The sequence below is a fragment of the Phocoena sinus genome, chromosome 7 (genome assembly GCF_008692025.1).
Source record: "Phocoena sinus isolate mPhoSin1 chromosome 7, mPhoSin1.pri, whole genome shotgun sequence".
NCBI lineage: Eukaryota > Metazoa > Chordata > Mammalia > Artiodactyla > Phocoenidae > Phocoena > Phocoena sinus.
Genome location: NC_045769.1, coordinates 58,138,165 through 58,282,343, shown reverse-complemented (window position 1 = coordinate 58,282,343; position 144,179 = coordinate 58,138,165).

Genomic DNA, 144,179 nt, shown 5'->3' with positions numbered 1-144,179 from the left:
CAGGAAGAGAAATCAGAATGGACACTGGGTAGAATGCTGGGCCAGGGACATGGGGCCCCTGATATACCAGGTATTTATTTATTCTTTTGTTGCTGGATTATGGTGGACTTGAAGAAGTCATGAGGGAGGGCCCAGAGAGGCAGATGAGGGAAGTAGATAGGGTTCCACTTTTGGGGACTCAGAGCAGGGGCTATTTATCAGAATAGAAGTATGTCAATATATTAACATCTGGCATGCTGATAGTGGTACAATAAGCTGAACATCAACACTGGATTTTAAGCAGTGTGTGGACAGGAACCATGCTCCCTTGCTGCTGTGCTATCCTCAGGATATCCTTCCTTAGTAACTGTCTCATGATAAGGACACAATATGTGTGGAATCAATGAATAAATGGGTTACAAATAAATATACACATAAAAATATGTTTCACCCAAATAAGAGTGCATAGTGACAACAGGAGACAGTTTTCTATCAATAAAACAGGATTATGATACTTGCCCTTTGTTTTATTTCATAGAGAGAACTCTGAAGAGTTGCTTAGGAAAAACAATTCATTTTACTATCCATAGGAGAAAAAGCCTGGTGAATAAATCCTGGGTGGTGTTGTTGACACCATGCCTGGCACCCGTGGAAGCCAGTGTAGTCAAGACAGCAATGATGATATAATGGTAACGTTGCAGTTGCTAATTTACTTTTCAGCCAGAGTTAATAAGCAGAGCAATAGTCTGAAAATTACCATGCATTTTCTTCTGGAAAATATTTTCAATGTCTCTTCAATGAACTAGAGAGTGAACCGAAGGCAGGCAAACATTCCTTTTAGGTGGTGCCTAGTTTATATCCAGTCCTCTATTACTGCTTACTCTCCACCCGCACTGCTCCCATGCAAACAAAACAATTAATATGCAACTTTGGGAAGCTCCCCAAGGCCCAAGCGAACACACCACCAAAGGAAATTCTTTGAACGGTTGCTCGCTGGCCTTGGAGAATCAGCTTGCGTGTGCCCCTTCTCAGCGTTCCCCATTCGCTACAGTCTTCCCAGCCCATATGGGCAATCATAGCACTTCATTGTCCAGTACCATCATTACAATATTGTTATCATCTGAGCTGGAGTCTGACACTTTCTCTAAGACCTTTCAAATAACCCCTTTACTAGGCTTCAGTACCAAACCATTCAGGGCAAATCTCTGCTTTGTGCTTGTCAGCCTTAATAGACTGGATGTCACTTGAGCCTGTAAAAAGTGCCTGCTCCTCAGCTGTCAGTCAGTCCTGGTGGTGTCAGCTGAGAGCGTCGCTGGAGCTGGCTGGATTAGAGGGTAGTTACCACAGCTGTCAGATTACTGACAGCCTGACACCCACACTCCCAACTTCCTTTTACTGTATTTGGTTTCTATTGAGCTCTCTGGACCTTTCTTAAGGTGGATCCCTCTGTTGGAAACAGATCATAATTTGGCTAGCATCTTCAGAAGTTGGGCTCTTTTCTCCCCTGTTGTGATTTGTAGAAAGCACCTTACTTTGAGCAGCTTTCATATCTCAGTAAATATTTTAAACTCCATTTTAGCAAAAAGAGTCACCTCTCTACACTTTCCAAGTTTACGGAAACTCTGTGTGTGTGTGTGTGTGTGTGTGTGTTTCAATTTCAGCATACTAATTATTCAAGGATATGTAACTCTCACCTGAAATGTTTCCTCTTACCTCCAGTATTTTTATCATCCTCTTTGATGATATCTTTACTCTTGCCCTTTGTGTTAGATAGGAAGCTCATTTTGAGTGTGTGTGTGTGGTGGGGGGGTGGTGTATACAAAACTGTTGACTTATGTACGAATGCTTGTGGATATATATTCATACCTAATGAAAGGCAGCCAGCTAACAGCCAAGGCAGGAAGAACAAATTGGCAACTCTCCAAACCATGCCTTCATTAATATTCACCTTCAACACAGCCAATTAGTGAATGCAGTTTGTCTCTCTCTCCTTCCCCTTCTCCCTCTATTTCTCATTCACTCATTTAATTTCTCCCTCCCCCTTTTTTTTCCTTCTTTACTCCATTCCTCATTTGTTAAGGGTTTACTGTCTTGCAGTCCCCAAGATGGACACCAGGCAAACAGAAACAAATGTGCCTACACCCTTGTCACAAGCTCACAGCTGCCTGCTCACATTCCTCAGGTATGTTTGCGTTTCACAGGCTTTTATTTCCAACCAGGGAGCTGAGCTTAATTAAAACTTTCATTTACTTAGGCAATAATCAAGGCTGATTTGCTTTTATTAAACCAGGCTTTGGGACCAGAAATGCAAGTTTTGCACAATCTTAAATTTGCTTACTATTCTAACCTGCTACAGAATTGAACTTGAGTCTGCATTCTGAGCACAGCTTTTAGCACAGACAGGTACATGCACATTTGCTGCTGTGTGGTTATGGGGGAGATAAGGCACCAGGCTTCAGAAAACCTACTTAGACCACAAGAAAGTCACTTCATTGTGTTCAAACTGTTATCCTTTCTCTAAATTAGGGATAATGATACTTATCTGCCAACCTCATAGGTTCAACCTATTGTCCTAATGTGACCATACACATACACACACACACACACACACAAAAGTACTTTCCAAACTGCAAGGTACCACAAGTACAAATTATAATAAGGATTATTCTATATGGTTATATATAGGATTGAAATCTGTACTAGCTTATGTATGCTATTTTGCTTATTTCCTTGGCCACACATATTTTTTTCTTTTTTTTTTTTTTGCATATAAGCACAGGGCTGGAAAAAAATGCTCCCCAGTAAAAATAACAGATTACGTATTGATTAAACTTACAAACTCACACTCAAATCAGGAGACTTTAGTGTCCTCCCTGGTCCTAACTATACTTTTAAAAGTGTTGTGGCTTTTTAAGAGCATTGTTGTTTTTCAGTGAGCCTCGCAAAACGGTTCGAATTAAAATGAGTCAGTATCTACCTCAATTGCTAGGAAATTTTGTATTCCTTGTAATTCAGAAACTTGACAAACTAAAGTTCAAACCAGAAACTGAAAAATGTAGTAAACATATTAGAAAAGGCAGAGGGTGGGAGAGAAGGTACAAGAACTTTATGTTTTCAGTGCCAAAGCCAAAGACGTATTTTTTCCAGTACTTCCTCACCATTCCAAAAAAAAATTTTTTAATAAAAAGACCCTTATATTTCACCCAATTAAATGTTGGAAAACAGGCTTTCAATTATTTACAAGCAACCAGAAGTTTTAAATTCAACCAACTCTCCCACATTCTCACTTTGCTCTAACACACATTCTTTATTCCATGTGCCGTTGAGGTTGTCTACTCAGTGCCACGATAACCATGGGTTCAATTATTCAACTAATTTAGTGAAAAAAATCACATCTAACAAATAATAAGTGGGTTGTGAAAATGTTTCATTTGCAAACCAAGTGTTCTGGCCACATTTTTGCTGAACTTCCTGGGCATGGATTCTAGTCTACATCAGCAATTTGAATGCTTTTTAAAACCCAATATTTTCCTGAGCCCCACTCATGAATGAAGGCTTGCAATTTGTAAGGTGACTGTCATAGGTGAGGGATTCATCTGTGGTCCCAGGGCTGAGAAATAGAACCCCCAGCATAGCTTGGTACCATAATTAGCTGAGGTAACAGATTGGCCACCTTTTGGTAAAAACCTCCATCTTATATTTAACCATAAAGTAGTAAGGGTATTCTTCATACCTCCTTTTCATGCTCTACTACAGCCTAAATTCCGAAGTGTAAACCTCTCAAGACCATACCTGTGACAGTGTAGGCACTGTAAGCCTAGCATTTTTACTACAGACTTTGATGTAGGCAGGTTATTCCTGAGTTCATGTCCTGACTCTATTGTTCACTACCTATGTCACCTTGAACCTCAGTCTCCTCATCTGTAAGAGAGAGGAAACTGTATTTATACGACTTAAAATGGATTAAATAGGATACTTTATGTAAATTTGGCCTAGAACCTAGCACAAAGTGAAGGCCTAATGAATGGTGGTGGTTATCATCATCATCCTCATTATCATTACTGATATTTGCCGTCTCATCCTGACATAGGCTCTGAGTTCCCTAACACTTTGTGTAAAGTTGAAGAAACCTTTAAGACATTAGTGTTCTTTCTAGCTATCCCTATGCAATACACTCCTGTTCATTCATTCATTCTTTCATTCATCCTTGCATTTATTGATTGATTGATTCATTTAATAAATATTTAAGGTTTGCTCTGTGCCAGGTACTAGGCCAGATGAAGAGTTACAAAGATGAACATTACTTGCCCTCCAGGGATTCCTGGTCAAGTGGAGTAGACAGATATGTTAACATTCATAGGGATATAATTAGAGCTATTATAGAAATCTGAAAATGTGACGCTGGGAGCACTTAGGAAGTAGCATTTTCTTCTGCTTAGAAATGTCAGAAAAGGCTTCCTAGAAAAGGAGAACTCTGCAGTGAGTCTGAGAATTACTCGGGTGGGCAGACTAGGGAAGGGCATTTTACATACACATGAAGACTTATAACCAGACCTGAGACCAGAGCAGGGGGCAGGGGGGCAGTGGGGAAACCGCGGCCCGTGGTTCTGTGGGGGAGACCAACAGGCAGGTCCAGAAAGGGGGGCTTGGGTCCACCCAAGAGAGCCTGACCAAGCTTCCCTCAACATTTGGGGAGCCACTGAAGGTTCTGAGCAAGGGTATGACAGGATCAGATTTGCCTTCTAGAAAGATTGCCCTGAATGCAGGTGAAGGGTGCATTTGTACCAAAAATTATCCCAGGAGGGAGATAACAAAGACCAGGGAAAATGGAGTGGAGGAGATGACTCTAGAGATTTGAAGGAGGACACAGCCAGGCTTCCTGAGAGCCAGGCTTGGGAAGCTAAGGGAAGCAGGGCTCCACAGTGGTTTCAAGGCTCTGACTCAGGTTACCCAAGTGAAGAGTGGAGTCTCCACTGAGATGGCAAATGCAAAGGAGGACCTGGTTTAGAGGGAGAACCTGGGGTGGGAAGGGGTTGGGTACAGAATAGATGAGTTTAGAGTTTGGAGCAAGTTAAATATAAGATGCCCACAGGACATCCAGTGAATGTGTTTGATAAACATGTGAAGCCTAGGTCTGAGCTCTGAAAGGAAATGTGGGCATCTTTAGAGTGGACTTGGTGGTTGAAGCCATAGGTGTAGATGAGGTGTGAACCCTAGGACATGGCAGCTGCAGAGGGCACAAGCTAAAGACTAGGGGTGGAACCCCTTGAGACTCAAGTGTTAGGGACAATACAAGGAAGAAGGGTCTGGACAGAGCCCAAGAAGAAGCTGGGGAAGCAGAGAGAGTGCTGGAGAAGCCAGGTGGAGGTGGGGGATGGGTATTTAAAGATGATGGCTGGGGGGTGGCAACGTTCATTTCTGAGAGAAGTTTGGGAAGCTGAGCGTCTGTCAGAGTGAAGGTTACCAGCAACCCCGGTGAGAGGAAATTCCATTGCTTCTGAGGGACACCCAGATGCTAGGTAGAGGGGTCAGAGAACAGAGGAGGGTGTTATAAGCTTACGGGGGGTGGAGTGAGAAGGACCAGCTGAGAGTGAGAGGTGGAGGATTATGAGGTTACAGATTCCTGCTTTAGGGTTAAAGTCACACCTCTTGTATAGTGCTTTAGTTTTCTTACCACATCCTTGATTGTGGCTTGTAAATCTTTAAATCTGTTCCTTTAACTCTCTTAGATACTCAGTTCAAAAATATGGAATGAATCAAAAGAATCAGCATTTGTCATCTTTGAGAATCCCAGGTGGCTCAAAAAAGTCCTGAGTAGCTTTCAGTTACACATTTTTGTTCTGAAACCTCTCCTTTCAAACTGATTGCATCACTGCCTCCTGGAAAACCCGACAGGTATGATACTCCCCTTGCCTAACCCTGCTTTCTTCCTCGCAGCAGGCAGGAGTGATGAGCTGTATGGAAACGGCAGCTGAGGCACCCAGAGACCAAGTGTCTTTGAACAGCATCCAGCGCCTCCTTCCCCAAACTGCACCAGCACCTGCCTGGGCTGAGTAGCAAGACAAAAACATCCGTGATATCTGATGACAATCATCTCCGATTAGACTGTCACTACATAACACAGGCAAGCCGGGGCCACAGCTAATTAGCTATGTGAGGCCAGCACTCTGTTTACTGGAATTGTACTAACAAGTTGCAGCTTTTCCAAAACAGAAGAGCCATTGCACAAATGCCAGCCAGGAACCCTTCACTCCAACAGTTTAGGGACAGAGCTGCTACTTCCTTTCTATATTAAAACCATGAAACATTAATGTCTCTGAGCTGAGAGCCACTTTTAGTCCATGTTCCCACCTTCTGTAAGCTGTCACTTCAAGAGGTAGTAGTAGAATACGTTGCTTTATAGAATCCAATATTATTCTAAATGGGGTTGTGCTTTTAAATGAACGTCTCTTACTTTCTTTTTTTTTTTTCTTTTTAGCAGTTCTTGGGCTATGTCGGAGAATAGGCTAAGTCTGAGAAATGTAGCTAAGATTGGCCTTCTCATTTGAGCTAAAAGGACAAAAGGAACAGACAAAAACTAGAAGCTTGTGGAATTAAGGACACAGCTCTATCTCATCCCATTGGTGTCTGATAGATTTGATCTATTCATAAACATAACATATTTAAGGTAGCTTTCTAATTTTTGCCATAGAACCGGTATAGCTGGAATTATTTTCAAAATATTTTTCTAAGCTTTTTTCCAACATAAGGGAAAATTTCCATATAAGTTCTCATTCACACATAAGAAGAGTTTCTCATAACATTAAGAAATTATATGCTATTTTTGTAGCTTTCATTTCCTTTAGAAACAAATGTATCTAACTTATGACAAGTGAATTGGGAACATTTGAGGGGGAGGAATGCTGATACATCTCTGATCAGTTGTTATTATTTAAACATGACTTCAAAATACTTTACCTTGTATAAAATTGGAAAACTCGAGAAAATTGGACTATTTACAAAGTAAACGAAAATTAGCAATATCATTCTTTGGATCACTTCTGCCAGAAGCTCAAACCCCTACAAGTGGACCAATTTTTTCATATGACAAATCTACCACTTACTCTTCACAGTCCCCAATTTTAGAGCAAAGTAAGACCAATGTTTTGCTGAATTCTTACTCTCCTTCTCTTAGTCAAAACAGTTTGTTCAGGGACTTTCATAAAACAGAATTGCAGAATAGTTCTAAAAACCTGCACGGTGTTATATAAGTGAATGTCTTTTCACAGGCTCTAACACTTGAAATTGGTAAATATTTTTATTCATTTTCCAATGAAAACTATGGATTATATCCTGAAAATACGTATGAAGTTCCTAGCACCACAGTAATAAAATGCAATCTATTGGGAATAAAACATTTTTAATAAGGTCTATTTACTAATGGATGTGGTATTTAATTTTGGTGCTGTTTAAAATCAATTCATTTACATTTATCAAAAGCACAATTCAAAATGTGTTTACGTAAATCTCCATATTTAGAAATTCAAAAATTGTCTTAGACATGTTCATTCATTTTGTTTATGTCCATAATTTAAAACAAGCAACTTTTTCTCTTAATGAAAGTATCTCAGATTTTTTTTTTTTAATTTAAACAAAATTCCCTCTCCAGGTGGAAAGTTGATTACCAATCTCTGGTCTGGAGGTAAATTTTACAGCTGTTTTAAACCCATGAAAGTGGGTCTTATATTAGAAGTGCTGACACAACCTTATCCACAATGTATCGACATGGACTATACCGCTGTAATAAGCAGTTATTATACATGTGTAAAAATAATGAGAGGCTGTGTCTGAAGAGAGTTAATGTAAAATGCTAAGCAATTATAGTTGGTTACACAGTATAGGTTAATATTCCTTCATATAGCTGCACTTTTTTCTTCTTTTGTCCTCCAGAACTCCTAATGAAAATTTTGAGACCTGACTGTAATGATAAGCAGCCATTCACACGTCCTTTGTGTCAAGGCTGTTGCATTAATGCTTCCCTTCATATAACATTTTGCATAGCCTAAAGCATCTATTAAAATCCTTTGTAAAATTCATGAAACAAAAGTGGTGGGTTGAGTCTACGGGGAGAGAAAGTAAGCTGCTTATTAGCAAAAAGTCAAAAACACAGGGCCAATTACAGATCCGAACAAGCAGGGCTAAGGACCAGCGCAGGGAGTAATTCTTTCTTCAGCCCAATGGGCTCAAGCGAGGGGCAGGTTGGGTGAAAATATAGCAACAGTCAGAGCAGTAATTAAACGGAGATGTTTGCAGTTAGAAACAGCTCTATAACGATGGAAGGAAATGCTCAACCGACACCACTGTCTGCCCTCACAAAGATGCTAAATTGGAAGGATTTAGGGTTGCTCCCTAAAGAAGAAACAGGGGGTAGTGAAGAGGAGCAGGGGCTCAGGAGATATGTAAAGAATCTGTTTGGTATTTCAAATGTTATAAATTAGATTTTTTTAAAAAGAGAGAGAGAAAGAGCCTTCCTACCAACCCAGCAACATAAAACTGAATAAAACACAATAAGACTGCCCTTTTTCTGTTATAAACTTGATATTAAGCCTGTCATGTTCAATGACAGCCTACTAGGCCTCATGCTTTACCCTTTGGAATTTGAAAGATTGGCAGGTGTCATGATTTCCTTAATATAAAAGACCTTGCAGGTAATGTTCACCATGCACATTTATACTTCCCTAACACCACTTTCCACATTTCGGAATCATCAGATGCGCTTTCCACGCAGCTGGTGGCGTGGGGGCTGCCCAGAAGCGTACCTGGCCCAAGGACAACGTGTGCTGCCAAAGGAGCTGGTGGTCGAGGCTGTACTTTTATGATTTGCCTTAGTAGTCTAAACATGCCCCATCTACAATTATGAGCTGCTTTGTAGAACGCGGCTCTCAGAGCATTGTTACGTTTCTTTGCAATGTTGAATGCAACCAGAATGGCTCCCATCTGAGTTGAGACTAGAAACAGGGTCACATTTAAACAATAACCCCCTCTCTGTAACTGCCCACCCCAGCCAGAACCTTCCAATAACGCCAAGCGGGAAAAAGAAATCAACATTTAGGGAAGAACAAACCCCTATTGAAGGCTAAGAGTTCCATTTCAACTGGCATCACTAATGGCACCTGTTTGTTACCACCCAATGTCACTTTAAATTAAACAAATGAGTCTTTTCAGAGGAATCAGTGGCTAGAATGAGAATCTGACATTTTTTTCCAACCCAAAGAGGGAGAACGAGTAGTTCTAGGTACTATTTAACAGAATAGTTTCATATAAGAAATTCAGTAAATCTGTCACCATGTATTTTAAACTTTCTATTGTAGAAAAAAAAATTGAATATACAAAAGGAGACAGAGTAATAACCCCCATGTTCTTATCACCCTGCTTCGACAAATATCATCTCATGCTCATGGCCAGTCTGGTTTCATCTATACTTCCTCTCACTTCCCATCTCACACTGTTTGGAAGAAAACCCTAGGTTTCATTTATCACATCTGTATACATTTCAGGAGGTATCTCTAAAAGATAATTATTCTTTGGCATCTTTTTACAGGTCAAGGAAATATATTGAACCACAGACCCTTTAGGATTTTTGTGGGCATTTTCCCCCCATGAGCTGCATTTCTCAAAATAATACCATTCTACTATATGTTGAAAGTACAAAGGAAAATTCAAGAGCATCGCTAGTCTCTGGTTTGTTTCAGAAGAGGGTTTTTCTCACTTATTTCAAGGATTTAGGTAGCTGAACTTTTCTTCTGTGAGCCATTGTCATCTTATTTGTAAATGTTCACTTTTGGCATTCAAATATAATCACATATTTCAGGGTATCTATCTTTGTAGAAATTGGTACCACAAAAAGTTTGACTCAAAAGTATGTGTTGATCGCTTACTAGATGCCAAGATCTGCATTAGGTACAAGAAGAAAAAAATGGCCAGGCAAGGAACACAAGATACACAATATTGACTCATCCCTCTCTCACTGACCTCCAAACATTGTTGGACATCTTACAGGGATTATACTCTTCAATTGCCTTTTATATTGGTAAGTGTTGCTAAATAAGGAAGCTTTTTGGTAAGAATGACAAAAATTTGTCCTTTCCAATCCTTATATCACTGTTGTTTCCTTAATTGCCCCAAAAGATAAATCTGCTACTCAGATGTAAACTCCTCTCTACTCATTGTAGAGAGGAGTATAGAAGCCTGGAAAAGAGAAATACTCACTTATGAATAGACTGTAAATAAACAAAAGTGAATTATCGTATTTCTTAAAACTTCTACATAGATTCCTTTTTTCAATTAAAGAAAAACATTTTTTCACCTTTAGCCTTTACATTTATATTCTCAATAATTAGCCAAAACAAAACACAATTTTAAAATAACATTTTCTCTCTGATTTCCTTAGAAAACCAGAGGGGGTAGACTTGGTTATTTGACTTGGCAAGGTGATGTAATTTTTAAAGGGCTGGAAGATATTCATCTTTTAAAAACGTTTTGTTGTAATGTACAAAAGAACATGTGTAACATAAATTTGAATTATAAATCATAATATTAAAATAACCACCCAATTCAAAAGCTTACAACCACCAATGCTTTTGACACTCCTATGTGCCCCTATCCCACACCTCCTGAGGTAACTTCTATCCTGAACCTGGTATTTATACCATGTCATAGGTTTTTAAAAGTATAATTTTGCTCTGTAATTATATATCGTACAATTATTTAGTTTTGTTTATTTGGGGGCTTTATAAAATGTTATCATATCATATGCAGTCTTTTGAAACTTTCTTTTCTCACTCAACATTTTATCTCAAAGATTCATTCATAATGTATGTGCCTGAATATCATTCCTATTCCCCTACTGAATAATACTCCATTGTGTGACTATAACACAATTTGCTATTATTTACTATTATTACAGATAATGCTGCTATGAACACTCTTGTGTTTGTCTCCTGGTGTACATATGCAAGAATTTCTCCAGTGCTGATTTTTTTTTTTCCTTCTAAACATCCCAAGAATGGTAGTAGGGGAATGTACTGTTTCTGCTAATAAAGCCCTATTAAGTTCCACTAATTAAATTAATTTCAAGTTTAAAAATATATATATATATATATTCAGTTCTTAAATTATAGTTTTATGTAGATAGGACAATGGGATGATGATTCAACAGCAGGAAGAATTTGCATGGACTGAATCATGAAGCCCTTGAACCAAGAAAGATACGTCAGGAGTTTCTGAACTGCAGGACCCAAAAACCTGCTCAAGGCAGCCATGCTAGTAGTGGCTTAGTTCCATTTGCTAAAAGTGGTTGAGTTAAAAGGAAGACAGCACGAAAGGAAACAGTCATTTCAAGCCAGATGAACGTGGAACTTCATTTAGGTTACTTTTTTTTTTTTTCCAAAAGACCATCATAAACAAAACAAAAGGAAAAAAACCCACATAGCTTCTATCTCTGGAATATTAAATGAAAAAGCATGTTTGGCAAAATACCTCAGAACTTTCTAAACTATTATCTCCCTATAGTTTCACTAACATGTTAACCTACTTAGAGCAATTAGTGCTTCATTAGTAAGGCTAACTAACTGTTGCCGGGCCCTGTAATGATTTGCCAGGCTTTCCAGATACAAGTGCATAATCAATGTTTTCCAATTACTTCTATAGTGCAACCACTATTTCAAATAAACTAGATAATAATACAAACCCATTACTGGAGCTGCAGTAGCAGAGGCATTTAATTGCAAGGCAGTTCTTCTCAGCTTTTAAAATTTTTCACACTAATGAAGTGTCATACAAAAAAGTTGTATTGATTTTTCCACCACATGGCTTCAACCACAAATATGTAATTATCCCTTTTATATCTAGCTGGGGGATTAAAATAATCTATAGTATATAGCCTTTACTTATCCCTGATGGGTTTGGTAGTACTTTTACCCTTTTCAAAATATTCAGCCCTTTGATGAATGAACTTTAGGCAAAATGTTGCTTTATATGTTTCAAATCTTTGCTTTTTAAAGTCAGTTTGTGTGCAGGCATTAAAGTCTGAACTCTCAAGCTTCCCAAACCACCTAAAGAACACCTTTTGATATAACTGAATTTGCTGAGAGCATCACAGATATTTTTCGCTACTGAAGAAATCAACAAGAGTGTACAGTACTATACACTAGCAGTACCCATATTTGTATTTCACTATATTACATTTTTATTCATAGCTAACATTTTATTAACCATGTTATATTTTTACACAAATAAAGTGGCCCTGGCATTAACTGGAGCCAGTTCTTTCCCAGGTGTTTAGAAAAAAAAAAAAAAAAGGAGTAACAATCCAGTGATGTTAAATTTATTTTCTCATTACAGTTTGGCCAATAAATCAGGAAAAAAGTATTTCCTTTACAAAAAGAGAAAGTCATTATAAGTATAAAATGGATTTTGCAGAGATTGAGAATTAATACCGGGAGCATAGGGCTTTTTCAAAATTAGCCTGCCTTTCTTGATCTTTTTACACATAAATCGGTCCCTTTCAACATTTTTGCTGAGAATTCTTTTGATTACACTTTAACATTATTTCAATTATGGTCAGTGTAAAAATAGATTCAAAAGGGTAAAAAACACAGCTTAAATGTCTACAAGACCTTGTTCTTAATATTCATGTGTCAAAAACCGTATCTCCCTATAGTTTCAGTAACATGTTAACCTACTTACCACCCTGAGTTTTCCCAGATGCAAGGACTTTCGAGATTTCCTGCCTTTCTGGGTTTTGTAGTTTAAGGAAACATTCATGGTCAAATTAATACACCATATTTCAGAGTCTGAAAATTCTGTCAAGGTGACCGTGGATATTTTTAAAATGTTATAAGTCAACACTGGAAAATCTTAAAGCAAAAATTTAGTGGCATAGAGATATAACCTTAATTTTTTGTGTGACATTTTAAACCTAGGTATTTCATGTTAACTTTAAAACTTTTTCCAAGCAGTGCATTTATGGACAAAGAATTGTCTAAAAAGGATTGCTTCATAACAAGAAGAGTGGGCTAAAAATAAAAATACCCAAACTTACTAAGTGTATGTAGATTTCCATATCTATTATAGCATCCTTAACTTAAAAAAACACTTTTATCAAAAATACCTTTTTATCTGTCAATTTTATATATTATGCTATACTACCAAATTGTGAGAGAAGCAAATGTCAACAAATACATCTTTAAAATAAATGAAACTAATGAATTTAAAGGCTAGCTACGTACAATATTTGGATCTAACATCCATTTAAAATATCCTTCGTGGCAGAGATATTTGCAGGTAAAGGGTAAGAGGTAAATGAAAAAAACTGATAAAGTGGGGCAGCTTAGCTATTAAGGAGAGCTGCAGTTTATTTTTAAATTAATTCACACACAAAATGTTTTAATATTGATTTCTAAAAAAAAAAAAATAATGCCCTTGAGATTTATTTCACACGATTCTTCCTATACGTAGAATTAGTTTTCCTGGCCTTCTGTGGTTTGCTTTTCTTATATTTTAAAATACTGATCTATTTGTCTTTAGGGGTTCAGAGAAGCAGTGGTCGTGCCCATGCTAAAACTGGCTGGGAGGTGAAATACGCCTTCTAATGTAATGGACAATATTCCATCCAACTCTTATTTCCACATGCTATATACAGTATATGAGCAGCCTTATGTGGTGGTAAAGTGTAAGAAATATGACTGTATTAAAAACAGATTATCATCAAGAATTGTGAGAAAGATAAAAAGTGAAATTTCTGTCAAGGGGGAAGAGAGAGGTGGGCTCCTCACTGTGGATTTCAACTCTCAAGTCCACATGTAGCTGGTAGTAGTGTGTGTTTTCAAGATACTAAACGCCATTCCCTTGACCGTTGACATGAAGCGATCAGAGTCATATTTATTGATGAAACTCTCAGCCCCCATCCAGTCGCACTGAGTGCGCATCATACAGCTGTCAGCAGAACCGGGGCACCACAACGCTGAGCACTGGTGACATTTCCCTCTCATAATTTATGAAAACAAAAGAATTCAAAGTTTGTAGGACACCAGAGTAATTTTAAAATAGTCTCCATGAAGGCTATATTGTGGTCCATTAAATAAGCACTTTTCTGGCTTATGGTTTTTAGGAGAATCAATTGCAAACCAAATTAGAACCATAAACACGGCAGTTATTTCAAGAATTTTAATCCTGAGGTAAGGGTTATAAGTTTGACCAGCTATTTGGGGATGTAGTTAATTAGCATAATACTAGAGCATAATTCTCTTCATGATGTGTGATGGTCTCACCTATATAAGATTTCACAGGTGTTTTATAAGTTTAAGACCCTAAACAGCCACTTAATTATTCTACATCTTCAAGATAATGTTTTGCTTCTTTGACATTGTTTGGTAGCTAGAAGATGCAGTATTATTTAAAACTAAAAACATTAAGCAAAGAGCAAAAGAATTTGAGTCTCTAGCACCAACTGTTAGATTTGATGGAACTAGTGATTCAGTAATGACCTTGAACTGTAATTTAAGAGGGAGATTCCTCAATAAGAAGGAAGAATTACTCCTGCATGAAGAGTAGCAAATTGCACAACATTGTGGGATTTTGTGTGTGTGTGTGTGTGTGTGTGTGTGTGTGTGTGTGTGTGTGTGTGTGTAGGAAAAGCAGGATGTGTGACATAATGCGAATACATGCATCTTGGATGTGACCTTTGTACTCAAGTTGTTAAAGTATGAACTTAACCTAGAAAAGACCTAACAGGAATGCTAATCGATTGCTTGGGGTTTTTGGGGGGGAGGGGGAGTTGTTTGTTTCTGTTTTGTTTTGTGGTGGGGAGATGGAGGAGGAGGGGAATGAAGATTGGAGAGAAAGCATCATTGAAAGTGAGACAGGTATAATTTTCATATCTCCATTCAATTCTGCTTATGATACCCATGGACTTACCTATAAAATAGATTGTGGATTATAACTATACAATGACAAAATCACATCAAATGGGAATATACTATCTATAAATACATAAAACCATTTCATTACTAAAATTAATTTCATCTTAGTATCTTCTTACACCATCTATTCCAAACAGGGAGTGATTTACATTTCCATTTTACTACCAGGAAGCTAAGGTAGAAATGCAGCGAACATTTCTAAAATGAACTATTCAAACACAGCAGAATTCCTAAAAATGACTTTGAAGTAATTAAGGATATGTGTACAGTTGACCTTTGAACAACCTACGTTTGAACTGAGAGGGTCATTTGTATGCAGATTTTTTTCAATAAATACGGACCACAGTATTACGGGATCCACAGATGCCGAGCCTCAGAGAGGAGAGGAGACTGTAAAGTTGTTCATGATTTTTCCCGGGGTGAAGGGTGGTGGTGCAGGCACCGCTAACTCCCACGTTGTTCAAGAATCAACTGTACTGATATACTGAAGGCTAGGATACCTTACCCAGGAAAGGCCTGAAGCCCTGTGCAAGCAGAAAGGCAGGGAGAAAAGGTTGTCTTACATTACATACATGTAAACTGGCACTAGGATCTCAACTTGATAGACACAGGTCTTCCTACTCTGACAGGTAGCCCTGGAAACACTGGGATGACTCCTCCTAGGGTGCAAGTTCAGAAAGAATGACCAGAACCACCTCTTCTCCTTCTCCTGTTGGCATCCCTGATAGGAAGGCAGGCAGTCCTTATGCCCCACACTCCGAGCCCTAGGCCACATTTTTTATATCCCCCCAACTCCCCACCTGGATGAAGGTACAGTGATGGAGAAGTGCCTTTGGACCTGAGAGTGAGCAACGCTAGTCCTCGCACCTGAGACACAACCCCTACAGGGCCACCAGTCCCTATATGACTCCTCGCAAACTGCAACTGTTGAAAGTCGGTGTCTGGGGGGGATAACCTCTTGTATATAAAACTGAGAGTAGGATTAATTTAAAGCAGGGACATTTGTGACCAGAAGGCTGTGGACCTCTGGAACTGGTCTCTTTTTCATCTCAACCAGGGTTTATATCAGCTTCCTTATCCATAAAATGAGCCTCATAGAGATGATCTGAGGATTGAGACAACGCTTTGTAAAGCACAGACCACGGTGGCTGGTACACAGCCCTTAATAAATAAATAAAAATAAACAGCCCTATTTTATCAAGCTACTACTATTATTATATTATATATTATTACTATTATTATTTTTATTGTTCAATGCACAAGATATTAATGCTCCTGTGAGTGTACATGTGTGTTTGTCTGTGTCTGTATGTATGAGCATATATGCATGGACATATGTGTATGTGTGCATATATATGCATATATGTGTATGCACCTATCACATTTTCTCCAAAATCTGTGTGCCTATTATCCAAAGAAGGGTAAGAAGGAGAGAAATGGGTTTAAAAACTGAAGAGGGAGAGAGAAGGAAGGAGGAAGAGAGAGCAGAGAGAAAGGAAGGTAAGAAAGAAAAAAAGAGAAAAAATGTAAAAAGTCTTGGCACCTGACCCTCCTCCACGAAGCAGGCATCCTTTCAACCTTTCCCCTTCACCCCCTCCAACTGTGGCACCAGCACAATAGGTTGGTGATGTCCCATCCAATTTATGCTGTCAGTTCATTTTTCAGATCTACTCCCCCTTACATGTATCTCCCAGAGAAGAAGCCAGAGGAGCAATGTTGCAGGGGGGTTGAGATGAAGCCTGTCAGATAGCATCAGAGCTGAAAATTACAGCTGATTAAAGGAATAAAAAACCTCCAGGATCATTTGGTATTCTCAAAATTGACAAGTTAAGGTGCTACCCCTTTAAATATCTGCTGGTCTCTCAGCTCTGAGATGGAGCTTTTTCTGGAACCGTGTTTATAACCCTGAGAAACAGAAAGGAGTGAACTCACAACCTTTTATGAAGCTTTAAAAGCTTTGTTTTCCCTCTCCAGTGTTTTTTAATCTTAGAAACAAAAACACCAGGAAACTTGCGTTTGAGCATAAACAGCACATTTCCCTAACAGAAGTAAAGCTCCAAAAGCCTCAGAAGCTGGTGGACCCTGAATACTGCATCTGCAGTTTATTTTCCAGGGGGTTAAAAAAGCTGCAAAGCCCCCGTTTCTCTTTCTAAAGGAGCAAAGGAAACGATCTCCTTCGCAGTGGAAATTAAAATGTGAGTTCAGTACTTACCGACGGTTACACTAATATAATGCCCTCTAAAAAGATGGTGATAACCATATTCACAGCCATTAAACTTCAGGGATACAGTGGAAGCTCACAGCATCGTCGGCCTTACAGAGACCAGTGTTGCACCGCCTCAAATCTTCCTACTACTTACTGTGTTTTCTGTTTGCTGCTCTTTATGGGAGCGCACGTTTTACCTTTTTATGGATGTTAAAACATTTATAACTGTACAAGGTCAATGTAGAGGGGCTTGCATCAAAACTGAAACTGCACAAGTAGCCACAAGGGATGGATTAAGCCTAGAAGTTCGAGCGAACATCGCAAACGTCTAGATGCCATTTCAGGATGCATGCGTCAAAATGGCAGCCTGGAAGCGATGAGCCAACAAACAGGAACGGTGTCCTAAGAGCAACTTGTGTGCAAGGCCAGGGTGGTGGGAGGCGTTCCCATGGCCTGCCTGGTGCCCTAGGGGGGCCTCCACTCCTCTTTCTAGTCGGTTCTACTCCCGAAACCCCCACCCCACCCCACCCCATTTCCTCACAACTTACTCAATGCTCACCCTTCTCTTTCTCTCCACACATGGTATTTGTCTCCTCTTCTGGGTCCAGCCAGGACCCAGACTAGCTATTTATCTCAAAGACACGTGGACCTTTACTTCAAGACGTCTACTCTGAGTCTCCAATAGCCTGGTACATGTTTGGTAGTTAAAAGATTTATCATTAAAAGATGAGGTCCTTCTTTGCATTTTTTTCTTCAAATATCGGAGAGAATCAACTTACGAACCAACTGAGAAAGGTTATCTCTGGTTAGCCTTCAACCAACATTCCAGGATGTAGGGTCTCAGTTTTTGCAAGTTGAGTCAGAGAAAATCAACCAACCCAGTGAGTTAACTAACAGGGTTGTCTGGAACTATGAGAATGTAGTAAGCTGATTAGGAGAAAGGAAAGCAGCCCTACTTAATACTCCAGATTTCAGTAGACAAGGCATGTGAAGAAGGCTTTTGGAAAAAGCAGGAGTTTCGCTTCCTGAATTCTACCACTTACAAGTCAAGACAATTCACTTTACCTCTCAGATCATTAGTTTTCTTCTCTATAAGATGAGAATAAGCCTACTTGCCCTGTCTTCCCGACTGTACAACAGTATGCAAAGGTTAGATTTTGTTCTACTTATCCAAAGGTAAGAAAAATAAGCTTCTAGAAAGTCTACTGGTCCAACAAGCAAAGAGCAGCATTCTAATATCCGCTTTCTCACTGATTGAGTTAACCTTTCTGTCTCCATTTCTTTACCTGTAAAATGGCATAATATGCCAGCCCTATTGCTTTACAGAAGACAGAATAAAGTATTATTGATGAAAATGCTTTGAAAAATGCCAAATGCCATATAAATGTACAGTATTATTATTTCTATTATGCAGTAAAAGCGCTTCATAAAAATTTTCTCCTGGTGTCTGAATTTGATATCTTTAGGCACTGTTTTCTTTAAAACCTGGTATTTCAACCAAATAAATACACGAACGTTTAACAATCTTCTGGTGATGCATTTGGAGTCTCAAAATATCAAGTTATCCATTCACAGATTTCTCTTTTCAAAGTGGCATATCTTCTGGCTGTCTTCCTTCTATGATTAGTCACAGACTTCAAGGCAATGTCTAGACCATGCCAACTGTTCATTGAAAAGCAAGAAGTACAGGTTTTTGCCTACGTCACTGGAGACAATGAGCTTGACTGATTATGGTTACTAGTCTATTCAGTGCATGAACTGGTCCAAAGATCAGATGTTTTATTGAAAATAGAAATGTGTGGCCCGAGAGGTACCTGAGATTGCAGAGACGCTCACACCCTCAAGAGGAGGCAGTCTAGCTGGACAGAGGGACACACATACACAAAGGAGAAATTAAACACCTCTGTCCGTGTACAAGACTAGACTTCTGCTGGAATTTTTTTTTTTTTTTTTTTAACTCCCAACCACTTTCAGAAGGATAAATTTGTTTCAGCACCCATGATAATTATTGGCAGTATTCCTAAATCCTCAAACCTTTACCTGTTGCACTGGAAGATACATATGGGATTGAGGATAATAATTTATGCCCAGCCTTTTTCCTCTTTTGACTTTAGTTTTGATATCACATCATGATTCAAAGCTTGGTGCACCATAAATTTTCTCCAAATGTGTAGTAATTCCTAGGTGCAGTCCAAAGTTATGATTCATTTATACTGGAGTGACAGCATAATACCTAGGTGTCAGAATCCATTAAAACTGTTCAATGTCTTCTGTTTATTTTTAGAACCAATTGAGACTTAACTGATGGTGAAAAATATACAGTCAAGTGTGTTTACTTCACCTTTACCAAGAATCCGTTATAGTCCCAATTAATTTGTTATTCCTGTCACAACAGGTACTGGATACTTCAAAACTGTCATTACTGTTTCTGCCTCTTTTTTCCTGAGGGCCTGTGTTTATTTTTAACCCATTCAGAGGTATCTGCCTATTATGAGCTAAGTAAGGATTTCTGTGTGTGTGTGTCTGTGTGTGTGTGTGTGTGTGTGTATATGAGAGAGACAGAGACAGAGAGAGAGAGAGAAGTATATTCTCAGAACAACATAACCTGATACAGATTCTGCACCAGAAATCCTTTTCTTACTGCCCAAACAAGATGTTCTCCTCTATACTAACTTTAAAGATTTCTCATAGAGGACACAGAGAACCAGTCCTGGTATATTAGACCAGATAGACAACAATGAAATTTGAAATGTTCTAAATATGACAGTCATTGAGGTATTTTTTCTGCATAACTATTGTCATTTATGATTTATTCCTGAACATTTTATATATGTAGTTTCTAATGGGAAAGTCTACAGTGTACGGAGAGGAGTGGCTGTGAGCTCTTTCAGGCAAAAGCCAAGTCCTGTTCATTACTCTTTGAAGGAACGAATTAATGTAAGGAATATTTGTAAGGAATTATCTTTTTGTAATCTGAAAATATAAAGCATACAAAAGGGGGTTTCACAAAAAGCATGAGAATTATCAGAAATAGTATGCACAAGACAATTTTCGTCGCAAAGATTCCCATTTGTACTCAAGCTAAAAATGACAAAACAATTATAAGTAATTTAGACATAGGCGTGTGAGACAACCACCCATCCCTTCCCTGTTACTGCTCCAGGAAATTGATGGAGTACTGACATTACCAAAATTCGATGATCAGAATTTTCTATGATCACTCCTTGGCATGGAGCACACCCGAGGATGTTGTGAGGCTTTTGAGTGGGCATTCAAGAATCAGATTGCCTTGGGTTAAGCCTCAGTTCGACTCTTGGCTTTGATCTGAACTCACTTAGCAATGTGTCCTTGAATAGGCTACTTAATCTAAGTCTCAGATTTCTTTTCAAAAATGGAAATGATAATACTTCTGAACTCCTAGGAGTTCAGTGAGGGTATATCATATTGGAAGCACTAAGCACAATTCCAGGCACATGATAAGATTATCATGTTTTGGTTGTTAATGTAAGAGGACTTACTGGGGGAAGTACAAGGTCTAGGTAACCTAATCATGGGTGTCAGAGCTCATTAGCTGTTTAGAGCCCTCAGGGAGTTTGGCATAACCAAGAGGATTTGTTCTACAAGGATGAGGGAAAGTGCTAGCAGTGCTTCCGTATCTTCATTTCTTGGTACACTTGATATTTATAATTATAATTATCATTGTGTTGTTTGCATGTATCAATGTACAACACATTACACTGTATTGTAATTATTTATAAATATGTCTGGCTTCCTCACTTAAACTCTTTGAGAAAACAGGTCTGAGTGCTTGATAATAAGTGTAGGTTTTAAAAAATATTGGTTAAATATCTGAATGAAGTAGAACTGACCTAATGGTATTACAAACAAATGTGAGATTGTACTTTTGAATTGAGCTTTTGGTTCACTGTAAAGAAAGAGGGTATAAGTAACAAATATTTCCAATACAGCTCTTCTAATCATGGGTGTCAGAGCTCATTAGCTGTTTAGGGTCCTCAAGGAATTTGACATAACCAAGAGGACATATTCTACAAGGATCAGGGGAAGTATTAGCAGTGTTTATGCCTCTTCATTTCTTCATATACATGATATTTCAAAGAGATTACTGACAGCTATGTGACCTTGGGCAGGTTGCTTAACTTCTCTGAGCATCCCTTTCCTTTCCTGTAAAATTGGGATAATTAGAGTATCTTTCTCATAGGATTGTGAGGATTATTTAACATGTATAAAGTTCTTTTAAAAATGCTGGCACAGAGTGCACAGCGACGGGTGCGGAGGGCAAAGCGGGGAGATTCCTGCACAGAAGATCGGTGCCGACCAGCACTCACCAACCCGAGAGGCTTGCTGCTCACCCACCGGGGCGGGCGGGGCTGCGAGCTGAGGCTAAGGTTTTGGTTTTGGACGGAGCTCAGGGAGAGGACTGGGGTTGGCGGCTTGAACATAGCCTGAAGGGGTTAGTGCACCACGACTAGCCGGGAGGGAGTTCGGGGAAAAGCCTGCACCGGCCGAAGAGGCAAGAGACTTTTTCTTCCCTCTTTGTCTCCTGGTGCGCGAGGAGAGGGGTCTAAGAGCGCTGCTTAAAGGAACTCCAGAGACGGGCGCGAGCCGCAGCTAAAAGCGCGAACCCCAGAGACGGGCGCGAGCCGCGGCTGAGGGCGCGAGCCCCCGAGACGGGCGCGAGCCGCGGCTGAAAGCGCAAACCCCAGAGACGGGCGCGAGCCGCGGCTGAGGGCGCGAGCCCCCGAGACGGGCGCAAGCCGCGGCTGAAAGCGCAAACCCCAGAGACGGGCGCGAGCCGCGGCTAAAACCGCGGACCCCAGAGACGGGCGGGAGACGCTAAGGCTGCTGCTGCCGCCACCAAGGGGCCTGTGTGCGAGCACAGGTCACTCTCCACACCCCTCTTCCGCGGAGCCTGTGCAGCCCGCCACTGCCAAGTTCCCGGGATCCAGGGACAACTTCCCCGGGAGTACGCACGGCGGGTCTCAGGCTGGTGCAACGTCACGCCGGCCTCTGCCGCAACGTCACGCTGCCTCTGCAGCTGCAGGCCCGCCCCGCACGTAGTGCCCCTCCTACCCCCATCCCCCAACCCCCGGCCTGAGTGAGCCGGAGGCCCCGAATCAGCGGCTCCTTTAACCCCGTCCTGGCTGAGCGAAAAAACAGACGCCCTCCAGCGACCTACACGCAGAGGCAGGGCCAAATCCAAAGCTGAGCTCCTGTGAGCTGTGAAAACAAAGAAGAGAAAGGGAAATCTCTCCCAGCAGCCACAGAAGCAGCGGATTAAAGCTCCACAATCAACTTGATATACCCTGCATCTGTGGAATACCTGAATAGACAAGGAATGATCCCAAATTGAAGAGGTGGAATTTAGGAGCGAAATCTATGATTTTTTTCCCTTTTCCTCTTTTTGTGAAGGTGTACGTGTATGCTCCTGTGTGACATCTAGTCTGTATACTCTAGCTTCCACCATTTGTCCTAGGGCTCTATCCGTCCATGACTTTTTTTTAAAAATTCTTTTTCTTAATAATTAAGTTTAATTGTAATAACTTTATTATACTTTACCTTCGTTCTTTCTTTCTTTCCTTCCTTCCCTCCCTCCTTTAGACAACGAATCACCCCAAATTGAGGAGGTGGTCTCAGGGAGCAGGATTTATGATTTTTCCCCCTTTACCTCTTTTTGTGAAGGTGTATGTGTATGCTTCTGTGTAAGATTTTCTCTGTATAGCTTTGCTTCCAACATTTGTCCTAAGGTTCTATCCGTCCCTTTTTTTTTTTCTAAATATTTTTTAATTCAATAACTATATTATACTTTATTTTATTTTTACTGTATCATCTTTCTTTCTGTCTTTTTTTCCTTCTTTCCCTCCTTCCTTCCTTCCTCCCTCCCTCCCTCCCTCCCTTTCTTTCCTTCTTTGCTTCTTTCTTCCTTCCTTCCTTTCCTCCTTTCCTTCTTTCTTTCCTCATACTTCTACTAATTCTCTCTACTTTTTCTCCCTTTTATTCTGAGCCGTGTGGATGAAAGGCTCTTGGTGCTCCAGCCAGGAGTCAGGGCTCTGCCTCTGAGGTAGGAGAGCCAACTTCAGGTCACTGGTCAACAAGAGACCTCCCAGCTCCACATAATATTAAACAGCGGAAATCTCCCAGAGACCTCCATCTTAACACCAGCACCCAGCTTCACTCAACGACCAGCAAGCCACAGTGCTGGACAACCTATGCCAAACAACTAGCAAAACAGGAACACAACCCCACCCATTAGCAGAGAGGCTGCCTAAAATCATAATAAGGCCACAGACACCCCAAAACACACCACCAGACGTGAACCTGCCCACTAGAGAGACAAGATCCAGCCTCATCCAGCACAACACAGGCACTAGTCCCCTCCACCAGGAAGCCTACACAACCCACTGAAACAACCTTAGCCACTGGAGACAGACATCAAAAACAACGGGAACTACGAACCTGCAGCCTGCAAAAAGGAGACCCCAAACACAGTAAGATAAGCAAAATGAGAAGACAGAAAAACACACAGCAGATGAAGGAGCAAGATAAAAACCCACCAGACCTAACAAATGAAGAGGAAATAGGCAATCTACCTGAAAAAGAATTCAGAATAATGATAGTAAGGATGATCCGAAATCTTGGAAGTAGAATGGACAAAATGCAAGAAACAGTTAACAAGGACCTACAAGAACTAAAGATGAAACAAGCAACGATGAACAATGCAATAAATGAAATTAAAATCACTCTAGATAGGATCAATAGCAGAATAACTGAGGCAGAAGAACGGATAAGTGACCTGGAAGATAAAGTAGTGGAAATAACTACTGCAGAGCAGAATAAAGAAAAAAGAATGAAAAGAACTGAGGACAGTCTCAGAGACCTCTGGGACAACATGAAACGCACCAACATTCGAATTATAGGGGTTCCAGAAGAAGAAGAAAGAAAGAAAGGGACTGAGAAAATATTTGAAGAGATTATAGTTGAAAACTTCCCTAATATGGGAAAGGAAATAGTTAATCAAGTCCAGGAAGCACAGAGGGTCCCATACAGGATAAATACAAGGAGAAACACGCCAAGACACATATTAATCAAACTGTCAAAAATTAAATACAAAGAAAGCATATTAAAAGCAGCAAGGGAAAAACAACAAATAACACACAAGGGAATCCCCATAAGGTTAACAGCGGACCTCTCAGCAGAAACCCTACAAGCCAGAAGGGAGTGGCAGGACATACTGAAAGTGATGAAGGAGAATAGCCTGAAACCAAGACTACTCTACCCAGCAAGGATCTCATTCACATTTGATGGAGAAATTAAAACCTTTACAGACAAGCAAAAGCTGAGAGAGTTCAGCACCACCAAACCAGCTTTACAACAAATGCTAAAGGAACTTCTCTAGACACGAAACACAAGAGAAGGAAATGACCTATAGTAGCGAACCCAAAACAATATATAAAATGGAAATAGGAACATACATATCAATAATTACCTTAAATGTAAATGGACTAAATGCTCCCACCAAAAGACACAGATTGGCTGAATGGATACAAAAACAAGACCCTTCTATATGCTGTCTACAAGAGACCCACTTCAGACCTAGAGACACATACAGACTGAAAGTAAGGGGATGGAAAAAGATATTCCATGCAAATGGAAACCAAAAGAAAGCTGGAGTAGCAATTCTCATATCAGACAAAATAGACTTTAAAATAAGGACTATTAAAAGGGACGAAGAAGGACACTACATAATGATCAAGGGATCGATCCAAGAAGAAGATATAACAATTGTAAATATTTATGCACCCAACATAGGAGCACCTCAATACATAAGGCAAATACTAACAACCATAAAAGGGGAGATCAACAGTAACACATTCATAGTAGGGGACTTTAACACCCCACTTTCACCCATGGACAGATCATCCAAAATGAAAATAAATAAGGAAACACAAGCTTTAAATGATACATTAAACAAGATGGACTTAATTGATATTTATAGGACACTCCATCCAAAAACAACAGAATACACATTTTTCTCAAGTGCTCATGGAACATTCTCCAGGATAGATCATATCTTGGGTCACAAATCAAGCCTTGGTAAATTTAAGAAAACTGAAATTGTATCAAGTATCTTTTCCGACCACAACGCCATGAGACTAGATATCAATTACAGGAAAAGATCTGTAAAAAATACAAACACATGGAGGCTAAACAATACACTACTTAATAATGAAGTGATCACTGAAGAAATCAAAGAGGAAATAAAAAAATACCTAGAAACAAATGACAATGGAGACACAACGACCCAAAACCTATGGGATGCAGCAAAAGCAGTTCTAAGGGGGAAGTTTATAGCAATACAAGCCCACCTTAAGAAGCAGGAAACATCTCGAATAAACAACCTAACCTTGCACCTCAAGCAATTAGAGAAAGAAGAACAAAAAAACCCCAAAGCTAGCAGAAGGAAAGAAATCATAAAAATCAGATCAGAAATAAATGAAAAAGAAATGAAGGAAACAATAGCAAAGATCAATAAAACTAAAAGCTGGTTCTTTGAGAAGATAAACAAAATAGATAAACCACTAGCCAGACTCATCAAGAAAAAAAGGGAGAAGACTCAAATCAATAGAATTAGAAATGAAAAAGGAGAAGTAACAACTGACACTGCAGAAATAAAAAAAATCATGAGAGATTACTACAAGCAACTCTATGCCAATAAAATGGACAATCTGGAAGAAATGGACAAATTTTTAGAAATGCACAACCTGCCAAGACTGAATCAGGAAGAAATAGAAAATATTAACAGACCAATCACAAGCACTGAAATTGAAACTGTGATTAAAAACCTTCCAACAAACAAAAGCCCAGGACCAGATGGCTTCACAGGTGAATTCTATCAAACGTTTAGAGAAGAGCTAACACCTATCCTTCTCAAACTCTTCCAAAATATAGCAGAGGGAGGAACACTCCCAAATTCCTTCTACGAAGCCACCATCACCTTGATACCAAAACCAGACAAGGATGTCACAAAGAAAGAAAACTACAGGCCAATATCACTGATGAACATAGATGCAAAAATCCTCAACAAAATACTAGCAAACAGAATCCAACAGCACATTAAAAGGGTCATACACCATGATCAAGTGGGGTTTATTCCAGGAATGCAAGGATTCTTCAATATACGCAAATCTATCAATGTGATAAACTATATTAACAAATTGAAGGAGAAAAACCATATGATCATCTCAATAGATGCAGAGAAAGCTTTCGACAAAATTCAACACCCATTTATGATAAAAACCCTCCAGAAAGTAGGCATAGAGGGAACTTTCCTAAACATAATAAAAGCCATATATGACAAGCCCACAGCAAACATCATCCTCAATGGTGAAAAACTGAAAGCATTTCCACTAAAATCAGGAACAAGACAAGGTTGCCCACTCTCACCACTCTTATTCAACATAGTTTTGGAAGTTTTAGCCACAGCAATCAGAGAAGAAAAGGAAATAAAAGGAATCCAAATTGGAAAAGAAGAAGTAAAGCTGTCACTGTTTGCAGATGACATGATACTATACATAGAGAATCCTAAAGATGCTACCAGAAAACTACTAGAGCTAATCAATGAATTTGGTAAAGTAGCAGGATACAAAATTAATGCACAGAAATCTCTGGCATTCCTATATACTAATGATGAAAAATCTGAAAGTGAAATCAAGAAAACACTCCCATTTACCATTGCAACAAAAAGAATAAAATATCTAGGAATAAACCTACCTAAGGATACGAAAGACCTGTATGCAGAAAATTATAAGACACTGATGAAAGAAATTAAAGATGATACAAATAGATGGAGAGATATACCATGTTCTTGGATGGGAAGAATCAACATTGTGAAAATGACTCTACTACCCAAAGCAATCTACAGATTCAATGCAATCCCTATCAAACTACCACTGGCATTTTTCACAGAACTAGAACAAAAAATTTTGCAATTTGTATGGAAACACAAAAGACCCCGAATAGCCAAAGCAATCTTTAGAACGAAAAAAGGAGCTGGAGGAATAAGGCTCCCTGACTTCAGACTATATTACAAAGCAACAGTAATCAAGACAGTATGGTACTGGCACAAAAACAGAAAGATAGATCAGTGGAACAGGATAGAAAGCCCAGAGATAAACCCACGCACATATGGACACCTTATCTTTGATAAAGGAGGCAGGAATGTACAGTGGAGAAAGGACAGCCTCTTCAATAAATGGTGCTGGGAAAACTGGACAGGTACATGTAAAAGTATGAGATTAGATCACTCCCTAACACCATACACAAAAATAAGCTCAAAATGGATTAAAGACCTAAATGTAAGGCCAGAAACTATCAAACTCTTAGAAGAAAACATAGGAAGAACACTCTATGACATAAATCACAGCAAGATCCTTTCTGACCCACCTCCTAGAGTAATGGAAATAAAAACAAAAATAAACAAATGGGACCTAATGAAACTTCAAAGCTTTTGCACAGCAAAGGAAACCATAACCAAGACCAAAAGACAACCCTCAGAATGGGAGAAAACATTTGCAAATGAAGCAACTGACAAAGGATTAATCTCCAAAATTTACAAGCAGCTCATGCAGCTCAATAACAAAAATACAAACAACCCCATCCAAAAATGGGCAGAAGACCTAAATAGACATTTCTCCAAAGAAGATATACAGAATGCCAACAAACACATGAAAGAATGCTCAACATCATTAATCATTAGAGAAATGCAAATCAAAACTACAATGAGATATCATCTCACACCAGTCAGAATGGCCATCATCAAAAAATCAAGAAACAATAAATGCTGGAGAGGGTGTGGAGAAAAGGGGACACTCTTGCACTGCTGGTGGGAATGTGAATTGGTTCAGCCACTGTGGAGAACAGTATGGAGGTTCCTTAAAAAACTACAAATAGAATTACCATATGACCCAGCAATCCCACTACTTGGCATATACCCTGAGAAAACCAAAATTCAAAGAGAGTCATGTACCAAAATGTTCATTGCAGCTCTATTTACAATAGCCAGGACATGGAAACAACCTAAGCGCCCATCATCGGATGAATGGATAAAGAAGATGTGGCACATATACACAATGGAATATTACTCAGCCTTAAAAAGAAATGAAATTGAGCTATTTGTAATGAGATGGATAGACCTAGAATCTGTCATACAGAGTGAAGTAAGTCAGAAAGAAAAAGACAAATACCGTATGCTAACACATATATATGGAATTTAAGGGAAAAAAATGTCATGAAGAACCTAGGGGTAAGATAGGAATAAAGACGCAGACCTACTGGAGAACGGACTTAAGGATATGGGGAGGGGGAAGGGTGAGTTTTGACAGGGCGAGAGAGAGTCATGGACATATACACACTAACAAACGTAGTAAGGTAGATAGCTGGGGGGAAGCAGCCGCAAGGCACAGGGATATTAGCTCGGTGCTTTGTGACAGCCTGGAAGGGTGGGAAGGGGAGAGTGGGAGGGAGGGAGACGCAAGAGGGAAGACATATGGGAACATATGTATATGTATAGCTGATTCACTTTGTTGTGAATCAGAAACTAACACACCATTGTAAAGCAATTATACCCCAATAAAGATGTTTAAAAAAAAAAAAAAAAAAAAAAAAAAAAAAAAAAAAAAAAAATGCTGGCACATAGTAAGTGCTATAGACTGAATTGAGCCACCCCCAAAAACTCATGTTGAAGCCCTAATCCCCAGTGTGACTATATTTGGAGACAGGGTCTATAAGGAAGTAATTAAAGTTAAAGAAGGTCATAAGGGTGGGGCCCTGATCTGATGGGATTAGCTTCCTTACAAGAAGAGACATCAGTGAATTGATTCTCTCTCTTTCTGCCTTATGAGGACACAGCAAGAAGGCAGCATCTATAAGCCAGGAAGAAAGCTCTCACCAGAAACCAAATGGGCAGGCACCTTGATCTAAGACTTCCCATCCTCCAGAACTATGAACAACACATTTTTGTTGATTAAGCTACCCAATCTGTGGCATTTTGTTATAACAGCTTGAGCAGACTAAGACAGTAAGCACTCAGCAAATGTTATTGTTATTATTATTTTTGTTAATTGATATCACATTTCCCACCAAAAGGTTCTCAAGCTCTTCTAATGGTCTCTGGGGTGTTTTTCCTTTACTTGGCAAACTACCAAAGCAAAAAAGAAGTCCATCTGACCTTTTTATTGTTATGGTTTCAAACCAAAATTCAACCTTGGACTTTTAACAGTAGAAATGACCAGTGCTACACCTATTTCTTCAGGTTTCCAGCTTGAGACCTTCTGGCGGGTGATAAAGGTTTTGCGTTTCCTGTGCAGAGCAGAATGCCCTAGCTGACAGCAGAATATCCTTTCAATTTTGAATAAAATGAGTGGAAGATATCTGAGAAATTCTGCTCTCTTTCTGCTTGAGTGAATACCTGTCATGCTTCTTACATCTACTGAAGCAATTAACACACACAAAGCTATATTTGCTCAGCCAGTGCTCCCCAACGGGGGTGTTAGCTTATACCAGTGAATAGCAAAGACCTCTGAATTTTTCAGCAAGCTAGTTTCTCCCTGAGCTCCTATCCAGACAGCCATGGAGCAACTCCTGCATACATGCTCACTACTCTCCACCTGCCTCTCTTTTCCTCCTTTACCTTTACTTTCCCCACAGTCAGGACAGCCTGGTGTTCATCTGTAGACCTAACCAGATCTTAGCTCTTTCCTATCAGCTCAGATCCTATCCTTTCCACAAAGGCTTTGAGTAGCCCAGGGCTCCCAACCCTGGCTGCACACCTGAGGGAGCTTTTTTAAAAATGCCAAAGCCTAGGACCAACCCTGTAACAATGATATCAGAATCTGAAGATGGAACATGGGCAGTGATGATTCGAATAAGCTGATCAGGTTTGAGACCCTGAAGCAACCCTAGTTCCAAAGCTCAGTTTCACTCTGAATGTGCATTTCAGTTCTTCACTGTAACTTCACCCTGTCTCCCAGTTTGAGTAACTGGTTCTTGGTCTTGTACTTCTGTGCCTGATTCATCAGCTTGATAACCAGGTTTTCTCCCAAGTTCTCCTGGAATGAAGCCCTGCTTTATTCTTACCATCCAGCCCTCTGTCCCTCTCCAGGACTAGAGGCAAGTCCCTGAACCCTATTCTTAATGAGAAGATCACATCCAGCTGCAGAACCTCTCTGACACTGGCTCAAGGCCTGCCTGCTGGCATAGCCCCAGCTGCCTGCTCTGAGATTTCCTGCCACCTTCTCCGCCTGACTTAAGAGAGTCCCACTGTCTGGTTGGACCCTCCTGGGTCACCTCCCCACATGTCATCTGGACACCATGCTATGTCTGGGGCAGATGGAGTTCTTTCCATCAGTTGTGGGTTTTCACATCACTAATCTGATTACATTCAGAAGATTGTCTTTTGCTCTGAGATCATGCCTTTCTCACTTTTTGGTGTTATAATGCCCTTTCTTTTGAGAAATGACGGTGATAGTAGATGGCAACTGCATCTTGGCAACATTTTTTAAAAAGTGGAGAACCTTATCTCAAGTTATCTCCACCTCCAAATGGCAGTTTCTAGATCTCAGGACCCTTCTCCCCATGTGGCCCATCCCACCAACAGCTCTGCCCCTCTTCTGGCACACAAGCTGCACTCCCTTCTCAAGTCATCCCTCCCTGATGACTGCAACCCCTCCTTTACATTGTCTTGGATCAAGTTCTCATTCCAGCAGGCAACCCAAGAGCAAAAATATTATTAGTGGTACTATGTAGGGCCAGAGGTTTTACACATAAGAGGCACTTGAGATCATCTAGCTCAGTGGTTCCCAAGTCTGGGGATTTTATGGTCTAATAAGTTAAAAAAAACAAGAAAAACAGACCAACAATTTTGGGGCTGTTATAAAGTTGCCATTTTTTGTATTTTGCCAAGATGCAGTTGCTATCTACCATCCCCATCATTTCTTAAAAGCAAGGACATTATAACATCAAAAAGTCAGGACAGATGTAATTGCAGATTAAAGGTAATCCTTTGAATGTGATCAGCTTAGTGTGATGAAAAACTGCCTTGAGTGTTCTTATTTTTCTTAGTTTAATATACACCAATAAAAACTTGGTCATGGACTAGCATAAGTTCTTAGGTGGGTGTTTAAGAACACTAATTTAGTTCAAATCCTACGTTTAACTGGTGAGGAAACTGAGTCACAGGGGGTTACCTTATTTCCCCCAGGTCACCTAGCAGATCAGCAGAATCTGGGCTAAAACTCAGGTGTCCTGACTCCTAGGCTAGGCCAGGTGACTGCCTGTGCATTCTGATGCCTCTTAACTAATTGACCCTCATCTCCCTTTTTAACCCCCTTTATTTCCTTATAGAAAGGCCCCCACTCTCTGCATCAGTAAAAGTCTGACACTCCTCGTTTCTGGCAGCTTCAGTTAAAATGACGAACAGAAGTAAGATGGGGAATAATAACAACAGTTTTCTCTCATCAGCTGACCACTAAGTGCCAGGCATGGTGCTAGGCATTTTACAAATGCTACTTTTTAATCCTTTAATAAGCCTAAAAGGTTAAGTAACAGTTTCTCGATTTTTCAGGTGAGAAAAATGAAGCACAGAGGTCACTTGCCCCAAATTGTGTGGTAGTAAATTCAGAACCCTGATTTAAAACCAGGTCTTCCTTATTCCAAAGCTCCTTCTTCTGTGCAATCCTTCCTCTCTTGGAAGCAAAAGCGGGGGCCTGAATCAATGACTCAGTTCTAGATTCTCAGCTTCTTTTAAAAGATACAGAATCACTGGCATACTACTAGATCTTTAGCTTTTTGGCTTTCTTTTCTTTTTGTTAATATAGAGCACCTAATACCTACACCCATAATTCCTGCCCCATGGGCCCAAGTGCACCCTGGAGATCCAAAAGGGTGCAGTTTATCATGTAAACTCAGCCCTCACAGAGCACTTGATAAATTAAAGATGTGGCTGAGACCAAATCTGTGTTTGAACTTAATGATCTTGGTGATCTCTGAAGGTTCCCATGGATAGTCCCAGAATTGCTCTAATCTGCATTTGTATACATTGATTAGTACTTGTTATCCAGCCTAGTCCAGTCAACACAGCCTAATCACCGCAAAATGAATGTTGGTACATGCTTTAATTCCCAGGTTATCTTATTATCCAGAGATATTTGTCCTTATTATTGTTATTCTGGGGAGTTGTTGTCAGAAAACAGGGAATAATTTGACGATCCTGGGAAGAAAGATTGAAAACTGGGCTGGCATTAGAAACACTGAAATTTCTTGGTTCAGATTTATACAGAAATTACTCAGCTGAATAAAAAAAGAGGCATAAAAAGAGGCCCATTTGGAATCCCAATTCCAGAGTAAACCAAAGATATATCACTATGTTCTTAGACTACCGGATACAGGCACATAATCTCTAGAAGGGAAAGAACTGGATCTTATTTATCTTTGTCTCTTAAACACACCTAGTGTTTGGCACCTAGTAAGTGCTCAATAAATGTTTGTAAAATTAAACAGGTTATTTCTGAGAAAAAGGAAATAGCAGAGGGAGGCAATTGAGAAATATTGCACGGAATCCAGTCAGAACATATATATTAGACACTCACAAAGTTCATAACCAAAGGATTATGGCTGGGGAAACCAATCTGATATCACCTCAGGTATTAGTTTCCTGTGGCTGCTGAAACAGATCATCACAATTTGGGTGGCTTAGAGCAACAGAAACATATCCTCTTGCCATTTTGGAGGTTAGAGGTTTGAAATCAAGGTGTCAGCAGGGCTGTAATCCCTCCAGAGGCTGTAGGGAGATTCATTCCTTGCCTTTTCCAGCCTCTGCTGGCTGTTGGCATTCCTTGCTTATGGGCCTCACTCCAATCTCTGCCTCTGTCTCCACATGGCCTTCTCCTCCATGTCTTCTCTGTCCACCTGGTAATCCAGAATGATCTCATCTTGAGAGCATTAGCTTAACTATATCTGCACAAATCCCTTTTCCAGATAAGAGTACATTCACAGTTTCCAGGATGTGGACATATATTTTTGGGAGCCATCATTCAAACCGCTACACTTCATATGATGCCAAACTCAGGTTTAAGCATTGTCTTGGCTGTGTGTTACTGAGGTGTAGAGAAAAAATATTGCAACTAGAGAGAAGTGAAACAAAGAGGTACATATCGGGGGCATAATATTTCAAAAACTGTTTATTATTCCTTCCTCCCTTTAGTTGTACTCTCCCCCACTGTGTCACTATTATAGACTCAGGGAAACACAGGGAATGACAGCTGGGAAGGAGGAGAAGTTCTATGCCTGGAAGAGGGAACAAATTTTCTTCATCTTGCAGGCCTTGAGGGCTTACTGGGAAAGAGGAGGCTAGAGATAAAAGAAGGAGATATGTATCTTTTGTATCCCTCTGTTCTGGGCCCAAGTCTTGGAAGGAAGTGTGTTAGAGAGGTCCAGGAAAGCCAAAAGCAGAGAGGTGTTTTCTCCACTTCTTATGTGAGGCTTGGGAAGGAGATGACCTCACAGGGTGCCTCCACAACAACTGGGGGCTGCTATCTGGCCAAACAAAGAAAGCACCTGAGTTGGCACTCCTGAGCTGCCAGTGCGTGGAAGAGCCCCACACCATCTCCTCTGTGCCACAGGAGGGCCTGTGCCAATACAAGGATCCTACATGAAGGATCCCCATGGTGGAAGCTGAGGAGCCCTGAAGGCACGATCTACAGGGCAGGTTGCCTGGGCTGGGAATAAATGGGAAGAGCAACCAGGCTTCAGGGCATGCATAGAATCTATAAGATCAAGCTGGAGCCAATTCACCAGACAGAGATGGAGCCTAGTGAACAGACCACAAGTTTACAGCCTCTGCAGAGCTCAGCACTGGATGCCATCAGGGCACCCAGAGACTTGGAGGACATGGAATGACTTCTCAGGAACTAGAGGGCAGTACAATGACCTGAGCCTGTCATCCACACCACCAGGAGGCTGTGTAAACCCTTCCTTCCAGACACCCACAAAACTGTACCTGAGGGGCACAGGAAGAATGGTAGAAAATCAGAAAGTCTGCAATACCTAAATAGTCTATTGAAATTGTTGCTTGGAACTGAATTTAACAATTTGGACTGAGGTGTTCCCCACATCCACTCTGCCCTGGCAACACAGTAGGTTTGGAGTGTATAAAAAAGACTTGATCAGATATGAAAAAGCTAAATTTTCTTTGCACATTTGTAAGGACTGTTTGCCATGCAAACAGGTACAATCATAAAGGTGAATTGAAATCTACCTCAAATATTTGAAAAAATGATTTCACCACATTCAGACCAAACATTAGTAGTTTAACATCATTAGTATAGACTAATCCTCAGTACTAGAGAGATGGAAAAATATAACCTTGCGGAGTTGGAAGAGCATCAGTTATTCTATTCCAAGAAGGTGTGTCCCCAAACCACCCTCTACCTCATTTCATTTTCTCTCTCATTCTGTTCATTCCATACATACTTACAGCAGACCTTCTTTGCATGAGGCACTGTGCTAGGTCCTGGGATAAATAATGAATAAACCGGGGGCTCTGCCCAGAACATGTAACTATTATTCACAGACCTTTTCTAAACGCACAGTCCAGGGTCTTGGTAAGCTAATAACACCTCTGAAAAGCCCAACATCACTCCCCTAGTCATTAGATAATAGCCATGTAATCAAGTATTTAATGAAGCCCTCTGATTCTGTGTAGATTCTGTCTGAACCCAACAGTTACATTTTTGATTACCTTCTTGACAATATTTCGTGGTCTATTTATTTACAGAGAAACCTGCCTTCATTTATAACAATATTTAGGTCACTCCAAGCATTTTTATTTTTCCTTTGATTACTAAAAGAAGGATTGGACTGAACAGGAAACAGCTAGATAAATAATGCACTGAAACCTCCTGCAGGACAACGGTTTTAGAATTCTTTGGGCTTCGTAGTGTCATATTCTAAACAATGGGGGTGAACACTATGTTCAATTATTATTTAGATACTAATTTCTCCTTCATCTTAGTGGGTGTTAACTGCCAAATCCATGCTTCACATTCTGAATAATTACTCCCTCAATGATGAACATATCATAATGGTCCATTTTAACAAAATTAAAATAATTTCCCATTTATTTTTTTCCACACTGCCTAGAAGTCATGCTAAAACAAAGGGTGAAGAGGAAGAGGAAGGACAACGTGAAGTGATGGAACGTGTGTGTAACAGCTGCCTTCTCTGAGCAGGGAGGGAAAACTTCATTTACTATCATTTAAAATATTGAACAGTTCCTAAGCTTCTCCCCTGCCCTTTCTATGTTTAATCCAAAAAAATACCACTTTCAAAGCTTCCTTCTATCATAATGCCAATCCTTCTACACCTCCAGCCCAGAAGACTCACAAACAAGCGGCACAGATTTTTGTGCGAGTGCAGTTATGGTCTATCATTATTAAATGTCTCCTGGTGGGTGGGAGAGGCGCTTCATCACAAACAGCCATTCATCAGCACTCACCCAGCCGCTCACATCTGACCTCAGCAGCAATAATGCCACATCAAGTAGGCCAACTACCCAGTTTAGCAGCCGAGCAGAGAGCACAAGCTGGCTCCAAGATTAAGTACGCTGCCGCAGGCTTCCATTCCCAGGAGCTCCTCGGGCTGATGTTGTATTGATTGAGAAACTTTACCAGTAAGTATCACAAACAACAATAGCCAGGTCAAGACCGGCGATGCCTGAATAGGAATTCCCCACAGAGCCCACTCTGAGCCAGGTGCCGCTCTCATGATCTGAGCACAGGTTGAATAAGGTTTCTGAGGTAGGAAAGAGTGAGAACCTGCAGTTGGAAATGACATTTAAGCAAGTCCACGTGGGAACAGAATGAGAGACAATGATGTAATTATCTATTCCCCAGCTTCCAACTGCAGCAAAAGCCTGTCATCTCTCAGCGTTTCTATATTCTCCAAGCCTTCTACTTTGTGCTTTTAATGCCTGTTGGGGGTGTATGACGCCTAAATCCAATATGCAAACACAGGCAGCATTCAGGGTAAACAAAAAATGAAATACTGCCATGTAACAATAGCCAAGCCATTTTAATCTGAGAATTAAAAAGGGAGATTTCTGGCTTATAAGTCTCCCATACCCTAAGAAATGCATTTAATTTTACCTCTTACCAGGTGAGCACTAAATAAGAGAAATGAGCATATATATATAGTTCATGCGTATTTTTATATGTGTACAAATCATGTTTTTTGACAAGGTAGAGCTTGTGAAAATGGCCCTTGTGGTTGGGAGAAGCTCTTGCACCACGGTAAGTAAATACACATAATACCAACTGCAGGCAGGTAGCCTCAGACCCCTGGGGGAAACAGTATAATTCCTGGTGCTGATGTGTGCATGTGAAAGCACACACATACACACAGGTGCACTCTCCCACACAGCTGATGTGATCATTCTCACATCAAATCAAATTCTCATATCACATACATGCAGAATGGGATGCTATTCCATTCATAACCAGATTCTAATCTCTGGGAGAAAGATGATGCTATTCTCCTTCCAATGTTTCTGTTGATACTAATTCGTTTCTGACCTTCCTTCTCACTGTCCCAAAGTTAGGGTCAATCACTACCTGCTCTCAGTTCTTTCCGTCCTTTACACACACTTCTATTATCATTCTAAATGATCATTGTGTTTGCTAATCTGTCTTCCCTTCTAGACTATTCCCTCCTCAAAAGCAGATTTTTATATTATTAATTTTTGCCTTCACAGGGCTCAGTGAAGTGCCCCGCACATAGTAGGTGCTCAATAAATCTGTTTCAAACTTAACAATTGAATTGGACAGGATAGACAGTTGTCCATCCAACAACTAATCTATCCTGCTGCTTACCAACAGGGCCTCAGCTTTTTCAGGGTAGCAGTGTACCTAGCTAAAAAAAAAAAGATTTTTACCCCTTGTCAGATTGAAAGTTTACAGGTTGAGTCTATCTAGAGAGCTATTTTCCTGACTAGAAGAACAGGCTCAGTGGGCATCCATTTCCTGCCCTTCTTCTTCCAGCATGAGCTGAAAATCTGGGGCTGGGAGTCAGGTAGCCAGTCTCAATGTTAACATCTAGATAAGGGATGCTGGATTATAATTATATTAAGGTTTACCAGATATCAACACTCTTAACTTAAAAAATGTAAGTGGAGGATAAAAACCAATACCAAAAAGGACTTTGCTTCTGAAGTGATTTTTGACACCCATTTTTAATGTTAAATGACAATTATCAACCAAGTGGCTTGATAATACTATGTGCTATAGTGATTGTCCCCAGTTAGATGACCAGCAACCTTTCCCCCCTGAGTCCTACAACCACCATGTGTGTCTCATGGACAGCGAAGGGGACTTATTTTATAGTCACTGAGCATCATAGATCTCATTTCTGTCAATGACAAGAAGACAAACCTCAAAGGACCCCAAGTCTAGGAGCTAATCTTCCTGTCATTATTCCAATTCAATTCCCAAGTGCTGTGGCAGAGATTGCTAATTGCCCTTCAATATCCAAACTCCCCTCTTTCCTGTTTAATATTAAAACCCCTAAAGTTTTAGCTAGGCACATGGCAGCCCACCTAGAGACTATATTTCCCATACTCCCTTGCAACTAGCTATGGATGGCCATTTGACAGTGCATTGGCCAGTGGAATGTGAGCAGAAGCAATGTAGGTAAATTATGATTGTATTTAAAGGAAGATGATTGTCATTTGCTGTCTCTGTCCCCATTTCTTGAGGGCTGGGTTGTGGGTATAGTGGTGGTGAACTATATCTGATCTTGCAGATTAGAGCAACTCCCTGCAACAGGAATCAACAAATTATGGTCCATGGGCCAAATTCACCACCTGTTTTTATATGGCTTACAAGCTAAGGATCATTTTTATATATTTAAATGGTTCAAAAATTAAAAGGACAATATTTTGTGACCCATGAAAATTATATGAAATTCAAATTTCAGTGTTCATAAATAAAGTTTTATTGGAACATAACCATCCAATCATTTATGTTTTGACTATGGCTGATTTTATGCGCCAATGGCAGAGTTGAGTAGTTGCAACAGAGACCAATTAGCCCCCAAAACCTAAAATATTTACTCTCTGGCCCTTTATAGAATATTTTGCTGGCCCCTGCACTAGAGAATGGTATAGCAACAAGGGGGACGGTACCAGGATCAAACTTCATGAAACGTAGCCACTCACCTCCCAGGTTGCCTACAATCTTGGCGTTAAGTGAGACACAAGTAAACTTCTCCCTTGTCAAACACTGTTATTTGGTCTTTGTTAAAGCAGCTGAACCAGAATCTTGACTAATACAATTTACCCAAGACACTTGTTAAGTATTGTCGAAGACAAACCACACTGGAACAGAAAGAAAAAGGGAAAACTGCTTCTTTCAAGTGAAGCAAATGCCTCATACCATGGATGTTTCCATGAGCGTTTGATGAGTTATTTCCCCAAGACATGCAAAAGGGACCTCTGCACATTCTTGAACAGTGGAGAATATGATGAAATAGTGCTGGTAGAAGATTATTTTAGCACTCTGATGTAAAGAGAGCTGAATTAGAAGACAGCTTGTCAATGAGGCTCTCTTTCAAATTCCCCATACTCCTCCAGGAGGCAGTTGAAGTAACAGGAACTATAACAATAATAATTATTGTTATTATTATATAACTTTCATTGACTGTTTACCCTGTGCCAGGCACCGTTTTAAGATCTTTACATATATTAACTCCTTTAATCGACACATTCCCCATGTGATAGGTACTTTTATTATCATTCTCATTTTACAACTGAAGACACAGAGACTCAGAGAAGGTAACTGACTGAAGGTTACTCTGCTAGTAAGTGGCAGAGCCAGTTTTTGAACCCAGACTCACTCCAGAGTCTGTGAATGTAACCACCTTCCATGTCATTTCTAATCTTGGCACAAAATAATAAGGACTTGATTCAGGGCTTATATATTTGCTAAGGAAGTGGAAAAGAAGGAGAAATGGAAATGCAAAGAATTCTGCCGAGAAAGACTCCCAGACAAAGATGGTGGCATCATTGTGGGCAATGAAAGGCAACAGAGAATCTTGAAATAGTCACACTATAAGGAGTCTTAAAGATCAGTCTAGACATGTGGTTCCATATGTGGCTGAGCATCAGAATAAACCAGGAATTTATTAAAGTATGGATGCCAGGACCCTCCATAAATGACCAAATCAGGCCTATTCAATCAATATCTCTAGAGCTAAAGAACTTTTTAAAAGCCTTCCAGATAATTTTGTACCTAGCCTGGCAAAAATTTAAGTCTGATACTACTAACTTTTGACAAAGATGTGTAACAACAGCAATGCTTACACACTGCCAGTGGTAGTGTAATTTGGGATAAATACTTTGGGGGAAAAAATACACTTATATACCCTATGACTTAGGAACTGTATTCCAGAGTACGTAACCAAGAGAAACTCTTGCACATATGCACAAGAAAATAAGAACAAACAAGAACTGATAAAAGAGCATTTTTGTGTTAGCAATAAAAATGTAAACAAATGTCTATTACCAGGGGAAAAGATAAATAGTGGTATATTCATACAATGGGCTACTACTATACACAAGTGAAAATTAATAAGCGATAGTTACATACATTCAGCATCAATAAATCTCATAAAATAATGTACGGCAAAAAAAGATAAAGTCACAGAACAAAAACAAGAAAAACGAAATAATATTTTAAGAGTATATTTATCTGTAGTAAAATTATAAAGAAAAGCAAAGAAATAATAAAATTCAAGATAATTTGGAAAGGAGGAGAGGTATGTTATATATGAATAGTGTATGGATTTTAAAATTATTTAAAAAAAATAATTATAATTAAAATAATTTTAAAATAATAATTATTTTTTCTTAACTGAGTGGTGGATACACATGCATTTGTTTTATTTTTCTATAAACAGGGCATATACATTGTACATATTTATTTGTGTATATGATGGCATTCATAATTTTTTAAATGTAAGAAAACATGGCTCAAGATATATGTATATTTACTTCAATATTTTTCTTAATGTTGATCAGTAGGGAAAGTTTGAATTTGATCAGTAGGGGACTGGTTAAATATGTTAGGATAAATTCATATTATGGTATATCACGTAATTATTGAAAAGAATAAGTCCAATCTCCATACATTGACTTTGGTGGATGTTGATAATACATTCAGAGAAAAAAAAGCAAGTTATACAAAAACATGTACAATATCATCCATTTTAATAAACAACCACAAAAGAACCACCAGATGAAAACTCTATACACTTGTATATGTTTGTACGAGCATGAAAAACAAGTATGGAAAGATATGCACTGGTGAAGACGTTGCCAATTGCCTTCCTTTCAGCCATACCCTCCTTCCTCTTTAGAATTATAACTAGTTGTTATCCAGGCATCTTACCACTCAGAATAAAATACTACATTTTCCAGCCTCCTTTGCTATGACTGTGATCATGTAATTCAGTTTCAGCCAGTAAGATGTAGACAAAATTGTGTGCTTAATGAGAGATAACTCAGATGGGAGGGATTTCCCTACCTCTTTTTTATTTCTTCCACCTTCCATCTTTCTTCTGGCCATCAGTATGTCTCTGTTAGCTGGAGCGCCAACAGCCATTTTTGAATCATGAGATGACTTGGAGGATGGCAGCTATGAACTAGGGTAGTGGAACAGAGAGACAGAAGCCTGAGTTCCTGATGACACCCTGCAGCTACTACACCAGCCCTGGACATCCTACCTCTGGACATCTTTTAGGTGAGAGAGAAATAAACTTCTATTTTGTTTAAGTCAGAAGAGGGTGGAGCATTACCAAATTTTCTCTTTATATGTCCACTTTGCTTGACTTCTTAAAACAAGCACAAATTACTTATATAATTTAAATACTCTCTAAATAAGTTTTTAAGAAGAAAGTCTTCTAAGTACATATGATAAGATTGAGGACAAGTTTGGAAACCTTCTCTCTCATTTCACAGATGAGAAAACTGAGGCCTACAGTTCATACAGTGAGTCAGAGGTAGGGCCAGAACTGGAACCTAGATCTTTGGGCTTCCAGTACAGTGCTCTTCCTTTCATAGCACAACAGAAAATATTTTAAAATATGAGACGCTAAGAAACTTGAAGTTTGGCAGAAACAAAGAAGAAACTGCCTGGTTTCTGATAGGTTTCAGGTTTGCATGGAATATCCAAGGGCCTAATTAAAAAAAAGATGATTAGACAGAAGGCGAGAGCATGTTTGAATCCAGATGAAATAACAGTTTTGTTCTAGAACCTTTTCTATGTAAGATTTGGCATTGTTTTAAGTAGTAAAACCTGTCTAGTGATTTAGACATGTGACAAGCTTCAAAACATTAGAAACTTTTTATCTTCTGACTTGTCTTTGGGAAAAAAGAACATCCCATCCAAAGCCTGACATGTGAATCTCCTTTCCTCTTTACTAAAGGAATATTTTAAATTCTTAACTGTGAACTTACAGATGACGTTAGATCATTAAACAGTATGATATAAATTGAACAAAATATAATTTTAAGCACTTAGAAAGGAAATAGTCTTCTTTCCTTACCTAAAATGGAAGCCGATTTAGGGTCATGTTTTTGAACTATGAATTCCTACACATTTCTGAAGTTTTTTTTTTTTCTCAATAGATTTTTAGTCTCCAGAAATGATTTGCATAATGCTCTTGTTCAACTATGGAAACTTAAGTAAGCAAAAAGACTGGACTATTTCAAGGTTAAAATATAAAAACTAAGATGAAAACCATTTGAGTTCACTCAAATTCATTGCCTTTCATCACACATTAGTTTATTCACTCGTGCCTGCTGTGGATGATCCAGGGGTCGGGGTTGGCCGTTCTACCTGCTCCTTTACTAACGGGGGCCTCTTATTTTCATAAGAGTTTCGTTTTTGCTCACTTCAATTACAGAGTTAAGAAAACGTTTTATAGAAACTCTTTGGTGCTTTTTCAAATCATCAGCTCAAAAGATGTAAAGAAATGCTAGATTTACTTGCTAAATATTGACTTTTCCTGTTTCTCATACACAAAGTGACAAGAGTTACATAGACATTATGAGTGGTTTTTAATTGTTCCTTTGCTGAAACTGAGCCTCCCCTCTTCTACTATCATGGAGTAAGAGCTCACTCCATTATTTCTACAATTTTAGAAAATGGAACTAGCTAAATTTCATTGTCATCAATGCAAGATCAATATCATCTGTTATACAGAATTCAGAAAAACAAGAAAATATACTGCATTTATAGTTTTTCTTATTTTCTCTAAAATGTAATCGACTTCTTAATAAACTAAGAAGCTCAGGACATAAAGATGTAAGTGAGTGTCTGGTAGCACTTCAACATTTCAGAGAACACGTGTTGCTAATGGCCTTTCTACTCATCTCCCTTCACTCACACACATACGTATGGGACAGAGCATATACTGAACTTGAGTATCAAACACCAGAGCCAATTTATGGAAGGTGATAAGGAAACAGTCTTACCTCTAGAAGCAGTTCATTTTTCAGTGCCAAAGGCAAAGTGTTTAATAGGTATTTTATAGGCCATATATCCAATACACTGCAAGACATCTGTAGTTGCTCAAACTAAAAGTCCTTCACTAGGAATGAACTCCCATTGTGTGTGTGTGTGTGTGTGTGTATGTGTGTGTGTGCATGTAGGTATGCTCATGCACACATATGTGTATATGCACAAAAGGATGCCCAGCAGAATATTCCTTGGGAATCTTAGAGGAAACAGCTTTGACTGTTGGCTCTGCATCCTTCTCTATAAGACATTCAGATAAGCAACATCCTAGGTGTTTTGTGCTGAGTTCTAGGCCCAACATGGGCCACCTGACTGTGTGACCTCGACCCATTCCCTTGACTACTCTGGCCTCAAGTTTCTCATTTATCCGATTGGAGTAGCACCACTTCTTCTACATAGGTCACAGGATGGTTTGGCACTAAGAATAAATGTGAGCAAGCCCTCTGAAAACTTGATAGCACTATGAAATCAAAGGTACCCTTATTGAGGACTTAGCAAGAGGAGGTAAACACCTTGTCCACTGCTTGACAAGACCACCATACAACTGGTGCAGTCATTTCTTAAGCAAGGAGGATGAGTCACATAACAAAAGGTCTTGATTAAGTCACATTTAGAAAAGTAAAAGAGGCCTAACATTTTATAGTATCTCTATGTGCCAAAGACATTCTGTCCACAGACAGAAGAAAAAAGGGCCAGTGACTCTGGCAAGCCCTTCTGTCGCCATCCCAATAGCCTTTGAGGGGCTGCCCCAGACCCAGGGTGGAATGCCTCACCCCTCTCCACAGCCCACTTAGTGAATCACTACACTGTATAGTGTTTACCAGTTTTTACATGAAAAGAAAAAATTAAATTTCCTGGGTGTATATGGTTTATCACAGTAAGTCTGTGTTAATATTTCCTAATCATAGTGACCTCAGCCTGCCAGAATGCACAGGCCCCTAATCCTCGCTGTAATGTTTTCTCATTAGCTACGCAGCATTGCCACACCAGTGGCAGCAACCAAGCTCCGCCTCAGGCACCACTGGAATTAATTACTAGAAGAAACACTGCTGTTTTGAATTGTCATCTTGAATTTATCACTTGCCACTTAATGTAACTCATCTGACCTAATACCTCTATTGTGTCACCAGGGGCCTTGGCACAGGTTTCACCAGGATAATAGCAGGGGGGGTTCTGTATACCTAATGCAGCTGAGATGCCAAACACACAGCTGCTGGAGGCCTGGTTAAAATCCTACCCCCGAGGCAAAGCATGCTAACAATGCCCCTAGCAAATTGCAGATTACCCGTACATCATGTTCTATCTGAAGCTAAGAGTGATTCAAAGGTAGGCCCAATACATCTAATTTCTGCTGCTTGGAGAAGATAATCTTTCATTTCTTTCCATGTAACAACCCTCAACATTGGTTTCTCTCATACTGTTTTTGAACATAACGAAACTGTCTATTTATGTATGGAAGGAAAAGGGGCTCTAGGAGGACCTGTAGTGCTGGGTCTGGGGCCCTTTTCATAAAAATTCTGAAGAAACTGCTCATTAAATTACTCATACAAAGCAGTGCAATTTCACCATTGGTTGTGTTTCCCCAGGAAAAGGAACAAAAGTACAAGCCAAATTGAAATCTGTGCTGTACTTTTGCAGGACTACAATTTCCCATGCACTTGTGAGAATTATTCTGCACATTTAAAAAGGGAATTAATGATTTGGTTAGTTTCATTAAGCCTGAGAAATTATTTCAGTATGAAAAATAAGCTTTGATGCACGCTCTGAACAATAGCCCTCTTCATCAAATTTTTTATCTGCAAAAACCATACACTTGAAACCAAGATTTTCCAAGTTTTCTCCCCTTTTTGTATTCACCTAAATCACATTATTTCCATTTTAAAGTTAGTCTTTCAGTTCTGCTATAGCTGTTATTTCAAAACATGACATGTACATGCATACATGTGGATGTGTGCATATATATGTATAAATTCTAGCCCCTAGAAGCTTACAGACGTAATAACATAATACCGTAATGTAACACCAAAGTATGAAAATCCTAGTGATGAAATAATAAGTAAAATAGATTTACTTTGATAATGACAATTCTCAGATTATTTCATAGACAAAAAATTTCCTTTGGTTACCATACTCTACACACTATGCATAGTAAACTTTGGAAGATGTATAATGCAATATAAACATTAACAGTTACACAATTGTGTTGTTTTAGAAAGACTATTTATAGAGAAAATAGAAAATGCCTCCCCAAAGTATACTTAGACCTAAGCCACCATAATCTTCCTGCTCATACAGCAGGAAATCTAATACACCAGCTCAATAAACCTGGAGGAAACAAAGGTTTTATGTAGCATTAAGTGTCACAATATTAAAATGCCCATATTACTTTCAATTGCCCTTATAAGCTTCTTCTTAACAATCCAGAAAGTTGAATGCCATTATGAGAAGAATACTGTCCTATATGGTAAAGGGTAGAGAAGGAAAAATCAGAAAACTCGCCCCTTCGCCTGTGTTGATGATCTCTGACTAATACCGCTGGTGCTTTTACACAAGGGTCTCTCCTCTCAAACTCTCCTATTTTATACCGTTTTGAGTTGTCAGAGTATGTTCTGTCAAAGGTGACGTAACACTTAAAAGGGTATCAAAAAGTCTTGACAGCAATGCCAGCTCAGCCACATAACCTCTTTCTAAGTTGGTTTCCTTTCCTGTAAATGTAACATTGTGTGCTATGAGCTATTGAGGCTATAGAAACTGTAAAGCTCTTTCATAATACCAAGTCCTTCATTCCACAAATGTTCATTACAAATGGTAACCTAGCAACAACAAAGACCACCACCCCTGGAAGTGTAAGTTTCCCCCAAACAGCAACAGTAGCTTTTGTGAATTTTGCAGAGAGTCTAGCACTCTGTAGCTGCCTAATTAATACCTAATGACAATGATGAACCACTGGTGATATTCAGCTAACTAATTGGGGTTTTATAGCATCTCAGGAAGTTTCAACTTAATGGCCATTAAAATAGAGTCTCTTCTATTTTTATTGTACCTGCCAACTCCCCAAACTTTCTACAAACAGAAATTCATTAACTGAGGTTCTTTAATGAAATATTAACAATACAAAAGTACATTTGAAGTCTTAAGAAATACCCAGGGTCAATAAACTAATAGTGTCTTTTAAGCACCAATTTCCCCCTTTTATGTTGCTTGGGCCAACTCAGGCAAGGAGGGGTACCTTGTACATTGGGGTTGGTGGATCCAAATCCACTGGGCTTTTACATTCCTCAATGTCAGGGTAAGTCGAAGACATATTCAATAAATACACAATCTTACAGGGTTGTGTGAACTCTTAGACTATCAGACTTCATGATTTTCACAGATAAGGAAGTATGACACTTCTAAAGGACTGGGGTAGGTTGCATGCAGGTGATGGCAAAAATGGTCTGGAGACAGCAGCCTTCAGGGAGCTCTGTGGCCATGTCTTATGGTAAACCTTGTGAGCTAGATTATCTTTCCTCCACCCTTTTGGAATATCCAAATTGTTAACTTTCACAGTCCCACACCCATACAAACCCTCTTCAGGCAGGCTCAATGCAGAAGCTCTGTGAAATCTTTTGCTGATCTTAAGATATTTTTTAATGACTTATAATGAAATGTTTTAAAATCCCGACCGTTAGCATTAAAAATGTACCAGGGCATGCTGGGAATCAATGGCATTTAGTGCTGCTGCCTTGTAAAAAATGAAATCCTAAATGGTTCCTCCTAATGTTATTGGCAGATGTGGTTTTATACTTTTAAATGGAAAAGAGAACATCTAGATATGCCTATCAGGTGAAATGACATCATAAAATACCTGACTGGAAAGCAAGGGGACTTGCTGTGGCTGGATTACTTGTTATTGAAATAGGGACCTAGAGCAAAGGCGAAAGCGTATCATCTGCAACTGAATGTTTTCAATTACTTTTTATCGTTCTTGGTCATTCTCAACACAACATATACACTGGGATAAAACATTACTTTATATCCTAAGTGAAAGAAATGCACATGCAGCATTTATTCTGCAAATGGAGACCCTGCTGCCTCTCACCACTTTGAAATATGGCAAATCTGTAGCAGTGCCTACACAGTCACCAAAATGATTCTTTTTCTGTCAAATTATTCCCTTTTATCTTAATATCCAATTTCATCACAACTAACTGTAAGAGCCACATAGTCCATGATTGCATACTCCTAGGTAATAGCTGTCACATGGGTATTTAACATCAAATATACTGTTTCTTTCTTGACTAGAAATACGATTACAGAAGATGCACCTTTTTTATTTCCTTTTCAAAAACAATTGTAAAACAATCATATCCTATAGCTTAAGAATCAAAGACAAAGAAAATATGCCATTAATGGAAGCTGCGCCCACAATGTAAACAACTCTAATATAATTAATTCTTCCAGCTGGAACTTGCTAGGACAGGAAGTCTGCATTGAAAGACACAGCTCAGGACAGCCACTGAGAAAAGCTGCTTCATTGAGCAAGGGCTGTTCTGCACAAGGGTTCTTAGACATATATCTCTGGCCATATATCTTTGCCTTGTCCTGGGTCTCCAAGAACTAGCATAGATGGCCCCCCCGCTACCCTGCCTCTTGACTCATTCACAATATCTTATTTGGGGCTAGGAAGAGGGAGATTTCATATAAAATATTTTTCCCCACCTGGAAAACAATTTACCTAGAAGCACATTCCTAGTGCTGATGACTCTGAGGCTGGGCTCATAGCAGCCATTGTCATGCAAGCACAGTTGTAAGTAATAATGTGGCCTTTAATGACGGAATGATGGACCTGCCAAACACTTGCTCCTGCCATAGACTGCTTGCATTTCCCTGCTGGAGAGCACAGAGATGCCCATCTGGGAGTTATTAACATATCCTCGTCAATTCAGAACCGACTTTAACATAATCCATATTTGTTGGAGAAAGTCCAACATCAGCTTGAGAACAGCAGTCACGTGCCTCAATGACACATTTCAAACAGCACACACAGAGCATGCTTGGGCAGCTAAGCAATTCAGAAATGCAAATAGCTGAAGCACTCTCCTGACTAGATAAAAAGGACAAATCCCTTTTGGCAAAAGACTGGATGTCCTCTTAATGTTGCAGGAGAACAACCGAACGAGCCCCAAATTTCTGGGGCGTTGATTTGGGTTTGGTGGGTTGCTGGGAAGGTGTCTCTTTAGGTTTATTCCAATCCTGTTGGTGCAATCCATCTCAAGTTGACCCTGGACTTCAGTGGTTGTCAGGCAGAGCTATTTGTCTGGGATGCAGGAATACAGATGCTCTTAAGCCAACAGTGTCGCCCAATGTCTGCCTGCTTGTTGACATATGTATAAGCATACACCTCTTCCTTTAAAAACACAACAAAGAGCTATGGGTTCCATTTCAACTTCATCTTTGTTGTTCTGAATGGGTTATCTACTATAAGTATATCCCTGGAAGAAGCTGGATTGGTTATGCCCCTAAATGTGAGTTCTCAGGAAATCAAATTATATCAAAATATCATGTAAGGGCTCTGAAAGTTATCTCCAAACTAGGTACTGATCTTTGTGGGTCTAGAACACACCCCCACCAATACTTTCTCAATGATTTTAACACTACAGTTCATCAGCTAATTTCCTTTGGTTGATAGATGTTATTATCAGTGTATGTGTTGTGTAAGTGAAATCAATTAAGGAATAAGGGGGGAAAAGCAATTCCTTGAGGCTACCACCCATTCCTATTGATGTGGATTTTGGTGAAACTACAATAAAACGCTATTTTTAAATTATGTAAACCAAAGCCAAATGCAGATTCTTCCTTCAAATATTTAAATAGACTCACAGGGCTGAATTCCTAGATAGTAGTATCGTACCACTATTAAATTTTCTGCATTTGATAATTATGTTGTGGTTACGTGAAAGAATGTTCTTGTTCTTAAGAGATACATGTTGAAGTATTTAGGGATAAAGAGTTATGATGTCGGCAACTTTCTCTTACATAATTCAGCAAGACAAGAAATAATAATGAATATATACACACTGAAAGAAAAAACAAATGTGGCAAAATGTTCAAAACTGGTGAACCTAGGTGATGGCCATATGTGTGTTCCTTGTACCATTTTGGAAATTTCTGGTAGGTTTGAAATTTTTCAAAATAAAAAGTTGGAAATATAGTAAATTAGACTCAGATACTAATATGGAATTTTTTTAAAAATAGAATTTACTGTTTGGAAACTTTCTCTTGTTTACTGTTTTTGGCTTGATGATGACATTTTGTATAAGGGCAGAATCTCCTGGAAGGAGAGGAAGACAGAGTAAGAAAAACTGTGGGAACATATCATACTGAGGGACAGTATAATGATGTGGGAGAGACAAAGAAAACAGGAGGAGTGAGATAGAAGAGAATACAGAAAGGAGGAGAAAATGCACCTCAGTGCAGTTCTGAGCCACAGCAATACCAGTAGCAGCCAGGTCAATGCCCTGAGGCTAGGAATAAGATGGCAAGGTCTTTGGGGCAGAGGTCTTACCTGAGGGGAGGGATAATGCAAAAATACCACTCTCTTCCAGCAAGCAGAAGTGGATTGGGCAACCCAGCTCCTAATGGCAGCATGCACTTTCTTCCAGTAGGGAATAGAATTCAGCCACATGACAACCTGAAGGCTAGACTGACGTTTGTGCCATAGGGTGGGACACAGTCATTGCCTGAGAGGGTGTGCCCCCCACACCTCCTCCTTGGTGTGGGAACTCATCGGACTCTATTAAGATGGAAGGGGTAGGGCTGGTGGGGATGGATGTCTTTAGACTTTTATTAAGTCTCTACCATTGTGGTTTGGGAATGCTGTGCAAGTTTTGACTGTGAATATAAAAATGATAAAATAGCAAATAATTTGTCTTCATTAGAATATGTATATTGTTTTTAAGTTATTCCTGTGAACTGCAGAAAATGATGAGTTGCTAAACTGTTTCATTCTTCAAGCGCTTGTGAGGTCTATGCCCCTTATTAGCAGGAAGTACCCAGAGTGGTCATTGCCCCTCTTCCCTCAAGACTGAGGAATGATCAAAAGATAGGGGACACTGAAACCATGGGTAATCATTAGTCAAATCCATTTCACCTGCCTTCACTAATCAAGGTAGTTTTAATTGTTGCTACAAAAGACCTGCACATCCTCCAAGCAGCAGGGAGCCTAAACAATAAGATGTTTGCCTGAGTTGTTTTCCAGGAATGGAATCAGCTGTGTCTAGTTCCAGCTGAGCTGGTTAAGACTGGATAGGACCACTGGACCCTCCAACTGGGCATGCATAAATGTCCCCTTAATGATGTTTTGACATCAGAGGGGTGAAACTCCACCCTCAGATCATGCTAAGCACGTGCAGAGGCCTATAGCTCAGTTACACCTGCACAGAGCGACAATTACCACCCCGTTTTCCAATCACCTTTCCCCACGGTGCCCATGCTCCCCATGCCCCAGACCGCCCTGCTTCTTTATATTCATCCCATAAATACCCCAGCCCCTTGCCCTTGAGGAGGCAGATCCGAGGCTTGTTCTCCTGTCTCCTCCCTTGGCTGCCTTGTAAATAAACTCTCTTTGCTGCAAACTTGGGTGTCTTAGCATTCTGGCTTGCTGAGCAACAGGCAAACTAAACCTGGTTCAGTAACAATCGTGGTGAAAGAGGCCACTACAATTGTGCAGCTTAGGTTAGAAGCTGAGATATGCCCAGAAAGAGTGTCTGTAATAGTGATTAGCCATCAGACCAGGAAGAGGCACAGCTATAAAAACCTGGGGGAAGAAAAGGGCAGAGACAGACAAGGAACACTCAGGCAAGAGGTCTGATATGTAGGAGCCATATCCCAGCTGAGGGTCATCCCATCCTATGGCTATACCCATTTGGGTAGGTCACTCCAACAAGCCACCCCAGTGAAGAGCAGCTTCAGGGATATCATTCACCTCCGAATTCTGTGGAGAACCTTCCATTGTTGGCCCATCAGCATCAGAACCCAGAAATTTCCATGGACTGATCCCCAAAAGCCAAATGACCCAATGTTTGTTTGGTCTTGAAAATAAATTGAGGCAGGAAGAAATTTAAAGAAGCTGCTTGCCTTTGTCTCATTTGTCATATTCTCCCCACAGTTACTAAACAGTTCAGAGCAATACTACTTGTTTCAAAGGAAAGAAAGAACCTCAAACAGAGTTTCAAAATTCACTGTCAAGGTCAAGTAACCAGTGTTAAAAGACCTTGATAGTTCATGGACCCACAAGCAGAGAGAATGCTGGGCCTGTGTTCCTTCCTTACAACTCACCCTTGTCCCCACTCTCAGCATCATGATGCCTTTGTGTGACATCTTCTAGTTTTCTGCTCCCCTTGACATTCACTTAAATCTGATCTTCCTTATAGAAAAATATTAGGAAGTGGAGGTGAGGATTTGTCCTGGGCCCTGCACTGCTCTGGAGATGGTCCCAGGCAAAGAGGCACTGGGGTTTTGCAGAAAGTCTGCTCAGGAATCAGGGCCAGAACTGTATCCTCTGTGGTTTTCTCCCACGCAGTTCAGGACATTTGGATTTGATGCAGTGGTATTTTGCAGAGAACATTCAGTAGGATGAGACAGTGGGGTTTCCATGTGGACTCAGAAAAATGCCAAATGACTAATATAAAAGCTTAGTCTGAGAACTGACCATAGCACATTCAAAGTTATATCCTAGGGAAATCATGTTTGTTCTTCTGAATATGGCAACTCTTCAGCCAAAGGCAGCAAATGAAGTGCCTGCTCCTTCACACAATGGGGAGGTTTGCTCAGTTCACACTGAGAGGCCAATGTATGTAGAATATTGCTGATTCAAGCTAAACCGCTCCCTCATTAGGGTTATTTGGTATTTTTATTTGAAACCTGAATTTCTCACAAAAGCATAGCAGAGGGGGAAATACAGTCAGTCACCTGAAGTAAGGAGGGGCAGGAGTGCCACCTTCCCACCACATGCCAAGACTGCTGGCCTCACACATGCTTCACTCTCTCCTCCCACACTTTGCCGTGGTTTGGCTTCTCTTCATGGTCCTCTTCAAAGACATCTCCTAGAGCCTGCACCATGGGCTTTCATACTTTTAGATTGGCAGTGTTGAAATAAAACCTATATCTAAGAGAGTAAGATACCAGCAGATATCTTAGTTCCCATCCATTTAATCATCAAACCTGGAGTCAAGAGAATAATACACAGGAAAACGGAGACGTTGGATTCTTAGGAAACATCTAGAATATGGAATTCTGTCCAGTAGACCAAAGCAATCTGGATAATACAGAAAGTTCTGCAAGGGGGTGAAAAAGGCACCAAAGATTTACTGTGAGGATGTCCCTGGTGGCGCAGTGGTTAAGAATCCGCCTGCCAATGCAGGGGACACAGGTTTGATCCCTGGTCCGGGAAGATCCCACATGCCATGGAGCAACTAAGCCCGTGCACCACAACTACTGAGCCTGCTCTCTAGAGCCTGCGAGCCACAACTACTGAGCCCACGCACCACAACTACTGAAGCCTGTGCACCTAGAGCCTGTGCTCTGCAACAAGAGAAGCCACTGCAATGAGAAGCCTGCACACTTTAACCAAGAGTAGCCCCCACTCGATGCAACTAGAGAAAGCCCACACACAGCAACGAAGACCCAATGCAGTCAAAAAAAAAAAGACTTACTGTGAGGATGTGTCCATTGCTTATTTCCAGCTCTACTCTATAGGGATTTCTGGGAATAGCCTCAGGTTTTGCTCTCTGCAGGATGCGCACACATCATTCTCAGCACATCTGAGAATTCAAAGTGTAATTTGTCAGCCACGTTTTGGAACAAACTAGGGTGTCTCAACTGTCTTGAGGTGGTAGTATCTGGTAAAAATCAGATATAGGCCATTAATAGGGCAATTTACTTTAACATGTAAGATATGCTGTTTTAGTGGTTTGTGTGCACTCCAGTCATAACAATAGGGTGCCATAAGGTCAAAGAAGTGAGAAATCCACTTCTAATGCATCACTCTTCTCCTGCTTCTTCAAGGATACGGGTACAACTATCCACTTCTTGCAGTAACAAATTTCCTGGTCTCCTTCCTTGCAGCTAAAGTCACACCAAATGACAGGAAGATGCCACTTTCACTCTTGTAGTTACTGAATCCATTTCTTTTCTCTCTCGCATGAGGAACAGATGGCAGCCCTTGCTCCCTAGTTACACCTATAGGTAGCAGACAGTCAAGCCCATGTGTGAGACAGACACCTCTAGTCCCCCATCTCAGTCAGAATAGACCAGGACAGTGGCTCAAACACTTTAGCCACATCAGAATCCCCTGGAAGACTTGTTAAACCACAGTGTGCTGGGCTCTGCCCCTATGTTTCTAATCAGTAGGTCCAGGGTGGAGCTGAGAATGTACATTTCTAACAAGTTCCTGGAAGAGTATGATGGTGATGGTCTGGGGACTGTATTTTGAAAACACTGGGGTAAGTTACGCTGCAGTAACAAATGACCTCCAAATCTCAAGTTGATTTTCCACTCATGTCTCAGGTCTGTCACAAGCCAGCTGCATCTCTGCTCTGTGTCATCTCCCCTCCAGGACCTAGTTATGTTCCAGTGACTGGAATATTGCCAGTCCCATGGCAGAGGGCAAAGAGGATGTGGTAAACTACTGGTTAAAGCTTTGGCTTATGTTTCATTGATTGAAGTAAGTCATGTGGCCAAATCTGATGTCAGTGGCAAGTGAGGGACTAAACAATTCTGTGAATAATTACACAGTCTACCACATTCCCCAATCTCACATTGGTTATCTCCTTCTCCCACAGTAAATGAGCTCAAGTTTTGACTGGACAAATGGCTGCCCTGAATAAAAACTGAATTTCTCAGATTCTCCTGCAGCTAGGTATTGGCCAATTCCATTTATAGTCAATGGGATGTAAGCGGGATGTTGGAGAGTCATTGCAGAAACCTTCCTGAAAGGAGAGTACATAATTGCCCTATGTCTCCCTCACTCTCTCTTTTTTCCTTCCTTTCTCCATCCTCTTGCCTACAATGCTGATGTTAGCATTCTGGAGCACGAGGTGAAGGCCATGCCCCTAACAGAAAAGATATAAGGTGTATGGTGCACCACACCAGCCCCACACTGCCTACCCACACTCCTAGATGAGAGAGAAATAAAATTCGATCTTATGTAAACCATTGTTATCTTGGGTTTTCTGTCCCTCGCATCTGAATATAATCCTAAGTAATACACCCTAAGAAAGATTTTCTTTTGAAGTCTGCTCACCTCTGTCTGCAGCTTCTTATGTTCCACTCATCCATCCACTGGTGATTTTCTGAGCTTCTGAGCCTATTTCTTCCCTTCACACCCTTTTTCCTCATTCTCAGCAATGCAATGAGAATGGCTACAGATGGAGGTAAACTACAGCTTCGTTCATTCTATGAACATAGATAAGACTACAGATGCATAGAATCTGATGGTGGGGGAAGTGACAACAAAAAGGAAAAACTTGTCTGGCTAGAACTTTCCTAAAGAACTTCCAAAATAGTCTTCATCACATAGCAACAAAGATGACAACATTCCTCTTTGTTGCCAAACCCTCCCCGGCAATTTGTGAACATTTCTGGTGTCTGGGTTTATGTGATTTGCATGCCGCTCGATCCCCCATCTGCCCACAAGGAGAAATGATGAGGCGTAAATGTTTAGAGATGATTGTTAGAGGCCCATGGTTGCCATGCTCCTCTCCTCTACCTTTGTTCATAATTCCCCATCCCCTTCTCTGTGCTCTCTGTCAAGTCTTTCTCCACTCTGCCTGTTTTTGCCATCTTCACAGTCATTGTCTCTTGTCCACATCTCCCCAAAGGCAGAGGGAGCAGCTGGAGAAGAGGAAAAGAGGGGAGTGTTAACAAAAATCAAAAGGCTGAAAAGGGAGAGCGGAATCAAATGGGAGAAAGCCAGCCCCAGAGCTGAAGGGGCTCTTTCTGAAGTCAAGTCAGAGCCATCCACGTTCAAGGCTTTGCCAGGACACAGTAAAGAGCTTAAGAAAGTAAACCAGAAGTTCCATCAACACACAGAAATAAGCTTCCACTTTAGTTACATACACATGGTTTGTAACTATAAATATGTATATATCTGGCTACTTTTAAGAGTGTTTCTCTTCTGATGGAGAGCCATTTGTTGGGGGCATTTCACATGCAGAATCTATTGCACTAGACATCATCAGTCATCTAATAAAACAGAATGTCCCAAGAGGACAATGGCTATATTTCTAAAAAAATAAACAAAAACTAGTTTTCACTGTCAAATAAGTTTGAGAAGCACCACATACAATGTTCTCCTAGAAATTCACAATGTAGGTTAACATACTAAAGGCTCTAAAAATTTCTCGAGTAAAGAAGCCCATTTATTCCTTCATATCCAAACTTACTGAACCATAGAATTTTTTTCAGTATAATATCTATTAATATCTTATGAAATGTGTCCTTGGAACACAGCTTGGGAAACTGCCTCAAAGGAATAAAAATTTTATGTGCTACATGTGCATTATTTTTTGTAAAAGGAGTTACTGCCACCTGTACTCTTGTGAATATTCATAACCTATTGATATTTCAGTGGGACCACATAAGAATTAAACAGAACAAAGCAGTGCTCAAAATCACATGCCAGTGGCACAAAACTCACAAAATTTGGTTTATTCCACCTGCTCAAGACTAAAAACTATACTGCAAGAGAATTAATTTAGAAGTAAAATAAATCAACTAAGTAACCATGATTAGTAATTAATAATAAAATAACAAAAGAATACACATCTGAAAATGTCTAGATGTGGAAGAGACTGTGACAAGGAGGAATGATTTTGATCAAGTTATGCAAAAATAAAAAACAGTGAGTTTGGAAGGATACAGTTCACCTTAAGTATGACATCAGCCTAGGGCTTTAGTGGCTCAGCATCTTTCTCTGCCCAGAGGCAGCAGGAACTAAAAAGAGCTTGGGCCTTAGAGGCCACTTATCCCCATAAAGCCATGAATTTACTGCTATTACATTTCCCAGATTGCACTGTCATAATTAGTTTTTGGTGGTTTACCTTATTATACTGTGTGATCCCTAAGGGCAAGTGTTACCTCTTCTTGCTCTCCCAGTCCCCAGTCTAGGCCTTCAAAAGTAGACACACAGTAGGCATTCAGTAATGCTTGTTGAACTAATATCCATGAGAACCCTGGATGCAAATGTATAACCAGGCCAAATGCCGGTGAGTTAATGGGACTGGGAGGGTTTACAACTACACAGATCATGTGACCATGACGGCGGGAGAGAGAACAAAGGCTTTACTAACTGAACAACAATTGTTGCCTCTGGAAAGGGGAGCTGGGTGGCTGGTGGTCAGGGGTGGGTGGGAGACTTATTTTTCATTCGCAGCCTTTTGTTCATCTGGATTTTATCCCATGCAAAGGCAGTTCCTATTCAAAAGTTAATAAATAATATTTTAAAGTATCCATGAGTGACTACTGGAGTATGACTTCCTGAATGCCAGTAACTAAAGAGTATTTAAAAAATTTTCTCCTCTGCTCACTAACCACCATCTAGTATTGGAATAAAAATATTTATTGGTTGAATGGCTTATTGCTGGAATAAGTAAAAAGCAAACTGCATCCAATTCCTCCACAGAAGGCCTCAAATCTACTTTTCCAGACTTCAGTCTTACCTAGTACAACCCTGCACTGAGCTATAGAAAACTTCTGCCATTCTCTGAGCACCTCACACACTCTTCTGCCTGTGTTTGCACAGCCTCTGCCTGGAGAAGCCCTCCCCATCCTTAGAGGGTCAGCTCAGGTGCCTGGTCCTTTCATGAAGGCTTTCCTGAAACCCTCACCAGCAATCAGAATTAATCCTCCAGTTTCTGTATCTCACCATTCATTTCACCCTATTTAATATGCTTCATTAACACGTAACTTACCACAGAGCTGGACGTATGTAATCACCCCAGAGCAGTGCTCATATCTAGAGGCTGTGGAGCTATGGAGCAGTAGCTGTGTGCACAGCTCTCAAGTCAACCCCATAGGCGCAAATCCTGCTTCCACAGTGGAACTGGGACCTCCAGAGAGTTACCTTAGTTTTCCCACCTGTATAATGGTAGTCTTAGAACCCATTGCAAAGGGTTGTTGTGAGGATTAACTTTCTTTAGGTGAGACCTGAGACCGGTAGTAAATTTCAAACGCAGTAGTAAATTTCAAACTTCCGTGTGCATGTGAAGTTCACATGAAAAATTCAGCTTCCAGGCTCTCTTCAGCAGTTCTGTTTCAGGAGGTCTTGAGCAAGGGTGGCTTGGGAAAGTGCACTTAACAAGTGTCCCAATCAATTCTGCACAAGGGCTCTCTTAGACTTGGATTTTAGAAACATTATACACCATCAGTGGTTTCTAACTTCTGATCTACATGTTAGAAGTACTTGGAAAAGTTAAAAAAAAAAAAACCATATAAAGCCAGAGTCCCTGCCCCAAGATTCGAATTTAAGTTTTCTTAGGTTGACCTGGGATATCAACATTTTAAAAATACTTACCCACATGATTCTACCACGCAGCCAGGGTTGAGAACACTTGCACTGTCTCCGGGTTGCTTAAAAGTACCTACTTAGACATTAACATACAGCTGAAATGGATTCCCCTTGAAACAGATTATATATAAAACTGAAGGATTCTGAAGACTTGTTTCCTATCTAAATGAATTTTAAAATCAGAAAAGATGAATGTAATCCAAGTATACACTGGTCAAATGACCATTCCTCCTGCATTAGTCTGTCTTAAAAACTTATGAGACATGTCAATTTGTGAGCCTCACACAGCATCAGCACAGATCCATCAGGAAAGGGAAAGCAGTTGATTGGCAGTGATATTTGCAATGTACCTATTGTTTGATGCATGCAGTTCTTAACCTCGAACATTTTTGCAAGTCCATGGTTTATTTATTAACTGCTATGAGAGTTTTAGGCACGTATTCTCATATTTAACAATGATAAAAAAAGTATTTATGTTTTTACTTGAAAGGGGCAAGCAAATCAATCCCACCAAGACACCAATCTTTGTATGTATACATCCAGGAAACCAAATTTCTAAAGATTGTCATTTTTGATTCTGTAATCTTCCAAGAATTTCAGCAAAAACAGACTAAAGTAGAACATGAAATAAATCATCAGGATAAAAGGGCAAAATTGTTAAGGACCAACAGATTTATTTTAAAGTCAATCTGAAATATCCTGCTTTTAAGCAAAATAAGACTTAAGGTAGGACTTCCCTGGTGGTCCAGTGGTTAAGACTCCGTGCTTTCACTGCATGGGGCATGGGCCTATCCCTGGTCAGGGAAGTTCCACATGCCTCGCAGTGTGGCCAAAAAGAAAAAAAAAAAGACTTAAGGTAGATAGCAAGTAATGTGTGTGTGAAGTGGACAATATTATTCATCAAAATGAGCCATTCTAGGAACCTAATGGCAGTAAAAACTATAAATGTATAAGAACTAAAGAACAAGTCATTTATAGAGACCTGTCAGGAGAGAAAATGATGTGATTACAACAAAGTGAGAATAAAATTTTTCCCATTGTGGGTTTTCTTAGAATTTCAGGTATAAAATAAGACATGAAACTGTCATCAATGAAATAACAATTTGGCTCAAATCTGAAAAATTATACACACACCTTTTTTTTCACAATATGCAGGAAACAAGCCCCTGAATTGAATATAGTAGCAATTCACGCATTTGGAATCATGAATTGAATCATTCCAAACTTTAAAACCAAGCATTCTTTTTCAGAGAGCTGTTTTTGGATTCATTATGGGAATGCTCTGCAGTTAAACCTTGGGTGTTACATTGGTCGTTTTGTAAAAAGCCCACATAGTCATCTCCTGGATTTCTATTGTACTATATTCTCTAGAATATTCCTGGGACTTCAAAGTCAGTGAAGCATCATGGAAATACCGTATTTGGGCAAGCAGTTCTTCACCCAGCACTTTATGTACAGCCCTCAAGCTTGTCAATACCAAGACACCAAATCCCCTTTTTACTCTAATCTCAATGCCATGTGTCTTCAAATATTTAGCAATAAAAAATTTAAAAGATTTTCCTTTTCTCTTCATACAAATACCCCCGCCCCTCATGCCAAAGAAAACTTAATTTTATGACTTCTGATGTCCAAACCACTAGAATTGATGACTTCTGGAAGCCTCAAAGGAGAGACCATGGTGTGTGTACATGTGGTCCACAGCCATCACCATAGACTCCAACGCAGGCTCGTGAGCCTCAAAGGGCAAGTGTAAACAAAAGCTTCTCATTAAACCTGAGTCTAGCATTAGTAAGATTGTCCAAAGATTACATTTAAAGATAACTAAAGTGTTACTATATTCCTTTGTGCAGCCCAGCCATGACCCTAATTAATGTGTCTAAGGTAGACATGTATTTCTTCAAGTAATGGGTGGTTTTGTTTGGACAATTAGACCAAGCTGACAAGGAAATTTTCCAACAAACCAAGTCATAAAAAGTACATTATTCAGCATTATTATGAGTTAAGCAGTATTTATTACCTGAACTTTACAATACTCTATTATCAATCATTACCTGCCATTAAGGTATGTTAACATGAGATCAAAGAGAGAAGCCAAGCTAAACAAACAGTCATGTCTACAAGTCACTTTAGTGCTGTTCATTTAAAGAGAGGCAAATGCCTTGAACTTAAGGATGGACAATTTGCATTTAGCCAGAAGATGCAAATCAGTTGCACTGTGGCAAGGCAGTGATTATATAAATTCCATGCTTGTTATTCAGTTGACAAGACAAAGCTGGTTTCCAGGGAATTTCTAAAAGAAAAAATGTAATCAAAGTAAAATGTACGATACAAAAGTCCAGTTTAGATGGGTGCTAGTAAAGACTCATTGCCACATCAATTCTCAGCAACAATGCTGCCTCGGCAGTCACTAAAAATGATATCAACTGAATGGATCTAAAGAGGAGACCGCATGTTTTTAGCAAAGTTGTAAAACCTTGGCAACCACCTCCTGAACAAACACTCTGAAAGCTCAGAAGTCTAAGACAAGCTTACAATGCCCTGACTTTAAAATATATTCATGTCACCACTTCTTCCTTCTTACCCTGGAGCCAACAGCACAAACAAAATTTCTGGAAGGTACCCCTTTGAAAGTACATTCCTCCTCCTTCATTCCAGAAGCACGTGATCCCATCCTTTCTGAAATAAAGCTCTTTCATTAATGTCCGTTGGTTTCCTACCCTATGTCCTATAGCTGATGTTCAAAATTCAAGAGATGTTCAACTTCAGCTCAAATTTATCTACAAATATCTGAAAAAACTCTTTAATACTTGTTATACAAAATACAGGAAAGTGCCTGAGGATGAGACATCCTTTCAAGTCTATATCTACTTTTTTCTGACTGTCTAACGTGGACAATATACATCATGGCAAAGGAAAAGATGCCATATTCTTATTTCCTTTACATTTAACATTAGGCAATCCAGCAGACTTAATGTGACGTTTTTGCTTATTGTAGAACACTAGTGGACAATCATTTTCCAAGTTACGTTGCTTACAGGGATTCTTAAAAGTCACTAAATAAGTCACTTAGGACCGACCCCTAGCCAATCAGCAAAGTATATTGAGCACCTCACTGCAATAGGGGATCACAATAGGACAAAACTTGGCCTCCATCTCATGCGGTGCAAGACTATATACATAGAAAGAGGGCTAACACCTTTGGTCAGGGGTGGGAGGAGCAATGAGAGCACAGGGAGGAGTGGATGTCTTGGGCTGGTGGGTAAGCCACTGATCATATATTCATTCAGTGCACATGGGGACAGAACTCTAAGTTAGCCACTGGGCAGGTAGGATGCAAGCTGGGATGGGCAGACTTCAGACAAGCGAACAGGGGCAAGGTGCAGCCATTCTCAGTGATCCAAGGACTTGAGCAAACTTCCTATATATATATGGGTGACCCTTCCTTTTCTTCCAAGAGAGCTGGGTTATAGGAACACATATGGCATAAACAGACCAATGTGACAGCTGTAGAGAGGATTTGCGTGGGCCCTGAGGAGGGATTTGTAAGTCTGGAATGTATGTTTGGTATCAAATTGTGAAAGTGAAGGCCAGGCTTAGAAGAAGGAAGTTGATCCAGTTAAGTAGTGCTTATCCCTGTTGGTTTCTAAAGAGGGGAATGACATGAAGAAGATGGCATTTAGGCAAGATTCATTTGGTGGGGAAGTATAGGGGAGGCTGGAGTATGGAGGCTGGAAGCCAGGAGGCTAGACCGGAAGTTATCATGTCAGCCATCTCTACAGGGATGTGGCGTGGGGACGTAGAATGTTGTGAATGGCAATGTGTGGAAAACTGGAAAGAACAGAGCAATGACGGAGAGCATCCCAAAGCTTGGAGCCATCGATGTGTGTGACAAACATGAATGCTGGGGTGCTAGAGTAGTGATAACTGATCGTCCCCTAATTTTCATCCTCCCTTACTAACAGAACCCTGAATTTAGAGGCAACATTGCAGAATGGTTAAAATCACACATTTTGGAACCAGACAGTGAGGGTTTGAATGTCACCCCCATCACTTACTATCTGATGACCTTGGGTGAGTTACTCCATGTCTCTGTGCTTGGTTACCTTATCTGTAAAATGGGAATAATTCTAGTTCTTACCTCATGGGGTTGTTGTATGTCAACATGTGCAAAGCTCTTAGAACAGTGCTTGGTTCCAGGAAGCACTATGTAAGCATCAGCTGTTATTATTAGCTGAGCACATGGCCCGAGCACTTCCAGCTATGTGCAGCTATATGGCTACATTATGGTCATTAGAGTGTAAGCGGAAGTGACGTGTACAGCTTTCAGTGAACCCCTGTAGGGTCCCACTTCCCCCTCCTAATGGTAGGATTATGGACATGATTAAACCATGAGAAGAAAGCTGTGTGTTGCTAATGCTGTGACCTGCCATGTCAGCTGTGGTCTGCTTATGCTCAGATTATTGCCTGAGAAAAATGAACCTCTATCTGATTTAAGCCACTATTATTTGAGGTCTTGGTTATAACACTGACCTGTATTCAAATACATACTGATAATTTTTCTGGACCAGGATGAAGCCTCTGGGGGACCTCTGTATTACTGCAAGGGGGCCTGTCTCCAGGACTTGGCTGCTAGAGGTGAAGAAAAATTCCCCACCTGCCACTGCTCAGAATGATCTGGGGTTCCCGTCTGTCTGTCTGTCCATAGCAATTAGACTTTTAGCTCACTTCACCCAGCTCGATTCACCTGCAGAAGAGGTCAGGACCTTCCCTGCTCCTTGGCCCCCAGGCTGGGAGACAGCTATGTGTTTCCTCTCAGTGTGTCTTCTATACTCATTTTAACTTGATTTTCATCCACATAAAAATACTGGTGTTCAAGGATAGCACTGTGACTCATCCATGTTGTCACCTATTATCACCAACGGCCATGGCTGAATTGCTAAGAAAATGATGCAGCCACAAAAAGACAATGGGAGAGGTGGCACTGAATGTGAGGTGGTTGTGGGACATAAAAGGAAATGGCCAGCTACAGTAAATTCCCCATCCAATCCTTCCTCACTATGACTGCCATTTGAAACTCTCTAATGAATTATTTGATCCTGCCTCTCCTTGCTCTAAAACCTTTACTGGACCTACACAGCATTTTTTGTTGTTTTAAGTGGAAACAACTAGGTGAAAGCTGAAGATCTCAAAGTCCTCTACGATCTGATACCAATATTTCATACTAACTTTAGTTCACATTTCTTCCTTTACAAAACCCATATTTTATTCACATCAAGCTGCTAACTCTTCCCTTTTTCCTGTCCCTTTGTGGTTCTTTATACCATTCCTTTTTTTCTGGAATGACTCTCCTCTTGTCCCTGACTTCTCACCACTGAAATCTAATCCATTCTTCAATAAACAGATGAAATATTTTTCCTCATGAAAGAGCTCTGGTCACAGTCAGCTGATCTGTCTGATTTCCATCGTTTTAGATTTCTCTTGTCTTAATTTCACATGCTGCCTCAAATTATGTATTTGTTAATGCCCTATACCTCCTACCATTTTGTAGGAACCCCAGGATCTTAAGAGTCCTTTTCTGATTTCCTCACACTGCAGGGACCAGTGCCTCATACATTTGTTGTAACAGTGGGCTTGTGATGAACACAGGACACTACAGGAATAATGGAGTCCTTCTTTTGGATTTTGCATAAGACCCTGCATGAAAGAAGCTCTTTTTACTCCTTTATGGAATAGTTAAACTGGATGAATGTAAGCCTGAAGATTCTACGTGAAGGAAGGAAGCATTTGGAATGAAGGAGAAAAGCAATCAGGATACTACTTAGAAGCAGAATCAGGGAGAGAAGGCAAGCCAAGGATGTCATGTAGGTCAATGTGGTCACAAAGACAGCTCCAGCCTCAGGCTTCCCCAGATCTGGGACCTAGTAAGTTTCCTTTGGTGTTCTTGCTTGTTTGAGGCAGGTTCTATTCCTTGTGAATAAGAGTCCTTACCATTTACACAGGCTTATCGTATTTTGAAGCATATAAGATAGTTACCCTGAACACATTCCTGCTATGTTTCTCAACATCTGTGAGGCACAACGTATATTCTTCTAAAAACTCTCACTATCCTGCTTCACTTAAACTGAGGGTATTTGATAAACACATCAGATTGTTTGAAAAGTGCTTATTATCCACCCTATCAATTATTGATAAGGGACTTAAATTTCATGAAAAAAATCCATAGACTAGTGAGGCCATTACACTGCACCGTTTCTCAACCCCCAAATTTGTGGGATTTCTGAACCTCTTGACCAATTCAAAGGTCACATTTCTAATGGCCCAGTAAAGTACCCTGGTATAGTTCTACATGCCTGAAAAACCAGAGAGCAGCTTCTAATAGATGGGTCTTCTGCCTCTAATGAAAAGGAAACACTCATCCCCAGAAATCCTGTATATCACTGCAGAGAAACCAACTTCTGCTCATGCTGCCAAAGACTTCAGAAGTGCTATGCTTACAAATTCATCAATCATTAGTGCAGATTCTAAAAGAGGACAGGTCACACACTCTTCATACATTTTTTAACATCTTTATTGGAGTATAATTATTTTACACAGTTGTGTTAGTTTCTGCTGTATAAAAAACTGAATCAGCTATACCTATACTTATATCCCCATATCCCTTCCCTCTTGCATCTCCCTCCGACCCTCCCTATCCCACCCCTCTAGGTGGTCACAAAGCACAGAGCTGATCTCCCTGTGCTATGTGGCTGCTCCAGACTAGCTATCTATTTTACATTTGGTAGTGTATATAAGTCCATGTCACTCTCTCACTTCGTCCCAGCTTACACTTCCCCCTCCCCGTGTCCTTAAGTCCACTCTCCACATCTGCGTCTTTATTCCAGTCCTGCCCCTAGGTTCTTCACAACCTTTTTTTTTTTCTTTACACTCCATATATATGTGGTAGCATACAGTATTTGTTTTATTCTTTCTGACTTACTTCACTCTGTATGACAGACTCTAGGTCCATCCACCTCACTACAAATAACTCCATTTTGTTTCTTTTTATGGCTGAGTAATATTCCATTGTATATATGTGCCACATCTTCTTTATCCATTCATCCAATGATGGACACTTAGGTTGCTTCCATGTCCTCGCTATTGTAAATAGTGCTGCAATGAACATTGTGGTACATGACTCTTTTTGAATTATGGTTTTCTCAGGGTATATGCCCAGTAGTGGGATGGTTGGGTCATATGGTAGTTCTATTTTTAGTTTTTTTTTTTTTTTTTTTTTGCGGAACGCGGGCCTCTCACTGTTGTGGCCTCTCCCGTTGTGGAGCACAGGCTCCAGACGCGCAGGCCCAGCGGCCATGGCTCACGGGCCCAGCCGCTCCGCAGCATGTGGGATCTTCCCAGACCGGGGCACGAACCAGTGTCCCCTGCATCGGCAGGCGGACTCTCAACCACTACGCCACCAGGGAAGCCCTATTTTTAGTTTTTAAGGAACCTCCTCCATACAGTTCTCCATAGTGGCTGTATCAATTTACATTCCCACCTACAGTGCAGGAGGGTTCCAGTTTTTCCACACCCTCTCCAGCATTTATCGTTTACAGATTTTTAGATGATGGCCATTCTGACAGCTGTGAGGTGATACCTCATTGTAGTTTTGATTTGCATTTCTCTAAAGATTAGTGATGTTGAGCATCCTTTCATGTGTTTGTTGGCAATCTGCATATCTTCTTTGGAGAAATGTCTATTTAGGTCTTCTGCCCATTTTTGGATTGGGTTCTTGTTTTTTGGATATTGAGTTGCATGAGCTGCTTATAAATTTTGGAGATTAATCCTTTGTCAGTTGCTTCACTTGCAAATATTTTCTCCCATTCTGAGGGTTGTCTTTTGGTCTTGTTTATGGTTTCCTTTGCTGTGCAAAAGCTTTTAAGTTTCATTAGGTCCCATTTGTTTATTTTTCTTTTTATTTCCACTTCTCTACGAGGTGGGTCAAAAAGGATCTTGCTGTGATTTATGTCATAGAGTGTCCTGCCTATGTTTTCCTCTAAGAGTTTTACAGTGTCTGGCCTTACATTTAGGTCTTTAATCCATTTTGAGTTTATTTTTGTGTACGGTATTAGGGACTATTCTAATTTCACTCTTTTACATGTAGCTGTCCAGTTTTCCCAGCACCACTTATTGAAGAGGCTGTCTTTTCTCCATTGCATACTCTTGCCTCCTTTATCAAAAATAAGGTGACCATATGTGAGTGGGTTTATCTCTGGGCTTTCTATCCTGTTGCATTGATCTATATTTCTGTTTTTGTGCCAGTACCATACTGTCTTGATTACTGTAGCTTTGTAGCATAGTCAGAACTCCGGGAGCCTGATTCCTCCAGCTGTGTTTTTCTTTCTCAAGATTGCTTTGGCTATTCGGGGTCTTTTGTGTTTCCATACAAATTGTGAAACTTTTTGTTCTAGTTCTGTGAAAAAAGCTATTGGTAGTTTGATAGAGATTGAACAGAATCTGTAGATGGCTTTGGGTAGTATAGTCATTTTCACAGTGTTGATTCTTCCAATCCAAGAACATGGTATATCTCTCCATCTGTTTGTATCATGTTTACTTTCTTTCATCAGTGTCTTATAGTTTTCTGCATACAAGTCTTTTGTCTCATTATGTAGGTTTATTCCTAGGTATTTTATTCTATTTGTTGCAATGGTAAATGGGAGTGCTTCCTTAATTTCTCTTTCAGATTTTTCATCAATAGTGTATAGGAATGAAACAGACTTCTGTGCATTAATTTTGTATTCTGCTACTTTACCAAATTCATTGATTAGCTCTAGTAGTTTTCTCGTAGCATCTCTGGAATTCTCTATGTATAGTATCATGTCATCTGCAAACAGTGACAGTTTTACTTCTTCTTTTCTGATTTGGGTTCCTTTTATTTCTTTTTCTACTCTGATGGCTATGGTTAAAATTTCCAAAACTATGTTGAATAACAATGGTGAGGGTAGGCAACCTTGTCTTGTTCCTGATCTTAGTGGAAATGGTTTCAGTTTTTCACCATTGAGAACGATGTTGGCTCTGGGTTTGTCATATATGGTCTTTATTATGTTGAGGTAAGTTCCCTCTGTGACTACTTTCTACAGGGTTTTTATCCTAAATGGGTGTTGAATTTTGTCGAAAGCTTTCTCTGCATCTATTCAGATGATGATATGGTTTTTCTCCTTCAATTTGTTAATATGGTGTATCATGTTGATTGATTTGCGTATATTGAAGAATCTTTGCATTCCTGTGATAAACCCAACTTGATCATGGTGTATGATCCTTTTAATATGCTGTTGGATTCCGTGTGCTAGTATTTTGTTGAGGATTTTTGCATCTATGTTCATCAGTGATATTGGCCTGTAGTCTTCTTTCTTTGTGACATCTTTGTCTGGTTTTGGTATCAGGGTGATGGTGGCCTCGTAGAATAAGTTTGGGAGTGTTCCTCTCCCTGCTATATTTTGGAAGAGTTTGAGAAGGATAGGTGTTAACTCTTCTCTAAATGCTTGATAGAATTCGCCTGTGAAGCCATCTGGTCCTGAACTTTGGTTTGTTGGAAGATCTTTAATCACAGTTTCAATTTCAGTGCTTGTGATTGGTCTGTTTACGTTTTCTATTTCTTCCTGGTTCAGTCTTGGAAGGTTGTTTTTTTTAAGAATTTGTCCATTTCTTCCAGGTTGTCCATTTTATTGGCATATAGCTGCTTGCAGTAATCTCTCAAGATCCTTTGTATTTCTGCCATGTCAGTTGTTACTTCTCCTTTTTCATCTCTAATTCTGATGATTTGAGTCTTCTCCCTTTTTTTCTTGAAGAGTCTGGCTAATGGTTTATCAATTTTGTTTATCTTCTCAAAAAACCAGCTTTTAGTTTTATTGATCTTTGCTATTGTTTCCTTCATTTCTTTTTCATTTATTTCTGATCCGATCTTTATGATTTCTTTCCTTCTGCTAACTTAGGGGTTTTTTTGTTTTTCTTTCCCTAATTGCTTTAGGTGTAAGTTTAGGTTGTTAATTTGAGATGTTTCCTGTTTCTTGAGGTGTTACTGTATTGCTATAAACTTCCCTCTTAGAACTGCTTTGGTGCATCCCACAGGTTTTGGGTCGTCATGGTTTCATTGTTATATGTTTCTAGGTATTTTTTGATTTCCTCTGATTTCGTCAGTGATCTCTTGGTTATTTAGTAACATACTGTTTAGCCTCCATGTGTTCGTACTTTTTACAGTTTTTTTCCTGTAATTGATATCTAGTCTCATAGCGTTGTGGTCAGAAAAGATACTTGATATGATTTCAGTTTTCTTAAATTTACCAAGGCTTGATTTGTGACCCAAGATATGATCTATCCTGGAGAATTTTCCATGAGCACTTGAGAGGAAAGTGTATTCTGTTGTTTTTGGATGGAATGTGCTATAAAGATCAATTAAGTCCATCTTCTTTAATGTATCATTTAAAGCTTGTGCTTCCCTATTTAATTTCATTTTGGATGATCTGTCTACTGGTGAAAGTGGGGTGTTAAAGTCCCCTACTATGACTGTGTTACTGTTGATTTCCTCTTTTATGCCTGTTAGCATTTGCCTTATGTATTGAGGTGCTCCTATGTTGGGTGCATAAATATTTACAATTGTTGTATCTTCTTCTTGGAGTGATCCCTTGATCATTATGTAGTGTCCTTCTCTGTCTCTTGTAATCGCCTTTATTTTAAAGTCTATTCTGCCTGATATGAGAATTGCTACTCCAGCTTTCTTTTGGTTTCCATTTGCATGGAATATCTTTTTCCATTCCCTCACTTTGTCTGTATGTGTCCCTAGGTCTGAAGTAGGTCTCTTGTAGACAGCATATATATGGGTCTTGTTTTTGTATCCATTCAGTCAGTCTATCTTTTGGTGGGAGCATTTAATCCATTTACATTTAAGGTAATTATCAATATGTATGTTCCTATTACCCTTTGCTTAATTGTTTTGGGTTTGTTATTGTAGGTCTTTTCCTTCTCTTGTGTTTCCTGCCTAGAAAAGTTCCTTTAGCATTTGTTGTAAAGCTGGTTTGGTGGTGCTGAATTCTCTTAGCTTTTGCTTGTCTGTAAAGGTTTTAATTTCTCCGTCAAATCTGAATGAGCTCCTTGCTGCATAGAGTAATCTTGGTTTTGATTTTTCCCTTTCATCACTTTAAATATGTCCTGCCATTCCCTTCTGGCTTGCAGAGTTTCTGCTGAAAGATCAGCTGTTAACCTTATGGATATTCCTTTGTATGTTAATTGTTGCTTTTCCCTTGCTGCTTTCAATATTTTTTCTTTGTATTTAATTTTTGAAAGTTTGATCAATATGTGTCTTGGCATGATTCTCCTTGTATTTATCCTGTATGGGACTCTCTGTGCTTCCTGGACTTGATTGACCATTTCCTTTCCCATATTAGAGAAGTTTTCAACTATAATCTCTTCAAATATTTTCTCAGTCCCTTTCTTTTTCTCTTCTTCTTCTGGAACCCCGATAATTCAAATGTTGGTGCGTTTAATGTTGTCCCAGAGGTCTCTGAGACTGCCCTCAGTTCTTTTCATTCCTTTTTGTTTATTCTGCTCTGCAGTAGTTATTTCCACTATTTTATCTTCCAGGTCACTTCTCCGTTCTTTTCCTCACTTATTCTGCTATTGATTCCTCCTAGAGAATTTCTAATTTCATTTATTGTGTTGTTCATCACTGTTTGTTTGCTCTTTAGTTCTTCTAGGTCCGTATTAAACATTTCTTGTATTTTCTCCATTCTATTTCCAAGATTTTGGACCATCTTTACTGTCATTACTATGAATTCTTTTTCAGGTAGACTGCCTATTTCCTCTTCATTTGTTTGGTCTGGTGGGTGTTTACCTTGCTCCTTCATCTGCTGCGTATTTCTCTGTTGTCTCATTTTGCTTGACTTACTGTGTTCGGAGTCTCCTTTTTGCAGGCTACAGGTTCATAGTTCCTGTTGTTTTGGGCGTCTGCCCCCAGTGGGTAAGGTTGGTTCAGTGGGTTGTGTAGGTTTCCTGGTGGAGGGGACTGGTGCCTGTGTTCCAGTGGATGAGGCTGGATCTTGTCTTTCTGGTGGGCAGGACTGCGTGAGATGTCTGCAAAACACACTGCATGTGTTTTGGGGTGTCTATTAACTTATGATGATTTTAGGCAGCCTCTTTGCTAGTGGGTGGGGTTGTGTTCCTGTCTTGCTAGTTGTTTGCCATGGGGTGTCCAGCACTATAGCTTGCAGGTCATTGAGTGCAGCTGGGTCTTAATGTTGAGATGAAGCTACCTGGGAGACCTCTCACTGACTGATATTACGTGGGGCTGGGAGGTGTCTGGTGGTCCAATGTCCTGAACTCAGCTCTCCCACGTCAGAGGCTCAGGCCTCACAGCTGGACAGGGCACCAAGACCCTATCAGCAACACGGCTGTTGGGAAGTCTGAGGTCTTCTTCCAGAGTTCAGTAGGTGTTCTGTAGGAGTTGTTCCACATGTAGATGCATTTTTGATGTATTTCTGGGGAGGAAGGTTATCTCCACATCTTACTCCTCCGCCATCTCGAAGGTCCTCTCTCTTTACACCTTTTAAAATGAAGTTGAGGAACAGTACCCACCACCTGGCATTATGTCAGTAAAATCTAGGAGTTGTATAATTTTCAGAAGGCCAGGGGAAATGCTTCTAGTTAATTCAGAAATAGAAATGGCTATACCGATGCAACCAAAAGTCAGTTAATGGATAAAGATACTTATTTTTTGCAACATTATTTCAGAAGTCCTTTTTGTTGTCCCGGATTTAAACCAAGACATATTCATCAAGTCTGTACTAATATACAGCTGATGGTTCTAGAAGTTTTGTTGTGAAATGCTCCCTTATAGGAAGTTCCAACATATCAGTGGAAGGGAGAGTAAAAATTCTCTTGGGAAGAAATTCGTTCACACCTCTAGGAATCACAGCCTAAAGCATTCACACCATTAGAAGAGCCTGCAATCTGAAAACTACCATGTGATTTTTCTGAGCATTTTCTTAGGAAGATGGAAGAGGCATCAGTGTCTCTCCATGTGGTTCTATCCATTGCACCAGATCTTTTGAAAATAATAAAGAATCTGAAAATCTAATCAAACTAGACACCCAGTAGCCAGTAAGTGCCCCAGTTGGGTAGGTGCTGAAACTTAATGGTATATTGAGACCCTGAGGTGACTTCTGACCACACCAGTCACTATCAAAGCCTGTAATTCTTCTTGTCTTTCATGGCTTGTTGGGGGAATTTGTGTGTGTGTGTTTGTGTGTGTGTGCAAAATCTGGCCTCACTTATCAACAGTTGATTATTGATGATACTCTTCAGATCTTTTTCTAATACTTCGTAGACATCATGCTTTCTGAGGTCCCAAGGATACTCTTCAGTTTTGAAGTGTTCTAAACTCACAGATCAATCAAGGAAAAGCTTGAGGGCAGATATAGGGAAATCTTCCATTACTTCAGTGTATCAAATATCAAAGGAACATAAAGATATGTGAGGTTACATATTCCAAGACCATATTACCTTATTAGAAACTAGCTGGATAACCTTAAGCAAGTTACTTAACCTCTCAGAGCTCTAGTTTCCTCATCTGTACAATAGGAATAAAATACTTTACTCATAGAACCATTACAAGGGTTTAATAAGACATAATACACATAATACATGTGAATGCAAATAGCACATTGCCTGGCAGCCAGTGAAGTTTTAGTAAATATGGTTGCCACATGTCTGGTTTTAAACCAGACAGTTCAGTATTAGAGTTTTCTTTCTGAGAAACAGATTAAGAAAAGACCAGATATATAAATGTAAATATGAGTAAGTGCTATTATTACTACCATGACATGTCTTATGCATGAATTCTGGAGCTTCCTCTCACTAGGACAGTTTGCCACGAGGAATGAGAGAGAGCACACTCCACCAAGACATGCTTCAAGCACAACCACATGGGACAGCCCTGTACACACTTTGCCAAGTACCAAATTCCATTGCCACTGTGAGTCAGGTGTGAGAGGTGGGCTCTGCAGTTGTTCTTATTGTTTCCTTTTACAAGTACAATTCCTTACAGTGTGTTTTATTTCCTCTCCTTGTGGTCCTTTCCAGTAAGAGATATTTGGCAGTTTAATACTAATGAACTGACTGCTTAAAAATTAAGAATATTGAGTTTTTAATTCAATTCCCAAATTGCTTAAGAAAAAAGTCAATATTTTTTCCAGTAAGAAATTTATTTTTACCAAAATTAACAATTTTTGTCATTAATTCACACGCGCTCTGGACAGGTCAGCACAGTAACTCCTGTGTCCACATTCCCTTGAGTTTGAACTTGTTTTGCCCAAAGACCTCTGCTCAGGATAAGCCCAAATGGCCTATTGTTGCTTGCAGGTGGCACCCCTCCATAAGATCAAAGTGTGATCATGACCTCAATGCCCGCTTGAGATAGAAGTCTAATCAACTTTGCTGGCCTGGGTGATACTTACCCAATTTGGATTACATGTCATTTCCACCAAAGAGAGACAAGGCTTGTTGAACTTCTCCATTGCCTACTGGAAAAACTGTGCCACACTGTTGGACTCAACAGCCTAAAGTTGCTTTCTAGAATGTCAAACATATATTGTTTTCTAACCTAATTTTAACACATACTTCAGTTTCTTTCCAAAGGCATCTCACCTGATAGTGCTAGGCCCCTGATTATCCTCAAAATACCAGAGACCTCAAATGCTCTCTCCCCAAGAAGAATGTGACCTATAGAACAACCACACCCCAACTGAAGTTTTAAACACTTCCCAGGGGTGAAGTCGAGATTTCCAAAGGATATGAGGTTAGGCCCTTACAGTCTGTACTGAACCCAATCTTGGGAGAAGATCTCCTTTCTCAGGAAAAGCCTGCTCGCTGAGTTGTTGCCTACAAATGTAGCACTGATGTCCATGACCACGTGCCTGTGCTCAAGCTTAGAAGAGTGAAGTTGGATATAGTTCCTCGGTTCTGTGGTTCTCCTGCCACCATAAGTTCTTATGTCCCATGATTTGATTGACCCAATTTAGACTAAGTAGGTTGAACAATTAATTGCTCAGGGTGACTGTGGATTCACGGCTTTAATTGGGATGAAGGAGGTTTTCCATATGGCAAATATTTGAGGCATTCAGCAATTATACAAACTATGTACATTCAGTTATCCTTCAAAAAGGGCATTTTAAGAACGTGTTATTTTAGAATCTGACATCATGCCATCCTTAGTTCTTCCACAGAAGTGAGGGAAGAGTAGTGTTTTAGTCAGTTTGAGCTACTGTAACATAATGCAAAAGACTGTATGGCTAAACCCTAAATATTTATTTCTCACATTCTGGAGACTGGGAGGTCTGAGATCAAGGTGCCAGCAGATTTAACATCTGGTGAGGGCCTGCTCCCTCGTTTGTAGATGGTGGCCTTCTTGCTGTATCCTCACATGGCAGAGAAAGAAAAAGCTCTGGTCTCTCTTGTTCTGCTGAGAATGACACTAATCCCATAGTGTCATAATCTCATCTAAACTTAATTACCTCCCAAAGCTCATAATCTCATCTAAACTTAATTACCTCCCAAAGTCTCCAGATGGGGGTTGGGGCTTCAATTTATGGATTTGGGGGGGACACAAATAATCTATAACAGGTAGAGAAGAAAGAAGGCTGGAAGCTACATTTGGTGGCTTAGACTGTATTCTTTTTTATTCTAACGTAATTTGATTCACATTTTATTATAAGAGTAGTACATGCTCATTATAGAAAAATGTTGAAAATATTTTAAAAGGATGATTTAATCAAAATCACATAGCTTTTTTTTTTAACTTCAGGACTTCTCAGTCCTTTAATATGCAAATACGTGTTACATTAAGAATGCTTTTCCACAGACCACCTATTCATTGTTCCAAGAAACACAGCTTAGGAGATGCTATTCTAGGGATGCTCATAGTTTAGGACATAATTTTACACTATGCTAACAATTTTTGTAAATTCTTCCTTGGGAATTATTTGCTAGTGAGGTGCAGCTTGAGAAGGAGATGGAAAGCTACAATACACACCACTGAGTAAAGAGCACATGGAGAGCCAGAAGTAGGATGAAGATGAAGACAGGAGACATCTGGTCCCAGGATGACAAACATTTCTTGCTTTATAACTGGCCCAGGCATGTACTATCTTTGCACATAAATAAGGTCATATACAGTGCTGTGCCTTGTACTGTATCCTGCTTTCCCTCACTTACATGTTCTTCATCCCTTCACTTCAAAAGCCCATTGTGGAAAAAACTCCACTCTGCATATACTTGTTGGGAATTACATGTTAAATACAAATAGTCCCAATGTCCAGTTCAGGATTTCCACTTCTACCCCCCTTTTTAAACTTCACCTTTTGGAGGATGACTCTCTCACTATTTGATGCAAGACAGATCTCGTTTTTTCTTTTTGTAGCATATCAGAAAGTCTTACAGAATATGGTCCCATGTTCTCTGTTTTACAATTCTTCACATCTACATTTTCTCTGACTTTCTTAACTTTCAAAGAGACTGCCCTAAATAGATGTCTCTGCCTTAACATTTGGGCCAGCAGTTCTGGTGACCCTACCTCTAAGAGGCACACTACTAATATCACAAGTTCACATCTGTGAAGTCACTTCCATGTGCCTGACACTGTGCTAAGCAAGTTACATAGATATATCTCATTTAATCCTTACCCAATCAAACCAAACCAAACCAGATGCTTGCAATCCCCTTTCTACAGATAAGGACGCCTAGGCTTGGCAACTTTTCCATAATTTCACAGTGACAGAGCAGGATTTGAATCCAGGGATTTCTGACTCCAAAATTCATAATCATAGTCTAGAGCAATGCTTTTCAAAACTTGGTCCCTGAAACAGCGGCAGCAGCAGCACTTGGGACCTTGTTACAAATGTAAATTCTCAGGCCCGACTCCAGAAAAATCAAAAACTCTACAGAGAGACCTTCAAGATGGTGGAGGAGTAAGACCTGGAGATCACCTTCCTCCTCAGTAATACATCAGAAATACATTTACATGTGGAACAACTCCTACAGAACACCTACTGACTGCTGGCAGAAGACCTCAGACTTCACAAAAGCCGGGTGGCTGATAGGGTCTTGGTGCTCCAGCCAGATGTCAGGCCTGTGCCTCTGAGGTGGGAGAGCCGAGTTCAGGACATTGGGCCACCAGACAACTCTTGGCTCCACATAATATCAAATGGCAGAAGCTCTCCCAGAGATATCCATCTCAACAATAACACCCAGCTCCATTCAACAAGCAGCAAGCTACAGTGCTGGACCCCCTATGTCAAACAACTAGCAAGACAGGAACACAACCCCACCCATTAGCAGAGAGGCTGCCTAAAATCATAATAAGGTCACAGACACCCCAAAACACACCACCGGATGCAGTCCTGCCCACCAGAAAGACAAGATCCAGCCTCATCCACCAGAACACAGGCACTAGTCCCCTTCACCAGGAAGCCTACACAACCCACTAAACCAACCTCACCCACTGGGGGCAGACACCAAAAACAACGCGAACTACGAACCTGCAGCCTGCAAAAAGGAGACCCCAAACACAGTAAGTTAAGGAAAATGAGAAGAAAGAAAAACACACAGCAGATGAAGGAGCAAGGTAAACACCCACCAGACCAAACAAATGAAGAGGAAATAGGCAGTCTACCTGAAAAAGAATTCACAGTAATGACAGTAAAGATGATCCAAAACCTTGGAAATAGAATGGAGAAAATACAAGAAATGTTTAATATGGACCTAGAGGAACAAAAGAGCAAATGAACAGTGATGAACAACAAAATAAATGAAATTAAAAATACTCTAGGAGGAATCAATAGCAGAATAACTGAGGAAAAGAACGGAGAAGTGACCTGGAAGATAAAACGGTGGAAATAACTATCGCAGAGCAGAATAAACAAAAAAGAATGAAAGAATTGAGGGCAGTCTCAGAGACCTCTGGGACAACATTAAATGCAACAACACTTGGAATTATAGGGGTCCCAGAAGAAGAAGAGAAAAAGAAAGGGACTGAGAAAATATTTGAAGAGATTATAGTTGAAAACTTCTCTAATATGGGAAAGGAAATGGTCAATCAAGTCCAGAAAGCACAGAGAGTCCCATACAGGATAAATTCAAGGAGAAACATGCCAAGACACATATTGATCAAACTCTCAAAAATTAAATACAAAGAAAAAATATTGAAAGCAGCAAGGGAAAAGCAACAAATAACATACAAGGGAATCCCCATAAGGTTAACAGCTGACCTTTCAGCAGAAACTCTGCAAGCCAGAAGGGAATGGCAGGACATATTTAAAGTGATGAAAGGGAAAAATCTACAACCAAGATTACTCTACCCAGCAAGGAGCTCATTCAGATTTGATGGAGAAATTAAAACCTTTACGGACAAGCAAAAGCTAAGAGAATTCAGCACCACCAAACCAGCTTTACAACAAATGCTGAAGGAACTTTTCTAGGCAGGAAACACAAGAGAAGGAGAAGACATACAATAACAAACCCAAAACAATTAAGAAAATGGTAATAGGAACATACATATTGATAATTACCTTAAATGTAAATGGATTAAACGCTTCCACCAAAAGACACAGATTGGCTGAATGGATACATAAACAAGACCCATATATATGCTGTCTACAAGAGAGCCACTTCAGACCTAGGGAAACATACACACATACTGAAAGTGAGGGAACAGAAAAAGATATTCCATACAATTGGAAATTAAAAGAAAGCTGGAGTAGCAATTCTCATATCAGACAGAATAGACTTTAAAATAAAGACTATTACAAGAGACAAAAGGACACTACATAATGATCAAAGGATCACTCCAAGAAAATATAACAATTGTAAATATTTATGCACCCAACAGAGAAGCACCTCAATACATCAGGCAAATGATAACAGGCATAAAAGAGGAAATCAACAGTAACACAGTCATAGTAGGGGACTTTAACACCCCACTTTCACCAGTAGACAGATCATCCAAAATGAAATTAAATAGGGAAACACAAGCTTTAAATGATACATTAAAGAAGATGGACTTAATTGATCTTTATAGCACATTCCATCCAAAAACAACAGAATACACTTTCCTCTCAAGTGCTCATGCAATATTCTCCAAGATAGATCATATCTTGGGTCACAAATCAAGCCTTGGTAAATTTAAGAGAATTGAAATCATACCAAGCATCTTTTCTAACCACAATGCTATGTGACTAAATAACAATTACAGGAAAAAATCTGTAAAAAATACAAATACATGGAGGCTAAACAATACACTACTTAATAACCAAGAGATCACTGAAGATATCAAAGAGGAAATCAAAAAATACCTAGAAACAAATGACAATGAAAACATGACGACCCAAAACCCATGGAATGCACCAAAGCAGTTCTAAGAGGGAACTTTATAGAAATATAATCCTATCTCAAGAAACAAGAAACATCTCAAATTAACAACCTAAACTTACACCTAAAGCAATTAGAGAAAGAACCAAAAAAAACCCCAAAGTTAGCAGAAGGATAGAAATCATAAAGATAAGATCAGAAATAAATGAAAAAGAAATGAAGGAAACAATAGCAAAGATCAATAAAACTAAAAGCTGGTTCTTTGAGAAGATAAACAAAATTGATAAACCATTAGCCAGACTCATTAAGAAAAAAAGCGAGAAGACCCACAACAACAGAATTAGAAATGAAAAAGGAGAAGTAACAACTGACACGGCAGAAATACAAAGGATCATGAGAGATTACTGCAAGCATCTTTATGCCAATAAAATAGAAGAAATGGACAAATTCTTAGAAAAGCACAATCTCCCAAGACTGAACCAGGAAGCAATAGAAAACATAAACAGACCAATCATAAACACTGAAATTGAGACTATGATTAAAAATCTTCCAACAAACAAAAGCCCAGGACCAGATGGCTTCACAGGTGAATTCTATCAAACATTTAGAGAAGAGCTAACACCTATCTTTCTCAAACTCTTCCAAAATATAGCAGGGGGAAGAACACTCGCAAACTCATTCTACGAGGTCACCATCACCCTGATACCAAAACCAGACAAAGATGTCACAAAAAAAGAAAACTACAGGCCAATATCACTGATGAACATAGATGCAAAAATCCTCAACAAAATACTAGCAAACAGAATCCAACAGCACATTAAAAGGATCATACACCATGATCAAGTGGGGTTTACCCCAGGATGCAAGGATTCTTCAATAAATGAAATCAACCAATGTGATATACCATATTAACAAATTGAAGGAGAAAAACCATACGATCATCTCAATAGATAGAGAAAAAGCTTTTGACAAAATTCATCACCCATTTATGATAAGAACTCTCCAGAAAGTAGGCATAGAGGGAACTTATCTCAACATAATAAAGGCCATATATGACAAACCCATAGCCGACATCGTTCTCAGTGGTGAAAAACTGAAACCATCTCCTCTACAATCAGGAACAAGACAAGGTTGCCTACCCTTGCCATTGTTATTCAACATAGTTTTGGAAGTTTTAGCCACAGCCATCAGAGAAGAAAAAGAAATATAAAAGGAACACAAATCGGGAAAAAAGAAGTAAAACTGTCACTGTTTGCAGATGACATGATACTATACATAGAAAATTCCAAAGATGCTACGAGAAAACTACTAGAGCTAATCAATGAATCTGGTAAAGTAGGAGAATACAAAATTAATGCACAGAAATCTGTTTCATTCCTATACACTACTGATGAAAAATCTGAAAGGGAAATTAAGGAAACACTCCGATTTACCACTGCAACAAACAGAATAAAATACCTAGGAATAAACCTACCTAAGGAGACAAAAGACTTGTATGCAGAAAACTATAAGACACTGATGAAAGAAAGTAAACATGATACAAACAGATGGAGAGATATACCATGTTCTTGGATTGGAAGAATCAACACTGTGAAAATGACTATACTTCCCAAAGCAATCTACAGATTCAATGCAATCCCTATCAAACTACCAATGGTTTTTTTTCACAGAACTAGAACAAAAAGTTTCACAATTTGTATGGAAACACAAAAGACCCCGAATAGCTAAAGCAATCTTGAGAAAGTAAAACACAGCTGGAGGAATCAGGCTCCCGGAGTTCAGACTATGCTACAAAGCTACAGTAATCAAGACAGTATGGTACTGGCACAAAAACAGAAATATAGATCAATGCAACAGGATAGAAAGCCCAGAGATAAACCCACTCACATATGGTCACCTTATTTTTGATAAAGGAGGCAAGAGTATGCAATGGAGAAAAGACAGCCTCTTCAATAAGTGGTGCTGGGAAAACTGGACAGCTACATGTAAAAGAGTGAAATTAGAATAGTCCCTAATACCGTACACAAAAATAAACTCAAAGTGGATTAAAGACCTAAATGTAACACTATAAAACTCTTAAAGGAAAACATAAGCAGAACACTCTATGACATAAATCACAGCAAGAGCCGTTTTGACCCACCTCGTAGAGATATGGAAATAAAAAGAAAAATAAACAAATGGGACCTAATGAAACTTAAAAGCTTTTGCACGGCAAAGGAAACCATAAACAAGACCAAAAGACAACCCTCAGAATGGGAGAAAATATTTGCAAACGAAGCAACTGACAAAGGATTAATCTCCAAAAGTTACAAGCAGCTCATGCAGCTCAATATCCAAAAAACAAACAACCCAATCCAAAAATGGGCAGAAGACCTAAATAGACATTTCTCCAAAGAAGATATACAGATTCCTGACAAACACATGAAAGAATGCTCAACATCACTCATTAATCATTAGAGAAATGCAAATCAAAACTACAATGAGGTATCACCTCACACCTCTCAGAATGGCTATCATCAAAAGATCTGCAAACAATAAATGCTGGAGAGGGTGTGGAGAAAAAGGCACCCTCCTATACTGTTGGTGGGAATGTATATTGATACAGCCACTATGGAGAATGGTATGGAGGTTCCTTAAAAAACTAAAAATAGGACTACCATACGATCCAGCCATCCCACTACTGGGCATATACCCTGAGAAAACCATAATTCAAAAAGAGTCATGTACCACAATGTTCATTGCAGCACTATTTACAATAGCCAGGGCGTGGAAGCAACCTAAGTGTCCATCGAGAGCTGAATGGATAAAGAAGATGTGGCACATATATACAATGGAATATTACTCAGCCATTAAAAGAAATGAAATTGAGTTATTTGTAGTGAGGTGGATTGACCTAGAGTCTGTCATACAGAGCGAAGTAAGTCAGAATGAGAAAAATAAATACTGTACGCTGCCACATATATATGGAATCTAAAAAAAAATGGTTCTGAAGAACCTAGGGGCAGGACAGGAATAAAGATGCAGACGTAGAGAATTGACCTGAGAATACGGGGGGGGGGGGGGGGGGGGAGGGTAAGCTGGGACGAAGTGCGAGAGTGGCATGGACTTATATATACTACCAAATGTAAAATAGATAGCTAGTGGGAAGCAGCCACATAGCACAGGGAGATCAGCTCAGTGCTTTGTGACCACCTAGAGGGGTGGGATAGGGAGGGTGGGAGGGAGATGCAAGAGGGAGGAGATATGGGGATATATGTGTATATATAGCTGATTCACTTTGTTATAAAGCAGAAATGAACACATCATTGTATAGCAATTATACTCCAGTAAAGATGTTAAATAAATAAATCAAAATAAAAAGGAGGAAAAAAAAACTGCACAGAAGACCATGTAAAAGAAACAAACTCTAGAGATCTGGTGTGTATATATACACACACCACACACACACACAGACACACACACACACACAAAATGGAATATTATCCAGCCATAAAGAAGAAAGAAAGCCTGCCTTTTGTAACAACATGAATACAACTTATTATGCTAAGCAAAATAAGACAAAGTAAGGCAAATACTCTATGTTCTTACTTATATGTGGAATCTAAGAAAAACCAAACTAATAGAAATAGAGAGTAGAATGGTGGTTGCCAGGGGCTGGGGGTGGGGGAAATGGCGACATGTTGGTTATAGGCTACGAACTCCAAACTATAGGGGTAAGAAGATCGGGCTCTAGTGCATATTATGGTGACTATAATTAACAATCCTGTATTACAAACTTGAAAATTAAGAGAGCTGATGTTAAATATCACCACAAACAAAAAAATCATAATTATGTGAGATAGTAGAGGTGTTAACTAACCTTATAGTGGTTATCATTTTGCAATAATTACACGTATATTATCATATTGTACACCTTAAGCTTACATGTGTTGTATGTCAATAATATCTCAATTAATCTAGAGAGAAAAGAGGAACTCCGAAGGTGAGGCCCAGCAATCTGTGTTTTATCTAGCCCTCCAGGCGATTCTGATGTATGCTAATGTTTAAAAACAACTGTTCTGGAAACCAAGCTGGAAGACTTTAGGTTAAAGGTGAGGGATCATTTTCTGGTGTGATGTTAACACTACTGTGGGGCATCTCAAAAGGCTGGCCTGGGATCGCCCCATTTGGCTCTGATAGATGGGAGCTGTCCTGTGTCTCTAGGAACTTTCCATCTTTATTGCTCGTGTCTCAAGCATAGAGCACCACATCACCAAATCCTAGAGCGACAGCTCAGCATTCTCTAACACCACCAAAAAAATCTCACACTTAAAGTTTAACCTAACAGAGAACAGGATATTCTGATCACATGTGTAGGCGCTGAAAAAACAACTGGCAGGAACAGGGAGCGTGTCATGGTTGCTTTCTCCCCACGCACTCGCCCTCTGCAGGGTCATGCCATATATTAGTGGGTATTTCACATCAGCCAATTCAGATTCCCCTGTCAGACAAATCCCACCTGTGAGCACTGCTGTCTATACCACATAACACCACATAGATCAAGAGTGAGGAGAGGCCAAAGTCATGAACACCATAGCTTTCCATAAAAGTTAATTAATGACAGAAGCATATTGCTGGGAATGGCAACGTGGCCGTTATTTATGGCTCAGGAAACCCCAACTGTAGGGATTTGCCTTTTCCTTTCTCCCAGCCCCAGCTCTACCCATGAGTTTACTCACCCCATTACAGTAACTTCATGAATCATTTGCCAAGTTAGCAAGAATGTAGCATGGAATCTATAAAAATTAATACAACAGCTGGATATCCAACACACATCCCAAGAGAAACAGACCACCCTGTGGATGCCACCCTGTTCTTTTCTATCCCTGTATCTCAACACTTCTTTCACACTTCACATTTCCACCCCTGGTAAGAGTTCCAACCTGTCACCCCCAAGGAAAGGATTTCCCCAAGGAACCCTTGCTGCTGAAAGGCTTCTAGAAACCTCCTTTCCCCCTTCCCAGCCATACCATTACACACAAGCATGGGCTGACCACTAGGAGAATAGCTCAACACCAACAGACTGTCACCACTTTGGGAGGCTGTGCAGCACTGTGGTGAAAAGTTTCCCTCTGGCTTCAAATTCCAGTAAAGGGTTCATAGTGTCCTCATCTATAAAATGGGCCCAATAATATTCACCTTTGAAGGTTGCTGTGAGGTTTGAACCAAGCTGACATGAGCTGAGCGACACCCAGTGCCATTAAGGCCGAACAAACCTTCGTGGTGCGACTTTTCCCCCTCAGAAGGCCATGTGCCCCAACAAGCTCAGACTAGTATTTTCCACAAACCCTATACTGCTGCCCACACAGATTTTAGAAGGAGGTGGTCTGAAGGTGATACAATTTTTTATGTGTGTGCATTTTTCTGAGGAAGGTTTAGAGCTTTCAGCTCATTCTCTAAGGCACTCATGACCACTGCAGGGTCTCAGGAGGAGAAAGAAAGAAAACTGAACCCTGGAAAAGCTAAGAATGCACATTTATGCTGGAGAAGACAGTTCCATGTGTCGGAAAGAGTATTGCACTGTAAGTCACATAACTGGTGTTTTACTCTCCTCTCCCATAAACGAACTGTGGCAAATCCCTTCTCAGAGCTCAGTTTCCATTTCTTTATGTTTGAAACGGACATCATAGCGACTCCTCACCTCACTTCATACAGTTGTGGGCATCAAAATAGGTAACAGATATGAAAGCATCTTTTCAAGCAGAAAACACCACCCCAATAAATGTATGATACTCAAGGTTCAGATGCCTTATCAAGATTCCAATGGACAAACAGCTTCACCAACTGGCCACTGCAGTCCACAAAATTATGAGGAAGTTTACCATGCAGTGAGTTATATTGTTCTTTTTGTTCTGCTTATGTGAAATAGCATAGTTATCTCCAGAATATGTTTTAAAAATAAGCAAGCAGAAATCCTTTGTGGGAGATGGTTTGATTCCACTCGATCCACTATAATCCTTAGAGCTACCCGGCATCCCTCCGTGGTTTGCTTTAATTGCATGTCACTGCTAACTTCCTTGTAAAGAGACAGCCTCTGCCATTCCTTCTAATTATCCAAATCGCCAGCCACTGTGTGTGGCCTTACCTAAGGCTTTAACCAGCAGTAATGTCACTAAATCAAAGCAAGTGGGAAGTGTCCCTGTTGGAGTGACTCTAATAAATGCTACATGACATTCCTTGAAGACTGTTTGGAAATATTCTCTTCAGAGTTACACCAATTCCAACATGATAACTCATCAGTTAAAAAGAGTCATAACCAGAAGTCCACATGTAAACCATATATCTCTTACCTCCTGTTGCTAAAGGATCCACATTTCATCTAGAAAGGACATAAATCTTGCAATCTCACTTCAGGCTTAGCCCATCCACCTGAGAAAGAATATTATATAGTTCAATACAATTATGCCGCTGTTTCTGTAGGTCCCCTAAGTCCAGCATCAGTTGATACTGGCATTGATAATAATAAAAACAAAACACCATTTATTGATGTCTTCCTACATGCAAATGTCACATGAACCTCCTTCTATACATTATCTCACTTGATCAGCACAATCCTGTGTTCAGCTATTGTTCCCAGTCCAGTTTTCCCAGAACCATTTATTGAAGAGGCTGTCTTTTCTCCATTGTATATCCTTGCCTCCTTTGTCATAGATTGGTTGACCATAGGTGCATAAGTTTATGTCTGGGCTTTCTATCTTGTTCCATTGATCTATGTTTCTGTTTTTGTGCCAGTACCATATAGTCTTGATTACTTGATTACAGTCTGAAGTCAGGGAGTCTGATTCCTCCAGCTCCGTTTTTTTCCCTCAAGACTGCTTTGGCTATTCGGGGTCTTTTGTGTCTCCATACAAATTTTAAGATTTTTTGTTCTGGTTCTGTAAAAAACGCCATTGGTGATTTGATAGGGATTGCTTTGAATCTGTAGATTGCTTTGGGTAGTATAGTCATTTTTACAATATTGATTCTTCCAATCCAAGAACATGGTATATCTCCATATTCATCAGAAATATTATCATCTGTATTTCAGCATTTTACCATGAAGCTCCAGAGTTTTAAAATGTATGCTGCACATTTTTGATTTGTGTTCTAGTAAACATGGGTGTGTATGGCTCCTGAAAATTAAAAATTATGTACGTAAGGGTATATAAGGCTGTACATTTATGGTCTAGACACTTTCTTATGTGTATGTTGTATGTTAATAAAATTAGTTTCAAAACTGTATCTATGTGGATCTGAATATTCATGTTTCATCACTATTTTCTGTACTTTCTCAAAATGACCATCAAGCTGTTACTACCCTTTTCTAATTTTCCCCAGAATGATTTTCCTTTACAATGAAAATCTGTGGAACAGCATCTTGGCAAATCTTTGTTGACATTAGAAAACTGGTTATCTCACGCCACACATCAAGTCCAAATCCCTGATCCAGAGACCCAAGCAGCTCTCTGTTTAGTAGCTCTTGCTTAGAAAGTCAAAAAGGAGTTCATGACAAATAGAAGAGCAGATGAAAAGAGGGTTCTACCCTTTCCCTGTTGACCCTGTTACCGGGCAAGCACAGTGCTCGCCCACAGGATACCAGGTAGGGAGGAAGGCTGTTTTGTTGAGATGATGGGAATTTCCTGGGAAAACTCTGTCCCTCCTGCCCATCCAAATGAGGTCTAAATAGAAACACTTCCTAGGATAAATACTGCTCCCTGGCCTCAGTCCTGTAACCCAGAGTTTTGTGTAATCTTTCATCCCTCTTCCCCCATTACCAGTCACAGCAACCATTAGACAACTGGGAACAGATGGACAATAAGGTTTAAATGCTTTTTTCAAATAGTTAAACCAAAGCCTCTGTTGCTATATTTAATTCACACACTTGCTCAATTCTAATCAGCTGTGATAAGCTAATTCTTATCTATTTTTTTATCAATGTTATCTGCATTAGAAACTTATCTATCAAAGGGCGGAGATTCAATAAATGTAGCTCTGTGGGCAGACTCAGATGGTGAAACAAAGACCCACCTACCACCAAAACAAACATCAACAGCAAAACAGTGCTCCAAACAAGAGAGGTATTTGAATACAAGCTGTGCGGGGCTGGTATAGCAGCTCCACATCATTAAGAACATATGAATTACTAGATCTTGTTGCTCTGCCATCCTCAACAAGTGCCATCCATCTCATGGTCTAAGACAGCTATTTCAGATGTCACCATCACATCCACCTTCTAGCCACTGGCAGGAGGAAAAGGGAAAATGGGGGACATGTCTCTTTTCTTTAAGGGCATAACCCATAAATGGAACACCACACTTCCATGCACATTCCATCGGCCAGAATGTAATCACATGGCCATACCTTGCCTGAAAGGGAGGCTGGGAAATGTGGTCATTAGCTGGACAGCCATATGCTCTGCTAAAATTTGGAGACTCTATTTCTAAAGAAACAAGTAGAGAATGGATATTGGGAGACAACAAGTGAAACATGTGTTCATTCATCCATCCATGTATTCATTCATTAACACTGGATGCCTAATGAATGCCTGGAAACTGTGCTAGTGTTAGGAATACACCAATAAAACACCATCCTCCAATCCCTACCTCAATGGATTTATTGTCTAGTGAGGAAATACACATGGAAACAAACTGTTAAAAAACAAACTGCTCTACTGGGATTATACACAAAGTACAACACTCTGCCTAGGAGAACCAGGAAAGCTCAGTGGATGCAGCCTTTGCACTGACACTTGTGACAACCTAGATGGGTAGGATGGGGGGGGTGGGAAAGAGGTCCAAGAGGGAGGGAATATAGGTGTACATATAGCTGATTCACTTCATTGTACAGCAGAAACTAACACAACATTGTAAAGCAATTTTACTCCAATAAAAAATAAATAAATAAAAAGAAAGACAGTAGTAATCACTTAATAATAATAGCATTTCTTTTCAAGAACTGTTCTAAATACTTTATACATATTTATTTAATCCCTCCATGATAGAAACCATCATTATTCCCACTTTACAAATGAGAAAACTGAGACATTATAAGTGATCAAATTGAGATGTGAACGTGTGTAGTCTGACTCCAGAGCCTATATTGCCTTTCATGAGAAGGAAAGGGTCCAACCTTGTCACCTAAATCTCCCAATGCCTTCTTGGCATGTAGAAGAAAGGAACAATAGAAGGGGAGAAGAAAATGAAAGATTAGAGAGTCTCAGAAGCCTACGTAAGACACAGCATGATGGAACTCAAAATGCGATGCAAGTGCCTTGACTTCCAGCTCTCTCTCTGGAGGCATTCTTGAGGTACATTCTAAGGATACGTTGAAGGGTGACAAAGACCTGTGGAATGTTCTCCAGATTATGGTTTACCAAATATATGATTATATTTGTTCCTTTATTCAAAAAGTAATTTTGATGGGATTTACTAAAAATTAGACATCAATTCAACACCCTCCTTCTAGAACCAACATAATAATCCCCTAATTCTGGGGTGGTACTGTTTGTGTTGGCATAAGGGGAAGCAATTTTGCAATACAGGAGGGGTTCATAACCTAAAAGAAGTTTTGCTTTCATTGAAATCAATGATGCATTTAGAGAAGCTCTTCTGCCTTGATGATCCTGCTAGACAAAACAGAATTCATTCATTTGCAACAGTTATTTATTATGGTCTATTATTCTAAACAGATTGACTTTTATTTAAAATGTGCTGGCCCTAAAAGATGAGGGGAAAAATACATTCATGAAAGCTTGGTAATATTCCAGCATGTTTCAATGACTCTCTTTTTCTCCTATTTTCTCCTGGTCATTTCCCACCCTTGATTAGTAATTTTACACCCTAATAATAAAATATGAAATACTTTTTAATACTGCCATTGTGGTAAAAGTGCTTAGTTTTTATGATGTGTCTCCAGAGATAGATCTTTAGCAGTATACAGTGAGGTTAATTCAGCATAAAATAGTATAATACCTTTCTTATTTCTGTTCACTCGTTTAGAAATTATGGGACAAATTCTAGCAAAAGGTTCACCCCACTGACTGGCAACTAGTGTTTTAAAAGATTGAGGTTCTCCTATTCTCTTTAGGGAGGTTAAAAATGTTTCCAATCAACTTTTAAAAAACCTAGTAAACAGGAGTTATTTCCCATTTTTGTTTCCTCAGATTCTTAGGAGAATTTACCATTATTGAAAGCCTTACAATTACTGGAGATAACTCTCCCAACCAGATAACCAGCTACTCACCCTTCTCAGGGTCTCCCTTTCCCTGAATACTTATGAAATGAGATCTGGAAACCTAACAATCCTTTTCCACTCTGCCATTTTGTGAAGACACTAATAATATTTCCTTTGGCCATATTTTTCATTTGTGAGAGGCAGAGAAACAAGTTAGCTACTTGGGAACACAGTGGTGAAGCCAGGAAAACAAAAAAAGAAAACAACAGGAATTCTCTCCCTTGGTCTCTGAGCTACATTTTAAAACAGATCTCCTGGGGACTCCCTGGTGGTCCACTGGTTAAGACTCCATCCTTCAAAAGCAAGGGGCGTGGGTTCAATCCCTACTCAGGGAGCTAAGATGCCACATGCTGTGCAGCCCAGCCAAGAAAATATAAAAACAACAACAAAAAAAAAAACCCCCAGATTTCCTCAACTCTGGGGCTTGGAGGCAGTGACACCCGCCTGTGAGATTCATTTCCCTCCCAGAAAGTCACAGCACCCTGTCTCCCAACAGGCACTGGCATCAGACAGGGTAAAATGAATATAAATTTCATATATGCAATTATGCTCACTCTTCCTAATACCAGCACTTACAAAAGTCCAAATTGGGCTTATACAATAAGCTATGCTATAACAATCTCACAGTCGCTTTTACTTTCAATCTCTAATGACTGCTTGTCACTCCTGTGCTTCCTTTCATAAAAAGACAAAGTTCCTGCTTCTCGCTTCATAAAAATGGTAGGAACAAGTTAACCTTTAGCTAATATGGATAAGAAAAGGTTAATATGAGTAGAATGAAAACACAATTTCCACACAATTTTAATTTTACAGTGAAATCCAAAGCTCTTTAGACTAGATAATTGTTAGTTTTTCTGGGTACTTACTGCATTACCCCACTTGGAAACCTATTAAGAATCCAAGTAAACATGTCAAACAAGAATTGCTCCCTAATTAATACTAAGACATGTATGAAAACTTTCTTGAATATTAGGCTTAGTAGCATTGCATATTATACTGTCCCTGCTTATAAAAAGTTAAATATTTCTTCAAATGAGAATGCAGACCAAAAAAGATAGTTAAACATGCAAAATGTAGCAATCCATTTGACATACACAAACCAGTTCTAATAATGTTACACTGCTTACCTGCATTTTAAAGATTAATTCTAACTACCCTTCTGTGAGAAAACTGATAAACAAACACGTTGATTAACAGAGAAGTCAAAAAATATATAACATGATGCAAGGTACTGCACCGGAGGTCAGAACTCCTCACTCAGTTGCGACAAAGAGACTTTAATTCTGATTTCTTTTTTTTTTTTTTTTAATACTGAATGTGATTTCTTTTTTTTTTTTTTAATACTGAATGTGATTTTATTTTATTTTTTTTAAACATCTTTATTGGGGTATAATTGCTTTACAATGGTGTGTTAGTTTCTGCTTTACAACAAAGTGAATCAGCTATACATATACATATGTTCCCATGTCTTCCGTCTTGCGTCTCCCTCCCTCCCACTCTCCCCATCCCACCCCTCCAGGCTGTCACAAAGCACCAAGCTAATATCCCTGTGCCTTGCGGCTGCTTCCCCCCAGCTATCTACCTTACTACGTTTGTTAGTGTGTATATGTCCATGACTCTCTCTCGCCCTGTCAAAACTCACCCTTCCCCCTCCCCATATCCTCAAGTCCGTTCTCCAGTAGGTCTGCGTCTTTATTCCTGTTTTACCCCTAGGTTCTTCATGACATTTTTTTTCCCCTTAAATTCCATATATATGTGTTAGCATACGGTATTTGTCTTTTTCTTTCTGACTTACTTCACTCTGTATGACAGACTCTAGGTCTATCCATCTCATTACAAATAGCTCAATTTCATTTCTTTTTAAGGCTGAGTAATATTCCATTGTGTATATGTGCCACATCTTCTTTATCCATTCATCCGATGATGGGCGCTTAGGTTGTTTCCATCTCCGGGCTATTGTAAATAGAGCTGCAATGAACATTTTGGTACATGACTCTTTTTGAATTTTGGTTTTCTCAGGGTATATGCCAAGTAGTGGGATTGCTGGGTCATATGGTAATTCTATTTGTAGCTTTTTAAGGAACCTCCATACTGTTCTCCATAGTGGCTGAACCAATTCACATTCCCACCAGCAGTGCAAGAGTGTCCCCTTTTCTCCGAACACCCTCTCCAGCATTTATTGTTTCTAGATTTTTTGATGATGGCCATTCTGACTGGCGTGAGATGATATCTCATTGTAGTTTTGATTTGCATTTCTCTAATGATTAATGATGTTGAGCATTCTTTCATGTGTTTGTTGGCATTCTGTATATCTTCTTTGGAGAAATGTCTATTTAGGTCTTCTGCCCATTTTTGGATGGGGTTGTTTGTTTTTGTGTTATTGAGCTGCATGAGCTGCTTGTAAATTTTGGAGATTAATCCTTTGTCAGTTGCTTCATTTGCAAATGTTTTCTCCCATTCTGAGGGTTGTCTTTTGGTCTTGGTTATGGTTTCCTTTGCTGTGCAAAAGCTTTGAAGTTTCATTAGGTCCCATTTGTTTATTTTTGTTTTTATTTCCATTACTCTAGGAGGTGGGTCAGAAAGGATCTTGCTGTGATTTATGTCATAGAATGTTCTTCCTATGTTTTCCTCTAAGAGTTTGATAGTTTCTGGCCTTACATTTAGGTCTTTAATCCATTTTGAGCTTATTTTTGTGTATGGTGTTAGGGAGTGATCTAATCTCATACTTTTACATGTACCTGTCCAGTTTTCCCAGCACCATTTATTGAAGAGGCTGTCCTTTCTCCACTGTACCCAGTCTGATTTCTAACTGCATTATCCAAACACCATGTCACAAGAAGACAGAAAGAAAGTGACGCAATGCTTCACAAACCCCAAGAATTTGCTGCTGGTGTATAAGAGCAGAAACTAAAACCAACCATAAATATATAAAACCCAAATAAACATACTGATCTCTTAAACTCTGACCCAACCTTAACCCAAGTGTTAATAATTTTCTCAGAACTAAACCAGAAAAGATTTTCCAAAAAAACAGAGCCTACATCAAAAGGCATCAAAGTACTGAAAACTGTGGTGTGTGGAAAGGGTTGATGGGGCCCTGTGCCCTGATCTGTACCCTATTGTGAAACCTCTTGGGGGACTGTGGAATCTCTAAGCATGACTTCCTGCCATTCTTCACATACTGGTCACATTTTGGGACATGGCGTGGCCAGGTCTGATGAATTCACGAAGACAAGGAAAATAAGGAGAGTGTAGAACTTTACGAAAGATTATCCACTGGGGAGGAGGTAGGACTTTGGGGACACTCCACGTTCAGGGAGAAGTTTAGTCCAATAGACAGACCATGGTCTTCCAACCACTCCTAAGTCAGCAACAGTGTTACCACATGATAAAATATCAATAATATGTCACCCACTTCCAGACTTCACACTTAGGTAGAAAAAAACTGATGCATTTGTGCTGCTCAGACAGCAGCAAACTGTGGGATAATTCCATGTAGATTAAAACTCTAGTTTTTTAGGTACTCCATAACTGCTTGTCAAACTAAATTACTGTTCCCAGACACCAAACTGCATCCTTGTGTCTGAAAAAGCTAAGATGTCTCTGAAAGTGCCTATCATGGTTACATACTTACCACACGGAAAAAATCTGCAGCCTATTAACGGAAACACATGTAGAATGGAAGGGGGTGGGTGGATTGTAACTGGAAGGAGTATTAAGACAGGTTGTAAAAGTCATGAAATACATATCTCATTCTTTAAGTCATTAAAAGACCCATAGCAGTCTGCTGTTTAACACAATAAAACATAACAGTAAGGACCATAACAGTTTAGCCATGTCATAGTAGGATAGAGAAATCAAATAACATGCTAGATAGAGAAAGTCTTCTGAAGGACACAAAACCCAGAACATGGCAGTAATTTCCATGAGGAATAACACTGGATGACCTTCAACGGTTTGCTTATACTATAAAGGGGAGCACCATCTTCACCTCCAGCGAAGAGGAGTCTGCAAAGTTCTGCCTATGGACACTTTACTCAAGTCTAGACTCAAAGCTCCAAAAGTAGGCTGGAATCTGACCAGCCACTGGAGAAAAGCAAGTCACTGGATTCCAGTGTTTATTCTCTGAAATTTGCCAGCTTGTCAGAGGTGAGAGCAAGCATTTTACAGTAAGGGTGGAGTATGTGATTCAGGAAATTCTATGATTTAAAGAAATCATAGTTTCCAAATTTGCCACAATCCCATTAGGACATGATTTTATGAGATAGGAGGAGAGAGAGGAAAAAGAGGTACAAAGATTTTTGTACCTTTTTTCTGTCTAAAATAATTAATACCAATAATGATACAATCCCAAAATGACTCACTCCCAGAGAATCAACAATTAGCGTGTCAAATGAAGAATAAAAGTCTGTTATTACTATGGGTTCTATGATAAGGAGAAACTAGGCTCTACATTAAATTTTTTAAAATCATGCCTCTTACAACTTTTTATAATTGAAGTGTTGAAAATCCAATACACTCTTTCAAGAGGGAAAGGTGAACAGTTTTCTGTCGGTAACAGGAACATACAGTAGTCTGGAACCTCCTTGAAGTTAATTGCAGCACAGCTCACTAATGAAACTTTCCATCTATTAAATCTTAACAGGCATAACTATAAAAATGGCGCCAAGCTTTCTCCTGCTCTGGAATGTCCCAGCCAGCACTTTGTGACTTTTACCCTTTATCTTTGTAATTACTGTAATTATTGCAGAGTTGGAGTAGAATCAAGATCTAAGAATATATATTTTTTTCAAAGTCCATTTTTTGTTCATATTCTCAGGAATGGGAAATGTTTGAGATGGCCTACAAGAGGGGCCAGTTACATCCATTTCACTGTAGAACCCATGTTAGGGTCAAGGACTTGGATTATCATTGAGTTCCAGAATACATATATTATATACTAGTATCTTCTACAGAACCGTGATTTCTTAGTAAACTGATTTTATATTTTATTTTGGATAATTTACATATTAATAGAAGTAGTTTTGTAAATCATGTAAGGATGGAGGAGAAGACATCAAAATGATTATTTTCAGTTTTATAGCCTAACAAGAAAATGTTCCCCTTTTTTTCTTATTACCCATCTGAAAACAGGCATTATTCTTAATCAGTATTTTGAAGTCTTTGGATGAAAACCAAAAGGAAATAACAGCTCTTTTCTGTATTACTTGTTCTCATGAAGAACAAAATCACTTTTATCTTTGTCTCTAAATGGTCCCTATGTCCCTATGGTGGAAGGAGGACATAACTCTTGCCACCAGTTCTTATTTGCTTAATTTTGTATCAAGTCTTCCTAATAATGAAAGAAAGTGCTTTAGGGTAGCACTCCTAGGAAGTACAATCATTTTGTTATTAGTTCCAAGTCTTTGTCCTAAATAGCAGCCACTAGAGAAAGGACATGTCCCTCTAAGAGTCAGTTTGGGGTCCAAATGAGGATGGACTGTATGCATAATGCACTGCAGTTGCCTTTATAAATTAATGCTTTGCTGCAGGATAAATGTATTTGCAGTCTAATGCCCACTGGGTATTTTATTCCACTTCTATTTTCTCTTCACTAGGCAAGCTGGAGCCAAGAAGACAGCATGTACATATATAGTTTTGGCTTAGATAACTAGGACATAAAACATGTTAATTAAAAGTAAGTTCTGATTAGTTTTGTAATATGTGCCTGGCAGCTCAGTGATAAAGTGGATTTTTTGGATGACCCTGCAGACCAAATTTTCATTTCAACAATCATCAGTTCCTACTTTATGTATCATACGGGCAATCTCTTTACAACTTAACAGTCAGCAAGACATAGGTTATCTACTAAAGCATGGTTTCTCTAAATGTGATCAGTACATGGACCACCTGCATCATAATTACCCAGGGAGCTTTCTAAAATGCAGACTCCTAGGCCTGCCGTATCAGATTCCCTGGGGTAGGAGGTAGAGAACAGAGATCTGTTTTACCAACTCCCTAGTTCATTCCAATGCACTAAAATTTGTGCACAGATGTGTTAAAGGAACTTCAACATGATATACTACCTTCAATTGTTCCACTTATAGCATCATCTTTGTTATCAACTAGTATTTTTACTTAGCCCCTATTGAGTGCAAGACATTACCCTGAAAGATGTGAGGGTTATAAAGGTGGTTTGGTGGCATGTCTGCCCTCCAGGTACTCACAATCCATTGAAAGGATAAATCAAAGATAAACAGAAACACAGCATAGCAAGTGCCAAGCCCAAATAACAGTAATAGTAAGAGTGATCAATTACTGAGCTAATAATATGAGCAGGTCTATTTATATATATTTTCTCTCTATTTCTCATCCTGGGTGGAAGATATAATTTTTCTTTTGCTACAAATAAAAAATTCTAAGCTCAGGTAGTTCAAGTGACTTTCCCAATGTCATATAGCTCATAAATGAGAGAGGCAGAGTTGAGCCCAAACCCTGTGACCCCAAGGCCAATACTCTTCAAGCCCACCTTGCTGGCCTAACAGGAGCTCAAGTGGAACAAAGCTGGAATTTAGTCCTGTTCTCATTGATTACTGAACTAAAACCAGCAATGTCAAAAACAAAGCCATGGGGCCTCCATGAATAAAGCACCTTATGTCCCAAGATGTGTAAACGGGGGATACAATTTACTCATAGTGTTAACACCATTCACGACAGAGCAAGGGTACTCTAGTGCAGTTTTCTGTGTTTTGTTTCCAAGAGAAAAGTATATTGTAAAAAAGTTACGTTTATTGTGGCCAAGAGTATAATTACCTGAACTTAGTCTTTTCCAAGCCATGAGCATTTTCCCCTAATTCTTTCACAGAGATTTAATTTAGGGCAGATAGAGGCCAATTGTAATTTGAATTATTAAAGAAGCATAATTCTTTTCCAAGTGTTGCATTACACTTAAAAAAATCTTTCTCTAGATTTTTAAAGACATGGTTTCTCAAAAGAAACAAACAAAATAAAGCAAAAAATTTAAAAAAACAAAACAAAGAAACCAACATATCCAGAAATTTATGACATAGTAAGTTACATGGGTCAAAGGAATCTTACACTATCAAAACTCAAATTGTTTTAGCTCTGGTAATATTAACAAAACCCAAGTTAATTTTTCTATGTATTATTATCTTGAAAGTATTAAATAAAACTATTTTAAAACCTGGTTTTAGTCGGGGTTTTTAAATTATATTTTTTATTTTGACATAATGATAGATTCACATGGAGTTGTAAAAATAATATAGAGAGATCCCATGTAAAATGGTAACATCTTGCAAAACTTTATACAACGTCACAACTGGGATATTGACATTGAAGTCAGACACAGAACATTTCTATCATGATTCCGAATGTTGCCCTTTTATAGCCAAACCTACCTCCCTCCCACCTACACCCCCTTTTTAACCCCTGGCAGCCACTTGTCTGGTTTTATAATTTATAACCCCTGGCAGCCACTAGTCTCCATTTTATAATTTTGTCATTTCAAGAATGTTATGTAGGGGCTTCCCTGGTGGCGCAGTGGTTGAGAGTCCGCCTGCCGATGCAGGGGACACGGGTTCGTGCCCCGGTCCGGGAGGATCCCACATGCCGCGGAGCGGCTGGGCCCGTGAGCCATGGCCGCTGGGCCTGCGCGTCCGGAGCCTGTGCTCCGCAACGGGAGAGGCCACAACAGTGAGAAGCCCACGTACCGCAAAAAAAAAAAAAAAAAAAAAAGAATGTTATGTAAATGGAATCATATAGTATGTAAACTTTAGGGATTGGCTTTTTTCACTTTGCGTAATTATTCTTCCTGGAGATTTGTCTAAATTGTTCTGTATCAATACATGTTCCAAATTATTCTGCATCAATACATGTTCCTTTTTACTGCTGAGTAGTATTCCATGGTATGAATGTGCTAATACGTTTAATATTCAGCCACTGAAAGACCTCTGGGCTGTGTCCAGTTTCTGGTTATTGCAAATACAGCTGCTGTAACATTCAAGCCAAGTTCTTGTATGGACACTGTCTTCATCTCTTTGGGTTAAATGCTCAGGAGTACAACTGCCGGTTATATGGTAGTTGCATGTTTAGTATTTTAAGAAACTGTCAAGCTATTTTCCAGAGTGGCTCCACCCACTTTACAGTCCCTTCAGCAATGTATGAGTGATCCAGTTTCTCCCCATTTTCACTAGCATTTGGTGGTGCCAAATTTCTTATTTTAGCCATTCTGACAGGTGTGTAGTAATATACTATTGTGGTTTTCACTTGCATTTCCTTAATAACTGATGATGTTGAACATCTTTTCATGTGCTTAGTTGTCATTTTGGTGACAAGACTCTTCATATCTTTTGCTCATTTTCTAATTATAATTTTTGTTTGAGTTTTGACAATTTTAAAAATATATTCTAGATACCTGTCCTTTATTATATGTGATTTGTAAGTACTTTTACCCACTCTTTAACTTGTCTTTGAATTCTCTTAACAGGATCTTTCTCAGAGAAAAAGTTTTTAATTTGGATGAAGTCTGATTTATCAATTTTCCTTTTATATACCATGCTTTTTGGTGTTAAGTCAAAGAACTCTTTGCTTCACCCTAGGTCATGAAGATTTTCTCCTGTTTTTTCCTAGAAGTTCTAAAGTTTTAGCTTACATATTTAAGTTCATGACCATTTTGAGTTAATTTTTGTATAACATGTGAGACTTAGGTCAAGGTTGATTTTTTTTGCCTGTGGATGTCCAGCTGCATTGTTGAAAATTATGTGCTTCCTCCGTTGAATGGCTTTTGCATCTTTGTCAGAAACCAGGTGAATATACTTGTGTGAATGTATTTCTAGGCCTTCCATCCTGTTCCATTTTCTATCCCTCTGCCAATACCATATACTTTCATTACTGTAACTATATTATAGTTCTTGAAATCATTTTTCTTTTTCACATTATTCTTTTTCAAAGTTGATCTAACTATTTTAGTTACTTTGCCTTTTCACATACGTTTCAGAATAATTTTGTCTATATCTACAAAAAAATCTTGCTGGGATTTTGATAGGAATTTCATTAACCCTGTATACTAATTTGGAAGAATTGAGATCTTTAGTATGTTGAATATTTCAATTCACATATAAGGTATGTTATTTCATTTACTTATTTTTTTATTTCTTTCATCAACTTTGTATAGTTCTCAGCATAAAAATTCTGTATACATTCCATTAGATTTACTCATACTTTTTTTATGGAATAAATATAAAGGATATTGTGGGGTTTTTTGTTTTGATTTTTTTTCATAATGTGTATCTTTCTCCAAGAGACTGGTTTAATTAACTAATTTATTTTTGCTGTGTTGGGTCTTCGTTTTTGTGCGAGGGCTTTCTCCAGCTGTGGCAAGCGGGGGCCACTCTTCACCGCGGTGCGCGGGCCTCTTACTATCGCGGCCTCTCTTGTTGTGGAGCACAGGCTCCAGACGCGCAGGCTCAGCAGTTGTGGCTCACGGGCCCAGTTGCTCCACGGCATGTGGGATCCTCCCAGACCAGGGCTCAAACCCGTGTCCCCTGCATTAGCAGGCAGATTCTCAACCACTGCGCCACCAGGGAAGCCCAAGAATATTGTGTTTTTAATTTCAGTGTCCATTGTTAGTATGTAAAAAGACAATTTTTTTGTGTGCATTTATCTTGTACTTTGCAACCTTGCTGAACTCATTTGTTAGCTTCTAAGAGGTTTTTTATTTTTGTCTTTGTTTTTAAAATCCTTGAGACATTCTACCTAAACAATCATGCCATCTTCATATAAGGACAGTTTTATTTTTTCCTCTCTGATATTTATGGCTTTTAGTTTCTTTCTTGCCTTACTGCTTTGGCTAGAACTTGAAGAGTTGTGCTGAATAAGAGTTGTAAGCGTAGACATTCTTACCTTGCTCCCAGTCTTAGAGGGGAAAGCATTCAGCCTTTCACCATTAAACATAATGTTAGCTACAGGTTTTTTGTAGATATTCTCTATCAGTTAAGGAGGTTCCATTGTATTCCTATTTTTCTGAGAGTTTTTATTATGAATATGTTTTGAATATTGTCAAATGCTTTTTCTGCATCAATTGATATGATGATATGATTTTTTTTGTCTGTTAATATGATGGATTATATTGATTTTCTGGTATCAACCAGCATTCCTGGAATGAATCCCACTTGATCTTTCTGTATAATTCTTCTTATACATTGCTGAATTCTTTGTGTTAATAGTTTGTTAAGAATTTTTGCATCTATAATCATGAGGGATATTGACTGGCCTGTGGTTTTCTTTCTTTTTTTTTTTGTATTATCTTTGTGTCATTTTGATGTCCAAGTACTACTTAGCTTCATAAAAATTAATCAGGAAGTATTCCTTCTTCTGTTTTCTGTGAGAGATTGTGTGGAATTGAAGTCAATTCTTCTTTAAACACTTTGTAGAATTTTCTAGTGAAACCATCAGAGCCTGATTTCATTTTTCTGTTCTAAAATTATGAGTTCAATCTCCTTAGTACATATAGAGATATCCATTTTATATTGGATGAATTGTGGTAGTTTGTGTTTTTTGAGGAAGTGGTCCATTTCATCTAAGTTGTCAGTTATATGCATGTAACATTGTTCTTAGTATTATCCTATTATCCTTTTGATATTTACAGGATCTGCAGTGATAGCCCCTGTTTCATTCCTGATGTTGGTAGTTTGTATCTTTTTTTTTTTTTGTCAGTCTTTCTGGAGGTTTGTCGACTTTGTTGATCTCTTCAAACAATCAGATGTTTTCATTATTGATTTTTCTATTTTTTTTTCATTTTCATTGATTTCCACTCTTATCTGTATTATTTCTTTCCTTCTCCTTGATTTGGGCTTATCTTGCTCTTCTCTTCCTAAGCTCTTGGAGTGGGAGTTTAGTTTATTAATTTGAGACATTTCTGCTTTTCTAATACATGCATTTAGTGCTACAATTTTTCCTGTGATTTTTTTTTTGTTATTTCTAGTTCAATTCTATTGCAGTCAGAGAATGTGCTCTGTATGATTTCAGATTTTTTTAATGTGTTAAGTTTTGTTTCATAGTGCAGGACATGATCTATCTTGTTATGTGTTCCAAGTGCACTTGAAAAGAACGTATATTCTGTTCCTGTTGGGTAAAATGTTCTATAAATGTTGATTAGATCCTGTTGATTAGATCTTGAGTTGAAGAGATCATCCTGGATTATCTGGGCAGGACTTAACCCAGTGATAGGTATCCTTATAAGGGAAATACAGAGGAGGAGGCAATGTGTCCATGGAAGCTGATATTACAGTGATGCAGCTATAAACCAAGAAATACCCGGAATCACTAGAAGCTGGAAAAGGCAAGGAACAGACCCTTTCTTAGAACCTTTGAAGGAAGGGCAGCCCTGCTGACACCTTGATTTTGGATTTCTGGCCTCCAGAACTCTTGAGAGAATAAACTTCTATTGTTTTATGCCAGTTTGTAGTAATTTGTTACAGCAGCCCTAGGAAATTAGTAAGGCATCTACTGATTGTCTTTTTTCATTCAGTTTGAGATCTTCCTGGTTCTTGCTGTGAGGAGTACTTTTCAACTGAAAGCTGAAGAGTTGCATATTAAGTTAGGAGACTCTGGATTTTACTTAAACTTTCTGTTTTAGCTGGCATTTTCTGATGCCACTCTGGCAGGGGGTTGCCTCATTATTGTCAGGTGGAGGTAGAAGTCTAGGTTCCCCACGTGGCCTCCACTGACAACAGAGGGTGGGAGGCTGCTTGATACTGTTGGGTGGGGATGGGAGTTCTGGATCACCCTGTGGCCTCCATCAACACTGCAGTGATAGTGACCTCATTACCCCCTGGGTGATGGTGAAAGTCCTGACTCTCCCTAGGTTTCCTTTGACACTACCCCAGTGGGGAACAGAAAGGTGTCTCATTACTGCCATGAGGAGTGGAAAGTTCTGTCTCCCCACATGGTCTCCAATGATACTTGGGGGAAGGCACTTTGAAAAGTCTTGGCTCCCTACTTGGCCTTCTCTGACACCACCCCAGCAGCAGGGAGGGGGACAGAGGTGCCTTGTTACAGCCTAGGGTGGGCATAAGTAACCCGCCCAACTTAGCTTTTGCTGGCATGGGTGGGAGTGTGTAGGCTGCCTTTTCCCTGGTCCTTTAACTAGAGAGCAGGCTTTCTGGGGGGCTATGTTTGTCTGTGCCCCTTGGTGTTTCTGGGTTGCAATGGCTTCTTCAACTCTAAGACTGGGATGTATAATGCGAGAGAAACCCAGGAACTCACCACCATGTTGTTTCTGGGGTTGCAAGTTCCATAGATGATCTCCCTCCTCCTTCTACTTTCCAGAGTCTTGTATTTGATTTTTAAATAATGTCCAAGGTTTTTAGTTTTGCTAAGCAGGAAGAATTGAGAAAAACATATTCACTCTATCTTTAGGAAGTGGAAGTCGTAACAGTTATCCTTAAATATTTTTGTTGGAAAAAAAAAAGCATCTACAAAATACTTTACAACATTATAGCAAAGTAAGAGATAAATGTTTCCTCACAGGCATTCCCCTCCACATCAACTTACAGAGGAAATATGTCAGGCATGCTTCTTTACTTTGCAGATACAAACATATGCCTATATGGAAGCCTTTTCTAATCCTCATGCAGAAGACTGGTCAATTTGAATATGTAACAACTTAAAGCCTTTATTTATAAGAAAAAATACCAAATGTAAAAAATAAGGGGTAAATCAGAAAAATTATTTACAAAATACAAAGGAACTAAAATCTTCAATTTACAAAAAGTTCTTAACAATCAATAACAAAAAAACAAAGAAAAATAGGCCACAAATATGAAATGGCAACTAATAAAAAATAAATGATCAAGAAACACATACCAAAACAGTTCAATCTTATTGATGATCAGCAAAATTCAAAATAAAACAATGAAGAGAGATTTTTGTTATTTCTATTCATTTATTTAAATATTTAATAAATATTTATTGAGCAATGACTGTGCCTGGTATGCCAGGCAATGAAATACAATTGAACAAGACAGATATATTCCCTGCTCTCCAATACTATCAAGCAATGCAAATCTTGAACAAGTAATGATGCCAGTTGTGATGCATGTTATGCTGGTGGGAATAGAGAGAGCAGGGGATCCATTCAAGCTTAGGGAAGGGCTTCTAGAGAGACTGGTGTTTAAGTTGGAAGGCAAAGGAGGAGTAGAGTTAACCCAGACACCAAACGTGGGGGCATGCTAAGGCAGAGGGACTAGCATGTGCAAAGGCGCAGAGGTGAGAGGAACTGAATGAAGCTCAGTGTAACTGGAGCACAAAAATAGGAGAAGGCTGAGGAGAGATGCAGCTGGAACCTAGATCAAGGTTGCATCTTGGGCCTTAGAGCATGTTTAGGTGCCTGGGTATTATTTTTAGGGCAATGGGAAAGTGGGGACAATGTTAGATCAGGTGGATTTTCAGTGTTAGACTATCCAACTAGCTGCAGGATGGAGAATAGCTTGGAACAAGCCTAGAAGCAGAGGAGGCAGCAGAGGAATTCCTGCACTGGCCCAGGAGAGAAGTGCTGGTGGCCTGGATTAATGTAGAGAAGAACTAGAGGAGTTGACAGGTATTAGTGATTGATTGAATGGGAAGGGAGAGAGAAAGCGGAAAAGTCAAGGTCAACTTCCAGGTTGCTCCTTGGGTAACAGCTTGGGGAGTGGTGCTGTTTGCTGAGACAAGGAACACTGAGGGAGAAGCAAATGTGAGGGAGGATACACATGTGATTTTTGTTATATTGAGTTTGAGTGACCTGTGGGATATCCAAGTAGGAACCGGGAAGGAAGTTGCATGTACTTGTCTGTACCTTGGGAGACAGATCTGGTTCCTGTTGCCCTGGGATGGTTGAGATGGTCCAGGGAAAGTAAAAGTAAGAGCTCAGGCCCATGAACAGAACCATGAGAAACATGAGCACTGAAAGACCAGCAGAGGAAGAGAACTCTGCAAAGGAGATGGAGAAGCAGCCAGCAGAGAGGTAAGAGGCAAAGGAGGATGTGGGCATGCCACCAACACACGCAAAAGCAAACTGGCGTTACAATTACTTATCTGCACCTTGTGCCCCAGGATTCCCTACTGTTGAGGCTTCTTTGGACCTAAGGTGTCCCCTGGTTTTGCCTATCACCTGCCCTCTGCTCCATCTCAAGCTTCCTCAGTAGGAAACATAGTCCCTTGACCAAAAAGGTGATGTCAGCCACATCTTCTAAGGTAGGCAAGAGAGCTTAGCATTTAAAAGAAACAATGACCACTTTCTATCTTTATGAAAAGAGGAGTGAGATCTCTGGGGAAGGCAGAAAGCTCCTGCCACTTCCCATAAATAGGTCAGAGCAGCGCTGAAAGATAATTGAGCAAAATCAATGTGAGGGACCCAAGAGGTGACTTCTGCACAGGAAATTTAGTGACAGCACAAAAAGGGGAGGCAAGGGAAAAAGTAGTCATAATCATGCAAGTTTTTCATGCAAACTCTGGTTTTTGTTTTGTTTTTTAGATCATTAAATGACATGACACATAGTCTTCCTTAATGAAACGATTCTGAATTCCAACACGGAGACGCTGGTTTACATTTTCATTTCAGTTCCCCTCCAGGACATTTTTCTGTCTCACTTATCTTCTCAAGATTTGTTCTTTGTAGACACCACAGACCAGTATTATGACAACAGTAATAATAGCAACTGACATTAATAAGCACTTACTTACAGACCTTGCCTCTGCAAGGCTCAATAATTTATCTAATTTAGTCCTCCTATTAACCCTATGACATAGGCATTTTCATGCTTTTTATGAGGAGTCTAAGCCACACAGAGGTTAAATAACTTATGTAAGATCACACAGGTTCTACATGACCTTTTATAAGCACCAACTAGGCCCCCACATATATGAATCTCTGGCACCTTTTTCATCTGGAAGGAGGGAAACTCAGTCTGGATAGATAGCAGCCAAGGGTCTCAGACAGTGGCACCTCCACCAAAGAACCTCTAAGGCTCTAAGTTCTGGTTCAGTTTCCCCAGGTGAAGAAGTTCCTGGGATGTCAGGTTATGTTCCAGGCAGCTGATAACCCTCTTGAGCCAGAGTGAGCACCCCAGGTCTCTGTTTGGTGTGATATGGCATGTCAGGGAGCTGTAACGAAGCTCAGAACTAGGGGCGAATGTTCACAGTTATTAAACAGCCTTCTGCTCACATAAAGAGTTTACGGTCAGTCCCCCTGCCTCCTCCAACATCAGGCTAGTTCCCAAGATGTCACTCCAAACTCTCACATGAGCTGAGTAAATCGTCAGTCCCACCCAGGATGTGGAAATGTGCAAAGGGGAAAACTGATGGCTCATCAGAGTGAGACCAGGAAAATTTGTGCAATAAGGTAATATGGTTCTGAGAGCATTTCCATTTGATATTTCACTTATTAATTAAGCAAAATATTTTTGCATGCCTGCCATGTGCCAGGCACCGGGAAGATTCGAAGATGAACAGGATGCAGTTCCTGCCTCTGGAGGGGCCAACACACTGGAGATGGGTTATTAACTGCTGAGGCAAGTGCTATGGGTGAGCCAAGCACAGGTTACTGGGGCCATGAGTCAAACCTAACCCAGCCAGTGGAGGCCTGGGGAAGAGTTCTGGGAGAAGAAAGTCCCCTGAGTCAAGTTCTAAGGTCCCTAAGCAATGGGTGGAGTTAGCACTTTTAGAAGTTAGGGGAGACAATCCAGGCAGAAGTAGTAGCTGGAGCAAAGGTTTGGAGCTAAGAAATGATATGGGCTATCCCAAAAGAACAAGCTTTTTAGTGTGCAAAGGAAATGGCAAAATGGTGCTAAGAAATGAGGCCGAAGAAGTAGAAGAGAGGTCTGTGTGGCCCATTAAAGAGACTGGACATCTCCAGAGAGGAAGTAGATCCATGCAGGGTGAAGATTTGGATTTGAGATGGCTCAGCCTAGCCCTAGTGTATGCAAAAGATTTCCAAATGAACATTAACAACGTGTGGAGCAGGTTCATAGGTTTGTGGCCAATTGTAAGAAGACTTGTAAGAGTACCTAGAAAACTGCTATACACACTTACCCCATCTTCCCTGAGGGAACAGTTCCACTTCAGCAAGTTTGTCCCAACTCACATGAAGTCACCCCACCCACACATGTGCCCAGGACACAAGAAAGAAAACAGGAAGATAGGCAAATTGATTCTAAGATCATCCTTCGTAAAGTTATAAAACCCCGTTAGTTAATTTTTTTAATTTATTTATTTTTTACCGGTACGTGGGCCTCTCACTGTTGTGGCCTCTCCCGTCGCGGAGCACAGGCTCCGGACGTGCAGGCTCAGCAGCCATGGCTCACGCGCCCAGCCGCTCCGCGGCATGTGGGATCTTCCCGGACTGGGGCACGAACCCGTGTCCCCTGCATCGGCAGGCGGACTCTCAACCACTGCGCCACCAGGGAAGCCCAACCCTGTTAGTTTAAACTTCTTCCATTGACTAGATATGAAATTGATAGCACGGGCAAGAGAAATTAGAGTACAAGCTATTCATTCAAACAGGCACATATACCCTCTGCCCTTACAGGCTAGTGAAGAACTCAGATAAGGAAACAAGAAATGTATTAGGTAGTAGACTAAAAAGACCATAAGCACAGCATACAGAAGAAGCACTTAGGAGGGCACCACCTAAGCCAGGCTGAGAAGGGGTAGTGAAGGATCCTGAACCAAACCAGTAGGTCTGAAGAAGTGATATCTGAACCAAGCCAGTAAGAATTAGACTTAAGAATGTGTGAAGGTAAAGGGAGAGGGAAGTCCAGGTAGAAGGAGCAGCAGGGACAATAGCATGAAGGTGTGAGTTTGCACTGTGTGAGTGGGAGTGCGTGGCAGGGGCGGGGAGGGGGGGAGAGGAGGGGGAGAGGGAGAGAAGAGAGAAGAGAGAGTTGGGGGGATTCTAGGACTTTCATGAGGAGTAAGGTAAGCTAATTCTGGAGAGGTAAGAAAGGCTCACGTTGTAAAGGTCTTTATAAGTCTCATTTATTTAGTTAAGTTCCACTACATGTAATATAAAACCCCCAACTAACTGTGTTTTAATCAAGTTAAAAGAGCAAAAGTGTATTTCTCTTTCACAAAAAGATGTGCTGGTAAGGGGGCCAAAGATGGTACAGGGCTCCATAATTTTCAGTTCCTTCAGGGACTCAGGCTCCCATCTTTCTGCTTCACTATCCTAGTACACACCTTTCCATACTCAAGGTCTCCTCGTGGTTCTAGATGGCTGCTGGACTCCAGTCAGCACATCTGTGTAGCAGGGCAAAAGAATGAAGAAAGACAGAAGGCAAAAAGTGCCCCCTTCCACCACCCCTCCCAGGTTAGTTTAACTGGTTTTAAGCAGCCTTACACTTCATCAGCCAGGATTGAGTCACGTGGCCACCACCCTGCTTGCATGGAAGTCTGGAAGACAATGCCTTGCCTTCTGGGTGGCCCTGTGTCCAGCTGCAGTTGAGGTTCCCCTGGGGAGGCAATGGGCAGTGTTGCCCACTGGCTTGTTGTCACACAAGCCATTCCACACCAATCTAAGAAAGGCAGATGTAGCCCTGAGGCTTGAGAGCCTGCTCAAGGATGCTGAACAAAGAATGACATGATCATATTTGGGTTTTAAGGTGACTATGGGCCTTAGTGGAGTCTCCATGAAAGCAGAATCCAGGTTGGCCATGCTCATCTCTTGGAATGCATCCCCAGCACAATGCCTGGATGTTAGCAAACACTCCATAATTGTGTTGTGAATGAATGAATGAATGGCAAAACTGGAGGCAAGGAGGATGAAACAGCTGTAATAATAAGAGTCTGAACTCGAATAATAGCAGTAGGAGTGAAACATAATCAACAGTAGTTGAGGGCTGACATCTACATCATTTGAACATGAGGAAAGAGTTAAGGATGAGTCTCAGATTATGGTTTTGGCAACTGGGAGGATGGTATTATGGTTCACTGAGATAGGGAATACAGAAGAAGAAGCTTATAGGGTTAGAGGATCAAAATGAATTCTGTTCTGGAGGTGGTAATGTTGAACTGTCCATGGCTGTCCAAGTGGAAGTGTCCAGGGAGATGGCACTGCTCCTCTGGAACACAAGGGAGACTTCAGCTGCATATGTATTTCTGGAGTCACGGGCCTGAAGGTGGTAACTGAAGCCATGGATGTGTTTTTATACTAAAACTGAAAGCAGAAAGAGGAAAGAGAGCAGAATAGAAGGATACACTCATAAAGAAGTACTGCATTCAAGGCCTGGAGAGAGGAAGTGGAAGTTTCAGAGGAAAATGAGAAAGATTAATTCAGAAAGACTGGGGGGAAACGGAGAGAGAAATGTCCAGCAAGCCAAAGGTGGATACAGATGCAGGAAAGAAAAAGTGGTGTCACATACTCCAGTGAGGTCTGGTAAAGTAAGAACTGAAAATGCCATTGAAAGTTGGCAATTAGCAACTTCCTCCAGGTGAGTTTGAGCAGAGGGTGAGTGGGCAAAGCCAGGAGATTGGAAGAAAGTGAGAAAACGGAAGATGAAGCTGGATTATTCTTTTAAGAAGGGTAAAGATGGATGCAGATGTTAGGAGAGACTACATATTATACAAATTCAACTGAAAGGATAAAATAGCTTAGCAATAAAACTCAAACTGTAGGAATCTCATTTAATTTTATTCAACACATTCACACTTATAAAGTACTAACTTTATGCTAAGAAATATGTTGGAACTTTCATGTACTTAATCTTTTTATTATGTAAAGCTCTTTTTTCCCTTTATTGTGGATGAACAAAGTTGAGGAATATTCTTTTTCCTATCAATGGAGTAAAAGTAGTCCAGATTTTTAAAAATTTTTAATGAATTCAAAACAGTATAATTTTCAGAAGATATTTGTGCATTGAGATATTCTTATCTTGATTCTAATATAATTATTCACTGGCTAATTACATTCAGTTACATTTTGGTTGATCAATACACTTTGCTTATTCCTCTTTCACTACATTTTTTGTGGCTTTGGTAAATCATTTGGGAAACATTGTCAAAATACGCTACACTCTAACTCTATCTGTAGCTCAGTATGGCTTTGTATTCCACTCCCATAAATAAGCCACTCTGCAAGAACCACAAGTAACTCTAGAAATAGTCATAGATGACACCTAGATCTGTCTGGTCCCTTTTGTCCTTGTTGGTTCATGTATATGTACCATTTTGTTTTCAAGACTGGCTCTAATCATAATTGCTAACAAACACCAAATTCATCCTTGTTTACCCATCACACATGGCTATGCTGTCCAATTATACACTCTCAAGTAAAAAAATTAAAATCCCAGAATTATTGTTACTTCTTCCACTCCCCTCCACTCAGGAATTTTGTCTCTTTCTGAATACTACCAACTGTCCTTTCATGCAATCTCTCTACTATTCCCCTTCAACTCCATTCTTTGGGTCAGGCTCTGATCAGCTCTCTCCTGGATGATTACAACATTCCACCATCATGGTTCTAGTTATTTTCTCTAACTTTACCTTTGCAATTACTCAAAAGCTATGGATATCTCATCTATAATCATCAAGGGACTCCTCTCCAGCTGGTTGTAAGGGATATGTAGGTCCCCTCCAAGCATGGCTCCTTCTCACTATCCCTTTTGTACTTCTTGGACTATCATAGAACCCTCTGGGTTGTTTCACTGAAACCAGAACACTAAAACTAACTTTCAGGAAAAATGTTTTTTTCAGAATTTTCCAATATGGGAATGGAATAACTTTTATCCAGACAAGAGGACATGAACCTTTATCCCAATACTGCCCTGAATCTGTCCCTTCTCAAATGAAAGCCAGCCATTAGTAGTTTGTGAAAGACTGAGTCCAGAGACTCACTCGTCTATTTTAACTTCACAGAAAAACTAATCTTTTCACTAGCTCTTTTGTTCCACATCAACTAGTTCCTTCATTGCTACCATTCTCTGTCCTCCTCAGCACAAGCTCTATTAATTGATCGTCATGTAGTAAAGTGACACTAAAGAACATTTATAATTCCTCCCAGATGGTCAGATATGGTAATTCCCAATGGTCAAGTCAAAATAAAATGTGTGACTCCTGAACCTCTTTTCTATTAAAAACCTCCACTGAAATATTGAAGCAACTGCTAAGTCGACAGTAGAGACTACAAATGGATCAGCTGCTTTTTAAAGGTCAGTAAGTCTCTTTCCCTTCCATGTCTCAAAAACTCCCATTGAAATAGACGGTAAAATCCACAGGATGTTTTGAGACACACATAAAGAGCCACTTGCTTTGCAAAGGGAGGACATGCCCACAGTATCTCCTGCGTGAAAAACTTCTATGAAAATTCCACAGTCATCCATCTTTCTTATTTTTCTCCCCTTCAAGTAGGAAGTTCACTTCTAGAGTGAAATTACTTGTTTTTACAGTTCTTACAAGAGACGGCATTTTCAGAATCACTTTTTCTTGACCAAGATGCTATTTACAGTGGAAATGGGGATGGGGTGGGACTTCAAGCAGAAAACAGTCTGAGGCCACATTGCTAATGATGGTTAACCAATGAAAGTTAGAGATAGTTAACAGAGAAGATATGGGTGGGGGGCAGCAAAGGACCCTTAAACCCCTCGTCTGACACCTCTCTACTATCCAAGCTGACCAGGCCAGGTAGATTTCTCTGTTTCTCCATCTATTAAGCAATATTCAAAATACCTCTTTTTCACACTTCGTAAAGATATAGGATTAAAAAAGAAAATATGTGGCGTTTTCAGTGTTTTCTTTAAAGGAAAGTGATGTATAAAATAAGGTAAAAGAAATTATCTTTATATATGCTTTCTGCCCACTTTCTAAATTCACTATAATCCAGGGCAGTTTCTGGGCTTCTCTTAGGTATCTTTCTGTGGGTCAGTAGAAAAATTACTGTCTTATCTACCATAAAAATAAAGGATCAAAGGATCATGGATACAAAAAGACTTTTGTGCATCTCTCTGCCTCCCAGTGGGACCCTCCACTCGGACTGGCAGGAAGCCACTCTTCTTTTTCTGAAACTCTCCTGTTTTTCATTATGTTGAATCCAAATTCATCAGGGTGACTGATATCTTTTGTTATATACAGAACACTTGGTTACTCCTTTCCTTTGAAAAGTGTAAGCTGACCTCTTCTCATCCCTACTAAGACTCCCCCCAAGACCCCTGCACCCCACCCCTCCCCAGCCCCGCACCTCCCTGCCACACAGATACGGAAAATACGACATTTAGGAGGGGTGGGGAAAGTACTGTATTTTCAACAAATGGGATTTTCTGGTTAATTGAATTCTCTGATCAACTAAAATTAAGCTTTGTATTTCAAGCTATGTTCATTCCTTAACAAGTTCAGCATGGTGCACTCATATTGGTTATGTGACTTGTGATTGTGGGGTCATGGGACCATCATTCCAAATGGCAGGTATCACTGGGCGGCATTTTGGACACAAATAAAAAACACATAGGATATTGGGTTCAACGTGATCTGAGAACATGCCCTATAAGGTAGTTTTAAAAACAAAATTCTCTTTGGTTATCATTTTATCATTTGACTTTTTTTTCCCCCTTTCAGTTAAAAGCAAGGAGAATAAATCTGGCTGTCTGAGGATTGCTATTAGTTGAACCTGGGATGGATTCTAGAATCTTAATTTTATCTCCATACAAATAAGAAAATCAAGACAATACAATTTTAGCTAATGTCATACAAAATTTATCCTCCCCCCCTCTCTCTTTTCTGGTTTCTAGATTACTGAACCAAATTTTAGAATGTTAAAAAGAAATTAAGGTAAAACATATTAGTCATTGTGACTATATTAGTGTTTCCCTCTTCAAACTTCTTGCCCTCTTTGGATGTGATAATCATCTTTCTCTCTCTGCATTTTCCATGGGACCAATCCTCAGGACCCACAAACCTCGATAAGACCCATGGCTGCAAATCTTACCTGCTCTGTGATCTTAGGCAAGTTACTTAACATCTCTCTGCTCACCTGTGAAATGGTTAATATAGTACCACCTGCTAGTTATTGTAAGGTTGATATGAGATAACCTGGGTAAAGTGTTTAACATAGAAAGCTCTACTTAAATTTAGCTATTTTTGTTGTTTTGCTGATCACTTCTCTCAGGCCACACACAGCAGTATTTCTCAGAGGAGGTCTCCAGACCAAGTGCATCATAATTACCCAGGGAGTTTATGAATATTGCTGATTCCTGGTCCCCTCCCCCCAGAAGAGTTTCATTCAACAGGTCTGGGGTGAGGTTTAGAAACGGGGTATTTTTACTAAGTGCTCCTCAATTGTGACGTACCCAGAAGTTTGAGACCTACCACCACAGTTGTCCTAAGAAACATTTTGTCACCAACAAAGCCCACAAACAATTCCCAGGAAATAAAAATAGAATCGGAGCAATAAGATAAAGTCTAACCTTTTTTCCCTTCGCGTTTAGTCTGCTTCACTTGCTCATAGCGGGGCGCACGTAGAGGCCTTCCCACCAGCCCTTCAAACGAGAGCTCCCTGTGAAACGGCTGAGCCGACACCTCAGCTCGGGACGTGAGCTGAAGCTCCTCACAGGACACTCAACTCAAGATGGCGGCAGGCCGGGCGCAAAGAACCTACGCGAGCCCCGCAGCGTGATCTGGGGCCTGAGCTGCGCAGCCGCACCAGCCCCGTGAGAGCTCCACCCCCTCCCCACAGACAAAATCCCCCTAAAGCAACCCCTCCCACAGCCTGCCGGGGAGAGCGTGGGCCGTAGAGCTCGCACCTCTCCGTTCTTTGATCAGAGTTAGAGCTTTCCTTTGCTTCCAGAACCAAACTCCGTCTTGTTCTATTGGCGCAAGCTACACCAGGCAGAAGGACCCTTGTTGGGGACCGACTCGGGAGGGTTGGTAACAATTTGATTATTTGATTTGCTCTGCTAACTAGAAGGTTTTCTTTAATGTGATCATTCTGTTCTGATTGGGTCTGAGCTTCTCCACTCTAGAAACCCAGGCATTTCACACCCCTGTATCATAGATTCCGGTCTTCTGTTGGCTGCTTGACGTGTGAACCCCCAACATCTAAACTGTACACTGAATTAGCTTTGGTGGGAGACAGGCCACCGCCCCCCTACACTCCAAAAACTTAAGCTGGAACGCCCTCCTTCTTTACTCTCCCCATCCCCTCACCCCGCCACACAAGCACACCCAGAGCAAGGATATTTGACCCAGGATCAGCCGGACACCCCCACTTGGACTTTGAATCACGGGGAGAGAGACCTAAGGACAAAGGGATTGATGATTGGTGGCCCAGCCAGGGGCGGTGTGGCCAACAGCCCTGACAGTGCGCGGCAGGCCCAATGATAAGGAGCACACTCATCCCTGCCCCTGCCAAGTTTGGATAAAAATGTCTTTGATAAGGTGGGGGAGAGTGGCTCTTTTAGCATTAAGATGTTCTACAGTTATGCTAAAAGGTGGACAATCTTAGGAATATTTGATAAGGTTCAGCAAAGAGACAAAGACTCAGCTAGCATATTAATACACCAGACTTATGCTCCGTGTGGTCGGTCGATTTTTGCAGGAGAAAGGTTTGCTTGTCTTGAAGATGCTTCACCTTGAGGCTAGAACAGCCAATGCCACTGTTTTTGACCTTCTTCTACTTGTAGAACCTGAAAACAATTCTCAGCTCCTCCTCTAGGTTTATCAAGGTAAAACCAGATAGAAATGAGTGCCTGGACTTAATGATAAGAAAAAGAAGCAGAGCTTGGGGCAGGAAATGCAGTAAAGGACAGAGAGGACTGTAGGAATTAAAGAGAAGAAAGACGAAGGCCACAGGGGCCTCTGGAGGTGTACATGGGTGGATGCGAAGGCTGCTCAGTATAAGGAGCTGTCCATTCCCACCTCCAAATGCCATGGGAGACACTCAGCTAGAAACAAGCCCCTTTCTTTCCCTGCCCTCCCACACTCTTTGTCCTCAGAAGCAGGAGGGACTTCAATGACAGGGAGCTCTCCTGGCTCACTCTCCTACCACTCTCCCACCAGTGCAAAATTTTTGTAGGACTCACACACATTGCCCTTCAAAGGGAAGATCAACAGATTTCAGAGATAAGTTCAATTCAGAGGTATGTGTTAGTAAGTGCTTTTGGCTAAGGAGCTAGTGATACCAAGGCCCACGGCCTCAAAGTACTAGGAGAGACCAAGGATTTGATGACCTTTATAGTCTCTTCCAGCCAGAACATTATCTGTTAGGTGAATATTTTACATACACTTTATAACACAGCTTTTATCAGTGATGGCTCTGTCACTTCTTAGGCAATCCCTTTACCATTCTGAGTCTCAGTGTATATCTATATCTGTATCTATATCTATCTTTTTGCCTATCTATCTATCCATCTATCTGGTATAGTGGACACTATGAGTTACCTACACTGTGTCTGTTCCCCACTTCTTCCTTTTTAACATATACCTCATTCTGTTCTGGTATCCTCCATCTCTCTCCCATGCAGCCATGGGCTACAGGGCACCCTGACCACATCCCCAGAAATAGACCTGATTGGTCTAAAAGTAATCCCATTCCTCTTGCCAATGACTAGTTCAAGAAGTGCATGCAATGCAATTCTGCCCTATGAGGCATGAAGGGAAGCCTGCAGGAGGGCTTTTGGAAAAAATTTCTCACTCCTAAGAAAGAGAGTCATCAGGGAGAAATGACCTTCCATTTTCCTCTGAAAATATCTGGGCTTTGCTGCGATGCCTAGAACTACTGTAGCCATCTTCCTACCAGCTTGAGGATGTAGGTAACACCAATGACAGCACATTGGTAGAAGTAACTGGGAGTCTTGGTGACAATGTTGAGCTACTGAATCAACCAATCCTGAAATCTATTCACAGCTCTGACCCAAAAGAATGCATTTACATGTTGTTAAAGACATTTTGAGTTGAGTTTTCTGTTACTTGCAGCCTAATGCATCCAACTGATAGAGATAACACTATCATACAAATGCAGGCCTCACATTTGTAAGGGCCCAGAGAGGTAAAATGCATTAAATGCACTGTAAAATATTAAGTAGTATAAAAATTATACATGATTTTCTGGGCTCCCCTGGTGGCACAGTGGTTGAGAGTCCGCCTGCCGATGCAGGGGACACGGGTTCGTGCCCCGGTCCGGGAAGATCCCACATGCCGCGGAGCGGCTGGGCCCATGAGCCATGGCCACTGAGCCTGCGTGTCCGGAGCCTGTGCTCTGCAACGGGAGAGGCCACAACAGTGAGAGGCCCGCGTACCGCAAAAAAAAAAAAAAAAAAAAAATTATACATGATTTTCATCATGAATGAGTGCTTAATTCTCAGTCTTCCACAACTTCATGAATTTTTTTTCAAGATCCTTAAAACAAAACAATTTCCAAATATAATTAACCTTTTCAACATACATGAGGATGAGAAGATGGAAAATAGGAAAGGATGTGAGGTTTTCTGTGACAACTACAGGATTTGGTGGGGAGAATGTTCTGGCACTCCTGTTACCCTACCTGATAGCAGTTCCACCCTGGCCCTTCAACCCAAGTGCCCCAAACTAGCTTATCTTATCTTGAGCATTTCCTTTTACTACTTTCTTTGTGCTTCTGTGTATCATTTTCTCTCTGTGCTCCCTTAAACTCCCTGTTGTCATCCCATTGACTGGAATGACACTCAATAGCAAAGGCAGGCATAATCAATGTCAGAATATAGTCTGAAATCAGCCCTGGACTCTTACAGCTGTGCCACTTTCTAATTCACTTGTAACTTTATGGATGGTTTTCTCTCTCCCATCACAGAGCAAATAACAATGCTGAGGAGACAGTGATAGGACTGCTCTCTGCTCCTCCATGGGTCCTATTTAATTCTAGGTGTGTTTTCAGCTAGGGATTTAAGACAGAACAGGAGAGACCTGAAACATCTTTCTTTTAGTTTTAAATGATTAATAATAAGAACATACCTCCAAGACAGAGCTGGTATATAAAGTCAAGATGCTCTTGCCAGCTGTGTCAAGGTGCATGGTCCTTGAAATCCATTATGATCTCATTTCTAATCTCATATAGGAACTATGTTTTAAGAGGACCTCCACCTAGCAGGAGGAACAATTGGGATGAAAATTCCTGATTCTTAAGAGGCACACTGTTCTTGGAAAACCTTGTTAGACCTCTGCTTTAAGCTACACAGAGGTTTCTATGAAGAATGAAATAAATTATATATGTATAAATTTAAGGGACCTCAAAGCTACCTAGCTCAATCCCTGGAAAGATTCAAGAGCCAAAGAGATTAGGAGACTTCCCAAGTATCACACAGCTTGCCCAAGATTACAGGCAGTAGCAGTAAAATAACCATAATGGCAGCTACTATTAATTTAGCTCACACTAAGCGCTTTGCATTCATTAACTTAGGCCTCAAAATTACCCTATGTAGTAGAGGCTATTTTACTTTCATTTTAGAAATGAGAAAAGGGAAACTTAGAGATCCTAAACACTGTCCAAAATCTACCAGCCAATAAGGAGAGATGGCTCTCAAAACTAGGACTCAGGGACTTCCCTGGCAGTCCAGTGGTTAAGACTTCACCTTCCAATGCAGGGGGTGTGGGTTCGATCCCTGGTTGGGGAGCTAAGATCCCACATGCCTCCTGGCCAAAAAACCAAAACATAAAACAGAAGCAATATTGTAACAAATTCAACAAAAGACTTACTTAAAACAAAAAATCTAGGACTCAGAGCCACCCTGCCAGGTTGGTAAATTATCCTACCAGATGTTGGTAGACCTCATCTAATCTTACCATACCAAGATAACACTTATATTCAGAAGAAAATGGAAATTAGACTAAGACATTATATTTTAAGCTTTTATGGCTCTTCATGGTTATTGAATTCTAACCAATATTCATTCTGTTATAGAGAAAAAATGAGCCTCATAATATGATCCAAACCTACTTAAGCCTGTATACATTAAAATAGCACCTAGACAAGATATAACTAGATCTCTTTTGAAAGCGCAACACGCTCTTTCCTTAGAGCTCTAAAAGATTGTTAGAAACAAGAGTAAGTTTCCTTTTTTTTTTTTTTTTTTAAGTATTAAAACAAAACACCTTGACTTTATCCTTTCAGATCTCCCCTATTTATCAGGCTGACATTTTGAAGTTTGGGTTTGCTATGAAAATAGCTTACCCAATGAAAGAGCATTGCCTTGGGCTAGTGTCTTTTTTGAGCACCGTTACTCCTGGTTTCATTGTTCTGTTTTGCTGCAGAATTACCATTGCTATTTTTAAATCATCGCTGTAGACTTGTCAGCTTTGAACCACTCCTGCTCTTGACTGCACAGGCTCCAGCCGCCTTTTCAGTCCTACTGATAAGCCATCCTACGTGTAATATTTTTATGGCTTCTCATCTATTTGTAATTGCTTCTCAAAAACTAGAAAATTGTGTTTGTGCCCTACCTTTCCCCCCTCCCTGATCTACATTACCCCTCTGACTGAAGTAATAAACTGTCGTGCTTAAACAATTAGCATAATGCAGAGGACACTCATGCCTCCTATACTCTGCTATTGGAACACCAAATGGGGCTTTAGAAAGTTAGATAAAAATGTATTTTACATGGGCCAGCGCTGCATTGAGGGAAATCATCTCTGCCCACACACTCCTGACATAGGATCATCACACTGAGTGCTTCTCAAGGGGTAGCAGCCTTCTTCCATCTGAAGTCTGAGACTCAGCGGGGAGGTTCCCCTGACTCAAACACAACCAGTGCATCAGAACTGTCATTTTTGCTCAATGTGATGCCATGGTGGTACAAGGTCCATGTCTTCCAGCTGATGCTAATTTCCAGAGTTTGATTCTGAGACATATCCCTGGCTTCAGATCATGCAAGGTTTGTTTTCATCCACACATTAATTCACTCATTCATTTATTCACTCATTTACTAACTCAATAGGTATTAATGAGCCAAGGTTTTCCAGGCTCTTATCCCCTCATATCCCCAATTTCAGAGCTATGTTATCAAACATTCCTGAATTAAATTCTTAACCTTTTCATAAAAATGTAAACAACGGATAACATTTCTGAGCTCTTATGAAGAGGCAGCATAATACAGAAGATAAGAGCGTTGTCTCTGGACTCTGGGCATGGGTTTGAATTGTGACTTTACAATTTGAGTAGCTATGTGATCTTGGGGAGACTACTCAACCCTTCTGGCCCTCAGTTTCCTCACCTGTAAAATGAGACTAATCGTAGTACCTTTTCCCATAGGTTTGTTATGAGAATTAAATGAGTAGATGCAAGGAAAGCTCTTAAGACAGAGCACATAAGTACTTGCTGTTACTATGCGGCAAGCACTGCACTAAGTATATCACAGAAATTATCTCAATTAAAATATAAGGCAGGCATTGTTTTTATCCCAAATTAGAGACGAGAAAAGCAAGATTTAGAAAGGTTAGGTAACTTGCCCAAAGTTGTGCAGGTATAGTTAAGAGTGAAGTCAAGATTCCAACCCAAGTATTCTGCTAACAGAGTCCATTTGATTAAAAACTCTGCTATACAGCCTTGACTTTCAGCTTTCCAACCACTGCTGAGTCATGTTGGGTCAAGTGTGGTGCGATCTGGCCTGGCTTGGTTTATGACACTGAATAAAAGTAAGCAGCCCTTCAGGAAGTATAACAGTCTAATCACCAGCATGCCTTCCCCACTCTGTGTATAAAATGTCTAGATTATCTTCATTCATTTCTTTTTACTTTCCCAGGATTCTTGCTGGTGACCATGGAATTTTTCTGCACTCTGAAAGAGGAATTTAGTAGCCAGGAAAACTGACCTTACTGAATTGGGTTCTCTTTATGAAGTTTTATCGAAATAGAAATGAATCACAGGTTGAAAATGCCCTTTTTGAGTCTTTAAGTACATATAGATACAGATTCAAAGACAAAAGCTTCCTATAATTTCTAATGGAAATGGTATGGAAATACTGAAAAATAACATGTAGACAATGAAATGATGAACTGTTCTGTCATCCCCTCTGAGAAATTCTAACTTTTTTTCCTTCTGAGTGTAGAGCATACAGCAGGAGGGGAGCAGGGGCCATGACTTTACAGGCAGGCTTCATATCCTTCAGGGACTGCCTGACTGTCACACTGGTTAGTTTTATACCTACCCCATTAAATAGATTCTCTTTGTTCATGAAAGAGCCATAAGACTTATCACATACTGTTTGGCTATCTATTTTAATTAGAATAATGTGAGATATTAATTATGAGAGTCTCTGTTGGGTGGTAATAAAGTAACTACCAGAAAAATTAACAACAATAACAACTGTTGAAATAATGGCCAACTTTTATGAAGTACTTTCTGTGTACCTAATATTTTATATATGTTATCTAATTGAATCCATAATCAACTCTTTGAAGTAGGTACTGCTATTGTCGCTATGTTATAGATGAGGGAACTGAACTGAGGTACAGAATATTGAAGTATCTGGCCGAATTGTGGCAAGAATAGCTAACTTTCACCAACATTTGTTCTCCCCCTTCCATAGAATCAACCAGCTCAGCCAGGGACTACATTTTCTAGCCTCCCCTGCATCCTGGTGGCACCATGTGACTAGTTCTTAGCAAACAGAAAGCTGTGGAAGGGCTGTGTGTCTCTTCCAGCTCTGTCAGTTACTGACTGTGCTTTCTTCACACTCCCTACTTATCTGCTGGCTGGATACAGAAGATGCTGAGGTTCTAAGAAATGCAAGAACCACAAGATGAAGGAGCCTCATCTCTGAATCACAACATGGAAGACTGCTGACCAGGAACACCAGCACTAGATTGTTACATGGGTGAGAAATAAAATTCTATTGTGTCAAAACACTGACAATGTGAGGTTTATTTGTTATAGCGACTAGTGCTACCCTAAGTAATACACAAGATTACGCTGGAGGAGCCAGGAAGCAAATCAAGGGATTCTGATCCAGAGTCCCATTTTAACCATTCCACTGGCATGCCTCTCAGGAAAGGAGGCAATAAGCTCCTCACTCTAGTTCACTCATGGCAGAAATGCAAAGGGGGATAGAGATGGTATTAAGAGACCGAGTCCAAAGATCTCTTCTGAAGAGAGTCCAGGAACACTGCGTCTCACTGTCTTGTATTTATCTTTAGCTATTTGGTATCCCCCCCCAAAAAAAAAATCTACATTATCTTGAAATGCGGCTCAAAGGAAGTTTACATTTTTTTTCTCACTTGAAACTGAATGTCAGCTCTGCTTTCTGAGAACTTGCCAAAAAAGGGACTGATTTAAGGAAGAAAAATACGATAATTATTCTAGATATCTTCCTGAGTAAACTGGGTAACTTTTGATTCTCTAAAATTGAGAAGTGTGTCCCTAATGCAGCCTCATTCAAACTCCACAGCACAGACAACTGTGAATGGACTTCGGTGCTAACTGAACTCAAGCGAACTGGATTCCTGAGCTCCCTGTGCGCCACCACCCCACACCTTTACCAACCACCTCAGTTATCCAGGCCAATGCATTCCTTTTTTTATGGGATAAATCTCCTGGGTGGCTATAATTTTAAAATCTCTGGCCTCAGAGGGCTATAATTACCTCTTGATGATGTAATTAGTAACGAAATTTAACAGCATAACATGGGACACCTAGAACCTTTCCAAACGCATCCACCTCATTTATAAAGGGTTTTGAACCACTTCCCCAACCAACTACCCATAAAACAGGGCTCACAGGGTGACAGAACTCGCCACCCCCTGGGGAACACTGCACACTGGCTATGCAATGACGTTCGGTTGAAGAATATTATAAATGTTGTCGGTGACCAGTGACTCACAAGTGATCTCATTACCTTACCAGTGGTGGAGGCAGGTGTGCTGAAGTTAGCACCCTGGGATACATTAGACATGATGCAGGGAATCAGTCATTAGTCCCCAGAAGGCGTGTTTTTCTCTCGCTGTGGTGATGTGGAGGGATTAACAGGAGAGCTCCAATGTGGGAGCTGAATCCGTCTCTGGCAGCTTAGACTCTGTCTAAGGAGAGTAGTGCAGGCCAGCCCTGCATTCACATGAGGTGGGGATTTCCCTTTCGAACCTCCACTGCCACCCCCATCACAGTGAAGACTGCCAAAAGAGAATCGGGCAGAGTCCTAAAGACACGTTGTAAAGGCCATTAAAACAGCTGAGCGTCCAACACAGATATCTTCAGCCTTCAGGTTGTGGCGGCTTGCTTTTCCAGGGTTTAAAGAATTTGAAACGTGGAGTGAAAGAAACTGGTTAGCAGCTGATTCGGAGTGTGTTAAAGGAGAGTTTTGTGGCATCAGATGTGACAATGTCAAACACAGGAGAAAAATTCTATAATCTGATCCCTTTCACCTCAACCGTGATGAAGCAGCAGCTAAATTTTGGAAGCCCTTTGGGGCTCTCTGGAAACTTCTAGAATTAGTTTAAGAAAGCACTGGCCTTGAGACTTTAAATGGAACTCGGACATTATGCTGATAAGCAAGTGAAGTGGCTGCTTAGTATTGCTGGGATAAATTCTGACATTTAAAGTCATTGGTGACTTGGAAGGGAATGAGAGACTTGTTCCCAAGTAGAGAAACTGCAGAAATGACATTTGCCCTAGAGTGCTAAAAGTGCCTCAGCAGACAATGAGAACTGGAATACGAGCTTGCCGCGATCGAAATCTCTGTAAGAGTAGAGAAAGGATCTACTGCTGAATGGGAAATTAAGTAATCCCTAAGGCACAGACAGAGCTTACCTGACCTGAGCTTAGCCTATAAATGCTAGGATGAACTTAGGAGTCTGGAAGAAATTCTGTGGATCAGAGTAGAGAAAATAGAGGCTCCTGCTACCTTTCACTCAGGGCTGTCTTGAACATCAATGCCGTCTTGAGGTGGAAAGTTTTCATCTTGGGGTCGTCTTTCACTATGTTGTCTTAAGCTAGGCATTTATCTCCTCTGTGTTTCATCTGTAAAAGAGAAATATCTTCCCAATTTACTTCTCACACTTATGGAGATCAAATGAGGTACTGTGGGAGATGCTACTTAAAGAAAAAAAAAACTGAAAGAGAAGCTTGTTTCTAAATCAGAGAGAAGGTGAAGCCCACATTCTGAAACCTCCAAGCCTTCCTCAAGGAACCCCTTGACCCCTGGCAGAGTAATAGTTTGGTTTAAAGGGCAAAAACTTATGGAAATGATCTGGACTTACACACCAGCGTTGTGTGGCAAACACTGCTCTGAGTGAGAAGATACGAAAATAGGCTGGGGTGGGGGGGACAAATGATACAGCTGGCATGTATTTCCCGTCCTTCTGAAGCTAGAACCAGGAGAGAGTGGCAGAGACACCACAGAAGTCCACTGTCATGACGACACGCCTGCTTCCTTCCTGGTGCGTAAAAATAGTGTCTCCTTCTGAAAGTGACCCATGGGTCATGTCCCTTCTATGGCCCCAGCGGGTAGGTAGGAATTAGAAATTCCCATGCCTCCCCCTTCACTACCCGCAGTTCACCAAGTTAATTCCCTCAGACATATACCAACAAGATCCCGCTCGGTGGCTCCCTCCTGCGTTTCCGCAGCGGCCTGTGAGGTCTCCCTGTTGCTAGGTGTACCACTCCATGCCAACATTTCCTGAGCACTGTAGCTAGGTGTACTGTCCTAAAACACCACATTAAGGAAAATTTGTGGTTCTCCATTCGTGATAGTCCAATCCCCTTACTTGCCAGTTAAGAGTATTCATGACCTGTCCCCATTCACCTTTTGAAGCCTTCCCTACTCATAACCTGTGCTTTATTCAAGCTGAACATGTTTTCCAAACACACAACATGTTTCTCCACCTCCCTGACTTTGCCCACACTGCTTCCTTCCTCTTTTTGAGGTATGACGTCCAAACCAAAGGTGAGGTCTTGTCAGCGAGTGCTTTACATCTGCCCATTTAATTGCAGTTTCCTTGCAACAATGCCGAAACGTGTCTTACATGAAGGGTTTTGAAACCCCCCAGCTGAATTCACTCAGAGCAACTACATGTTCTTTGTAACATGCTAATGTATGTGCTTGCCGTATTGCATCTCCTGTACTGTAAATCCTTTGAGGTCAGGAAACCGTGTCTTACCTTTATTCCCCCTGATTATCTAATTCAGTAGGAGTTCTGTATTTGATAAATGAAGTAAAATGCTAATGAATAAATGAATGAAATCTTACCTTTCTTCCTTTGCTCATGCTATTCTATACAAAACTGCTCTGCCTTTGACTTCAAAATACCAACCATCCTTCAATGTCAACCTCAAGGCTCATTTACTCCATAAAGCCTTCCCCAAACTACCTCAGACCACACCAACCCCTCTGCTATATTTATAGTCTATATGCCAAAAACCCAAACAGATTATCTCCTAGATGTTCACTGTCTGAAGACATTGGTCTCCTCCAAAGCAGAGGGTCTTAAAGCTGAGCTCCATCAACAGGATTAAGGAGACCGTGAAACTTCTAAAATCAAATGCACATTTTTGTGTAAATGCCCAATTGCATTAGAGTGTCCAAAATCTCTATGACCCCCCCCCCCAAAAAAAAACAGGTTAAAAGAACCACTGTTCTAAGACCACTGTAAGCTGCTTTCCTAAAGCAGAGTTGGAGTCTGTCTTGTAGGTCTTTTCTATTTTCTGCAGTGGCAAGCCAAGCACTAGGAACAGAGAGGAGATCGTCCTTGCATGGCTGGAAGCATCCCCTTGACAAGACCAATGTCTCTTGACTGTCACTGTGCCCACCGAGCACAGCCTCCAGCCTGGGAGCTGGTGGGGATAGCTTAGCAAGGTACTGTAAGTAGACAAGCAAATGATGTCAGGATTACGGCAGCTTGATGCCTCAGTCAGGATGGGGGAAGAGCATCTGGCCTCACAGAACTGCCTTTCTCTGGGTGAAAGTCTCTAACGAGATGGGGCAGGCAGTGCTGTTGCTGCAGGGAGCCTTGGGAGGTTCTGGGTAGTTAAAAAGTGAGCCCATTAAGGAGCTGGTCTCCTCTGGAGGCAGGCCTGGCTCGGTCCTGGGGGCTCAAGGCTAAATCCTCGCCATTGTTCGCTTTCCTCCCTTTCTGCCTGGCCTGTTCCCACTGCCTCACTGCAGCCCAAGGTCTGGAGAGCGCCAGAACTCCTATCTGTTAAATTCATATAAAATAGCCTTTAAAAAGTATAATGCTTTAGGGAGATAGTGTTGGCAAAGAAATGTCAGAATTTTCACTTGGGCTTCCAGGGCAGGACAAATAAGGTCTGTTACCCGCTGTAATGTTTTTATGAAAAAAAATGTCTATGGCGTCTTTTTAAGTTGCAAATAATGACTTTAGCTATGTAACAAAAGAGTTGATTTTAAAACAACAGCAACAGGGGAAGTACAATTGGTGATTTTTGTTTTAACAAGCTGAATTCCTTTTGATTTCTCCTTGATTTAAAACATGGTTGGTGTTACCAAAAAATTATAAGCAGCTAGTGCAGTCGTGGTTTCCATAAAACTCTCTTAAGTAATGATGATCCCACCTTATTTAGACAAGTCAGGGGTCAATATGGCCTTATTTGCTTCTGTTTTTCATTAGTGGCGCTCTCTCTGCAGCATCACACTTCCTACTAGCTCCTTGAATACACAGAGGATTCATGCTTCAGTTCTGCATGTATTAAGAATGCAGCTATAGCAACCAACTACTAGCATTAATGAACTATTTGCTTATGCAGTAATAATTAACTTCCATTACATTACTTTGTGTGATTACTTTCTTAATTGCCTGAATTATGCATCCATTTAATATTTAATAACCATTCTCAGAAATCAGACACTGGTAAAAAACAAATTGCTCACAGTTTCCTTGCAATAATTAAGCTCACAAGAATAAATGAAACCTTTTAAAAATGAATGCCTTGTGATTATATCCTTGCATATAGAACAAGATCCTAAATTAGTTATTTATTAAATCTAAATTTAAGTCCAAATAGTGCATTTTTCACTTTCATCTCGGGAAATCAACCTGCACAGTACCTGATATCAACAACAGAATTAAGTGCCTTCTATTTTCTTCGGGAGTCACAAGCTGCATTAATATTTATTACCATGCAAAATTCAAAAGTCCTTAAAATATTGTGTGTTTATTATTTATTTCAACTTGGCATCTCTTTTACACAACGTAAGTAAGATGTTTAGCTGGAGATTAAAGTGTTCTGAAATGAGATCAATAGCTCTCCATTAGGATGGGCTATTGTGAGCCTCCCCCATTCTTTTCTGCTACCTAACCCCACCACCACCCACTCCACACACGCAGGCCCATACGTTTACTTCCGAGCCTCTTATAAAACAGCAAAAACGCATATATGCAATGTGTTTTTAACCAAGCATAAGGAGAGTCACAGCAATTTATCCTCAAACATTTACACTCACAGCCAGGCAGTTTGATCTCCTTGCCTTTTCAGGTTGCCAGCTAGAGTTCTCAGAACCCCGTGCCCTTCTGCCGCCAGCACCCAGGCAAAGCCACGTGCTGATCTGCAAAGTGATCGTGCTATTATCCTATTGTACATCAGCCTCAGTCCCCACCGGCTTGCAAAGTCATCACTGTCTTAACTAATAAAACGTGCGACTGCTTTATCACAGGTTTCTTGGTGAATAGATTCTATTGAATCTGGAAAAGACAGCTTTTTTTTTTTTAATCTTCCTGGGACTGCATCTGCAAAATTGTTCTGCCATTCCACATTGATTATGGCAGCCATGTACAGATGTGTTTATCTGAACCATAACCATGTTAGTCTTAAGCTACAGGGACACTGGGATGTTATTTACCCACTGTTACCCTGTGCATACATAATATACACAAAATTATGTGTGCCACATGGAAAAGAGAGGGGGGGCTTAAAGCTTTTTGTACCAAATGAGTTAGCCCAGGAAAATATGTGCAGCCTAAGAGATTATATGCAGAGTGCCACACAAATAACGGAGATGAATAATTTTCCTACGAAGAGAATCTCTTTTGCCAGGCGTGGAAATAGCCATGAGGAAGGGGTAGCATTGGGGGGTTGATATGTGGAGAACAAGCGGAGTTTAGGGTGTCACAGTCGACAATGGCTGCTATCCTGAGTTTCTAAACTGAGCTAAATTGATGCCAATCTCACTGACTATTGTTAGAGTGGGCAGAGTCATTAGGATTTGCTTTTTAAATGATCTCTCAGGCTGTAAGGCTGAGAGCTGCTAGCAAGGCGAGGTTAGAGAGAAAATGATAGCAGTACGTTGATGCTTCACAGACCTCATGATAGTTTCCGTCTGTCATTATTTACGTCTGACTAGATGCGTCATGTCAGCTACCTCGAAGACTTTAATATGAAGCTCTTGTTTGCCTCTGCTCTAGAGCAGCCAGACTGGGATACTATTATTTTTGCATCACTACACTTAGGTGAAGCTGGCTTCAATCTTTCAGTAATGACACACAAAAGAAATAAAAATGGTTGTGTCCAAGTTATTATACATGCTTGTATTCTAACATGCCTCGTCAGCATTGCTCAGAAAAAGAAAAAAAAAGTGAATTTAAATCAATAAACAGACATTTATTAAAAGGTCAGCTTAATTTTATTTGTTTCAGCTTCTTTGCCAATATTTTAAGTAGAACTATTTTTCTTTGGCTTTGGATTAGTGTCATTGTTATTAGATGGAATCACTTGGGGGTAAAGTCTGTAAAACTAATATTTGATCAAATTTGCTCATGTTGCTTAATATCATTTCATATCACTTTTCTAAATTCTATCAGTGTCACTATAAATAAAGGCACACAAAAAAGCTTTTGTTTTATATCTATATTATTGGCACCATAAAGGACAAACTTTCAAATAATGTGCAATTATCTGTAAAACTATATACAGAGAGGGCTTATCACAGAGCTCATAGTGATTTTTAAAATCTAAGATGGCTATTTCAGATATCAGAAAAAAATACTATATGGCAAAAAAAAAATAGGGTATTCATATTCTTTTACCAATACTGTGTTAGCGAATGAAACTATCACTACTCTCTACCTGTCCCTGGTAGAGAAAAGAAACTAGCTGAAAAGATTTCTAGAATGTTAGAATTTATTGACACCATTTTACATTGAAAACTGCAACATAGCTTTAGCAGGAAGCACATTTTAATAAGGCCAAAATGTTCTAGGTGATTTTTGCCTTATGCTTTAAAAAAATAAAATAAATGTAACTGGATTTAAGTGTGAATGAAACAATCTACAAACACATTTGAAAATACGAAAGCATATACATACATGTAAGATGACAGTAAAAAAAACAGTTTACAGTTTTTCTTTACATACATAATTCAGTGCAAAGGCTGGTAAAGGGGCAATCAAAAAATAAAATAACTCACATAGACTGTGTCTTAGGATCACGTTTACAAAGTGTCCACCAAGATTCTATATTTCAATAGTAAATAGCATTGTCATATCCAGAAAATTAGTTATTACTTTAAAATGATTAATTCAGACATGAGAGAGAAAAATGCACTAACCCATCGGCCTTCTGAGTTCTAAACATTTAACAGAATCTCAGGACTGCTGTGTTAACTGAAGAGACTTCTATCAAAAGCCTGAGTCACTCAGACATAGCTGGGGATGTACAGTACTTGATCTCCTTATCTAGATAGAAGAAGTACTTACATTTTCAAAGTCTGCACAAGCCGTGTAAGCATAAAAGTATGATGATAGAGATCTCTTTTCTGTTTTAAAGATCAGATGCCAGCTTCCTGAGATGATATTTTCAGTTTGATGCATTTGTGTTTGTGGCATATTTTTATAAATTTCAAGTATAATGCTTTGTCAGGACTAAATGAAATGCCCTGCATATATATATATATTTATATATATAAATATATATATATATACATTTTTAGAATGCTGTAGAATTTTCATTTTTAACCAAAGTGACTGTCATAAACTAAGACAAAGATAGTAATCTGAAATGGAATCAATCACATTCTCTCGATATCCTAAATTTTAAAAATAATTACATTACAGCACATATGTTAAAACACTTTTTCAAAAAAAATGATTTGCTCAAGGCGTTTTTCTTACCTCCTGCCCAAGCTACATGTGAGTTTTGGCAAAAAATGAACAGTAGGTGGCAGTCAAGCCACTAAACTGCTTCAAGGCTTCATTAACTAGAATCTGTTGTTAGAATAGGAAAGTAGTATATTTTTCCATAGTAAAGAATTCACCTTATAATTAGTCTTGAAATGCATTTCTAAGGTCCCAAGCTGCTGAAATAGTGAGTTGATTGCATCCTTAAGAGAATGAGCCCAGATAAAAGTGATTTAACTCAAGAACCCTTTCAGCTCTGTCTCCATGACTTTTTCTTTCCTTCTCTGTTACTACTGTTTTAATGTGGGTTTTTATGCAGTATGGTAGTTGTGGACACAGCACATTCTTGGGCTGGAGCCCAGGACTGTGTAAGTCATGCTTGTATATCTGTGCAGATTTTAAGTAACCTGCAGGAGCTTTTCCCTCCCCTGCTCTTATAGACTGAATGTGTATAATCCCTTTCTGTGCCTCAGAAAATAACCTCGTTTACAGGGAGAAGGTTCCAGACAAGTAGCTGAAATATAGAAGGAACATCCTCTAAAGCAGAGAATTGTGGACAACTGAAAATCCAGACAGTGTGAGTGAAACGCAGCTTTGCATACGAGGCCATGTCATCTCCATGAGAGGAAGGGCCTTACCTGTTGGGTTCACCATGGTGTCCCCACGGTTGAGAATGGGGTGCCAGGCACATGGTATATGCTCAATGAATATTTGCTGAATGAATCAATGAGTGCCCCAAATCCCAGTCCTGTGCATGTCTCAGATGTCCCTCCTAGAAGTTTTTGCTTTTGTCTCAGTTCGTCACAGAAGATGATAACGCTGCTACATTCTCACTCCCCACCAGAGTCCCTCCCCCAAACATTACTGCTAATTACTATTGCTGGGAATTGACATGGCACCACCAAGACAACACAGCAGGACCTGACTCCAGTCTAGTCAGTCTGGAAGGTAGGGGATGCCTTTCTTCTGACTTACCTCGGCGATCGTTGCTAAAAATCTAAGCTCATGCTACAGAAAGAGCGAACTACGTAAGTAGCATTGGCCTAAAAGCTGAGGCAACTTGATTAACTTACTTACCTGCTTGTGCCTCAGTTTCCTTATCTGAAACATGACAATAGTAATAGTACCTACTTCATAGAGCTGTTGTAAGAAAATGAATTGGGACATGTAAAAATCTTGTCAGGCACAGAGTGAGTCCTCAATTAGTATCAGTTGTTTTTTTTTTTTTTAATTTGTGCACTTTAAATAAGTGCAGTTTATTGTATGTCAATTATTTTTCTTTATTGGGTATAGCTGGTTTACAATGTTGTGTTAGTTTCTGCTGTACAATGAAGGGAATCAGCTGTATGTATACCTCTATCTCCTCCCTCTTGGACCTCCCTCCCCCTCCCCAATCCCGCCCATCTAAGTCGTCACAGAGCACCAAGCTTATTATCATTACATTTTATTATATTTGTTATTAATATTATCATTTACCACCCATCCATGCTCACACGTAACACTTCACAAAACAATTTTTATCCACCCTTATTTGTGCATTTCAATGAGAATCACTGTGACAGCGAACAGACTTGGTGATGTAAGGAAAGGTTTGCAGAATGGAACCAGCAGCTCCGTAATAGTGAAAGTGTGACATGGAAAGGGATATTTTTAAAGTTGACCAAAAGCTTGATTTTCCTTTCTTTTCTTTCCTTTTCTTTCCTCTTCTTCCTTTCTTCTTCCTTCCTCCCTCCCTCTCTCCCTTCCTCCCTTTCTTTCTATCTTGCTTCCTCTTTCTCTCTCTCACTCTCTTTCCCTCCTCTCTCTCTTTCTCTCTCCAGCTTCAGGGTCAGCCAGGAAATAATCACCACTCCCTAACCTCCTCCACTCCCACCCTGTGCTTCCTCATATCCCACTCCAACTAAGCTCTGAAAATACAGTATTTTCCAAACATGTGAAGCTCACCTCAAACCAAGGACTTAAAAATTCCCGCTGATTTTGAACGTTTTTCTCAAATCTATACCTTAGCTCATTCAAAATGACCACTTTAAGGACAACTAGTTTAAGAAGGAACCATTATGAGGTGATTTCCTTTTATCCTTTGTTGAAACAGAAAGCGGCATTTTGTCAAAACTAAATTCAGATCCCAAGGGGACGTAAGTTTATTTCAAACGTCAAAAAGGAGGCAACTCAAGCTGTGTTTACAATCTGGCAGTTTGCTTCCCTCACATGCAGAGAGCAGTGGGCAAGCCCTACAGATCAGATTTTAAGGTAGCAGTAATAAGTATTTTCTAATCTCTCTGGGAACTGTTTAGGGAAATAAAACCCTTTTCCTCAAATTATCCATCCAGTCCTCTCCTCTTATGGCAAACCTCTACCGTATTTTAGTAAAGAAATGTGAACTAGTCATGTCTAAAAACATAATGAGTAATTTGATAACTGAGAGATAGGTTCCCTTTTTTCCAGAATCTTCTATTCTCTTAGGTGACTCTTTGAGGAAGGAGGTCAAAATATTGAGTTTGAGCAATTTAAATAAGAGACATTGAGTAATTTAGAAGTGAGACGTTCAGTACAAGACCCATTCATTTAAATTACATGAAAATCTAAGGTAGACTGTGTGTAATTAGGAGCCATGTAAGTCCTCAGGCAATTTCAGTGGGGGTTAGGAGACTGCTTTAATAGAATATGACAAGGTTCCTTTTGTTTTTCATAAAACATTGTATTCCCCCTTGAAATATAACAAATCCTTAATGAAATCACAGCCCCTTTATTGGTAGGGAATACTTTTTATGTTTTGAGAGATCAACAATGTCAAAACAATTACTGCAAATTAATGATGGACCAAAACCTCAAAAGATTCATAGGTTGTTCAAACAGATAGAGCCTCATGTGAACCTCTAGTTGAAATCTTACCTGATAAGGTGCTCCCATGAAAGACATAAGGGCCAACGGAATGCAGGGCTGCTCTTGGGAAAAAATACTGGGCAAGCAGAGAGGAAGTCTGATTTTTACTGGTTCTGTTACTCAATCTCGCGGATTATCCCAAAGAAATTACTAGGAGTCTCTGGACATGCTCTTCTATTTGGTTTTCTTTTCTTTGTTTCTTGAGTGTTGTTTATGTTTAAAGGGAAATAAATTACTTTCTGTGAAGCACTGGAACACTTTTGAAGAAAAAAAAGAGTATTTTCACAGTTTATAAGTGTAAAGTAAAACCCAAGGTTGGATTAATAATTAGTTTCTGCTAAACCAGAAACACACACTGGATTTGGTCCTCAATAGTAAAATCACAGGTTCTGGCCAAGTCCATAAGCAAAATTATAGTGATAGCTATGCATATGATAGCCAGCATCACACATATTTAATGTGATTTATCAAGAGCTAAGAGAATTGAGAAAGGAGCAAAATGAAAATTTGCTTTATCGATAAATCATGCCAAACTAATCTCCTTTCCTTGCATAACTATATGGATACTCAGTGGTAAGTCAATATAGAGCCCTTGCAAAGTGGAGATCTTGATTTCAGACAAACATGAAATTAAATAGCTTGTACTATGAGGGACTAGATAAATCAGTGTAGTCTGGATGATGACGTAAACCAAAAAAGTGCTCTGTAATTGTTCTAGTCTTATTTGGTTTTTTTTTTTTCAATGTAAGATTGGAGTCATAAAAGTCATGACTGGGAGGGAGACTTGCCGTGTTGGATGGGCACCTTCAAGATTCAAACCACTTAACAGGCTGGAGGATACATACGGAAATAAGCCAGATGACTTTTAGCAGGAATAGAACCCTTCATTCAGGTTCAAACACACACACATACAAACTGCACACACTCGTATATACAAGGGAGGAGGGATATTGACTTTTACTGGTTGGTACAAAAATGCCCATGTCTTTGGTTGCCTCAAATTTCAGAATGTTCTAACTGTGAAATGACTGCCAAAAATATGAATGCAATAACAGCTCACACATAGACTTATGTGTCAGGTACTGTTCCCAACTGCTCACAAGCATTATTTCATTGATTCCTAGTTCATTATTTTACAGATGAAAAAGCAGAAGTAGACAAGGGGTAGGTAACTTATCTTGGGGGCAGAGTCAGGACAGCGTTGTCAGCATCTGCCCCCAGAGATGCTCTGAATCTCCACTTCCACATGCCTTTCTGCTCAGGGAATGTAACTGCCCATTGTTCTCTTGGTGGGAGTCTGGCTCTCAGTTCTCTGTCCATCTTAAGAAGCACAAGGATAAAATGCAATATAAACGTAGAGAGGCAAAGCTGTACAAAATAGAGATGCTTGCCTGGAGGGGAGAAAAGCTGGTGAAGTCATGATATGTGTTCTCAGATGTCTAGACTAGAGTCTGTCAAGGAAAAGATGACACTTGTTTATGTATTCCTGTAGGGGATGGAAGTCACAGGGAAGCAAATTGCAGCCCAATATATGTTCTTACCACACAAACGATTTAACCAGGATGTGCTGCCTTGTGAGATATGAGCATCTCATCCGTGAAATGATCAAGAGGAAGCCAGATCAAGGAGTGGGGCCATGCAGTGGTAGGAAGCTGACCCAGATGGCTCCTTGGGTGCCTTCCACGATACAAAGTTTTGGATAATCAGGGAAAAGCTTAAAGTGGAAACACTTGTGAACTGCGTCACTCCCTCCCCCTAATACACAACACAACTCTCTCTCTTTCTGTCTCTCCTCTTGTCTCCATCTATATCCTTATATGGTAGCAATTACACTGGGTTTGCAGCTGGTAGACCTGAATTCTAAACATTTTACTTAAACATCTCTACCCCTTTAGTTTCTCTTTCTGTGAATAAGAAAAAAAAAGGAAATAAAGAAGAAAGGAAAGGAAAGAAGGAAGGAAGGAAGGAAGAAAGGAAGGGAGGGAAGGAGGAAAAGGAAAACATAAAATTTAAAAGGTAAGAAAAATAGATTTAGTCATGCTTCTCACTTCATACTTTTCCAGACTTCTGTGAAACCACCATGAGATAGTAGGTTAGCAAGAGCTTGGGGGAAGAGAAATATAGCAATATATATATCTAAAGCACTCTGTAAATTCAAAGCACCGAGGGATTATTGTCTGCAGCAGTCTGGCTCAGTGCCCTATGTGAATCCTAGGTCGTGGTTTGAGCCATATGAATTGGTCAATCGCATCCTGTCCTCTGACCGCATGCCCTGTGCCCAAGTCAAATCTGGCATGTGGTGAATAGCTATTCTTGACTGTACCAGGGACTGTGGGAGAAAGTGAGAAGAGCTCAGTACAGAGATGTCTCCACCACCAAGAGACAACTCAAAATGGAATCCTTCATCATTGTACATATGGGATCATCTCAGTACATTAAGGACCACACTTTTAGCAACAGGGAAATTTTCTGAGAGAAATTTCACATTTAGACAAAGCGAAGTTCAAGTGGAATATACATACACATACACACTATGTATGAATGTGTGCAGTGTGCACATGTGTGTACGTGTGCATGTGTGATACAAAAATCTCAGAATGTGGAACTGAAAAAAACAAATACCTAAGTCAATGACCCAGTTTTTATGCAGTTCCAGCCAAGGTAATAAATGAACCCTTATTATTGGTCATCGACATCTAGCAACTACTCCTTTTCATTCACACCAACTTTAAAATAAATCTGCATAAATTATAGGAGATTATCTAATGAAACAACACAAGAATCTTCTAAACAACCTTAGAATGCAATTTTAAACTTAAAAAATCAAATGTTACTATTTATATGTCAGGAATGAAGGCATAAGCAGGTCGATTATAAACATAATACACTTAAGGAGTTGGATATTATGTTATATCCATAAGTAAGATAACAGATGTAGTATAAAAGTAGAAACTGGAAATGAGGTGGTTTATTTTTCACTTTCCCTAGATTTACATTAAGGAAGTACAACTGAACCTTGAAATCATAATTATAATATAGAGGTTAAAAGGTATTCAACAAGAGGAAAGCCCTTTAGCTAAAGATTGGTTTAGGGCAGGAAGCGTTACATATTGCTCAAAAGAGAAAACTAAAGAGAAGAATATATCAACTAAAGTTGGGGTAAAACTATCAAGAATAATAAAATATTTTGAAAGCACTTTGGTAAATTGTCAGGATGAGTTTTCCACCTTGAAATCATCATGCTACAGATTATCAAAGCACTTTTTAAAGTGAAAGCTTAGATATCATTCTAGAGAATTTCCTAACTTGCTCTGCGATTACTTGGAAAGTTACAAGTCTCTAAACAAAGTGCTAAATATCCTAGTTTGCACCTGTAATGAAAAACTCTTATGAGTTGTGGGGGAGATGGCTAGCAGCCCACTAAAAGTTTCCCATCCCTTCTTCCTAGGCATGTAGCTAGATTATACTTCTCAGCCTCTCTTGCAGCTACATGTGGCCATGTGACCAATCTCTCACCAATAAACAACAAACAAAACTTATATGAGCAATTTTCACTTTTCTTGCTTGAGAGGAGATTCCTGGCTCTGGACTTCCCCTCCTCACCCCTTCCTCCAGGCGCCAATAGCCAGAACCTGGAAAACAACATGTGGTGAACCACGTGATACAGATGGCAGGGCAGCCATCAGCTGAGTCCCTGATGAAGTTGGCAGAGCTGTTCCATCCACCTGAAACTCTCACGTTGAAACTGTTATGAGTGTGAGAAAGAAACATCTTTGTTTTGTAAGCTAACTTTTTACTGGGTCTCTTGTAACAGCATCTTAACATCTTTCTAAGTAATACATAAGCTTTCAGAGTTATTTGCTTTACCTTCTTAATATACAAAAATGTTGTGCCATAGAGAAAGACTTAAATATTTTAATGAAACTTACTACACAAAAAAGATAATGTTTTGCTATCATATTTCTAAATGTTAACTATATTAACTTAGATTTTTGGTTTGTTTTTATCATTTTCATTTCATTTACTTATACAACTATGAGCTTTTTATAAAAGCAGAGTAAATTATCTGAGTTCAGAGAGTTTGAGGGAGAACTCTCATCTCAAAATGCTATCATCAACATGAAAAGAACACTTCCAAATTTTCCTGAGTTATTTTTATAACCAAATTGTTTTAACAGGTAAATAGGAACAAAAAGATTGAAGCTTCCTGAGCAGAAATGAGTTAACATAGCAGGCCTGAATCTGCTATCCTTAGAAAGGCCCATTTACAACTTTGGTCCTTAGCTGGCGTCTGTGAATTAGAATTTCAGGAGGGTTCCCACCATTCCCTAATTGTTAAAGTTGGCTCACTGTTCCTAAACTATTTATACAAACAATGTGGCAGAGGCTGAACATCTGCTTTCCATCGGGCAGCCTGGGCTCCTGATGCATGCTAGACAAAGGGTGCCTACATGACCAGCCCCCAGCAGGAGCCTTGGGCAATGAGTTTCTACTGATGGACACCGTGTTACACATGGTGTCACAATTTGATTTTGGAGGACTTGTGCACAGCCTATGTGAATCTACAGGGGGAAAACTCTTGGAAACTTGCACCTGGTTTCCTCTGGACTTTGCCCCCATACACTTCTTCCCACTGCTGATTTTGCTTTGTTTCCTTTCCCTGTAATGAATCCTATGTTAAGTCCCGTGAAAGTGTGTAAGTGCTCCTAGTGAATCACTGAACCTAGAGGGGGCCTTGGGGACCCTCTACACTCTTACCAATTAGAATTTGGAGTTGAAAATAGCTAATGGCAAAATAAGAGAGGTGGAACTATCCTAACCAATTAGGAAAGCTGGATACAAGGTACAAAACTTTTGAATATCAGAAAGCATGTATGAGGCATGGAGTTTTCCCAAAGGAATAAAATATTCAAAGATTGAGAGTACCACCACAAATGACTATAAAATAATATCACTAGATATTTACATAGGATCTCCAGGTTCCTAGCTCTGAATAGCCTTGGGAGGTTGGAGGCCAATGGTCATCATCATCTCCACTTTCTGAGTAAGGGGCTGAGGTGCAGATTTGCCCAAGGTTATAAAGCCAGGATTGTAGAGCAGACATGAGACACAGGCCTTCTGAAGCTTAATCACCTTCTACTTATCCTAATGCAGTTTTCACAACCTATGTTTCTGAGGGCCACAGAAGCCTGAGGGAATACCGCAGGGGTTATCACAGGAGGGGATGACAAGGCCAGGCAGGAAGACCCCACACCTTCTCTTGGCTTTATCCAAGTGGCTCCACATTTATCAGTTTTACATATAGGAATCCAGTTAAATTAATATAAAGCCAAAAATTCCACAGATTTTTGTCTCTTTGAGCACCACGGAATTTTATCTTTTGGTTCCTTGTAGATAAAATCAAAAATCAACGCTAAAATGCAGTTTTTTAATTTTTACTTTTTAAAGGTAAATATCCCACCCATAAGGAGGCTCACAGATTTTAGCAATGACTCTAAAGCAGATTCTTACTAAATCAGTGGTAATTACGTATGGCCACACCATGAATCTTTTATTCTGCTCTTACACCTGTCAGTTCCTCCACCACTTCCTCTGTCTTAAACTTCTCCCTGGATTCCCCAGTGCTCTCCTCTCTAGCACCCTGGATGCTTCTGTTTCTTTCGTACACAGTAAACTTAAACCTGAAATAGCTACAAGAGCTGCCCTAATTAAGCTGTACCCAGGCCACTAAAGGCCAAAGGAAGATTAGCTACGACAAATTTACTCTCAGCTCTCGGCTTTCCACAGCTTTCCAGCTTTCCAAGGGCGCTATTTATCAGTCTTTCCTAAGAAAACTATTTGCTGATGTGGAGAAAATAGACTTTGGTGCCACACAGACCTGGAATTCAAATCTGATATCACCACTCTCTAGCTGTGTGGCCTAGGGTAAGTCAGTTAACCTAAGCCTGAAATATATCTGCAAATGGCAGTAACAGCACCCATCTTGAAGAGGTTGAAAACATTGGAAGAAAGAGCATCAAACCCACAGGAATCTGTGCTGTATTTACACAACCCTACCACAATCGCAATATCGCCGAGCCTCCCCCAGACTTGGGGTACTTTACCAAGGGACCCATAAGGAAACCACTACAAGTGTTTAAGCTGTCTGCTTAACAGGTTAGCCTCTTAAGACATAAAGTATGCAAAATGCTGAGAGCTCCAGGGCTGTGGCTGAGAAATGTTTTAGGCTAAATTAAGATTATCCCCCAGAAAGGAAGTGAGAAATAAGAGGAGGACCGAGCAGAGGGACTGGATGCTCCCAGTGAGTTCTGTGTTCACGCAGGCAATGGGACCCAGCTGCGAAAGAGAGGCACGAAGGTCAGCTATTCAAGAAGAGAGAGGAGCAGCACGGTCTGTTAATCATCTTTTCTATTTTAGATTCAGATAAAGAAGGACCAAAGCTATAGATGAAAGTTTTAGCCTGGAGCTCGAAGCGAAGGCACCAATTTTGTGCCCTTTTGTCACATTTCTTTACATCATGCTCCAAGTGCCAACATTTCTAAATCTGAAATAAAAGGGGAGGTAATAAGTGCTTGGTTAATTGTTTATATTGTAGTAACAAAAAGAGGCTTTAAAGAAACTGAATACCCTAGTATAAAAATGGGAGTTTTATCAGGTGTCCACCAGAGTGTCTAGGAGGATCTGGCCTGCCTCCGAGAATGAATCCTTGCTCATTTAACTTCAATTCAGCAACGTCAGACATCACAGTGCACTTTATCCCCTATTCAGAAACATGCTCTTTGCTCCATTTTCCAATATCCTACATGTTATCCTAAAGTCGTGTCCAGTTGGAAAAAAAATCTATCCTTAACTCAGCACACAGAGCCACCTGCTTCTCTCACCAATAGAAGTGATTGGCTGCATTGCGTCTTTGTTGCTGTGCACAGGCTTTCTCTAGTTGCGTCGAGCGGGGGCTACTCTTCATTGCCATGGTTTCTCTTGTTGTGGAGCATGGGCTCTAGGCGCACGGGTTTCAGTAGTTGTGGCATGTGGGCTCAGTAGTTGTGGCACACGGGCTTAGTTGCTCCTTGGCATGTGGGATCTTCCTGGACCAGGGCTCGAACCCGTGTCCCCTGCATTGGCAGGTGGATTCTTAACCACTGTGCCACCAGGGAAGTCCAGGAATCTGCTTTTTTAACAAGCACACCAAAGGGTTCTGATGCAGGCGATCCCTAGACTACATTTTTTAAATGGCATTACCTCTCTCTCTTTCCACCTGTAACATCTTGATAAACAATTTTTAGTTCTACTATGAGAAATTCACGAATGACAGTCCTGATGGAAGAAATGAAATAAGCAAAAGCCCTTAATACTGTAATGTTTGTAAGGAGTTTCTCTCTTCTTGACTTCTCAGATATTGTTGGGGGCTGAATGGGGGTTTCACTTGTAGGCCATGGCCAGACGATGAACTCTACAAGGAAAACTGTTCACAGGAATAAACGTTGGATGTATTCAAAAGTATTCTGGAAGAGCTGAGATGTATACTGTTACGTTGAAGGTGATCAGATGTATCTTGTTACAACGATAAGTTTCATCTGTGCTTCTCACGCTTGGAGGGACAGAAAGGACAACAAGTCCCTGCTGTCTTCATTCTGTGCTAGACATCTGTACCTATATGCTTAATGCTTAATAAACATGTACTTGCATGTGTAAGCATGATCATTTGGGTGAAATCCAATGAACCTGAACAGGCATCGGTCGCTATTCCACCTTTAACTGGTTAGCTTCCTATTACCTTCATTTGCTGCAACTTCATCTTCAGGTATTCCATGATAATTTTTCACTGGTGGAGATATAAGAGTTATAGGTATTTACTTCTTTTCTGATACTGTATGCATACTAGTTGTCATGCACTATGCTAGGTACTGTATATTTAAAACAATGAGTAAGACATAACCCTGGTCCTTGAGAAGCTCACAGTCTTTTGAGCAAGACAGAAACAGTACAATTATTGACATGTTTTAATAATATAATGCTACAATGGAAACTCAATGAAAGGAAGATTGAATGGGTTGGGAGGGGACAGCTTTGGAACACAGGGAGGCTTTAGAGGGGAGGTAACATTTAAGCAGGCTCTTGAAGCAGGATTTGGGAGCAGAGAGTGAAGGAGACAGCAGTACAGGCATAGCAAACAGCATGTGCAGAGACTCAGCGTTGTGAACAACTATTATGCCTAGAGCAGAAGGAGGGTGGGGCAGTGAGGATGGTGACCAGAAAGTAGAACATGGTCAGACTGCGAAAGGCCGGGCTAAGGGGTTTGAACCACCTCCTGTTGGAAGTAAGGAGGGGAAAATTTAATCCAGAAATACAACCTGTCAACAACATGTAGGAGGGACTGGTGAAAATAAAAACTGAAAGATTAATTTAGGAAATTTGCAAATCTCTAGGCCAGAGAGGATGAGACCCTGACATGAAGCTTAGGCAATAGAGATGAAGACAACTGCACGGTTTGGAGAATAGAGTACATACTAATCAATTGAATGTAAGTAAGGAGAGAGAACATGACCTTGGATAAGACTGGATGAGAATGTCACATGTTGCAATATGGAATATAGATCAGGAAGTAGGTTTGGTGGAAAACATAACAATTTGCCATTTTGGGGGTAGGCGGGTTATTGACCTAGTGGATTTAGAGATGAACTATTATAATAATGCTCAACTCAGATAGGGTTGCCAGATTTAGAGGGAAAAAAAAGTAAAAATAATAAACAGGATCAGCAGTAAAATTTTATTTTCAGATGAACTTTTACTTTGTACAAGTATGTCCCATGCAATATTTGGAATACACTCCTACTAAAATTTATTAGCAAAATAATTCTTGTCTGTAGACATGCAAATTCTGTCCTTTTCAGAAAATACTCCTTTACCATCATCACCTCCCCATGAAAAACTCAATTTTGCCTCCATTTCCTCACTCAATTCGATGTTGGTCATCTGCAATGTGTCTTTCTTTGGATTTTCTTTTAAATCAGTAATAACATCTGTCTGTGTTCGCTTGTCAATTAATAAATTAAGGGAAAATTTTAACATATATTAATTTGATTTCTGTGTGGGAGTCATAATTTTACCTTTTTTGAAAATAGTATTTTATGCTGGTCATTAAAATTTTCTGATTAATAGGCGTCTCTATTAAAATAATATATATCATTAATTCACCCACCAGATTTGCAATAATGTAATGATACACTTTAACATGTTTTCTAATGGTAATAACCTAACAAAGATAAAGAAACAATTATTTAAAATGTATATAATATAAATGTAAAAAAAAAGAAAATTGTATTTTGAACAGGGCCAAGAAATGAGTCCTCTGCCATTTAAGGACTGTACCTCTTGTTCACATGGTAGTCTCAGTTACCAACCGCAAAGCTCTTCCTGGAGTTTCCATTCTGCAATATATTTTCTCAATTGCTTTTATCTGACATTGGTTAAACTGAGGTTTTTGTACATATGCAGAAAGTCAATAAAGAGCGGTTATTAACTGTCCTGGTAAGTTAATAACTTTGACATTGGAGGGACATTATATGATAATCTGAACAAATTAGTCATTTAAAAAGCAGGAACACCTTAGTCCATTCCCAATTTGCAAAAGCCTGAGACATGAAAACACTGCGCTTGAATAACCCAAGCAGGCACCTAGAACTCAAACAGTGACACAGCGCCTGTCTGGCTTCCTGAGCTTTTCCTGAGAAACCAGTTTGCCTCTTTCTCTTCCAGTATGGTCATGCAGCCACTGTTCATTCAGCTGCTCCATCAATGTTTACCAAGTACCCATTCCATGGCCCTGGGGTGGATGCTGAGGATGCAAAGATGGGTAGACGCAGCCCCACAGACAGACAGACTATTCCAACAGGGTAACGGTACTGCGACATGCGACAGACAGCCCAGAGAGAACAGATCTCTCACCTTCACTTGCAGGTCAGAGAAGGCACTTAAACTGAGGCCCAAAGGGTACAAAGCAGCTACTCAGGTGAAGGAGGGGGAACCTGAGGTTCTAAGACTGGGGACTTTATACACACAGGCATAGGGTGACAGTGATAGTGTGTGGTTTCCTCAGAGACTACGAGCCATCTGGAACATAGACTGCAATAAATAATAGTGTGGAGGAAGGCAAGGGCCAGACTGCTGTATGTTGCAGCAGTCCAGGAAAAAAAAAATCAAGTAATAATATCCAGCATTTCTCAGATGCTTACTAGAGACCAGGGATCATAAAAAGCATTTTATAAATATTGTGTCATTAAATCCTCACCATATCCTAAATGGTTAAGTACATTTCCTTCTCTGTATTGTAATTACACAACTAATATGTGTTTGTTGTAACATTAAACAATCCCTCGGAGAAAAGTGACAATTTGGCTTATAATATTCTTCCACATACTTCTCAATACTCACCCAGCAAATATAAATGTACAAACACATATGTGTTTGTATAAAGATGGGTTTACTTATCCTCTGTGCATTTTTTTGGCAATGGATTTTAAAATATAACAATATATAGGGACAGCCTTCCAGGTCAATACATATAAAATCATTCTTTTAAACATACACATAATAGTTCACAGTAAGAATGTAACCAAATTTATTCAACTATTCCTCTACTAATGGACATTCAGGGTTGCTTTTTCCCCCACTCCAAACAATACTGAAGTAAACACATCTTTGTAAATATATCCTTAAATACTGATGCTTTCATTGTTGTAGGGTAGATTCCCCTAAAGTGAGTATGTACATTGAAAATTTTAGAGATACTGTAATACTAACTTGTTAATGTTCTTTACAACCTATTCATTTTTATATGTCTGCAAAGTTACAGAAAATAAATTGTTTCTCCAGGCGACTCCTTGAGCTTTGTGCAGAATGGTGAGGTCCTCGGGTCTTTTTTATGGTCAACCTGAAGGTTTTAGGTTGAATTTTACATACTTGGACAGTGAGACCAAAAAAATACTGAATGATAAAACATCTCTTTGTACCCACATCCCTTCGTTTACAGCTGAGGTATTCCTTGCTCACTGCTGGGGTAGAGCAGGTGCTGGGCTGTCAGACTGCCAGATTCTAGATGGAGAAGTCATCAAATTATGAATGAATGCCTGTCATCATGGTCACATGACATGCCCCTCTGACTGAGTCACTCTGCATTCCAGTCAAAATTTATTGCTATAACTGGGCTTCATTTTTATACATATAAGAGGACACATTCTTAGAACTCTTTGCTACATAATACATTTTTTAAAGACTTACTTGGGTTATTTTTAACCAGGTTTGGAGAATATGGCAGAAACAGCACTTAAAAAAAGACAAAGACAGAGGGGGGAGTTTTCTTAAGTCCAACGTTAAAGTATAAAACTTATTTTAAAACTGAGCAATTTTTTTTCTTATTTTGACATAAATGTACTGGCTTTTGGCTAGTGGATGAGGAAGAAATAGAAGGCTCTACTTTTCAAATATTTAGTAGCATCACTATTAGCAGGGCTTAAAGTTCCCTTTGTCCTGTGTGACTCTTAGGCAGCATCAGAAACATGTACAAAAGCTACTCTTTGTGGTGGGTCCTTGTCATTCTGTTTGGCCTCCACGCTCCCTGGCCCTCGGATCTGGGGACACGCCCCCCATGTGTCTTGGTCGAAGACAGTCAACCTATCACCAAAAGCACAAGATACTCACCTTTCTAGCCCCCCAGCACTGGGAGCAGGCATGCAACCAAGTTTCATCCATAGAACACACCTACTCAACTTTACCATGGAATCTCGTGACCCAAAAAGGAGGTGTTTCTGAGGATCACTTTCCGGTGAAAGTGGACACAGGTTACAGAGGCAATTTAGTAGTTCTGGTGGAATCATTCAACACCAGCATCAGTGACGTTGGCATTGCCTGGTGTAGCATCTGTGCCCAATGTGAAAGCAGAAGGGTCTCCACTGGACCAGTTCTGCTGCATGGTCACCATTCCTGGCTATAGACAGAGACTCCATGCCTGTTCCCAAGCCTTCCTACAGACTATGTGCTACTGAATATCCCTTAACAAACTCCTTTTCTGCTTGAATTAGCCAGGACTGAATTCTGTTGTCTGCAACTAAGAAGTGCTTTGATACCCGTTCAAAATTGTTTAGATAAATCTTTGCGGTTTTAAAGTACTTAATGAGCTAATGATTTAAATCATTTGAAAACAATTCACAACTCCGCATCATTTCCTATTTGACCCTGATATTACATTACCTCCCAGTGTAACCAAGTTTTGAGTCCACTTTGGATTACCACTATATATACTCCATGTGTTCAAACTCGCCGCTGTACTCCCCTACATTCTCCTTTCCCACTTCTCCCCATATTTCACCACACCCTTCACTCAGGAAAGCTGCTCGTGTATGCTAGTGTGGCTATATTTAAGTGACTTATGAGAATATCTTACAAGTGATAGGAGATGGCATTTAAGCAAAGGAACAAGTCTCTAACTATGGGATCCCAAACGTTAGCAAACAGGTAGGAGAGGTGTTTGCCTCTCCTACCAAGACTGTCACTTCTCCCACATTAGCATAAGGCCATTCCTAGAATCATAAATACTCTTTCATGAGTCAACCACATTCCAGTTGGACAAATCCATCCTTAATTTGCTAAAAAAGCACATATGTCCTTGTGGATGGCACTACTTCCCTTACGAACCTCGACTGACTGTGCATCCCCCCCAAGATAAAGTTCATGCCCCAACCCTTGGGGCTCATCACCCATCATGGCCCCCACTAGCACCCCCAGTGAGGAGCACTTCATGCCCTTCCCCTCTATACAATGACACACCCCCTCCCCACCTTACTCCGTGGTAAAGTACTGTTGTTCCTTTATAGTTAGCTCATTCTCTCCTCTGCAAATCCTTCCCCAGTGTCCTCACCCAGCTCCTGACTCTGACCTCTACTCTCAGCGCTGTCAGACTGTGGTGTCATTATGTCTTGGAGTCTGGGCTGTCCCAGACTCTGCTGTGTTCCTGGAGAGCAGGGGCTGTCTCAGTCAAGACTGCAGCTCTCAGGGGCCCTCCAAATAGCCCTCAGTAGGCACCTGTTGGCCGCACACAAGCATACACGCACAAGAGTTTCTCCAAAAGGACCAGGGGGAAGGAACAAGGATTCCAGACTCACACTTCGTTTACAAACTACAGACTCACACTTTATTTACAAACTCCCCAAAATAACACTTTGAGATGAATACCAGTTTTATGAAGCCCTATCTTGGGAGAGAAGCCTCCATTCAGCTCTGTACCACCTGCCCTGGCAAGGCAAAGCCATTTTCCTGCCTCAGTGTGCTTAACGGCTATGGCCATGTAGCCCAGGGTGTGGGAGGGTAGGCTCTGGAGTCAGCCTGTCTGCGCTCACAGCCCAGCTTCGTATAAGCCAGCTGTTCCATCCTGGACAAGTTACTGAAGTTTTCTGTGCCTCGATTTTCTCATCTATAAAATGGGTGTGATAATAGGACCTATTTCGTAGACCTGTTGTGAGGATTAATTATTATACAAAATGTTTAGAGCAGTGTCTGGCATGTAATACTGCAATAAATGTTAGCTATGATTATCACTATTAAATCTGAAATCACTTAATGTCCTTGAACATTATTCAAATTTTATATATGCAAATTCCACTAATGTATGCTCAATGATGCCAACATTAATCATATCAGAATTTGCCCCATAAGCATATTTTGAGCATAGGCTAACGTGCCTGTATGCATAGGACTTCAACAGCCACCATTTCACAGACTAGCAGTAAGAATGTTTTTCAGTGAACTTTGCCCTGGCAGTTAACAAATGATAAGAAAGTTCATTCTGTGGGATTTTAAAGGCAGCTAAATTGCCCCAAGTTTAGACTACCTGAAGCTGTTATGGCAAAGCTCACCTTGGCAGCAGGGGCACCAAATCTGTGACCCCTGCTAGTTAATATGAAGGCGAGGGAGCAAAGGCAAGAGGAGACCCACATGAATAGAATGAAAGATAAAGCAATCCTTTGACATGCTGAAGATTTCTCTTGGGAACAACAATACAAGCTTGTGAAACATGAGTTTCAAGAAGAGTTGCCCATCTATTTTTTCTCCCATTCTATTTTTCTGCCGCATTACTCAGTCATTATTTAAGATTAATACCAGAGCTTACTAACACACCAAATTGACTCAAAAGCATCTCAGAGGAACTCATTTTTCCATCCTAACAGAGGATCTTCTTGTTTATTTCCAAAGAACAAAATTTCAAGGAAAGTATTTTCCCATTTGCCATGGCACTAACTGGTCATCAACTCAGGGCAAAATGCAGGTTTCCACCAGATTATAAAGTTGTTTTACAGTCCCTATTTGCCAAGCACTCTACATTCATTCACAAATTAACCTCCAGCTGCCCGAGAGGTCCAGGAAACTCTATTTAAAACAGGGCCCATTTACTTTTGCATTACTTTTATCGAGATCTAGTTTCCATCAGCCAACTTATTGCCAAAAATATTAACTCAGTTCTAACTTCACTGCTAGAATAAAGTAGAGCAAGCTTTTTACTCCAAAGAAGACGTTAAATATAGCACGTAATTATCTTTGTCTCCAGGATTATTCAAGGAAGTTCTCAGAGGCACAGGAAAATAAGAAAGTAGTAATATTCCAGATTCCACAGCTGTTATGGACTGAACTGTGTCTCTCCCAAAATTCCTATGTTGAAGCTCTAACCCCCAGACCCTTAAAATGTGACTGTATTTGGAGACTGTGCTTTTAAAGAGGTGACTAAGTTAAAATGAGGCCATTGGGGTAGAGCCCTTATCTAATCTGAAGAAATCAGGATATATAAAGAGACAACAGGGTGTGTGCACACAGAGGGACAGGCTTGTGAAGAGGCAGCACTAGGGTAGCCATCTTTAAACTAAGGAGAGAGTCCTCAGCGGAAATCAAAACTGTGCCTTAATCTTTAACCCTTCCAAGACTGCGAGAAGATAAACTTATGTTGTGTAAGCCATACGGTCTGTGGTATTTTGTTATGGCAAACTAATACTAAGAATTCAGGTGTAGTAATTAGTCCTCTATGGAGGGACAAACCAAATTCTTAACTTTTGGGCCACAGTCAATGATACGATCATTGGAAAACTGTAAAGTACTCACCTTTGTTCCCTCTCCCCTTGTGCCCTTTACCCTGTGCCCTTGGTCTGCACCAGAGCAGTTGCTGTGAACCCCACTGTGTTCGGCTCTCCCCAGATATAAGCTCCAGGTCTCCAGCAGTCCTCCTCCTTCAACTGTTCTGAACCACTGCAGGGCTTGTGAAAACAGATGGCTGAGCCCCACTCCCAAAGTTTCTGATCCAGCAGATCTGAGATAGCACCCAAAAATTTGCATTTCTAGTAAGTTACCAGTGATACTGATGCTTTGAGAACCACTGTACCAGCCATCTCCCCACCTCATCTGCACATGCCATCAGAAACAGTGCTGGGCTTCCCTGGTGGCGCAGTGGTTGGGAGTCCACCTGCCAATGCAGGGGACATGGGTTCGAGTCCTGGTCCGGGAGGGTTCCACAGGCCACGGAGCAACTGGGCCCGTGCGCCACAACTGCTAAGCCTGCTCTCTGGAGCTGGTGAGCCACAAGTGCTGAGCCCGTGCACCACAACTACTGAGGCCTGCGCGCCTGGAGCCCGTGCTCCGCAGTGAGAGAGGCTACCGCAATGGGAAGCCCGCACACCGCAGCAAAGAGTGGCCCCTGCTTGCCACAACTAGAGAGGGCCCGCGCACAGCAAAGAAGACCCAATGAAGCCAAAATAAATAAATAAAATAAAATTTTTTTTTTAATCCTTAAAAAAAAAAAAAAGAAAGAAACAGTGCCACATATCTAGAGGGCCCTGCTTGAACCTGGCAGGCTAAGCTTATAAATAATTTATGCTAATGTAAGGAAATACATTACTCCTCCCAGGGCATTTCATTTTATAGGGTCATTTAGAGACAGTATTAATGATGGCTGGAAATACCTTGCTATAAGTCATAAGCAGGCTATATTACTTAGGGCAGGCTAATAGGTATTACAAGTAAGCCCCAAGAGATTTCTGTGCGTTAATTTTGCATCCTGCTACTTTACCAAATTCATTGATTAGCTCTAGTAGTTTTCTGGTAGCATCTTTAGGATTCTCTAGGTACAGTATCATGTCATCTGCAAACAGTGACAGCTTTACTTCTTCTTTTCCGATTTGGATTCCTTTTATTTCTTTTTCTTCTCTGATTGCTGTGGCTAAAACTTCCAAAACTATGTT